Source organism: Natator depressus, chromosome 21, assembly GCF_965152275.1.
Source record: "Natator depressus isolate rNatDep1 chromosome 21, rNatDep2.hap1, whole genome shotgun sequence".
In the NCBI taxonomy this organism is placed as follows: Eukaryota; Metazoa; Chordata; order Testudines; family Cheloniidae; genus Natator; species Natator depressus.
The window spans coordinates 9,464,712-9,567,031 of record NC_134254.1 but is presented as its reverse complement, the minus strand read 5'-3'; the positions used below and the strand labels follow the sequence as shown (position 1 = coordinate 9,567,031).

The 102,320-nt window shown below is 47.0% G+C and overlaps 5 protein-coding genes across 6 annotated transcripts; 1 reads left to right on the top strand and 4 right to left on the bottom strand.

Annotated features, from left to right (window-relative positions):
* Positions 1-2,313: 2,313 nt before the first annotated feature.
* LOC141975540 (adenylate cyclase type 10-like) lies at positions 2,314-30,445 on the top strand. The gene is made up of 33 exons (XM_074935981.1): positions 2,314-3,025; positions 4,106-4,210; positions 6,110-6,148; positions 6,397-6,540; positions 6,838-7,043; positions 7,722-7,812; positions 8,302-8,390; positions 8,522-8,713; positions 9,406-9,527; positions 10,498-10,574; positions 10,663-10,852; positions 11,327-11,382; positions 11,998-12,151; positions 13,289-13,478; positions 14,431-14,517; positions 15,354-15,637; positions 16,222-16,358; positions 17,627-17,755; positions 18,769-19,050; positions 19,550-19,907; positions 20,773-20,867; positions 21,522-21,585; positions 22,936-23,158; positions 23,325-23,456; positions 24,147-24,319; positions 24,544-24,697; positions 25,407-25,617; positions 25,707-25,803; positions 26,196-26,314; positions 27,533-27,650; positions 28,233-28,428; positions 28,813-29,016; positions 29,973-30,445. The coding sequence occupies exons 1-33, from the start codon at positions 2,314-2,316 to the stop codon at positions 30,237-30,239; spliced, it is 5,697 nt and encodes a 1,898-aa protein (XP_074792082.1). The 3' UTR covers positions 30,240-30,445.
* Positions 30,446-31,961: 1,516 nt separating this feature from the next.
* On the bottom strand, positions 31,962-38,738 carry LOC141975677 (polymeric immunoglobulin receptor-like). The gene is made up of 7 exons (XM_074936247.1): positions 38,350-38,738; positions 36,790-37,143; positions 35,286-35,606; positions 33,865-33,964; positions 33,023-33,117; positions 32,761-32,816; positions 31,962-32,258 (listed from the first exon to the last, which is right to left on the bottom strand). The coding sequence occupies exons 1-7, from the start codon at positions 38,390-38,392 to the stop codon at positions 31,989-31,991; spliced, it is 1,239 nt and encodes a 412-aa protein (XP_074792348.1). The 5' UTR covers positions 38,393-38,738; the 3' UTR covers positions 31,962-31,988.
* A 2,977-nt stretch (positions 38,739-41,715) lies between these two features.
* Positions 41,716-48,365, bottom strand: LOC141975743 (polymeric immunoglobulin receptor-like). The gene is made up of 6 exons (XM_074936352.1): positions 48,298-48,365; positions 47,213-47,563; positions 45,741-46,061; positions 44,385-44,478; positions 44,106-44,272; positions 41,716-41,900 (listed from the first exon to the last, which is right to left on the bottom strand). The coding sequence occupies exons 1-6, from the start codon at positions 48,338-48,340 to the stop codon at positions 41,857-41,859; spliced, it is 1,020 nt and encodes a 339-aa protein (XP_074792453.1). The 5' UTR covers positions 48,341-48,365; the 3' UTR covers positions 41,716-41,856.
* A 2,623-nt stretch (positions 48,366-50,988) lies between these two features.
* On the bottom strand, positions 50,989-61,810 carry LOC141975563 (triggering receptor expressed on myeloid cells 2-like). Of its 2 annotated transcripts, none has more exons than XM_074936013.1 (5): positions 61,516-61,810; positions 56,794-57,138; positions 54,154-54,211; positions 51,667-51,833; positions 50,989-51,390 (listed from the first exon to the last, which is right to left on the bottom strand). In XM_074936013.1, exons 1-5 carry the CDS (start codon positions 61,808-61,810, stop codon positions 51,377-51,379), a joined length of 879 nt encoding a protein of 292 aa, XP_074792114.1. In that variant the 3' UTR covers positions 50,989-51,376. The 2 variants fall into 2 exon arrangements, with proteins under 2 accessions (XP_074792114.1, XP_074792115.1); XM_074936014.1 differs by having other exon boundaries at positions 54,154-54,208; positions 61,516-61,654.
* A 3,586-nt stretch (positions 61,811-65,396) lies between these two features.
* LOC141975562 (CMRF35-like molecule 8) lies at positions 65,397-76,967 on the bottom strand. The gene is made up of 7 exons (XM_074936012.1): positions 76,830-76,967; positions 72,166-72,507; positions 71,293-71,622; positions 69,830-69,926; positions 68,854-68,972; positions 67,719-67,768; positions 65,397-65,882 (listed from the first exon to the last, which is right to left on the bottom strand). The coding sequence occupies exons 1-7, from the start codon at positions 76,870-76,872 to the stop codon at positions 65,652-65,654; spliced, it is 1,212 nt and encodes a 403-aa protein (XP_074792113.1). The 5' UTR covers positions 76,873-76,967; the 3' UTR covers positions 65,397-65,651.
* Between the last annotated feature and the right edge of the window lie 25,353 nt (positions 76,968-102,320).

The window sequence follows — 102,320 nt, the reverse complement described above, 5'->3', positions numbered from 1 at the left end:
CAAGAGAACTGGAGTTCTTGGGCCAGCCACCTAGGAAGGTTCCCAAATTTCAGCCAGTAAAAATACAGGAAGGGAATTGCTACATTGGGATTTGTTTTTTGGCATGTAGACTATATTTTGTAATTAAAGATGATAATCTTTCCTGCCTAGTTCAATGTTCCCCATCCCCATGGTTGACATGAACTAAAATTTGCAAGGAGCTGTGTTGTAGTTTGTTGGTGTTGTACACAGTTAAGGGATGACATGGAACCCTAGTTTCAATTCATGACATGCAAATAAAGGAATACATTATTTTTGTATTTTGTCTTAGGTTGTATTTGTTTGTTACTTTTTTTGCATTTTCATTTTATTATTCAAAAAGCATTAGTTTGCCCCTTACATCGTTGGCATCTCTGGTTGGTTGCTCTGTCTTAAAATATTTTGGCCAATTAGAGTATGGTGCTTTTTTTCTTCTTCACTTGGCTACCATGAAACCCTTGCTTAACATTTTTTGTCATGTCCCCTATTTCAGGAAATATCAAACTCTTTCCTAACGAAGGAACAGTAAATATTTTGCTTTGTTTGAATGAACACATTATTGTAAATACTTTTTAAGGGCATTTGTACATTTTTGTCAATCTGGGTTATCGATGCACGCTGGGTGGTGGGAAGAGTAGTTCCATTCTGGATTAAGGGAGCCTCTCAGTCTTTCTGCTTTCATTTTACTACCAATTTCTATCCCAGAGAATCTTCTCTGAAAGTTGGGAAGTTAGGGGAATGGAGGTTGTTGGTCTGATATCTTGTATCTGCGTAATTAGCCCCTGTGTTTGTTTTTTCTTTAAGAATTTATACAACTCTTCACAAAACATCTAGAACTTCTTCCAGATAACCCCCCCCCCCCCCCAATAAATTCTCTGAGCCATAGTTGTAGAAGGTTTATAAAGACCTATGCATTTGTGCTACATAGATTTCTTGTAGGTAAGTTTTTTTTTATACAGTGCTTTGAAAACCTGGGTGTTTGTGTCATACTTTTTCTTTGTTTTGGTTTTCCTGTATTAGTGACACATTTCTGAAGGCCTTTGTTTGCTCAGTGAGATTGAAGATCTCAGCACCATGTTACAAAAAGATTCCAGGCTCTTTTTACAAATAAATTATACAACTGGGGATGCTGTGAGATAAAAGCCTGTAGTAAGTGAATGTGAGCACTCTAGCTTGTGTATTGGCTAGATTTGGACACAAATTCCAGATTGGGGGCACAGTACAGTAGGACAGATCAGGATATAAGAAATAATGATGGGTATGAGGCGAACTTGATGCTTGGTGAGTTGACCCCTAAAGTATTGGAGCATTGAACCTATCAAAACCAGTTTTATACAAGTGTAGAATGGGGTGTGGGAAATGATCCCTAAGTGATGCTAAGTAGTTTCAAAGGCTTTTGCATGTTAAAAAAAGTCAATTTCTTACTTTGTGAATGGGTGGGGGGGAAGGTATTGAGATTTGTGTAACGTAAGGCAACGTTTGTAAATAGTTCAAAAGTTTATAATTTTTTTTATATGATGCATTTTTTCAAGTGTATTTTGTCTTTAATAGATGCAATTGTAAGTACTGTGTACACTATCCAGCGAATAAAAAATTTATAAACTCTGAGCTCCTGGTTTTTGCTTTCTTTCTTATCTCTTTAAACTTTTCTGAGTGGTTGTGGTGCAATTGGGATGATTTTTACCCTTTCCTCTGCACCGCACATCCCCAAAAAAGTTCTGGCCTTGTTCACAGCATCTATAAACAGGTGGCATGCAATATTGATGAAGGCCAGACTACCCCAGGGGCCTGTGAGCAAGCTGTGAGTGACCGCACCTTCAGGCAGCCAGTCTCCCTGTAGCATGGCCTGCAGCCATGGAGGACAATTGGACTGTGCCTGTAAGGTCTTGTTTGATTGATTTTTTGCTGGTGCGGGGGGACCTGAGGGGGATGTCTCTGTTGGGAGCTTCCTGCAGGATGGGGCAGACCATGAGGGAGCAGGAAACAGAGGACATTCCCTTATTCTTCTCTCTCTTGCCCCATATTCTAGCACAATGGGGACTTTCAGCCGCTGAGGGTGGTACCTTGTAGAGGCTCTTGATTGGGTGATGGACTAATCTGTACAAGCCATAACGGTTAAACGGCTACTTGCAGCTAACAGGTCATGGGCTGGGGAAGCTCTGATTGGCCCTGCAGTGGGGAGTTCTGATTGGCCCTGAGAGGGGGCCTGGCTTCCCAGTGGGGAGTTCCGACTGGCTGAGGAAGGGTGACTCACCTCAGAACTTTTGAGTGTTTGAAGCTGCTTCTGGCACCAAGATGGCAGCTTATGGGAGGGAAGCATTGGTGGGCAACACCCAGGATGGATCCCTTCAGAGAGGAGCTGGGGATATGGGGACGTTGGCAGGGTCCTCTCACAGGGGGAAGATGGAGGAGTCAGCTGGGACCCCTCAGTGGGGGGTTGGGGACATGGGCCCAGCAGGGGAGCCCTCTCAGTGGGGGAAGATGGGTATGTCAAGTGGGCCTTTTCAGATGGTGGTGAAGGTCACGGCAGCATCTGACGAGTCTCTTTGGACAACAGGGGCATCTCGTAGTCCCCCTCAGAGTGGAGCAGGGGATGTGGAGGGCGAGAGCTGGTCTCTGCAGGAGGGGAGGGAAATGGCTGTGCCAAACAGATTCCCTCCGTGGGGCGAAGGGGACAGGGGAAGCTTCAGCTGGTTCCCTCAGCGTGGGAAGGTGACATATGAATCCCTGCAGACGGTAAAGGAGGAGATAATGCCTCAGACCCCACAGCTGGTAGAGGTAGCATCATTTTCCTGTGGGCCATCTCAGGAGGTGGGGAGGATGGGGGTGCTGAAGGAGTCCTCTCAGGAGATGGGGAAGAAGGAGGTGGAGGTGAGCTTCCCTCCCAGGCAGGTGCAGGTGGTTGCCCTGCTCCCAGACCTGCTGGTGTATAACAATCACTCCCTTCGGCGGATGCTGCCTTCCATGGAGACCTTCAATGGAGTCTTGCTCTGTGTGGAGATTACAGGTGAGGAACAGGGCTGCCCGTGGCAAATCTCTGTCTGTGCTCCCTTTGTGGATGGGGCAACCATTTGAGCTTATCAGTTGGTCAGCAGCTGCCTTTAAGGGTTTTCGGCACTGGCACCCTCTGCAAGGGGTGCTTTACAGGCTTTAAGGCTGGTCCTCAGTAAATTCCTGGACCTTCCCTTATTGTGTCTTATTTATCTAGGTTCTTTTATCAGTGCTATATGAGTGTCCTTGAAAAGAACCCCTTTTGTTTAATATCCTCTCTGCCAGTTGCTTGAGTGGGCTCCCAGCCTTGAAGGCTCATCCCTTTTTGCCTTCCTTTAGACAAAGTGGGGATTTGACCTTGTGAAATTCTGGCAGAAAGTGGTGTCTCTTTTCCAACTGAGCCAGTCTGACTACCTGTCTCGGGCCTTAATCCCTGCTGCATCCCGAGGCAGCTTTGCTCCACTGAGGAGATGGGAAGGTTCCAGTTTGTCCAACATCATGATTAGAAATGAGTATGATAACTTCAGCCTAGGACAATGGTTCTCAAAGTTTTGTACTGGTGACCCCTTTCACATAGCAGGCCTCTGAGTGAGACCCCCCCCCCTTATAAATTAAAAACACTTTTAAATATATTTAACACCATTATAAATGCTGTAGGCCAAGCACAATTTGGAGTGGAGGCTGACAGGTCGAGACTCCCCCGCCCCCATGTAATAACCTCACGACCCCCTAAGGAAAACTGACCCCAAGTTTGAGAACCCCTGGTCTAAGACTTAGTGGGTGTTAATCCTTCCACTGGGCGCGCTCACAAAGTTCAACACAAACAATAGAGCTCTTCAAAGAATCCCAAGGCTTGAAATAGAAGGTGCATGCATGTCTCTAGAAAGCACTGTCAGTCTCTTATTTCATAAGTACCAAACTCACCACAAACTGTACATTATTCATATAATTTGTAATGGAAAGTGTATTTGACTGCAATAGCTGAGACCTGCCACTTATAGCCCCTTCCCTAGTTAGGCATCTGCTATTCTTTGGTACAATATTGAAAACTCCCTCGGGATGACGGTTTGGCCTTCTGTCTTTGCATGTGTCACAGGATTAACTGCTCTCCTTGAAAAGCTATACACAAACAATGACCTGAACTGTGGCATGGAACAGCTGACCCAGATGCTCAATGATTACATAGAAGGGATAATGGAGCGTAAGTACTACCTCCCCCGAGAGGTGGAGAGGTGAAGTATCTGTTCAGGGCTGTACGAAACTGAGAATTGGAGATTAGCTTGATTCTGCCAAAATGCTGTTCTTTCTGAGACATCTGGTCCTTTATTTTCTTGGTGGTCTTCCAGGAGTATCACCTAACTCTTCACTGCCCCCTCCAGATATCATAAAGCAATGGTCATCCTGATCAAATGTAACTAGATGGACACCTCTTACCACTTGTCGCTTTTGTGGCGCAGAAGAAAGTTTCTCCCGTAAAAGGGTTGGAGGAGGCTTTCAGAGGGGCAGTTACGATGCCCACCTCTCAGAGTCAATAGGAGTTGGGGTGCCACTCTCCCCTTAATACCTTTGAAGGGGCATTAGTTTTATTTTGTGTCACCACCTGGCTGTTTCTCTGTCATAGGGAGGTTTCAGATCTTTTCTCTTGAGGGGGAATCTGTGTATTGTAAATAAACACAGCACAGGCAGAAAAGGCTAATTTACCAATTCTGGAGTACCAAGCCACACTGGGTCAAGGTGGGCTGTTACACAGGGCTTTATGTAGACTCCTTCTCCCTTCTTTTTTGCAGTTGAGCTGCATAGCTGGTGTCATCCAATCTCTAACAAATGGTTGTCAAGTCTTACAAATTACAGTTGGAAATTTGGGGCACCCTGGAAAGAAGCATAACGACTTTGACCTACTTTTAACATGGGTTCAAAACAAGTCTTCAACCAACCATTATTAAATTTTATACCCTGTCACGTCTTCCTGTTTGTTGTTTCCCCCTGCTTTTTATGATATTTTTATATAATAAGCACGTATGCGATTAAAAACAACCTTACACAGCTATAACAAAAGGTCATGCTCTTAAACATATTTTTGCTTAACAAGCAGATTAGTGCTTATTTGCTAATAATTCTTTATCATCTCTTTTATCATTACTTTTTGCTAAGTTTTATGTGGGAGTTCTCTAGCATATCCTTCATATACCCACAGTATTAACCTTCTTATGTTGGTGTTACTAGAGTCTTCGGGGAAACCAGCTCTGAAATGAGATGATCGTAGCATTGCTGTACAGAGGGTGGAGGTGGTGTGTTTAACTCCGTAAGCCAGGAAACTTTGGTGGGCCAGCAGATGTTCACTCTTGGTCAAGCAGCATTGCTCTGCTGCAGAGGAATATATTAAAGAAGATGCAACCCCTACCCCAAGGAATTTGTAAATAATGTGCACTGCTGGCTGCCATTTCTGTGTTTCTGAAAATGTGTTTTAAAAATAAGTGTTTTATTATTCTAGCTAAATCCCTGTTTTCTCTTCTTAGTGGTTGTGGTATTGGAGAGTGAGTTAAACTTGGGCTCTTGTTCTCTGGCATGTTAGTGGCTTCTGTGGTGACGTGCTCAAATTGGCACACGCTCATCCATAAAGGAATGAGTTCATTGGTTGAAAGTGGAAAATCCTGGGGTCCTGATCACATGTGACGGTTAGCTCTCCTTGCAAGCATATGAATTTGTGGACTATTAGTCCTAAAGTGCTGGCCAAATTCCAGTTAGAATAATTGGATTCTGTCCTCCTCTTAGATGCACACCCTGCCCCAATCTCCATGTTCATACGACACTGAGCACAACGAGGTTCCCAAGCCTGAGCAGGGTCTCTGAGCACTACCAAAATGCAAATATTTAAATAATTTCCCCCCACTGAATCCCATGAGAGTGCTGTTTCCCCTTTCCATTCTCCACTGTTATGCAGTCTTCCTATGCGTTATAAAACAGTTATGCCCTATCTCAGCAATGCCAAAGTGGTTCTTGTGTAGATCTATAGTTTGTAAAGCTCTTTAGGATGAAAGCAGCTGTATAATGAAGATGGCATTACATTCTGTCTCATTTATTCATTTTCTGTGTTCTTCAGATGTGCTTTGTTTCGGAGGCGATATCTTGAACTTCACAGGTACTTCTTACATTGTACTATGCCTTTGAAATGTATCAGTGGCTATTACAGTATTTTTGGCCTGATTTGCCACCCACTGGAGTTAAAAAAAAAAAAAAAAAAAAAAAAAAAAAAAAAATGGCAAAGCTCCCATTGACTTCAGTGGTACAGGATCAGGCCCTTCATGGGTCTCACCAGATGGAAATCACACACATGAAAAGAGCCATCTCTGTTTCATGCCCCCTTCCATTCTGCTCTCTCTCCTGCAGGGGATGCATTGCTGGTGCTCTGGAAGGTCGAACGAAGCCAGCTCAGTGACATCATTACACTTGCAGCAAAATGCAGCCTGGAGATGCAGGAGCAGTTCGGGTTTAGCTACATGGAAGTGGGCCCAGAGCTCCGACTGAAGATCGGTACAGATGCCTAATGGAAGAAATATGTGACAGCAACCCCAGCTCCGAAGAAACATATTGGCAGCTCACCTGGTCTTCTCTGAGTGCTTGCTCATGTCCATTCCATATTAGGTGTGTGTGCTTGACACATGCACTGGTGCTGGAAGTTTTTCTCTTAGCAGCATCTGTAGGGGACCGACTCTGGCACCATCAGGAGTGGAAGTGAGCACACACACCTAATATGGAATGGACATGAGCAACACATCGTGAAGAACACCACTTACGGAAAAAGTAACTGTCTTTTTCTTTTCCTTTCAGGGTTGTCTGCAGGCCATGTGTCTCAGCTCATTGTCGGTGATGAGATGCGTCAGTACTGGCTGGTGACTGGCCAGCAAGTGGATGATGTGAGGCTGGCACAAAGCCTGGCACAAGCTCGTGAGGTGATTCTATCACCGAACTGCTGGGAGCTCTGTGACCGGGACGTGTTAGAAGCAGAAATGCTTAAAGGCCAAAAAGCCAGGAAGGTAGGAGCCCCATAGTGCTTTTGCAATTACTATGCAGTGAAGTCCGTAATATGGAGTCCACTGATGTCAAAAGAGGAGAGCCTCATTGAGTTCAGTGAGCTTTGGATCAGTCCATTAACCAACATATACCAGGCTGGCTTGTGTTCATAGGGTTCCCTTTTCTGTTAGCTAGTGGGACTTTTTCTTGAGCTGAGCTTGTGCTTTTACAGCCAAAGATTGTGAGTTCTATTCCCCCATGCTATGCTGAGCATGTGCTAAATTGCTGCAGGGTACCTTCCCTCTGAGGGAAATTTGAGCAACTGTTTTACTTTTAAGGCTAGCAGTTCTTCCCAATTTCTGATGATCACCAGATGGGGTCAGTTCATGGTGTCATTCTAGGGCCTTTTGGCCTGATTTTCAGAAGAGCTGAGCACCCACAAATCCTAGGGAAGTCAATGAGGAGGGGCAGGTGCTCAGCCCCTTTGCAAATCCAGAACCTTTAACTTCTGGCACAAGCGGGCTGAATATAGCCAGGAAGGTGTCAATAGTGGGAATGATAAAATTAGTTTGGGGTGCAATTTAGGCATGATGACCATAGTGAAGGATGAGATCCAGGGTTATTCCAGCATCTGTTGATGTATTTTTTACCGAGCAGACTTTGGGGAAATGACACTGTCTATAATTTTTCTGTGTACTCAGCTGCAATACCTAAAGATCTTCCACCCACCTGATTTTGATGAACACTTTGAAAAGTGCATAGACCATCTACAGCATTATCCAAACGATGAAGGTGAGATCCTCGCATTCAGCGTCCAAGCCAACAAGAATGCAGGATCCCTGGAATAGGGAGAGGCCTTCGCCCCCTCCCCCCGCTTTTGCCTCTTGATAACTTAAACCAGCATTTCTCAAACTGGGGTCTGCGGCGGGTACTCCAGGGGGTCCGCGGGCCATGCTGATCAACTCCTCCCCCTCCCTCCCTCAACTCCTCCTCTTCCTCCCAGCGCCTCCTGCACACTGGGAGAACAGCTGTTCCCTGGTGTGCAGAAGGCACTGGGAGGGAGGGGGAGGAGCAGGGATGGGGCGGGGAAGAGGAGGGTAGGAGTGGAGCGGGGCAGGAAGAGGGGGCAGGGCTTTGGGGGAAGGGGTGGAGTGGGGGTGGGGCCTGGGGCTGAGCAGAGGACTTGGGGGTCTGTGAAAAAAAATTTAAATCAAAATGGGCGTCCTCGGGTTGCTAAAGTTTGAGAACCGCTGACTTAAACCATATAAATTCCTTTCCCAGTCCTACTGAGAAATGCTGTGGCACTGGCTTCCAGTCATGGACTCGAGCTGGCCTTGCGGAGGTTTGTCTTGGGAAATGTTCTGAAGAAGGTAAGATGCTGATGTTTCTGTTCTGATACGTGCTGTTCATCCCCAGTGAATCCCCACCCGAGGCAATGAAGAGAGTAAATCCCAGGTGCATGGAGGAACTGAGTCTTTCCCCCATGTTCCTTATCTTCCAGATTGACGACAATCAGCCACTGGAGTTTGTATCCGAACTTCGACTGGTAACCGCGGTCTCTGTCAAGCTGCAATTTCATGAGAGCACAAAAATGACAGAGCTGTGCAAATTGGTCCAGGATGCCACTGTGAGCATCTCTGGTATCATGGAGGGCTGGAGAGGCAAAATTATCAAAATCTCCACGTTTGGCAAAGTGAGTAAAGCAGGGCTTAGCTGCTCTGTGAAATGCAACCCAGCTGGCACAGGGATCACTGTGAGAATTAGGGAGAGGCATGCCCACTAGGATGGCATGGGTGGGGATTGGCATTCAGCTGCCAATCAGGCACAGAAAATCTCAGACAGTGGCATCTGTCCAATAGTAAGAACCAACTGATGTTTGTGAGCAATTGGGATACCTGGTGCTTTTGGCCTGAGCAACGCTTTTACCATTGTGGTTGTTTGTTTGTATTACAGCGGCACATAGAAAGGCCAGCTAAGATATGGGGCCCATTTGTGCTGGGCGCTGGCCATACGCCATAGTAAGAAATAGTCCCTGCCCCAGAGAGCTTATTGTCCTGACTGACAACGGATGGGAGAAAGGAAATATCATTGCCCCGTTTTTTACAGGGAGTCTGCCAGGCAGCTGGGAATCAAACCCAGATCTGTTAAGGCCCAGCCTTAATCACAGGACCATCCTTTTCCTCAGCCCTCTTTGTTCCCAAACTCTTTGTAACCTCATGCAAAATGCATCATGCCTGTAGCTTTTCAGAATTCAAGCATTTAAGGAAGTCTTGGATGTTTGAAGGCACAACTGGGTTGAGCCCCTCTGGCATATCCTTAATGGAATACTTGGGTTACTTATTAATCTACTTTTAACCACTTCTCCTTTTCTGTCCTTCAACACAGGGCTGCACGTTTCTGTGTGTCTTTGGGCTGCCTGGTGATAAGAGGGAGGAGGAGAGCACCCATGCCTTAGATAGTGCAATTAGCATCTCTAATCTCTGCTCTAAGAATCTCATAAAAATTGAGTAAGTGCAATGACCCTCTGCCTGGGTCATCAGCAGGCTCCCAACCTGGGATCTTCAGCACTACAGCACTGACTTTTACCAACTGAGCTAAGGGAGTTAGCTGGCAGCAGTAGTTGGCTGTTATCTTCTAGTGGACCAGAGTCCGTTGTGTTTTTCTTTTGTTCTTTGGTCCAATGCACTGTTGGAACTGAGCTGCCAAGACTTGCAGGGGTCTGGGAGAAACATTCATTCGTTTTAACCTCCTGTCATGGATCACACTGACCGCTGCTTGAGAAAATGTGACTCCGCCATGGCTTAATTCCAGTGCTGGTCACGAGTGGGAGCTGTACAGCGACACAGGTTGTCATGGGTATTGACAACCAGAAATAACAAGAAAAATATCTGAAAGTAAATGTGTTAGGAACACAGGAACTGCCAGGCTGGATCAGATCAGGGATCCATCTAGTCCCGTATTTTGTCTCTGACCATGGCTGCTTCAGAGGAAGATGCAAGAGCCCTGCATTTATGGGGTAACCTGCTCAAAGGGAAAGCTTCTTCCTTGCCCCATTAATTAGAGATTGGCTTGTACCTTGATGCAGGAAGGTTTATATCCCTTCTAAAACTTTTTTTTTATCATTACCACTGTAATTCTGGATGTTCACTGGGTGTTTTATTCTGGAAAGGAACTGATTATTACTTGGGATAATATTTCTCCAGTGCCGTTACATCCCCTGATCACCAGCCTGCCAGTCCTGTGAAAACCACCATTGCTCTGAGATCAGCACAGAACAAAAGTGTTTCATGACATTACGGGGACCGAGTGTTAATTGGCCAGTGGACGAGCCAATCATTTATCACAGGCCCAGAACAATAGTGGCAAGCCCTGTAGTGAGTCTAGATCACAAATAAAGCAAAGAGGCTGAGAAAGCTATAGCTATGGAGAGAGTTAGCAGGAGACGGCTGATTCCATGTTGCTCTTACTCTATTTTAGGCTTGTTTCCATTGGGATTACAAGTGGAGTAGCGTTCTGCGGAGTTGCTGGCATGCGTTCTAGACAAGAATATACAGGTAGGATAGGACTTAGCTGTGGTGCGTGTGTGTGTGTGAATCCGTTAGATTGCTCACAGCCTTTCCCCATACTCTATTCCTGACGCAGTCACTGGCTCGAAGGTTAAGATGGCCTCCAGGATGCTGACGCTCTATCCAGGGATGATATCATGTGATGAAGATACTTACTCAAAATCTGGGTTTCCCGGCTGTTTTTTTAAGAAGCTTCCAGAGAAGGAGACGAGCGATGCCAGGAGCCCTGGGGTAACTTATGAATATCTCGGCAGAAAGAGAAACCTGTAAGTCACTCCTATGTGCTCCTTCCAGTACAAGCAAGAGAGAAGGAAAAATCTAACTCTGTTAACTCAAAGGCTGGATATTCTTACCCAGGGGTCAGCAATCCCAGAGAGCTTGCAAACAGGCATAGATGGTTGGGACCACCGTGCCCTTCCCATCTTGCTAAATAGAAGCTGGGACCTGACTTGTTCCCAGCTAGATGGAAGGAGTTCTGATAAGGAAAAGGTTGAGAACCACTGTCCTTCTCCAAACAACTGCCTGAAATGTCCTCCAACCACCTGCATTTCCACTGGGGTTAAGAATGGGCTGTATGCAGCAAATGAATGAGCCCATCTAACTCTTTCATTTCGCCTCTGGGCAGCCAGATGGGTTCATGGAGCTTCTGAAATTCTTTCTTCTGTTCTCTTTATTTCTTACCTAGCATCTGATAGTCCAGATAGGTGATCACTGACTTTTGCCGTCCTTCCTCCTTTTAGAATGTTTGGAAAGTCGGGCTTTCCCAGGAAGAAGGATGGGAATCGGCCCTTGCTGGGTAGGTGGATCTATCCTCCTGGCACAGTATTAATAATGTGCAGAACATCCCTAAAGGTCAGGAAGGGACGCAATGGTGGGAGGAAGGACATAGGGATAAACAGGCAGGGGAGTTGCCATCTAACAACATCAGGGAAAGTAATAGCCATATGTTTTTGTTTAAAGCAAAATATCAGTTCTGATTTTCCCCCTCTCCTGTTCCCATGTGTCCACAGTTCTGATGCTTATCTTTGCAGGCAAGATAAAGGGTTGTAGGCCAGCAGCCCAACCGGTTACAAGGCACCTGTGATTGAGACAGACATGCAACCTATAAATGAGAGAGGACAATTCACAAGCTAGCTCGTCTGCTTGATGGCACCACAGCGCAATGCCAGATGTAGGATTAGAACTCAGGCCCAGAGCTCTTCCTCATGGCCCCTGAGCTGGACACACCCCAGAGAGGGTTTACTTAAGCCCACGGCATGTTGGAGTGTTTTTTTTCTTGTTGCTTTTGAACAACTCCCTAAGACCAATGTCTGTAGTAGCATTTTAGAGACAGCCACTTCCACTGCATGGCTGGGAAGAACAATGTCCTATACCCTAGTATACTGTCTATAAAATGCCTTCCTCTTGAAAGGTCGCGAGAAAGAGATCAGAATCTTCCAGGCTGCACTGCAAGAATTTGTGAGAGACAGAGAAGGCCGTGTTGTTATGTACGAAGGCTCTACGGGCTATGGAAAAAGCCGATTAATTGCTGAAATAGACTACCTAGCTAGGGAGGAAAATCACAGGTCAGTTCTCTTAACTTTGCTTAGTAGCATCCCTGTTCCAGTCTTGGGCCACCACACAGTTCTGCAAAGGCTCCTCAATCCTGACTTGTGTATCCTAGACTTAATACACCCCTAAGCATAATGCAGGGTCTTATCAATGTGTAGTTAGATATTTATCTGAACCTCCTAGGCAATTGTTTTTGAGTTTCAGGGGAAGATATTTGCTAGGATGTTTTTGTCTCTCTCTGAGCCTCTTCCCCACAACAATCTCATCCATGGAGCCAGATCAACCCTTCCGGCGGGTGTCACGAGCGACGGTTGCAATGTGTGTTCATCGTGATACCACCACAGTCATTCAGTGTAACCACTTACTCAGTGGCTCTTGGTGACCGCCATGTGAACTCAGAGCGGTGACAAAATGCCACGTGAAGCACCTTCGCCTGTATCTGGGTCTCACCAGTGAGGGCTCCGTTATCATGGATAAAATACCATCCCCATCGCCTCAATGAGCCAACACTGGAGGGGAGGGTAATTTAGCTGCCAGTGATCCCGTCATGTGATCTCCCACCTCTATTTGTCCTGTAGTTTAGGTGGCTTTCTTTTTATTCCCTGTGGCTGCTTCTGCAGGCAGAATTGCTCCCTATGTCAGTGAAAAACAGACATGAATAGCAGGATGTGCTGGGTATGAAATCAAGAGTGAATGTTTTCCCCAAGAAGCCAGCTCCAAATCGGAACACAGAAGTCAGGGGCTTGATGCAGGAATCAGTGGGCGAGATTCTATGGCCTGTGCACTGTTAACGTTATGTTTTATAGTTATAGTCAGACCAGATGATCGTAATGGTTCCTTCAGGGTTTAAAATCTATGGCTCACCACCATCATATGTCGTACTGTGTTGGGTGTATCTAGCTTGCCCATATACCACTCAAGAGGCTGCATCTCCCCCCTGCCCTCCCGACACAGTTTCTGTCAGACACTTCTAATCAAGGTTGGGGGCAGATCTCTAAGAAGCAGCTTCACAAGCTGCTCAGAGGACGCTCTATAGAATGAGACCTTTGAGTCTGTGTCCGTACAGTGCCTAGCACAATGGGGTCCTGGGCCGTGACTGGGGTTCCTTGGTGCTACCATGATACAAATAATAATAATAATTTTCAACACAGGGTGGTAGCACTGGAGCTGTCCAAAGTAGATATCCAGGAGTCCTTCTATGCTATTCGGTCACTTATGGCCATATTCTTCGGGATCGATGCCTGTAGACCTTATAAGAGACAAGACATCCTCCAAAGCAAGCTCAATGGGCTGTGGGATGAGACCTTCTACTGTCTCCTCAATAATCAGTTCCTTGTGAAGGTAATGGGGAAAGCACCTGCTCTCTGGGAGAAGACCCAGTGATGTGTAACCACTTTGTGCATGAGCCGGTTACAAGGAGCGGGGGGTTCAGTTGAGTCCTTCATTTCTGCCAGGCCCATGTCTCAGCATCTTTCATCCTTGCCTTGAATTTCACGGCAGAAATGTCAAAATTGTGGCCAGGATCAAATTTCCAAATCAGAAAGCCAAAACGTTTTCACTGTTCTGGATGGGACTGACCGGTACATTGGATACAGCTACTAAATTTCCCTGAATTTGTCTGGAGCATCCAGTGATCTCAAAGAATTCAAAACCCCCTTGACGTGCTGTGAGCTCGGAATTAGGCAACCTTCTGTTCACCTTTGCCTGAGATTAGCCTCATTGCCGTTATGATGCCAGCTCCTTGAGTCTCAGTCTTGCTTTGGGGGCACAGCTCTTACCCCTTAAAGAGCATTGCGGGAGACCTGGTGAGGAGTTTATGGAGAGGAGTAATCCAGCCCAAGGCAAGGGGGTGTGTGAGGGAGGGAGTTCAATGCATGCAGAAGTGTTTCCTTGCTGATTTCATCATTGAGTGCCGTTGACGGTCAGCGGCGATGCCACTGGTGGGTGGTGATCTTTGTGGTGTGGATAACTGCCCGCTAGGTATTGGACTAAGAGCCAGCAAATGCATGTAATGTTGTTCATCAAACAGTGGCCAGATGGGAACATCATAGTGACATGGGTCAAGTTCAAGCCAGTGGCCTAGGAAGCAAAAGGTTCCATTGGGTGTCCCATGACAAATCCTGAGTCATTAGGTCTCCACAGGGAAAGGTTTGTTAAAAAAAAAAAAAAAGTGACGAGCGATGCATGTACACCTTGCTGCACTGGAAATGTCTTGGCTGCTTTTCTGCTAATATGCATTAACTCCCAAGCATGCTGCGTCTCTTGCTAACTGTGCTGGTGTCTTCCTGACCAGTTCCCCATGTCAGCTGAGGTTTCTCACATGGACAATGAGACAAAGCAAAAAGAAGAGGAAATGCTTTTCCTCAGAGTTCTGCGGAAGGTGAGCGAACCCCATCACCATATAAATGAGGTGAACAGACATTCCAAACTAGGTACAAATGAGAGGTTGGGCTTGCAGGTGTTAAACCGTGCCCCTGGATAGGTCATCGGCTGTGGGGATAGAACATGGGTTGAGCATCTATTGCCTGAGTGTAGATCCAGCTCTGTCAGCTGTGGCTGTAAAAGGTTCATCAACCTCTGTATGTGGCCCAGCCCACCACTAGAAGGTACAGAGCACCACCCTGAGTGGGTTACAAAGGCATGGCTAGCAAACAGCTTTACTTCAATGGATGACCATCCACTTGGACTATCTTCCCCAAAGACTCAATAGGGATGTCTTCCCTGAATCTGAGATGCTTGGTGGAGGCCCTTCCTGAATACACGGGCTGGGATTTTCAAAAGCAGCTGTCTCTCTTAGGAGCACAAGTCCTGTTGATAGTCACTGGGATTTCTGTTCCTAAATCAGCCGGGTGCCCTTGAAAATCACCTCGCATAGCGCTTGTTCCTGCCTTGAAAACTGGTAAAAAGGTTCATCTCCTTACCAGTTAAATGCTGGGTTAGAAATATGGGGCCAGATTCTCACCTGGTTTAACCTGACCTCAACATCGACCTCAACAGAGCTACGCTGTTTTACGCGAACCGAGGAAGTAGCTTGAGGAGTTTTAACATTCAGGCTCAACAGGTGCAGGGAGGAATCAGTAGAGAGTTGAACTGATGTCAATTAAAAATACCCAGCTTACAAAAATGAAGCAAACCCCTGTCTGGTCTGTCCTGGCTCTTTTTCTCTCCTCTTGAAGCCTGGCCAAATGTGCTGATCTCGTCCCTTTTATTTTTCAGGCAGCGGAAGAAGCGACACTGGTTTTCATCATTGATGAAGCCCAGTACATCGATGCTACCTCCTGGGATTTTTTGGCAAAACTCCTCTTGAGTGTCCCCATCTTTATAGTCCTGTCATTGTCTCCCTTTGCCTCCAAAGAGCTGCTCCCTTGTGCTTCTGCTGAAGGCATCATGAAGAGCCCCAAGACCGCTGGCATTGTCCTCCGGGAACTGGAGCCTTCCAAACTCTTGGAGATGGCCCGTCAGGCCCTTGGGGTGGTGAGCATTCCCAGAGAGATGGAAATGTAAGTGCCCTTATCACCCAACTAATCTGCGTTAGCAAGTGGAGGGGAACAAATCCACCAGGGAGGGACATCAAGCCTTAAGAGCCTGGACAAACTGGGAATAGAAGTCCTTACTCCCTGCCCCTGCTCTAAACTTTAGCCAGCACTATTTAAAGTATGCCCTGGTATTGTTACTGATTTGGGTCTTGACTCAGGAAAGCACTTAAGCACATTTTCATCACATGTGCTTAAATCCCATCAACTGCAATGGGACTTAAGCACCCGCTTAAGTGGTTTCCTGAATCTGAATTTAATTTGAAAACCCTTCTCAGCTCACCAGCTAAACCAGACAAACAATTTAGGGCAATCCTTCATCTCCTGAGGATTTCCTATTCTATTTGTTCCTCCCACTTCTGGGCCAGTTGCTCATTCCAGGGTCTTGGCCTTTATTGCTTAGCTTTCCCTCCTGATAATCGATGCATCATAAATGGGAAAAAAAGATAAACAAAATCAGCTATTTAAAAATATATTAAATGTGCTAAATTCCATATTACCACTGAGAAGCTGCTTGCATTAGTAAGTGTTGGGCTTTCTCCTTTCTTTAGATTCCTCATACAAAGAAGCTTTGGGGTCCCATTGTACTGTGAAGCTTTACTGACGGACCTCCATGCTAATGGGGTTCTTGAGTTTTGCCGCATCCCAGAGGAGGAGAAGGAAGAGGATGAGTGGGATAACCTGTCTAGTACGATACACTTTCTTAACTCATCTAAATCCCATGGCTCTGTTCCCAGCCAGAGGACTCAGAATTCCAGTTTACATCCCTATTTCATATTAGCTGGGTCTTGGGAGACATGGAGCAGGTCTGGATAATTTAGGGGATGTCTAAGGGAACAGAGAGCCTTTCCCCTCCGTCTCTGAGGCTAACAGAATAGAGAGCTTTTCACTTCCGTGTCCCTGGTTCAAATCCAGCTCAGTGTGAGTAGAAGTTATCACCTTCATGCTCACGTCCCTTCATATGCTACTGGAAGGCACCTAGATACTATGGTAAGGACAGTATAGGAACCTCCATAGAATAGAATAATACCTAGCTCTTCTATAGCACTTTTCATCAGTAGCTCTCAAAGGATTTTGCAAAGTTCGGTATCATTACTCCCACTTTACAGGTGGGAAACCGAGGCACAGAACAGGCAGTGACTTGCCCAACGTCACCCAGCAGGCTTGTGGCAGAGCTGGAAACAGAACCCAGGTTTCACAGTCCTCCTCCAGTGAGCTATTCACAAGGATACACATAGAATAAAATAGATTATGGGGTTCTTCTCTACCTGTAGCCTGCCACTCTGAATCTATCCTGCCCAGGACCAGAAATGCAATCTTGGCTGAAAGGAAACTTCTTTAATTCACGGAGCCACCAACTTTTTAAAAACATTTCACTTGGGGATGATCTAACATCAGATCGGGTTGACTCGGTCTTCAGCTGAACTTTCTTTTGGCTCTGGACCTTAGTGCAGGAGCTGCTCTCATTGAAGAGGAGGTGATACGTGACGCGGCGCTGCCATTCGCAGTCTAGATGCACTTCCATTGCTTAGAGAGGGGGAAACCAGCTCCTGTAGTGTGGCCTGGTGCGGACGTGATTCATCTGAGGCGATGTGGCTTGTTGGGAGATTCAAAATAGCATTCAGCAAAGGCTGTCGAGGGTGCTTACAAACTAGACTGACCTCAGATCTATCAGTCCCTGTATCAAAGTACTTGCAGTTTGCATTTTCTGGCAGATGGAATAAACGCTGAGGAAAGAAAGATGAGTTTTACAGAGACCTTTCTAATACCTATAGTGCAGAAGACTAAATAAACCAGCACAAGTTCTTTAGCTCTCACTTGCTCATGGTTTAATTTGTGTGTGTGTGTGTGTGTGTATATATATATATATATATATATATATATATATATATATATATATATTAAAATGAGCTCAAACTGTAAAATGATTCCAAATGATTTCTTCTCTCCACACAGTCAGTGCTGTGAAATCGATACCCTACAGAGCGCCTCTTGTCTCCTCCAAGGAAAACAAAGAGCTTTACGTTTGTACCATCAGGACGGGTGTGGACCTGGACACTGTTCTACTCCCGGCGAGGCTGCAAGGTGAGCAGCTGATTGGCTGGTGCTCAGCGTGTCTCTTCAGAGGCAGCGGTCAAAGACAAATAAAAAGACCTAGGGAGCTGAATGCCGCAGTGCAGGTCTGAGATCCGGAGCTCATCACAGAGGGCTAAAGACTCTGGGAACTCTGTTAGACCGAGATAGTGTGGAGCCTTCAATAAAAGGGATATCTATTGCGTTCACCTGTGGTGCTTTTTGGGTGCACAGTCCAAATCAAGCTCCATTCTTTCCGCTTATTTATCTGCCTAGGTACTCATGCAGTCTTCACTGCCACAGTATCTGTGCCTTATGATCCGTAGCGTATTTAGCTCTATAGCTCCCCTGTGAGCTAGGGAAGCATTATTCTTGAGTTATATATGGGGAACTGAGGCACAGAGAAACTCCTAAGTGACTTGCCTTATGCTTCATGTCACACTGTAGGTCTGTGACAGGGAACTGAGTCTGACTTGAATGATTGGTCACAATGTACCTTGAACCCACCTCAGGTCAGTGCAAAATTGCACTCTGGGATTTCTTTTTGGTTGTCCGAGGCAACAGTGTTCACAAATGGTGTTCCCCTAAGGCACAGAGGGGGCTCCCTCAGTGTATTAATTTGTACAGAAAGAAGAGGTCAGGGATCCAGACAGGATTCTGCTGCTTTCCTGGAATGGACTCAGGCTAAAGACCAGAGGGTCCGTAATATATGGAATCACAGTCCTTACACAGGAGGGGCACCTATTGTACAAAACAAACAGGAGTGAGCAGGCTTCCACACAGCTCGCGTTCCAGTTTCATCTGGCTTTGTTTACCAGGGACCACACTCTGGGCCTGATTCACTTATGCCAATCACTGAAGTCAGTGGAGTTACACTGAGGTAAGATGAGCGTGAATGGGAATTGAAAATCATTGTCTGGAACTCTATGCAACATCCCAGAGATTGCTAGCAACTGAATAATATCCTATGAGTTAATATATTCACGGGAGGAAGTGATTAACTGATTGAACTTTTTTGTCTGCAGAGATTGCTGTGGCCCAGTTGGACAGCTTGAGCCCCTCTGAGCAGATGGCAGTTAAATGTGCAGCTGTCATTGGCCATACGTTTACTCCAGAGCTGCTGCTGTACATCCTCCCAGAGTGGACAAACAAGAAGATGGAGGAGACACTCATGAGCCTGATCAGTTCCCACGTGTTTGAGTATGTTGGAAAAGAAACCAGAGCTACACAGGCAGTAGGTTCCTGCCATTTACACACACATCTGGGCCCCCTGACGGTGCAATCCCTGGGGCCAGAGGACTCTGAAGGTGAGCAGGGTTTTTAGTTTCCAGAACCCCCAGTGTTCCCTGGGAATGCTTTTGTTCCTCTCTCTTTTGGCCATACCTCGGAAATGATGGGCTAATGTCACTTTGTTTTGTCCCTGTGCGCCTGAGCCAAATCCTGTTCAAGTCAATGGAAGTATTTCCTTCCATTAACTTCATTGGAGTTTGGATCAGGCCCCATGTACATAGTCGCTGGCCAGTGATGGCAGTTGAAATGCCACATAATATTTTGTGTTCATAAGTGCCGGGAAAATTACTCCTTGGGAGGCTTAGGAGAATTTTGCATGAGGATCTACAGCCATTGTAATCGCATTGGCTCCGCTTTATTATTATTTCTTTATACCGCTCCCTGGATGTGTAAAGCACTTCTATCAACAAATAAAAAAGGACAGGTCCCTGCCCAGAAGAACAGCCAGTCTAAGTGGTTTCCAGTCAGATAAATCTGATGCAATCATGCGATAAAGGAATTATTGCTGCTTTCCAGATGTCGGTGCCGCTGCTCCAAGCTTCAGCCTGCAAGAGGAGCTGGGGATGTTGCAGCAGGATCAAGCAATGCGGTTCTGCACTCCCCTGCTGCGAGAAGGGGCCTATGAGCTGTGGCTGGGGGATCAGAAGAAGGCCCTGCACCTCAAATGTGCCACCTTCCTGGAGCACAAGGCTCACAAATGCAGAAGCTGCGGTGGAGGTGATTTCATTTCCTTCCATCGCTATGCCCTGGACACCCAGATGAGCCACGAAGACTCTTTGCTGGGACAGGGCAGTAAGACCAAGGGCACGGCTCAGGTGCTTTCTGAAGAAACCGGGAAGAGGCTTCAGACAAGCTTAGCACAAGGTAAACGGAAGTTCGGAAATAGCATAGGGGGACTGACAATGCATTGCAGGGTGTTGGCATTTCTGGAGGCTGTAGTTCACACTAGTGCATGGGATAGCCGGTAAGAGGATGAAGATCATACCTGCAGTCTCTGGAGCATAACACTGCAGTGTGTTGAATGATAGCCCCAGTGTCTTGAAATCTCCTGTTCTCTTCCAGGGGTTCTCAGACTTTTGTACCGGTGACCCCTTTCACACAGCAAGCCTCTGAGTGTGACCCCCCTTATAAATACATAAAGTGTTTTGAACGTAACACCATTACAAATGCTGGAGGCAAAGCGGGGTTTGGGGTGGAGGCTGACAGCTAGCGACTCCCCATGTAATAACCTTGTGACCCCCTAAGGGGTCCTGACCCCCATTTTGAGAACCCCTGTACTACACCCTGCAAGGTGCTGGTTGTCCATCTGATATTTCCAGTTTTGGAAACTCTGCAAATGTGTTTCCTACTTCTGTCAAACAAATGACAAACTGGAAGACTGGTGACACGTTAGCCAGCCTGAAATCTGCACTGCGACCCAGATAGCCAATTCAGAACTAGGTCACCTGACTGGCTGACTGTGTCAGGCTTATCTGATGCCCTGTCTGGTTTCTAATATATCAGATATCCAGATGCTTCTTGTATGCAGGTCAGAGCGTTCTTGGATGCAGTTCCAGTGCTGAGCATCACATAAGGGGGTAGAGGAACCACAGACAGCTTCCTAACTTACCAAACAAACAGATCTAAAATAAAGTCCCAGCTTATGTGTTTGTAGGAGGCAAACCTGGTCACTAGTGCAACCCCAGTCTCTGTTTGCAGGAAGATAGCGATACCTGTATGGAGCATTTCAGATTCAGAAGTTATTTTGTCTTGTCTGTTTCAGATGCACCAGAGAGGACCGATGCCTCTCTGGGGCAGGAACTTGCCATAGAAACTCCCATGGCCTCATGTGAAGGTAAAACTTCTTTGGCTGCCCAGCTGGCAACGCAGTTAGAATGAGGGAGGCTTTGAAAGGGGGAGATAGAGAGAGATGAGCCTATCCCTTGTTATGGCTGTGTCAGTACTTACCTGGCTCCAATTACCACAGTATCTGAGTGCCTCATGATTTTCAGTTATAGTTATCCTCACAGCAGATGGGGGACTAAAGCACAGAGAGCCTAAGTGACTTGCACAAGATGTGACACTCTCCCGGGGCGCCCAGAATCTTAAGCCACTGTGTTACCCATCTGCCTCAGCAAGAGAGAGGTTTGCTGGAGCACAAACTGTGTGTCAGCTCCCTGCCACACCAGTCTGTCCACCTCACCAGCAAACTCCTTGAGACTCTGCTAGTCTAAACCTTGCCTTCCCTGTTGCCAGGTTCCCCAGAGACATCTGTCCGTAATGTCCAGTCCCTCTCGCTGGACACTCACGGCAATTTTACAGATTTAATTAGCTGATATATAATTTAAACAAAGACATCACGTCATACCCACCTCTGTTTAACAGTGCACAGGAACACAGCACAATAGTTTAGCTGAGGAAGTGAAGGATACCCTCTCCTAAACCACAGAGTAAATTTTGGAAGCTAGAACATGATTCATTTAATCCTTTTTTTTAACTTCCTTTTCAGATAATTTACAGTGCAGGGCAAAATCAGCCATGAATAAACAGGTGTTGCCAGATGATCATCTCCGGTATGGTGGGGGGAAGGATCTTTGATCACCTGTGTTCTTAAAGAGCAAGTTAATTCCTTGGGAACAGGTTGCTGAAGAGACTGGGACTGGAAATGGGATAACAGAACTTTTCAGCTCCAAGCCATTAGTTCAGATCTGGCTCAGCCAGGGACTAATCCCAAACCCATTGAAATTAATGGGCAGACTCCTACTGACCTCAGCGAATTTAGGATCAGGCCCTGGGTCAATGATAACAAGTTATTGCTGCTTTTTGCAAGGCTATTGTACAATTATTAGACAGGGTTCAGAGAAGGGCGACAGGAATGATTAAGGGCCTGGCAAAACTCTCATATGAAGCGAGATTGAACAGACTGGGATCAAGAGGGGACATAATAAAAGCATATAAAGTAATCGATGGTCTAGAGAAGGCAGATTGAGAGTTTCTGTTCTTCCCTCTCATTGCAATGGAACAAGGGGACATTCAGTGAAATAAAAAAAACCCTGCTTTTTTTACCCAGCGCATAACTGGAACTCATTGCTATAGGAAGTCACTGAGGCCAAGAGTTTAGCAAGATTCAGAAAGGGCGTGGACATTTATATGAGTAACAATAATGTCCAGAGTTATAATAGTTAATGCTAACAAATTTAGGGAGGGGATAAAACCTCATGCTTTAGCCAATCTCTGTCTATGAGAGACCAGGATGAGAACAGGTGTGGGGGAGCAGATTATCCCACATCTGCCTGCTGCGGGGTTCTCGCACCTTCTGGAGACATATAACCTGCTGGCTGCTATTGCAAACCTGATACTGGTCCTGGTTTGATCCAGTCTGGAAATGCCTATGTTGCAATTCTTTATTGCTGTTCGGGAGCCTGTGTACACTGGATTTTTGATAGTGGTATAAATGCTTCATACTGGATTTTCTATCTAGTTAGGTTTGGCCCCCACCCCTATAGTATCTGGGCACCTTATTAACCTCACAGCAGCCTGTGAGGTATGGCATTACTATTATCCCCATTTTACAGATGGGGAAACAGAGGCATTTGCCCAAGGTCACACAGGCAGTCAGTGGCAGAGCGGGGAATTGAACCTGGTTCTCCTGATTCCGAGTCCCATGTCTTAACTGCAAGCCCATCCTTCCTCGGTTGGTGGGTGATGCCAGACAACTTGGGGATTTTTATGTCAATTTAAAGGAAATTAAATATTTTTTTTCAGTTACATTTTGGAGTGTTTCATATTTTCTGCAGTAGGGGTGCCCCTATGCCCATGGGGATACTGAGGACTGGGCCCTGATGGGATCATCCCCAGGGGATCCTTTAGCGATTTTCAATTTGGGCTACAGCGGGCTCGCCCTCTCTTCTCACTCACCATAGAGTTGAACAGGAGTTCCTGGACAGGGTGGACAAGCTGATTAAGTACCATAAACGTGGCAAAGAGGAAGCCACAAACCTGGCACCCTGTGAATGTGGAGAGAGAGTGGAATTGGTGGTCTCTGCCCTAGCCCGCCATTGTCTGATGGTGAAAGACAGAACGAGGGCTTTTTATTATCTTCTGGAGTCTGCGGCTGCTTCCTTATATTTATCCAACAATTATATGGTGAGTGGGCCTCCATATGTTCCTGCATCTCTAGATGACCTAACCCTAAAGCTGGCCCTGGATAAGTTTCCTCTGGCTAATAAGTAGGGGGTGGAGGGGCCAGAGTTGTGTGTTCTAGGTAGGCGATGGCCCAGCCTCTCACTGTATCTCTCTGTGTTTGCTTGAGGCATACTTGTATTTGAAGAAAGCAAGTGGCCTACAGGAATTGTCAGCATTGGCAATGTTCCCTTGTCTGAAGAGACCTAAACTGAAGATCAACCAGTTTGAGGAAGCCACTTTCTGCAGCCTCAGGGGAGAGGTAAGAAACCAGGTAGATGCTGGAGGATGTCTAAAGGTGACCTGGTTCTGACTCTTGCTCTCTGCCTTACCCATGAGCCCCAAATCCTGTGCAAACCCCTCAGGGTTCTACCACCCATCCATCTCACCACTGCCACCTTAAAAAAGATTGGAGCAAAATCAGAAGCCCACCTGCTTTTGCCGTCTAACTGCCGGGACTGCTGCAGTTTGCTAATAAAGTGTGCAATCTGAGAGCTCTGTTGGATCCCGGCTGCCCTGGAGGAGCAAGTACCAGCAGCAACCCAAGGAATACACAGTATCCCCCCCCCTCCCCCCCCCGGTATCTGCTCCTGGCTTTGGGTTTGCAAACTTCCCTTTCAGCTGCAGACCCCACCATCTCCTTTTGGAGGCTGATCTTGCCACAGTGGCATCTCCAAATCTTCCTACCTCCCGATTTGATTCCTGCAATGTTTGTGAGGCACTCAGATATTAGCAGGGACCACAATAGAACCTAGACAGACAGATACACAGTACCCCATTATTCCCTTGTTGGGCACCTACAGCTCAATTTGTCTACAGGACCCCACCTCAACCATGTTTTATCCTAAAATGAGGCAAATGTCATTCAGCCTCCCTGACCTCGTCAGACTCTAGGTGCAATTACACAGGGATGTGGTTGCAGCGATTGCCTTACTAATCACTCCCCATGCAGGTCTGCTTCAACATGGGCCAAATCGCACTGGCCAAGAGACTGATCAAGAGGGCCCTCTGCTTACTGCACAAGGGGTTTCCCCGTACCTGGCTCGGAGCCTTCTTCCAGTCGTTACTCGAAGAATCCAAACACTCTGCGTATCATGCTCAGCAGCGTCAGGCCCAACACACAGAGTAAGAGGTGGAATCTCAGTCAGATGATTGTGGGTCTTAGCCCTCCTGGCCAGCAGCTATTTGCAAATGTCACCATGGAAACTGAACACAATAGGCCTGATTGGCACTCTGTGTTCAAGAGAGTTTCTAATGGGCCCCTTTGCTTGATCTCTCGTTATTTAATTAGCAGTTACCGTATATGTTTGACTTGCTGTGACCACTAACATCTAACAACGTCTCTCCAGTAGGAAGGCATTAGCTGTCCTGCAGCAGCAGATTCACTGCCTCTCCTTGCTCTGGCAGTTCTACAGCCTGGACTCTACCACCAACAGGAAGTACTCCCGGCTGGCAGCCCTGATGGAAATAAATTTGGCAGATGAGTCTGAGAACAAGATGCAGGTGTGTGTGCCCTTTCCTAATAGTCCTGGTATAGATGGCAAAGGTCTAGCTACCTCACCTCTCCAGGCGAAATTCCTCCACGCATCAGCGTGGCGCCAGGAGTAATAATCCCTGAGAAGAGGGAAGTTCCCAGACGGCTTCTAAAAGGAGGACGTTTTATGCTCTGGAGTAATGTCTCTGGGCACAGGCAGTATTGCTGAGTGGGGTTGATCGAGAACAAAAAGGCTTTGCATCTTCATATTGCAAACTATACATGAGCTGGCAATTAAAAAAGAAAAAGAAAGCTTTTTGCAAGAGAAGTTACCATAAGCCCAGCCTTGAGAGCAGGGGACAAAGTCATAAGTCAAATATTTCTCTATGTTTTTAATTAGAAAAGTCTCTGTGGCAATCAGATAACCACTGAGTGTCAGTCAGCGTGATGTTTAACACACTGCCCCATGTTAGCCTGCTCCAGACCTCCACTGAGCTGGTGCTGCTTCCAACTCAGTGCTGATGTCTCTAGATATGGAAATTTTCCTCCACCTAAATATACCATCTACAATGAGACACCATGTTCTATTTGAGCAAGATCCCCAGGCTTGCTCCCAAACTAGGGTCTTCTCCTGCTTGGCTTGCTGCATGGCTTTTCCTTCAGCAGCCTTTTATTTTCTTTATACGGTTGGTGAATTTCAGCAGGGTGCATTTTCGTATCCTCTTTTCAATGCCTTAGATCATTTCGACATATATGGATTTTTCACAGTTCTCCCAAAGTATGGGCTATAAAGACGAGTGGCTAAAATACGAGATGATGGCTATCCAGAGAAGTTCCCAGTGCAACTTCACCTTCACCAGGGAGAGGTTGCTAATGACAGCACAGTTAGCTCAGGCACTGGCCTATAGCAAGCTTTGCTTGGGTCACCTGACCCGATCCATCCAGTTGGGTGAGTCCATTCTAACCATTTGCTGGGAGGGAGAGTTTATATAAACCCGTGCACCATATATACAGACATATGTATTCTTTCTTCAACAGGCTTTCAGGCTCATACAATGTGTGTGCGGCTCCGGAAAACCAGCCTCCACTGCCTGGTTCTTTCGGTTCTCTTCAAATCTGCGTTCCTGAAGAACAAGTATTGTCATCATTTCATCTGGCTGTGTTAACTCACTAGAGTTGGGGTATTTATGTTGTGTTGGTCAAGATGATTTGTAAAGAGAGATGGACGAATGAGTGTAGATGGGCAAATGGGGTGGCGTAAGAAAGACAGGACGGAGATGGAAGAAGGGTCCGAGAGATGGTGCGTTTGGTGGACGTAGATGGAGGGGGAGGCGTGGATTGATTTTAACCTTGCCGGGATCAACAGTATGATACAGCAAGCTGGAAAGGCTTGCTGTCGAACCAGCACTGACGCCAACTACTGCTAGCACTTTAGGGTCAGAGCTCCCTTAGGACTTTCCCATTGCACAACAGGGTTTAAGGGATAGTTTATAATGACTCTTAGAGCTCGTAGGTCTTATTTTGTAGGTACACCCAATGCATCAGCGTCTTAGAGTGGCTGTGGGAACTCGCTACTCAAGAGGAGAGCATCGTGGTCTTGGCATGTTTCTATTCAGCCTGTTTAGACCTGCTGCTTTGTGATGCTGGTAAGTGCTGCCTGGAGTTTAAGAAGGGTGGCCAGACACTGCTATCCTCTGCCAGGATTCATGCAGTTTTCATGATGGGAAGAGGCACTTAATGCAGCGTTTACACTGGCTGGGAGGGTTGTGTTACCAGCAGTATCCACTATGGCCATTAGTAGTATCTGTGTTGCTATAACCTAGGAGCTCTACTCACAGACCAGGACCACATTGAGCAAGGCGCTGTACGAACACAGAGCGAAGACCGTTTCTGTCCCAAAGAGCTTACGCCCTAAATGTAAAAGGGAGACAACATCGTCATGAAGCAGAGCATCAGGAACGTTGAGGTGCTCTGTTCTTGCACGCCTAGGCCGAGATGGTTCAAGGGGACTCCGAGATGGCCAGAAAAGAGCACAACTTGGAAATGCATCTGCTAGCCTCTCATGCAGCCGTGCCTTTCTCAGGCCCTCTCAGTTTCTCTTGCGGTGGGACCTTAGTGTGTGAAGAGGGGAGTCATTGCTCTTCCTACCGTAGGTTTTTTATATTGAGTTTTAATGTAAGGAATGAAAATCCCTGTTGGCCTATACAGGCCATTTTTATTTCTTTTGGACAGTTTTGAAAGCTGATTTTGGGCTGCTGATCAGGTACTAGATGGGACCAATTTGTGTGCCACACAGATTGCTGACGTACTTAAAGGAAGCACACAGAGCAGTGCTGACTTTGTCCAACGGGATGAGCTTGTCTGGTTTCCACCTCTACACTACAAGCTGGGGTTGGTGGTTTTGAAGCTACCCTAGGTCTGGCTTTTGCCAGGGAACCAACAGGATTCCTTATTAATGGGCAAAACATCATAAGGGAAAACATGTTTTTGTAGGACTTACTTGATCAAAAAACAAACTTCATCTCCTAAAGCCATGGCCTTAGCATTGAGTAGACCACTATGGGGTGCAGGGGTTTATTCTCAGGGAGCACCACCTGATAAGGATGCCTTCTCTAGGAGGAAAGGTAACTGATGTCTTCATGTTAACTCATTATTGATGCTTTCTGATGGCACCAGGGACATGGTGCTTCACTAAAAATGCCGGATTCAGTCAGCATCCAGCCATGATTTAAACTGACAACCCAAGGTCCTTGTCACCAAACACACCCAGGTGAATGGCTGTTGTGAGGTCTCTTCTGTTCCGACGCTGACCTGTTAAGTGCCGTTGAGTGGAATGGCTTCTCTGAGGCCCATTTCTTTTGCAGGGTTTGATTACAGGCCCATTGAGGAGTGCCTGCAGTTCATAAACCAATATGAAGCCAGCTGCATCCTTAAGTCTCAGAGCAACATCATGCTGAGTCTATATTCCTCTTTGGCAATCTGGTAATACAGGGGTCTCATCAGATACGTCTCTGCTTTGGGGTATTAGCTTGCGCTCTTTTGTGTGCTGTGGGGAAAGAACCGTGATCCTGTAGGTATGGAATTGGGTGCAGAGAATTCACCCCCTGCTGCAGAATCTATGTTTTAAAAAAATAAATAAAGCCAACATTTTCCAACGTGGGGACCTAAATTCCAGCATTTGGCGAGAAGGAGCCTGATTCTCAGAGGGTTGAGCATCTGCAGCTCCCATTGACTTTAATGGAAGCTACAGGTGCTCAGCCGCTCTGACAATGAAATGGCCCTTTCATGTAACTGCCTAGGGCACCTATGGAACTAGGGCGACATTCACCCCTGTGCAGAGGCCAGCACGAAACCTTGTCGCCATTTAAGTCCCTCTTAAACCCTCAAAATAGGGGAGGCTCTTTCCTCATTTGTCCCATTTTTATGAGCAGCTCTGCAAAGCCACCCGTGGCTCCTTCCAAGCTACTGTAAGAATAAAAGGGGGGTTGTTGAGTGCAATATTAAAGCAGCCTTGGCCGGCGGTGAATGGAAGAGGTTGACGGCTTCCTTCCTGTTTGTTTGGAGGTTTGGCAGACTCCAGCAGTGGGATCTGTTTGAGGACAGTTTCACAAAGGCCCAACGGCTGGTGAGCAGAACGAACGCATCCCTTTTTGGCACTCACGGCTTTTTTAGATTCCTGGAATGCCAGGGCCTGTTGCTCCGGAAAGTCATGGAAGACACGCCCGAGAAGGTCCGGGAGGCTCGCAGTTCAACGCTCAGGGTGATTTTTCTTTTATGTCAATTTCAGTGCTTATTTAAGGGAAGGACCGGTAACAGCCAGGCCTGGTCTGAGTAGGTATTGTGCATGCATAGCTCTTCCCATTCGGATCTGTTACACGCCATTCTCTTCCCGTCCTGGTGTCCATTATACTTGGACCCCACGCGGCTCTGCCAGTGCACAGCACTCTGTGCTAGTCCAGCCCACGTGCCCATATAATTCTGCCAGTCAACCTCATTAGCCTTTTGCAAAAATTCCCCATGGCTGCTCACATGGAATCAGCTCCACTGGGATCAGCTACATAGGGAGCTCTAGTGTAGACAGACTGCTGCCAGCATTTTAAGCACCACGCCCCTACTCAGAGCAGATCTAATCTCCTCTCTTTAGTACTTTGAGGAATTCCTTTCTCGCTGCTCAACAAGTCCAGTCTACCACACAAGGGTTTACAGCCTGAAAGCCTCTGTTAACCTCCTGGGAGATGAAGATAAGAGCCAGGTCCCTTTGTCGAAGGGTCTCAAACTTTCAGCCACTTCCCAGACCGGACTGGAGGAAACTTCTTTCAGTGTGAGCCCTGACAGTGTCCACAACGAGGTAAGCCGTGACTCTTCCCTTTGAACTCCAGGGGAGCTGAGCTCTGGGGTACCAATAGAAACAAGGTGGGCAATGGTAATTTCAGTGCAATGGGCATCGAGTGACAACTTGTCGTAACTTTCATTCTTGATGTAACAATAACACGATGAACAACACCCCTGGGCACAGTTGGCTCCCAAACTACCGTGTTTACTAGGGCACACAAACGTGCAAAGCCCAGCTACGTACCACGCTCCTGCTCTGACTGGTTTCTGGTGGCTTCTAAAACATAAACCACGATGAGCACCGCTAGAGGGCTTGCAAACTACTTAAAGGGAGTCTACCATACACTGGATAACTCGCGGAGGGAACTGTCAGGGTCCACAGTGGAACTGATGCGGGTACACGGAGATCCCACGGGGGAAGAGTCTTTGTTGCAGGTTCACTATTTTGCCTTCCACATAACTTTCCCCCTATTGTACAGCCCCTGCTAAACTGCAGGTTTAGTTACTTAAAAAGTCAGAGATTAGGCATTAAGGGGAGAGGGTCTGGGTTTCATCTGCTGCATTATTTCCCCCTGCCCTTTATAGACACACCCCGTGGCACCCATGCATCCAAAAAGACTGATAAGAATTCCCGTTACAGCTCTTTTACTGCTGCTCCAACTTGGTCAGCAGGGGCCACTGTGAAACATGAGTTTCAGCTTCCCTTCTCATGACCATCTGACCTGATGTTCTTAGCCCCTGTGGCCTGTATTTCAGAGATCTGGCTCTCCCCCTGTACAGGGCACAGATGTCATGACAGAACTACTGATAGGAGGACAAGCAATGTGCACTTTTCTTTTTGCTCTTCAGTAACTCAGGCCAACACCTTGCGCTGGACATTTTCTCCTTCTCCCTTCTTGCCCTCTTGGGCATTGGCTCAGCCCCCGCTATTGTTATTAACCGTGCTAAGAAGATTTCCTGTTTTGTGCACAGTATCAGGGCACCGGCAGAGTGGAAGAGCTGAAGGACAGCAAAGATCAGGATGTAGAGGGCACACAAGAATACATGAAATCTGCCGCATTGAGGCTGAAATCCGAACCCATGCCGAAGGAATTGACCTTTGTTCATCTCCAGCCGGGGCAAGCTCCCACGTCCCCCCACACTGTGCCTGCTGGTGAACTTATGGAATACATCGGCATTGCACCCCGCCCATTGTCCTCGACATCCAGAAAACCCCAGGCTGCTGGTGACAAAGCCTGAAGGGGCAGGAGAGACTGTCAGAGCCAGGACATTGCTGGGGAGGGTGGAGGGTTTGCTGGGATACGGAGCACATACATTGAAAACCTGCCTTGTCATGGATCAGAGGCCAGCAGAGAATTTGAGGAAGGATGCTATGGAAAAAGGGGGGAAACTGATACAAAAGGGTTCTTTTCTTTTAGTCTGTGTAGTTTAGTGGTGTTTATAGGACCTCGGAGTGATTGGGTATAACTCTGTACTCAGGGGGTATGACTACACTACAGTCAAACACCCGGGACTGGCTCGTGTTAACTGACTCGGGCTTGCAGGGCTATGGCTGTGAGGCTATCAAATTGCAGTGCAGCTATTTGGGCTAGAGTCCAGGCTCTGAGGGGTCTCAGAACCAGCTGCGGGTGTTTCATTGTAGTGTAGACATACCCTAGGATAACCTCGGAGCAGGACAAGGTTCTGTGAGAGTCCTACTGAGACCCCTCTTCCAGCAGATATATCTCCTGATAGGGGTATTGAAAACTTGCACCTGAACCCTTGGGCAGTGTATAACAACAGTCCTGCTATGGAATCTGTTCCACTGTTCTTCCGGGAACTCATTCCTCCTGCTAATGCATTGGGAATTCCTGCAAATAATCTTCCCCAACATAATCCTCCTCCTGCAGGGACCAGCCACAATCGTATCAATAGCATAGATTTTAATGGAAGCTGCAACAGTTTGAAATGTGTATTGTCTATAATAAATTTATTTAAGCCATATTTATAATGTGCCATAGAAGTGAATACAGAGTGACTCCCACACCCACCCACCCACTGTTAACTCTGCATTACGATACAGTTTTACTTTGCACAATCATATGGCCTTCGGTGAGGCACCAGTTTAGCAAAGCACTTGAAGTCTCACGGAAGTCAGGAGGCGTCCTCGCAGGCTTAAAGTCAAGCACGTGCTTCGGTGCTTTGCTGAACTGGGGCCCAACGGAGGGAGGTGATTGAAAGGTAGCCACTGTGGAGTTAACTGAACCGTTAGAGAAGTTGTAAGACTGAAAGGGAAATGGAGCATGTTCCTATATTTCACGGCACTTCCCTATTGGGCGCTGTGGCTTATCAGAGGGAGCCAGTTTCCTGATGGGGGGTTTATAGCCGCCTATCACTAAAAATAGAGCCACTAGAGAAAGTAAATGCACCCCACCCTTCCACTGCATTTATTTCCCAGTGGCTGAATCCTGCTACTGGGTCATCCTAGCAGTATAGCTGTTTTTTCCAGTTCTTTGCATCTCTGTCCCAGTCCTTTGGATCTATCCCCTCCTTCTTTGCTCCTTTTCACCTGCTTTGCACTCGTGCCGCCCATGGCCCCATGTTACTGTGCAATTCCTGTGGTTGTGGGACTCCCAGCAGCACCCGTCATCCTTGCTCCCTGTTTGAGAGGTCCCTGCTGGGCAATGCAGGTCACTAACTCTCCCCACCAAGGAGCGAGTGTGTTACCACTGCAGAATTCCCTGCACCTGCCTGGCCCTGGGGACAAGAAACAGGAAAGTAGACACAGGCCTATCCTACCAATAGGCCACAAGGTAAATAAGCCTTACACCACAATTTGTATTTAAGATGATGCACTGTGGTAATGCCCGGAGGAGCTAGTGACAACCAGTGCGGGATGTATCTTCCTTTCAATTCCAGATGCATTCAATTGTCAGAGACTGCAGTTTCTGCGATAGCAGTTCAGGAGAAGAGCTAGGAGGGGGACACTAGATTTCATGGGATCTGAGTTCAGTTAGGGGCGGTTTGTTTCTCTTTAGTCCCAGACCGTGGAGGTGAGTCTCCAAAGATGATGGTTGCATATTCCATGGTGCCTGAGGAGAACAGGACAGCTGAGGGCTCAGCAGAATGTTTGGCACCTTTTGGCTTTGGTGGAGGCTCCACGTTGGCATACGTGACATCGTCTGGATTTGGCTTGGGTTGGTGCCTTAGCATGGCATATATTATACGGTTCTTCAATTCCCCATCGGGGGTGGCATCTGTGGGGTGTCCTTCATCCTTCTGGAAAGCCACAAATAATAGGAGAATAAATCAAAAGTCATCTTTTTTTAACACTTCCACTTCCTAAATATTAAGTCTCACTTTACCACAGCTAAAAATCTCCTCTCTAGATGGTGAAACTAGGGGACACAGAAAAAGAGAAATACATTTCTCTAGGGTGCTCACAGAACATCCCTACTGTAAGGACTGAGGAATTGGACTGAGGCACTTCCCATACTGGTTTGTTCAGTAATATGAATGCATTGCAATCATCTAGCATTCAAGGATCTCTGAGTTTAGACCTCTGAGCCCATGCTGATCAGATTGCAGATTCAGGGACATTAAACTTCATGCAGCTTGTGGTCATGGTAATATTCATATTACCAGCACACAAACAGAAATACAAGAATCCTGATTCCCATTCTCCTGCTCTAAACACTAGACAATCCTGCTTCCATCTGCTTCAAGTAGCTAGATGGAGGAGACAGAACAAAGTGCTAGAAATACCAGACCTTCAACCTACCTGCCGTGCTGCTAGCCTGCAGTTAGGGTGTTCACCAAAATTCAGCCCATTCCCTACTGTGAAAGACAGAATCTAAATTTAATGTACAAACTGTACCTAACCCTTTGTATTTTACGTACAACTAAAAGTGGGCCATGGGGTGAAGGATCTAGCACCTCTCTCTCCCCCATTTCGATTCAGCATGACTCCCACTGGCCTGGGTCAACAGTGGTGAGGAACAAACCCAAACTGCATGAAAACTGGACAAGTGATAGAAATGTACCTCTTTTTCTCCCTTTGGTGAAAATAATAGCCATGATCGCAATCAGTGCACTGCAAACCAGGAGGGAGACCAGTGCCAGGACAACATAAAGAGTTCTGCAAGGAAATGCACAATATCTCCATTAATATTCTTGGCATCAAAGGTGACCTGGTTAATTTGGGAGGGGACTCTGTGTGTTGGAAACTGGCTTAAGGCTCCAAGATCTAAATTCAGCATGCAAAAATCACACCGGCTGCTTGTACCTTAATGCAGTTCCACTGACGTCAATGGGGATACGCTGACTGATGCCACTGGAGGATCTGGGCCTGCCGTATTTTCCCAGTGTTGCTTCTTGCAAGGGATAGACTCAGGAGCTTGAATTATTATCTAGCACTTGCCAGCAGTGCTACTAGAATTCAAAGGGAGCCCACCTCATTGCTATGCTGTACCCCCCTCCACGGGTCTGTCTTTCATCAGGGTAATTATCAGGGTCTTCTTTGATCAGGCCTGGTAATGGCTCTCATTTGACATGTGATATTGTTTGGTCTTAGGCTGTGTTCTTAATGCAAGAGACAGAGAAGGCACAGCACAGCTGGGTGCTGTGCTCATCCCCTAAGTATTCTTAAGGAGTGGAAAGAACAGACAGCTCAACTCCTTCACTAAGGGCCTGCTCCACTCCTACTACAGCCAGTGGGTGCCTTTCCACTGCCTTGGGGGTGATCAAACCCTGTAAGAGACTCAGAGGAGGGGGTGTGTGTTAGTCTTTTACAACCCCACCCTTTTAATCTGCAGCAGACCCAGCAAATCTCCTCTGGGGACCCTACAGTCAGCCCTGAAGACTTTTGTTTGTATGATGTTCATACCTCTGCTCCTTGTTGCTGGCCACAGTTGGGTGGGCGTTTTCCCCCTTGTTAGTGGGGGGCGAAGTAGCCTCATTAACTGTATCATGAGACACACTTTTTTCTGAAAATAAACACAAGAGTGAGTGGCTCTCCCCCACCCGGCCCTGGCCTGCTCGACATTCTGGAAGTGATGGGAAATCACAACGAATCTTTAGAGCCTCCTCGTACTAATCCTGAGTGATCGCTTGTTGGTCAGCAGTGAGAATGTGACTATGGGGTGTGATGCAGGAGCTCTTTACCGCCCAGAGGAGTCCAATAATCCCTCAAGGAAGTGCTGTGCATTCTATCCAGGTTGTTATATGATGCCCCTCACCGTAGTATCTGAGCAAAAAAAAGTTTAGTGTCGATACCGCCAGAAATTGAGTAGCAGATATGGAACTAGAACTCACATCTTCCGAGTCCCAGGCCCCCACACCACCCATTGGGCTACACTTTTTCACTGGAGACATTTACAGCTAGTAAGGACCAAGCCTTGGAAAATCTACTAGAGGAAACAACCCTGCAATGGCCAGAGGGATAGTCTAGACAACCATTGGTTTCCATGTGCCCAACCTTGACAGTTGCTGAGTGCCTCCAGTGAGATGGACCTGGTAGGTCTGGGGTTTATGACAGATAAAAGGGAAAGCATAACTAATGCCAGAGAATACATGTGAGCAGGGACTGATAAGCCACATATGGGCAAAAGGTCCCCTTGGATAAGGATCCAAGTGCACAGTTTATGATCTGACCCTCTTCAGGGTTATTGGGATGGAAGTGTCTAGGGGACAGGCTATCCCTTGTGAGGCTCCATTTTCAGTCTAGTCAGAAAGACCATGGGAATCGCTTCTCCCAATTTATTTTCTGTATTTCTGTTTCCTATACTGGCTCAGAGTAGGACGTGTGGAGAGGCATGAAAATGGGTATCGAACATAAGAATGGCCATACTGGATCAGACCAAAGGTCCATCTAACCCAGTATCCTGTCTTCCGACAGTGGCCAATGCCAGGTGCCCCAGAGGGAATGAACAGAACAGGTAATTATCAAGTGATCAAAGAAAAGTTTAGTATTCATGAACTATAACAAAGGAATGAGTTCAATCAGAGATTTGGGCAACATTCAGATCAGTTCTGGGGCCATTTCATTTGCTGGTGTAAATTGGTGTAGATCCATAACAACTAATGATTCCGCTCTGATTTACGTGAGGCAGAGGATCCGCCAGAGTTTGTTTTTAATACTGGTAAATATCAAAAGTCTCAAAAGGTAAATTCAGAAGTTGTCTCTGGGTCTCCTGCAATTTCCCTGCTCTGAGGAGCCCATCTGAGCTCTGCCCTGTAACCACATCCACCAGGGGATGAGAATTTGCTGACTTTTAAGGGAAGGCCACTTTTCTTTGAGTAACTCACCCAAAACATTCAGGGTGATCATCTTCAGTAGCACGGTACTTCCCTGGAGATGGGTCTCACAACGATACTCCCCCGAGTCACGTAGCTGGAGCGCCACCAGTGTCACTGTAATCTCTCTGGTCCACCGGTCAATCTTTATCCTGGTCTTTCCTTTTGTATTAACAATCTGATTGATCTTAATGCTGACGACGGGTTGACATCTGGTTGCGGTTACCATTTTGCACCAGGTAAAATTACTAGGTATCCTGCTGTCGTCCGTCACAAAATAAGAACAACTTAAGGAGATGGAGCCTCCTTCTTTTGCAGATAGCCTCATGGGAGCTGGAGAGAGAAACCGGTGACTGGTTATTGTGAGAGAGGGAAGGAAAGAGACATGTCCTGTAGGTGTATAAATGCCACCTGCATCTAAATGGGAAGACAAAGGATCAGACCAAACCCCAGCCCAACAGGAGCTTGCAAAAGACATGGAAATAATCTCTCCCAGCCCAAGGAGAATATTTCCTAGAATTGGCTGTTTTACCATGGGAAAACTGCGCAGTATCCAAGCGGCAATCAATCACCACGGGGCAGCCCTGAATCCAGCCTGATGCTGCTGCCACTCTGAAAATGCACCTTCACAACTGGCCCCTCTGCTGCTGGCGGTCTTAGCATTTGAGGAGCCAAGGACTGAATGATCCATGAAGAGGGGATGCCTCTCTCATTCCTGGAATGGGGGACCACCCAGGACAGGGCTGAGGTAGTTTGGCTGGGGCAGCACGGGGAAACTTGCACTGCGACTGACCATGCTGGGCCTCCCCTGTGTGTCAGGATAAGGCTCCAAGGGTGTCACTGCAGCACCTTTCACCAGCAGTGATAACAAACAACACTCAACCAGGACAGGGACGGTGTGAATGAAGAAGCCCTGTCTTGTTATTGTTCATCCTAACTGGTAACTAGAGCTTCAAATTGGGAGTGGGGTTTCTCCATGCCGGGGGTTTCTATCCCAGCTGGTCAAAGATTTTCCATCTAAAAGGTTCAATTTTTGATGTAAAATGGCTTTTTGACTAAATAGGAAATTTGGGGGAAATGTTCATTTTCATTGTTTTTTTTAAAAAAGTTTTAATTGAACAATTGAAAGTTGAAATTTTTTGAGTTTTCAACACAAACCTTTTGGTTTTCGTTGTTTTGACAAAAAGACTGAAAATGTCGTTTGTTTGGGTTTTTTTGGTCAAAATTATTTGGGGGGAGGGGGAGATAGGTTCCTAACCAGCTTTTCTTTTTACCTAGAGGTGTGATAAGTGTACGTCTAAATACATGCATATGATACAGATGGTGTTTCTATGTCTAGATATGTAATTGAAGGTTATTATTTTAACCATTTCTCTCTACCATATATGCTGGGGAGTTGACATCTATATACCCTGTGTTTTCTTTGGAATAGGAATGGAGCATTAGTCTAATTTGGAATATCCTGGTTTGAGCTGATTTTGTGTCTCAACTAGACCATGAGTGATCTATAGCTCACCATCATAAGAAACCACCACTTTAATCTTTTTCAATGGGATAATTGTCAGATGATTCAAAACCCCGCACAAGTATGTTCCTGAATCCTCTATCCTGAGCTCCGTCATGGACACAGAAATCCAGCCTATTCCCAAGTCTGTTAGATTGACCCTTCTTTTTGGTGCAATATTTTGGTATTTCCCTCCTTTTGCTCGGACAGTCAGGAAGATTTCTCTGTTGCATTCCTGGTCTGACAGCATCTTGCACCAGAATTTCTCCTCCAGTGCATTCTTGTATTTGTAGTAACACCTTGTACTGAAAGAGCTTCCCTGTACAGCTGTCACCAATTCCTGCTCTTCTCTTGCCAGGCACGGCCCTGCCAAGGAAAGAAAAGCATTGGTGAGAATGACCTGCCCGTCAATGCTCCTACTTCAGGCTGCCATGACTCGTCGTCCAGGCTCCCATCTCTGTCTAAATGAGCTTCTGTGCTGGGACTCGATCCATTGCCACGGCCGCCTTCCCATTCAGTTTCCCATGTTCTTCCCCACTGTGAAGCTTATGTCCCCCCATCTTCATTGCCGGCTACCATGTGAACAACTGATCAGGAGCTAGGCTGGCTCTGTCTGGTAAACTGGCACTGGTCTCAGAGTAGCAGCCGTGTTAGTCTGTATTCGCAAAAAGAAAAGGAGGACTTGTGGCACCTTAGAGACTAACCAATTTGTCTGAGCATAAGCTTTCATGAGCTACAGCTCACTTCATCGGATGCATTCAGTGGAAAACACAGTGGGGAATTTTATGTACATACAGAACATGAAACAATGGGTGTTACCATGCACACTGTAACCAGAGTGATCACTTAAGGTGAGCTATTACCAGCAGGAGAGCGGGGGGCTGGGGGAGGGAACCTTTTGTAGTGATAATCAAGGTTGGCCATTTCCAGCAGTTGACAAGAATGTCTGAGGAACAGTGGGGGGGTGGGGGGGATAAACATGGGGAAATAGTTTTACTTTGTGTAATGACCCATCCACTCCCAGTCTCTTTTCAAGCCTAAGTTAATTGTATCCAGTTTGCAAATTAATTCCAATTCAGCAGTCTCTCATTGGAGTCTGTTTTTGAAGTTTTTTTATTGAAGAATTGCAACTTTTAGGTCTGTAATCGAGTGAACAAAGAGATTGAAGTGTTCTGGTCTGATCATCTAATCCTCGAGTCATCTTGCAGGATTGTTCCCTACAGCACATTCTCTGCTACTTTCTCCAGACTTATGGCACCCAGTTCCTAGGCTGGTTTGGAGACAGGAATCCCTTCTAGCATGAGAAGAGCCTGTTTCCAAAAATTGGGGGTGGTTAAACCCTCCCTGAAATCTACTTTATGGCTTTTCATTCCACTATAACATATGCAATTACTGGGGGAAAATATGGAGACCCAGCAAGCCGAGCATTTCTTGCCATGGCAAATAGCTGGGCGCCCAATTTCCGTGCCTGCTCGCAGCCTGCCAATGTGATAAGTGCAAGAGCAAAGAAGCGCAGTGTGCTACGAATGCAAGAGTCAACGGGAGGGGAGGGACGATCTCTCGGTGCCTTACCTGTTAGTGCCAGCAGTAGCAGCCGGGCTGGGAAGCGACCCATCCTGTCGTGGGAAGTGGTTTAGATCTTGGAGAGGTGGAATGCAACATTGAGGCTTCTTTGTTGCTGTGAAGATGGGTCGGCAGTGAATTCCCTTTGTCACTGTCTGTGTCCTCGTGCTCCAGAGTGACAGTATCGTTTGCAATTGTTGGAAAGATGCTTTTACCACAGTCCTAATCTGAGCCTTCAGACAGGAAGCCTGCATTTTGGCTATCAGCTGCTTCTCATTTTTACACATGTTTGGAGATCTGCTCTTGGAAATGGGGAAGAAAGAGAGAGATTAGCCCATGTTCTATTTTTAATAACATTTGTAGCCTTGGTGTATAGTACATGAACAGCTTTCACTTTTGTATCCCTAGATCTCAAAGCACTTTCTAAAGTGGGGAATGAGCCATAGCTGCATTGTACCATTAAGGAAACAGAGATGGGAAATTACTTTGCCCAGTGTCACACAGCCGGTCCGAACACAGGTCTCTTGACTCTGAGCCCAGTGCCCAATCCACTAGGCCATGCCATCTCCTTAGTAGAACATCCCCCAAGTCACTTCTCATCAGGGTCCCTTGTGTCGTTCTCTAGCTCTGGGTCTGAATGTGTTTGGGATGCTGACCTGGAGATGATATTTTTGCTTACAGCCACACAAAGAGGAGGAGGATTACGGTGCTGAGGAAAGGGAAGCGGGATCATGTTGGTTCGCCTCCATGTGGGAGATTGGAATGCACGGCTTGGCTCAGCCGATCCATCCAGTCCTATTGGCTGTTCTGGGATGCGTCTCTCTCAATCTGTCCTGATGAAGCTCTTCCAACTTTGTATAAATAATGACCTGTTCATTGGAACAGCACCTTGGGCACTCAGATCTGAGGTGATTGCCATAACTGCTGGGCTATTGGTTATTCTGTTCTCTCTTCCCATTGGGTTTTTCACAGAAAAACTTCAAAAGGGCTCGGTTTCATCCCAGGGTGGTATAGGAAATATTTCAAAATCTTGACATTTTTCACAGGATGGGAAAACCAGCTCTAGTCTTCCTGGAGGGTGGGGGGAGTATGGGCTTGTCTACACAAACATTTAGTTGGCAGCAAGCTGGGGTGAGACTCTCCCCCCCACTAACCCTCACGGTTAGTCCCTGAGCACCTGCCGATGTGCATTAACGGTTCATTGGTGTGTTTTGATCTAATCCTGTTTCAAAGAGGAGTAGATCAAAGCGAATTGACGAACTCTTAGTGAGCGTCAGCAGGGTCACATGGGCAGTTAGTCCGCGGCGGGCTAGTACAGCGTACGCTCACACCTCAATTTGCCACAAACCAATTGTGTGTGTAGACAAGCCCTGTAAGTCAGTTTTGTTTGGCTCTGCCTTGGGTTCACAACCAGTGCGGGGGAAAGGAGAGCATTGCTGGTACTGGGCTTGGCCATTAGGGTGCAGTTGGCATTTTGGGGGTGAGTTCTTGCTGGTGTCAGTGTTTTGCATTGTGTAACTAGATCCTTTCCCAGGATGGCTAGATGCAGCTTTGCTTTGGGGCCTGTGATGAGTCAAACTCACATGCTGATGACACCGCAATAAGAGGGTGGAAAAAAACCACAGCTGGGTCACCCTATTTTTGCAGCACGATTTCTTGTGAAATCGGGAAACAACAGGCCTTTTAACACCGAGCAGCGGGCAGGCTCCAAGCCCGTTGTTCTGTCTTGTGCAGCTGGTCCGTGTGCTGTGGCTCAGCTAATCGTGCTGAAACTCTGGTCCTCAAAGATCCAAGCGGCTGCGGGTAGGAAACCTGCAGGATTCACCTTCCCTGAGTCCAAAGACTGTGAGCAAACCGCCCCGCTCTCTCCTTACAGCCCCTGGCCTGGCCCTGGATTCCTCTTCCACGATTGCAAGGCAGAGAACCTCAAAACCATGTGAAATGAGCTGTGGGTTCGAGTTTAGAGAATACAAACAGTACCTAGCTTTTATGTGCATTACTGCCAGGCTCAAAAATCATGAGTTAGCCCCCCCACAAAATCCTTGATTTGTCCCAAAATCTTGACTTTTTTAAATAGGAAGATTATGTGGTTTTTTTGGGTCTGTCTTGGACGTCCCCTGCCCACCCCCAGGGTGTGTGAGACAGAGTTGCCAACGCTCCCGAATGTATGGAATAAAGTGATTTTGGCTTCTGCTGCCCTCAGATCTTCCTCCCCTCCCCAAGTCTCCATCCGTTCTTCCCACTCTACAAGGGCCGCAGTGGGGGTCTCCCTTCCAGTGCTGTGAAATGAGCCCTGCAGGTTTGGCTTATGTCCTGCCCCTTTTAAAGGGAGCCCTTGCTGTTCCTGTCTCATCACTGCTGGGTAGGAAGTGGATGTCTCCTTGCTGAGCCAGCCACTCGCTGCACGTGCTGCTCCCATATAAGCCCGAGGCCCATGGAAACAAAGCTCAAAGGCTCCCGAATGGACAGGACGTGGCTGCAGCTGGGTATCTGGTGTGTGCACTTATTGTGTCTGAACCTAGTGACACCACCGGGAAACGTTGCGTCAGGGACCCAGCAAACTGAGAGGTTCCAGCTCAACCTCTTGGTGTGTGCGTCAAGTTGTGGTATCGCTCCCCGGCCGTGTGTCATTGGCTACAAACAGCATCATCTCTGAGATGGCATGAGTTTGGTGGATCTCAGCTCACAGCCCATTTGCGAGAGGCAGTAGAGGCAAGCAGCTCCCATATGTCTGCAGACTCATCCGGCAAAACAGCCGGTCTCCCAGCTGCTAGTGGGATCCAGAGCACCGTACCGTTATCACCGTGGGAAAGGAATCTGCTGAATCAGGGAGAGAAATGTAGCCCGTAGCACGCTGTCCCTGGTATCTGCTGACATTAATAGCGCTATGTTCCCCAAGCCCAGTGCACAACAGCAGCCAATCCTCAGCAGCTTGGGCGAGCAGCTCCACGTACCCAGGGTCCCGGGTGGCTCACTGCTATTCTGACCGGCACTAGCTAGATCAGCGTGAACTTGGGTATGCCTACGTGTGCGGCCGTCACGCTGTTGGTGGCAGTGTGGGCCCACCCTGAGTTCGGATGAATCAGGACAATGTGCTTGTCAATCTGACACCCAACAATGCCTTTTATTTTAGCATCCTATGTGCGAGTAATGCATACAGCCCATTGCAGCCCTTGGAGATTGCTCCTGATGGCTCAATGGCTCAGATACAACACTCCGGAATTAGGCGTGCGCACAGCCAAATGCGGTATCTTTAGTTCCTTTTGCACCTAGGCATTTTCTATTCGCTTTGCAGGTAAAACAGGGTTTAGCAAGCAAAGGTTTGTCTGTCATGGCTAGAGGCACTGGGAAAACTGAGCAGAACTTTCTCATCCGAAGCATGTGTGTGTGTCTGCAGGTGTCACTATCTGTGTGAGTATCTCTGCATGTATACGTATAAGTGCTGGAGGAGTTGGGAGCTTGGCTGGAAAGGCTCTTGGAATTCTTTTTCTTTGCCTACTTCTCTTCCTCCTTCCATCACATCCTTGTCTTACTAGTGTTTTCCTTTCTTTTCTTTAATTCTGAACAAAACAAAACAGGAAATTAGTTAGGTATGGAGTAAGCGATGAGGAATCCATGCTGGTTTCAAGGACCTGCCTGTTTTTTGAAAATGTGCCTCTGCGCCCCCCCCCCCCCCCACGCACACATTTGAAGCCTGGGTCTCCATTGGTGCCAGTGTAAATCAGGACTGTGACGACTGCTTATCAGGCTGGTCAGTATGGTCTTACTCTTACCTAGTTCCCTCAGTCTGTTGCTTGCATTTCTTGTCCATTGTCTTCTACTCTGATTGCCAGCTCTTTGGGGCAGGGAAAATCTTTCTGTTTTGTGTTTGTACAGCACCTAGCACAGCGGGGCTCTGATTCATGACTGGAGCTCCTGGGTGCCACCATAATGCACACAGTAATGATTGCAGTTAACAGGGTCACCCTGGTGTGGATAATGGGACAGTCATATCTGTGGTGGTGGTTGACTCTCCTTAGTGTAACTAGCCTAGGAGATCTGAAACACGACAGTGGATTTTATTTTAGTATCACGTGTTTGAGCTATGCACATAGATAGCCTGGCAAGGATTAGATGTTTATCAGTAAATGTTGGTTTCATCGTATGCACACAAGCCAATGCAAAAATGTTTCCATAGATAATCATCTAAATGTACAGATAGTCAAAGTAAGAAAGCTGCTGCTTGAGAATGTCTCACAGTTTGATGTGAGGGTATTTACTTTGTATACTGTGGCACGTGATGTTGGCAATTTGTGTTTTAGCTGTGACAAAGCTTTAACTGTTCAAATCTCAGCATTTACTGTCATGAAATAATTGTCTGACTTCCCCCATAATTTCCTGCAACTGTGAAAATTTAAGTAGATAAATATTATAAAAGTTTAAATATCCATCAATATTTTCTGTTAAAATGATAGAACAAAAAACTGAATTCTGCCAAGCCTGCAACCATTGTACCCTGTAAATTGTTCCCGAGACACGTTGGCTCAGGTACTAAACAGAACATCTCACTCCTGCACCTGATGAGTGCACTGCCAAACACTGTGTCTTTGGTCCTTTTTGCCCCTAGGCATTTTCTCCTTAGTGTCACTAGTCTGGGAGTTTCAGAGTAGCAGCTGTGTTAGTCTGTATTCGCAAAAAGAACAGGAGGACTTGTGGCACCGTAGAGACTAACCAATTTATTTGAGCATAAGCTTTCGTGAGCTACAGCTTACTTCATCGGGAGTGGGATGGTTTCACCTCCAGGCTGCTGGTTTGAATCCAGCCCAGGCCTGCATTGACTGAAACTGTTAACTTCCGATGGCTGTTGTGGAAGGAGTGCTGAATATCACTTCAGTGTCCACTTCATCCGTGCACAAAACCGTGACCAGAATTGCACTAAATGGCCTCTTTCTAGGCCACTTCAATAGCAAGGCCAAGGACTGAAAGGGCCAGAGGACAAACGAACAGACTTTTCACCCCCTAGAGAGGAAAACTCCCTCCACCCCACAACAGAGTAAACAGTTTACATGAGAAACCTGAAAGATCAATCTCAGATCCTAGTAAATACTGTTTATCCTGAAGAAAGGAAGGAAATCTGGGATAGTCTAAGCATTGCTGGAATTCTCAGTTCCCTTTGTCTCAGTTCCCTTAAAGGGTCCTTTTGTCATTGTGGCAGGGTTAGAGGTTTGAGTGGCACCTGTAGGTCACTCGGATCCACTGGATTCAAAATCTCCAAACGTTCTCCACCCGACAAGACTTTTATTAAAGGCCTGGAAGAGAGATTCCACAATCCACTAACGTCACCTGTATGTTTTAAAATTATTCTTACACTATTGCCTTTGTTAATATCATTAATGCCTTTGATGGCTTGCTTTTTGCCTGTTACGTGAGAGGCATGAGTCAAAGTGTGTGTTGCGTCACCCTCTAGTGGCTGGTCCACACAGAGGGTAACAGACTACTACTGCCACCAGCTAGTGGAGTTACCCCTTTAGTGCAAGTAATCAAGGTCTCTGCTGTCAGGTCAAACACAACTGGTGACCCATGAGAGGTTATTGCTACATTTAGCTTCTCAAATGTTTTATCGTCTTCCTTGACAAGCAGCTAAGATATATCCTTCAGCCTTACTCCCGGTTCGCACTGCTCATCCTCCCCAGACTCCTCTATCTTGCTTATGTCTGGGGCCCAGCACTTGGGAACGCTCTCCCAGCTGGGATTCATCCCGCCCCGTATACACTCAGTGAGATTACCTGTGAGTGGGAGGAGGTGGTGTTTGTTCCGGCCGTGGATCTCCTGCTCCGTGGCTTTGCTTCTCCTTCTGCTGGCGACGATAAAGATCAGGAGTGCTGTCAGGAATTTAGCGCCCAGCCATCCAGCCATGATATAGAGGACACTGAGACTGACCGCAGAGTACCAGCTATGGGAAACCACATGCACGACAGTTAGGGCTGACTGGGAAAGGAGATTTCCATCCTTTACTGTGAATCTTGCATTTAGCTGAGCCTGAATTTTCTTTTTTCTGTCTTTACCTCTGCTGATCATTCCTGGCTGCAGTTGGGAGGGTGGCTCCTCTGCTGTCAACAGGACGGGATGTAGTCACAAAAGCTGTCCTGTCATAAGATTCTGGAAATAAACACACCCCATGATGAAGATAGTACAAATGAACCTTTCCCCTGTAGCCACGTCCTCATCATGAGGAATAAGAACAGAGTTAACTTGTTTGTTAGCAGGGAGCATGGAACATGGGTTTCCTGTGGAAATCTACCCTATCCTTTTGCCCTTTACCAGCAAAAAATTATTCCTATGAGTGAGGTCTCTTGGTCTTTGGAATAATCTTGCAAGAGAAGTGGTGGAAGCTCCTCAAATGAGATCATTAAAATGAGATTGGAGAAAGCCCAGAGAAATATACTGACAGGAACCATCGTGCATTGGCCAGAAGGGATGTACTATGTAATCTCTAATTTCTGTGCACCTGATCGTGCAAGGTGTTTAGTGCTTCGTAGGAGATGCTAAAGTCCCTCATCTCTGAGCAATCAGGCTCAGATCCTCCATGGTATTTAGGTGTCTAACTCCCCTTGATTTCAATGGGAGTTAGGCACCTACATTATTTTGAAGAACTGGGCCTTGGTGCTTGCAGAATCTTATTGTATGACTGATAAAAGCCTGGGTGTGACAAGAGAGCAAATTTTGAGTACTGCTGGTTAAACCTCAGAAGGACCAGAGGTCCCATTCGTATAAGGATCCAAATGCTCAGATGCTTAGCTAAACTTCTTTGCTATTATTAGGCTATGGGGAAGGGCACCTTCTCGTGAGGAGTCCATTTCCACCCAAGTTGGACCCTCCACAAGAATGGCTTTTCCTATGGCCTGTTCTGTATTTCTGCTTCCTGCACTGGCTGAAAGTGAGAAGGGCAGAAAAGGAAGAATATCAAAGAAAAGGGCAGTGTTCATGAACCTTGACCAAGGGCTGCGTTCAGTCTGAGATCTGGTCAGGATTCAGCTCAGTTCCTATTCTACCCACCCCAGTTTGGCTCGACACCCATTTAATGCACACTGAAAGTTAATTCAAGCAAAAATGCAAATGGCACAAGCTCGGCCTTAAACCTCAAAAAAAGTCAGAATTTTGGGGGTGAAGGCCCAGCCTCTTTATAGCTCTTATGGGCTTTTACCCAAGACTCACAACACGTGGCAATATAAAAGATAATTGGTAGATAATACTAGTAGGTATCAAAAGCCTGTACAGGTGCATTCAGGAATTTTTCACTTGTCTCCTGCAATTTCCCTGCTCTGAGGAGCCCATCTGAGCTCTGCCCTGTAACCACATCCACCAGGGTGTGAGTATTTGCTGACTTTTAAGGGAAGGACTGTTTTCTTTGAGAAACTCACCCAAAACATTCAGGGTGATCATCTTCAGTAGCACGGTACTTCCCTGGAGATGGGTCTCACAACGATACTCCCCCGAGTCACGTAGCTGGAGTGCCACCAGTGTTACTATAATCGCTCGGTTCCACCGGTCAATCTTTATCCTGGTCCTTCCTTGTGTATTAACAATCCGATCGATTTCAATGCTGACAACAGGTTGACATCTGGTTGCAGTTACCATTTTGCACCAGGTAAAATTATTAGGACCTCTGCTGTCGTCCTTCACAGAATAGGAACAATTTAGGGAGATTGAGTCTCCTTTTTTGGCAGATAGCCTCATGGGAGCTGGAGAGAGAAACCAGTGACTGGTTATTGTGAGAGAAGGAAGGAAAGAGACATGTCCTGCAGGTGTCTAAATGCCCCTGCATTTAAATCTGAAGACAAAGGATCAGACCAAACTCCAGCCCAACAGGAGCTTGCAAAAGACATGGAAATAATCTCTCCCAGCCCAAGGGAAATATATTTCCTAGGATTGGCTGTGCACAATTACCACGGGAAAACTGTGCAGTATCCAAGCGGCAATCAATCACCACAGGGCAGCCCTGAATCCAGCCTGATGCCGCTGCCACTCTGAAAATGTACCTTCACAACTGGCCCCTCTGCTGCTGGCGGTCTTAGCATTTGAGGAGCCAAGGACTGAATGATCCATGAAGAGGGGATGCCTCTCTCATTCCTGGAATGGGGGACCACCCAGGACAGGGCTGAGGTATCATGGGGACAGGGGTGGTATAAATGAAGATGCCCCAAAGTCTGGGATGTCTAGCAGCTGGTTTGACCATCCTTCTTATTGGTCATTCAAACTGGTAACCAGGACTTCAAATTGGGAGTGAAGTTTCTCCATGGGGTTTCTATTAGAGTTGGCCAACGATTTTCTGTCTAAAAGGGGTATTTGTTTTTAATGGAAAATGGCTGTGTGTGAAACAGAGAATATGTGCAAAAAATCTTCATGTTCCTGGAAAAATATTGATTTTTTTATCCAACAACCCGTAACTGAAAATATTCAGTTTTAACCCCAAATAATTTGTTTTTAAGAGGGCCAAAACCCCTTGTTTGTGGAGTTTTGAGAAACAATGAGACAACTTTTTTTTGTTTTTATCGAAAGTTTTCAGGGGGCAAAAAAATTTCCCAGCCAGCTGTGGTTTCTACCAATGTATGTGCTAGCATGTGATGTATAGATGCATTTTTGTGTGTGTACACACACACACACACACACACATTTAAATATATACATGCATCTTAAACCTATTTTGTTTCTATAAGTAGATAAACACTTGGGGCTAAAATACATTAACCATCACTCTGAAGTATCACTGGTGTGTCTGTCTGCACAGAATGTGTTTTATTTAGAAACAGGACTGGGAATGGAGTTTAATTTGGAATATCCAGCCTTGGGTTGATTTGTGTCCCAACCTGCTCTTCACTGATCTATAGCTCACCTTCATAAGATACAGCCACTTTTATCTTCTTCAATGGGATAATCTTCAGACCATCGGAAAGCCCGCACCAGTATATTCCTGAATCCTCTACCTGGAGCTCCGTCATGGACACAGAAATCCAGCCAGTTTCCGAGTCCTTTAGGCTGACCCTTGCAATTGGAAGGTTTAGAGAATTCCTTCCCACTGCGGGGGAGCTCAGGACGAGGGTGCGGCATTTCAAATCTGACAGCTCCTTGCACCAAAATTTCTCCCTTCGTGAATACTTGTGCTCGTCGTAGTGACACACTGTAGTGAGCGCGCCTCCCTGCACTCTTCTCACCAGTTCCAGGTCCTTTCCTGCAATGCAAGGCCCTTCCAAGGAAAAAACAAATTGATGTTAGGGGTGAGAATGACCTGTGGGGACAGTGGCTCTTAACCAATGACCTGCCCATCACTGCGACTACTTCAGGCTGTTGTGACGGTTATTCTAAACTCCTTACCCGTGCCTAAATGAGCCTCTGTGCTCAGTGCCAGTGCATATCCGCGGTCTCCTTCCCATTTAATGGTCCATGCTCTGCTGCACTCTGGAGCTTACGTCACCCTGTCTTCAAAGTAGGTTAGAGTGTGAACAACTAATCAGGAGCAAGGCTGGCTCTGTCTCATACAGTCTGATAAACTGGCACTGGTCTCATAATCTAGTCCACCGCCTTTTCAGTATTGGAGTGTTCGCTACAGCACGTTCTCTGTTTCTTTCTCCAGATTGACAGTACCTAGTTCCTAGGTGGGTTTGGATAAGGAATCCCTTCTAACAGGAGAGGAGCCTGTTTTCACAATTTGGGGTGTTCAAATCCTCCCTGAAATCCACTTCATGGCTTTTCTTTTCTCTATAAAATATGTAATTTACTGCGGGGGAAAAAAATATGGAGACCCAGCAGGCTGAGCATTTCCTGCCATCACAAATAGCTGGGAGCCCAATTTCCGTGCCTGCTCGCAGCCGGCCAACGTGATAAGTGCGAGAGCAAACACGCGCAGTGTGCTACGAATGCAAGAGCCAACGGAATGTTCCCTGTCTACGGGAGGGGAGGGACGATCTCTCGGTGCCTTACCTGTTAGTGCCAGCAGTAGCAGCCGGGCTGGGAAGCGACCCATCCTGTCGTGGGAAGTGGCTTAGGTCTTGAAGACGTGGAATGCAGCCTCTAGGCGTCTTCAGTGCTGTGAAGATGAATTTCCCCTCACGGGTAGGAAGTGAACTCCCTTTGTCACTGTCTGTCACGTGTCGCTCTGGAGTGACAGTGTCGGTTTGGAATTGTTGGGAAAAATCTTTAACTGGGGCAACGTCCCTCAGTTTAGTCTTTGGGGCGGGTGCCTGTGCTTCTGTGTGTTTGAACTGCCAGCTGCTTCTCATTTTAAAAAGCACAACAGCTTAGCTATTGACACTTGAACACAGGGAGCTGGGCAAGAGGATGGTGCATGTTGGAGCTTCAAATAACATTTTTAGCATCAGTGTGTGTTGTTTTGTTGGCTCTTAGTTTCTGTATTACACAGTGTGGGCCAGATCCTCTCCTGCACCCCATCTCTGCTAGGTAGGGTCGGGGGGGGGAGCATCAAGGTGATGAAGGTGTTTCAAATGGTCTGGAGGCTGCTCTAAACTTCGCCGCGAAGAAGGAACTTCTCCATCAGCCTGGGACAGCTGGCGTGTAGGGAGACCAGGGATTTCCCGCTACCCCTTGCAGTGCCATGATCTCACTTCAGAATATTTCATGAAACATAAGTTTTCCAGTGGGCTCTGCTGATGGAGGGTAGTCTGGTTGGCTTCCTTGTGAACCCTGTACTGATTGCACTGCCTACGGTTGCCTATTGCACCTTTAAGAGAGAGTCCTGTGTTGTACCCCTTATCTTCACCCAGTGGGAAAGAGGTGAGAGTCAGCGTCTCCTGCTCCCGAATGAACCTGAGGCATGTGGAAAATGACCCACAAAGGCTCTGTGTTGGACAGAAGCTCCCTGGAGAACGTGGTTGGCACCTGAACCTGGGAGACTGTCGGGAATGATGTGCAAGGAGCCCAGTGAATTGTGTCTTCAAACAAACCTCCGTCTGTGTTTGCATTAAGCAAGGTGTGAAAGGTGTAAGGGATACCATTCCTCTGGGGTCAGAGGCCTGGGGCTGGCTGGCCGATTAGCCCTGCTCATTGCACCTGAGAAAGACCTGGAACGTAATTAGCTGATTCTTATTAAAAAAAAAAAAAAAAGGCAGCAGGAAATGGCAGAGAGGACTATAACACCCTTCAGGAAGCTGAGGGGTCAGGGGGTGCGTGCCCATTGGACTGCTGCCGGAGCTACTGCGAAGAGTAATTGCACCAGAAACCAAACGGGCAGCAGGGAGACTGCGTGGAGCCCTTTATTGCTGAGACTCGGAGGTCAGAGCCAGGAAATGTGGGTTACCAGAGTTACTGGCACGAGGGACAGGCTTGGGGAAGGGACTACTTGGCTGGCACAGACTATAAGAGAAGTGTTTGTGAGGGTTTTTTTGGTTTGTTTTGTTAAGAATGCTTAAAATGAAACTGCTGGAAATTGCTTCCCTAGATTCCTTGAGAGAGCTCAGACAGAATTACCTCAGGGAGTGAGCTAATTCTGTGAGAGGAAAGCCTGGTCTGGGAGAAGAAAGACGCTCTAAGATAGGCCCCAATCCTCTGACACAGGGAATATCACCAAGGGCGGCTGCCCCACGCTGGTACATTGTTTGGGAGAATCCTTATAACAGGCCTTAATCCCCCTGAACAGAGACGACACTGTTTCTGTCCCTTGGCACTATGTGTGCGCTGCTCTCTCAGGTGATGTGAGTTTGGTGGCTCTCAGCTCTAGCCCTCTGGGGAGGAGACTGTGCAGCTAAGCATCTTGGATAACGCTGCACACTGATATGGCAGAGAGCAGCAAGCCCCTTTGCCGCGGGTGGCAACCAGAGCACCAGGCTTTCTATCGCCATGGGAAAGGTCTCAATCTCTGGGTATGTCTAAGCTGCAGTCGTAGGTGTAGGTAGACACCCATGTATTATCTTTAATCAAGTTAACATGGCTAAAAACAGCCGTGAAGACACGTTGGCATAGACCTCAGTGCAGGCTAACAATACAAGTATATACCCAGGCTCCCTGGGCAGGTGTCTAAAGCCCACCCTGTAGCCCATGTTGCCATATGTACTCTGTTATTATTAGCATGTTAACTAGATTAAAGTGAGCACGGGTATGTTTGCACAAACTACAAATCATATAGGTGAGAGAGAAAATTCTCCTTTAACTCTCAGGGTGGGGCCACTGAGACCTGGTAGCAGTATTCGTTTTATGTTCCTACAGACCCAGTGTGAACCTTAGAGCACTGACCACCGCTGTTCTTTGTGGGGAAACACAGAGAGGTATCCATAGGATTCGGCTGTCACAAGTTCCTAGCGGCAGAATATAACTGATAAAGCACAGTTTTAGCCCATCCCTCTGCTCCCACTCTGTGTTGTTAAACCCTAACTCAGCCCTGCAATGGATTCCTGGACTTGTTTCATGTACTGGGAGTGAGATGGCCCCAGATTACCTGATCCAGTGCACTACTGCCCTATTTTGGTCCACCCCTGGGTAAGATATCTCCCTGGACACGTGGGGAGCATTCTGTTGGTTTTCTGGAGACATCCAGCCAGGCTGGACACACATAGTAAAACTGCTAGTTTTTCATTACAACACTGAGTTTCAGTGAATCAGGACAAGACACATGGAGAGCTGAGACATGACAATGCCTTTTATTTAGCATCACCTGGGTTAGTAATTCACATAGCCCATTGCACCCTCTGTAGATTGCACCCGAGACACACCATGGCTACTAAGATACGCCATGAAAGTCCCACTCGTGCGCTAGGCGAATGCACTGTCAAATGCTGCATCTTTGGTTTCTTTTGCAGCAAAGCATTTTCCATTAGCCTTGCAGGCAAAGCCTGGCACAGCAAGCAAAGGTTATCCCTCATGGGGGCACGGGGAAAACCGAGCAGAGCTTTCTCATCCTGTCCACGTCTGTGCAGCATCACTACGTGTATGTGTGTTTGTCCTGGGGGAGTTGGGAGTTTGGATGGACAGACTCTTGGAGTTCTTTATTTTTCCACCCATCCTCTTCTTCCTCCTCCCATTCTGTCCAAGCATTACCTGCGTCATCCTTTCAGTTCTCTTGTACTGGAAATGGAAGAGGAACACTGATTAGAAATGGGGTGGGAGATGAGCAATGGAGACAGTTGCTGACAACCTCCCATATGGATGGCAGGCTCATTGCATGTCCATTTCACTTCAGCATTTATCCTCTCCCTTTGCAAGCAGCAAAGTTTGCCCTGGAACCTTATTCCAGTTCCCCAGGGCTTTTTTTCCCTCTCGTTTCCCTAGGTCTGTAGCCCAGCACGGGGGAGTGTCTCCCAGTTGGGGTTAATTCTGTAATGTGAACGCTCATGAGATCACCTGTGAGTGGAAGGAGCTGGTGTTGGTTCAGATTGTGGCTCCCCTCCCCCGTGGCGCTGCTCCTCTGATGGCTGGCGATGATAAAGATCAGTATGGCTATCAGGAATTTAGCGACCAGGAGTACCATAATGGTGCAGATGAATGCATTGAAATGGGCCTCAGGAAGGCTGTTATGGAAAACCAGACATACAACGGTTTAGCTTTAACTAGGAAATGAAGTTTCCCACCTTTTAATGTGGATCTTGTATTTTGGTAACATAGAAAGCCAAAGACAATCACTGTCTCTATCAGACAATCTTCCTGCCCACGCATAGGAGGCTGCAAAGATTACAGTTGTCCCAAACAATAGCTTTAATCTGAAGAATCTCATTAATGGATAAACAATGATATACAGGAACCACTGAAGTGCAGCCAGCTCTGGGCAGGAATGCAGCAGCAGTTTATCAAACACGCAACAACTCCAAAGAAGAATTTTGGATCAGGAAGAGATGAAGAATTTCATGTCCTACGGAAAATGCAGGAAGGCAGCATGAACCCCAAACTGGAACTGGGTCAGGATGCCACAGCATATCCCTTAGTCTTGTGCTGGACACAGATGTTCAGGACCTTGGTTTTGCCTCTCATCCAAAAGCGGGATTGCAATCCAGTCCCATTAGTAAAGAGCTGAACCTTTAATCGGGTGTGAAATCATAATAAATAGCACTGTATTTAATAAAAAATAAAATCACAGAAGTTTAACAGCCCCCAAATACTCCATGGTTGTAGTAGCCTTTAAAAAGTGGGGAGTGATCAATGGAGGTGAAGCATTTGACTTCTGAACTGACGTAGGGGCCACATTTTCTCATCTGCTCTCTATACAGTCCCCCTAGTGGTAGAATTTTATCTCATAGGGCCCAACCCTGCAAGGTGCTGAGCAGCTTCACCTTGCTGCACACAGGGTATTTTGCACCTGGCAGAATTGTAGCCCTCAGCCTGCCTCTCGGAAGTGAAGGGGAGGTTTGCCATTGACGCCATTGGGAGCAAAAGCAGGCCCTCAAAGCCTGTTTGGACACATGAAGTTGTTCACCACTTTGAATGGTGGGGGAGATAAGCCAGTTGGCAGTTAGGCACAGATGGCAGTTAGGCACTTCACTCTCATGGGAGTTGGGTGCCTAACCAAGTGCCCACAGGGTGTCCAGGGCTGGTCAGGACAGAAACCAAGAGTCCCAGGGATATCGCAGCCTGAAAGGCAGAACGGTGACCCAGAAGGCAAGGGCAGCTGATGGAAACGAATCAAATTCCTCCTCCGGAGCAATGGTTCTTGACCTTTTCCATACGTGCCACCCTTTCCCATACTGGCTCATTACCCTCCTCTCATCTAACCAGGATCTAGCGGGGAGCCCTCTCCAATTGAACTGCTACCCCGCCCCCATTTAGCTAGGTGCAAAAGGCAGAGTGCTCATTTCTCCCCGGCATTTGTTTATGTTCCCCTTTCCATCCTCCCCCAAGTTGCGAACCTCTGCTCGAGAGGAGGGAAAAAGATCTTCAAACCCGGCCACAGAGGGGTGTCAAATGCTAATCCCCTTATGGGTGTCAGAGCCCAAGACCCCGCAGTGAAATATACCTAAGACAATTAGACAGTCAGCTGTTGGAATTCATTCTTTCTGTTCTCTTTGTACCAGCCTCTCTCAGATTCTACAGGAAGTGTGGGCTCTGTAATGACGCCTGGCAATTTGTGTCAGACCAATCTGATATTTCCCAGGTGGGAGGCGGCTCTTGAGAGCAATGGGTACACTTGAAAGCTCCCCCGGGGGATAGAATTACCCCACAGGGATCTGTATCATATTTTTCCTCTGTATAGTTGGTGCAATGACTGGTTAAGTTAATTTCCATGTGTGCATTCGCTACACCAGCCCCGATTTTTTTTATTTAAAGCTGGTACTGAGGTGGAGTAGAGTGACCCTTCTGCCATGGTGGTTTCAGGCAGTCAGTGGGCAGAGCCCATCCTTCATGCATCATTTGTCCACTTTCTCTAGGATGCTGCTGCCAACCTTCCCCCACTTCTGATAGGCTCTCCTATCACATTATTATTGTGTGTAGCACGGTAGCACCTAGCAGCGCCAGTCATGGACCAGGACCCGAATGTGCTAGGGGCTGTACAAACAAGGAGCAAAATGACGAGGCACATACATCTCAAACAGCTGTGCCACCAGACCAGCCCACTCCTCTTCTGTAGCCAGCCATGTTCTTTCCTATGTCTCCTTGGTTCAGTCTCTCTGCCCCTGCCTGCTGCATTCTTTGCAAATCTCTGACTGCCCATCCAGGGTAATCCTGTCCTACTGGGCAATGCTTCTGGCTTCCCCCAGCCACTGCAGAGGACACACACCCAGCAAGGGATATACCCTAGGTCCATCGCTGCTTTAAAGCTGGTGCAGTTGCTGGGTGAACTAAACCCAGGGATGTGTTCCTTACAGAGACTGCAGCACGAGAATGAGCCTGCCGGTTTACCTGGAGATGCTGTGCACAGCTCTGGGCTCCTCTGGTGCCAGGGTCTCCATTACACCTGCTGATGGAAACAGAGGAGTTTAGCTTCCCGTGCAATGTTTATTCATAACCAGAGGTCATCAGCTTTGTTCTGGTTCCTCGCGGATGCTGAGAGGTGAAGTTTGGGACCTCTCTCATACTCTAGTGCAGTGGTTCCCAAACTTGGTTCTTCCGCTTGTGCAGGGAAAGCCCTGGCCGGGCCGGGCCGGTTTGTTTACCTGCCGCGTCCGCAGGTTCGGCCAATCAAGGCTCCCAGTGGCTGCGGTTCGCTGCTCCAGGCCAATGGGAGCTGCGGGAAGCGGCGCGGGCTGAGGGATGTACTGGGCACCGCTTCCCGCAGCTCCCATTGGCCTGGAGCAGCGAAGCGCGGCCACTGGGAGCCACGATTGGCCGAACCTGCGGACGCGGCAGGTAAACAAACCGGCCCGGCCCGGCCCGGCAGGGGCTTTCCCTGAACAAGCAGCGGAAAAAGTTTGGGAACCACTGCCCTAGTGTAATGACTGCAGTGGGCTCCATTGCTGTAAAGCAGGAGTAAATAAGAGAAGAATCTGGGCCAGAACCTCCAGGCTTGCAGGCCCATTAGACATTTACATGACAAGAGTATCCTGCTAATATTTAGGAAACCATGGTGGCATCTCTGGTACCCGGGCTTGGATACTCCATCTGTGTTCTCAAAACTAGCATGGTACATGGATCTTATAGACACTTGTAATCTGAATAGCAAATGCTTGTTAGCCTACAAAGTCCATGAGTAAAACCCGTCTGTCCTGCCTGTGCAGGGACTATTCCTCTGGGCCATCGAGTGAAAGGAGAAAGATGCAGGAAACCCATGAGGTCACCACCACATTTATGACTGTATCCAAAGAGCTTGATGCCTGGTAACAGGGAACTTTGGGGCTTACTCACTATGGACTAACCTGGCATTGCTAACTGCATGGATCCAAGGATGCCCAAACTTCACTGCGTTAAGAGCCACATTAGCAACTTGCCCGGCGTCTCAAGGTTGCATACGTTTGGCATATGAATCTATGTAGTCTGAGTGCATATCAAACACACAGGACAATAATATTGGTTTCACAGAATCATAGGAACGCAGGGCTGGAAGGGACCTCGAGAAGTCATCAAGTCCAGTCCCCTGCACTGAGGCAGGACCAAGTAAACCTAGACCATCCATGACAGGTGTTTATGCAGCCTTTTCTTAAAAACCTCCCTTGGAAGCCTGTTCCAGAGCTTAACAACCTTTATCTTTAGAAAGTTTTTCCTAATATCTAACCTAGGTCTCCCCTGTTGCAGATTAAGCCCATTATTTCTTGTCCTACCTTCAGTGGTCATGGAGAACAATTGATCACTGTCCTCTTTATAATAGCACTTAATATATTTGAAGACTATTATCCGGTCCCCCTTCAGTCTTTGCAAAAAGAAAAGGAGGACTTGTGGCACCTTAGAGACTAACCAATTTATTTGAGCATGAGCTTTTGTGAACTACAGCTCACTGAATGCATCCGATGAAGTGAGCTGTAGCTCACAAAAGCTCATGCTCAAATAAATTGGTTAGTCTCTAAGGTGCCACAAGTCCTCCTTTTCTTTTTGCAAATACAGTCTAACACGGCTGTTACTCTGAAACCTGTCATTATGCAAGGCACTGCATTTAGCCGTATGGAGTGGAAATCTATCAACTGCAAAAAGGAAGTGAGCTGTAGCTCACGAAAGCTCATGCTCAAATAAATTGGTTAGTCTCTAAGGTGCCACAAGTACTCCTTTTCTTTTTGCAAATACAGTCTAACACGGCTGTTACTCTGAAACCCAGGATGATCTTTGCCTTCTTTGCAACTGCATCGTACTGTTGACTCATATTCAACTTGTGATGCACTAAACCTCCCCTGATCCTTTTCAGCAGTGCTACCACCTGGTCAGTTGTTCCCCATTGTGCATTTGATTTTTCCTCCCTAGGTGAAGTACTTTGCACTCGTCTTTCTTGAATGTCACCTTGTTGATTTCTGATCAATGCTTCAATTGGTCAAGGTTGTTTTGAATTCTAATCCTGTCCTCCAAAGAGCTTGCAATCACTTCCCTTTGTGCTCGTGCCCTCCCGGCTAGGGGGAATAGCAGTTGTTTCCTAGATTTCACTAGCAAAGAAATATTGTGGTTAGCCATCTGTGTCCTTGCCCTGCTGTTGCAGAGGAGGATGGCTGCAGGCCACACTTTATAGGCTGTGCTCTGCCCCTCAGCTCACCCCTCCTGCATTAGCACAAGGACAGCAGAGGAGGAACGATGGTCTTGTGATAAAAGCACTGGACTGGGAACGAGGAGATCTGGGTTGAGTTCCTAGATCTGCCCACAGACTCTTCCTGGGTGACCTTGGGCAGGGCACCTAATCTCTCTGTGCCTCAGTTCCCTATCTATAAAATGAGAATAGCAGCACTTCCTTGGTCTGCTTAGATGATAAGCCCCTGGGGGCAGGGAGCGTGTCTTCCTTCTGGGTATGTACAGCACCTAGCACAGTGTGGCCCTGATCTCAGCTGGGGTCTGTAGATACTATGGTAATGCAAAAAAATGAAAGTGCATGAAATCCTATTGTATTGAAACCACAGCCTGGGGACCTACCTCCTAGCACCTCCACTTTCACCTTCTTTAAGGTCTTTGCTTCTCCTAAGAAGTCTGTCTTGCACTGGTACAGCCCTGCGTCCTGTTTCTGGAGCCTCTCCATGGTCACTGTGAGGACCCCCTTGTGGATGTTGTCGGCAATGGAAGTGTTGCCTTTCCACTTCTTCAGGAACTGGAGCCAGAAGCGGTGGGCGCTGACCACGTGCTGGCACTCAGTCTTATTGACATGTTTGCACCAGCTCTTCTCTCTCCACTTGTTCTCCTTGGGGCTGTAGGTGCACCTGATGGAGATGGTCTCGCCTTCCATTCCGTACACCACCGTGATGTTCTCTGCCACACACAGCTCTGGAGGAGAGAAAGGAAAACCTGACTTAGGTCTCAAACATCTTCTCTCTGAGTGTCTTTTCTCTCTCTCACACACACACACAGACACACACACACACACTTCCCTTGTCCTCACTAGGACAATTTGGACCTGTAATTCCCCATCTCTGTTGGAGGTAGCAACGTAGTGTAGATTAGTGGCTCTCAACCTTTCCAGACTACTGTACCCCTTTCAGGAGTCTGATTTGTCTTGTCTAACCCAAGTTTCACCTCAGTTAAAAACTACTTGCTTACAAAATCAGACATAAAAATACAAAAGTGTCACAGGACAATAGTACTGAAAAATTGCTGACTTTCTCATTTTTACCATATAATTATAAAATACATCAATTGAAATATAAATGTGGTACTTACATTTCAGTGTATAGTATATAGAGCAGGATAAACAAGTCATTGTCTGCATGAAATGTTAGTTTGTACTGACTTTGCTAGTGCCTATTGTAAAACTAGACAAATATCTAGATGAGTTGATGTATCCCCTGCAAGACCTCTGCGTACCCCCAAAAGTACATGGACCCCTGGTTGAGAACCATTATTGTAGATGACAGGGTATCATCCAACCATTTACCATTATCCTCTACTCACCCTCCTCCCTCAGTCCCCAACATTTGGGCATGTTCAGATTTAGGATTTTGGTTCAGGCCTTCGCTAATTCTTTACCTATTGACCCTCCACTGATGCACCAGTGGGTTTTCCTGTGGGAGAGAAAGGGGAGGAGATCTTGTCTCCCCAGTGAAGGATTTGTCTCCTGAAATGCCACAAAAGCCTTCCCCTTCCACACTTTCTTCCTTGCACGATGTTGAACATTACATGGCCTGGCTTGGGCTCCAGTCAGTGCTCATCAACACCTCACCTTGCCTGGTCACGTGGCTCACTCCATAGTAATAGAGTTCAAGGCCAGAAGTGACCACAGAGATTCCAGGCTGACCTCAATGATGTGAGGCCCTTCCATCCTCCGGGGGCTGATCACATTGCTGGGCCAGGGAGCAAGAAACTTCCAAAAATTGAAACTGGGCCTTTCCTGGGACACTGAGGAGGATTAAATTTACAAAGTCTGCTTGGCAGTTACACCAATGGCCCCTAGCCCGGTTCTGGTGGTATGCAAATGAAATTCACAACCACTGTAGGGCCCCTTCATGCTGCCAGAGTGGTGCAAACTAAGGGGTCTTGGTATAACGGAATCAGATCCACAGGCACAAGCCAGTCTCCAGTTGTGTGGCTGGAGGGTTAATTCTTAGTCCCGTTACTGACCTTTTAACACCCATGTTTTTGAGAAATCTCTTTTTGCTCTGTTTCCTGGGATATTGCTAATTCTAGCACTGCCCTAGGAGCAGCTGATCTTTGACTACTTTGCTGTTTCTCCTTAGTTCCTTCTAATTTCTGTTTCTCTTCAAGCTGCAGAAGCAAAGGGACCACATTGTTTGGGATATTTATACATTTAGAAGGAAGCTGTGTGCTATTTTGAGGAGTCTGTGTTTTAGAAGGCTTTTTAGTCACTAGCGACTGCTGCAGAAGAATTCTAAGTAGAACTGAAGACGGGAATACATTGGGAATGGAAGTTATAAGGGCTTCACAGAGCTGCCTGTACTGAGATGATTGGGAATGCCACAATGTTTGGGAAGATGCACCATCGTCTCTTATTTGTAAATATTCGGAGTAAATGTTAAGCTAAAAAAGAGCAGGCATAACGATGGATAGGCGTTCTGCAAGCGTTGCATATCCTGCTTTGCCAATGCACCTCAGTCCTGACCTGCAGCACCCTGCTATTGTAGTCTTGGGGTTCCACCCCCACCCCAGTGCACCTCAGTTCTGACCTGCAGCACCCCGGCTAATTCACTCTTGGTCAGAGACTGCCAGTTTAGGTTTGGTAATGTCACATGCAAAACTCTGAGCCATTATCTTTCAAAACAATGCTGCTGACAGAGCGTATATTATCTGTGTTCCTCCTCCCTTATTCTTTATTACTGAGGATGATACAGATGAGCCCAAGCCAGAATGTTGGTTGCAAACACCCCATCATTTTGGAAAGTCTGGCCACTCATCCAGATTTTGCAGCTGTGGCCCATGTGTAATGGAAATAGGGTCGGTGCTTGGAAAGTGTTCATCTACTATTATGTATATTGCGATAGCACCTATGAGCCCCCATGATGGATCAGGGCCCCATGGCGCTAGGGGCTGTACAAACACAACACAAAAATGGTTCCTGCCCAAAGAGCTGACAATCGAAGCATAAGACAAGACACAAACAGGGTGGGACAGACAGATGGTAAGGCTGCATGTGCCAAGACTATAGAAGAGGATGTTGAGAACCGGGATGAGAGTTCTAACTGCCTCGGTGGAGAGGAAAAGCTGTTCCTTACAGATGTTCATCTACTCCTGTGTCTTATTTCCCACCTGAAGTCCCCATAGAAAGATTGTGAGCATCGCATATATGCTGCTAGCTAGATGACAGTCCTAATGGATAGACTCTCAGCTTCTCTCTGTCCATCTCCCAGGCAGGGGGGTTTTGAATGGGTGGATATAGGGTGACCAGACAGCAAATGTGAAAAATCGGGACGGAGTGGGGGGTAATAGGAGCCTATATAAGAAAAAGACCCAAAAATTGGGACTGTCCCTATAAAATCGGGACATCTGGTCACCCTAGGTGGATATCATAGGAGAGTGAGGTGGAAGAACCGTGATTCTGGTATCCTTGGTAAAGTAATGTGGTCCTTGGTTATTCCAGGGTGTTCCAGGAAGAGAAGTCCAGTCCAGTTTCCTCCCGGAGGAGAGCTGGAATTTTTGTTTGTCAGCCTCCGTAGAAAAAGAAGGGAAGAAATTGACAAGATTTGCATGGGACTGGAGGAAGGATGGTCTTGACATTAAGGCAGTGGACTGGGACTCAGATAGGCCCTGGTTTTATTCCCAGCTTTGCTACAAACTGTCCGCTTGTGACCACTAGCAAGACATTTAACATTTCTGTGCCTTAATTTCCTATCTGTAAAATGGGGCTAATGCTTCCCTGCCTTCTGGAGGTGTTGTAAGATGCTCAGTTGTGACGGAGGTCAGATAAGCACCTAGATAGAATTGTTTTCCCTATATTTTTTCCATTTTGCCTAGATGCATCAGACGATCTCCAGTGGTTAGCCTGATATCCTCATGCCTCACTCTCCCTCCCCCTGCCCCCAAACTCCTCTCTCCAGGAATCTCTGGAGCGAAAGACCCTGAGTTCCCACATTTAAGGGTTGGTCCTCTGAGTGCCGATGAGGGGTGTCTGCTCCGTTAAGCCTCATTTGCTCCACTAGGACCTGTAGCTGTTGCAGTTTGCATGTAAAATAGTCACACAAGCTGGATTTTGCAATCTCAGTTGCTGAGAGTGCAGTTAAAGGCTCTTGTTATTTCTTCCAAGGTGTTTCCTGTTCTGACTTACAGGTTCCCTGACAGACCTCAGCCCACCACCCTGGAAGCACCTGAGCGGTAGGATCTCCGGCGTCCTTTGGAAAAAATCAAGAGTAAAGAACACAAACCCTGGAAAGAAATGAAACCATGAATGCAGCTGCTGAAAAGCGTGTAGTGTAGTGGCTTATGTTTAGGGGAGCCCTTCTGACTCCCCCACTCCAAACTACCTGCTCCTTGTCTACAAACATATAATAGCTCCCCAGTCATGGGATGGATTCCTTCCTCCTCCTCCTGCTTTGTATATTCTCTGTGGTTCGCATGTTCACTCGCTAAACATGTTACCGTGGCTCCATTTGACTCAGTCTGCTGCTTCAAGACTATTTGTGGCTTCTTTGCCAGACATGTTCTGGGACTCGTATGGGTCAGGAGGGAGGCGGGCTCGTTCTCCATTGCTTTGCACCTGACGTCGTCTTTCACACAGCGAACGCAAAGTGGGTGGATCATGGCACCAAATCCGTATATGTGCATGCGACTGTCCCTTTGCACAGGTGCAGTTATTGCACAGGGCCCAAGACAGGGGAGAACCAGGCCCAGAGAATCGACATCTCTTCAGTACCGTGGCGGATCTTGAGCTGGATCCTGCAGGGGGCAGAACACCTCCTGCCAAGTTTTGAACTCCCTCATCTCCTCCTGCCGTTAATCTTGCCCTTAAAAGATAGCTACCTGCTTTGACTTTTATCGGCACTCCCACTGATAATTGTGGGGGTGGGTCCGTTTAAGAACGTTCACAGTAGAATCATCTTCTCTGGCTCCAGAACAAGCAGCTGAGCCTTGTGTCCTATGCGGCGTTTGCCTCATGCCCTGCTATGACTCATGCTAGATGTTGGACAACGCCAGTCATTGCTCCAAACCTTTGCCTACTCCTCAACCTGACACAAAAGGAGCTGGACACTTTCTTACCTGTTAAGGAGACCAAGAAGACCAGATGCATGAGCTTTTCCATGTCTCTTCTTCCTGCTATCCAGCAGCGCAGGGGGGAGGCTGAACAAAAAGAAAAAGGATTCTTGCCCAAGAGCGGCTTTTTTCTCCTTGTTCTGCAGGAAGGAATGAGAACAGGAACTTGGCTTCTCTTCCCTCCTGGGGATTGAGCAATGTACCCGGGACGGATGCTTCTCTGACTGGCTGAAAACTGGGGCAGCAGCAATGCCCACTGTGAACCAGTCTTTGGTCTAGACAGCCTGAGAAGAGTTGTCATATGATGAGGAAACCATGCGATGCAGAGGTGTTCTGACGCCGAGGGATAGTGCTTTTCATTCTCAATAGGCTTTCTAGACAAGCTTTTGCATGATGTGAACTTCCCGTGTATGGACGGAGATTGTGTCTTGACTATCTCAGGGTGGGCTCTGCCAGGAAGATCACCCTGACATCTTGAAAGGTGGAATAGTGGGGCTGGGATACATCCTTGGGGATCTCCATGGAGAACCCTAAGGTTGTATTCAGACTCTTTGCTTGTCCTTTAATGGCACAACTGGAAAGGAGCTACAGAAAAGCTTATCGCACAAGGCAGTCCAGCAACTCAACATGACCGTTTAGGACAGGAAGTGAAGAATATTGTATGAGTTTAGACTGCTGGGTGTTTCAGACCAGCACAATGTAATTTGCCCAGGACACAAGGGTTAACATCTTTACTCTGTACTCTTGCAAAACGTACTGTGGGATTTTTAATGAAGTCAGAGGACCAGGAGCTCAGTTTTATGTTTCATCTGAAAGACAGCACCTCCAGCAGGTACAGGGCCCATCACCACGGTGCTGGGGCATTGGTTCTGTACTGACTTGGAAGAGAGCCACCTATGGAGTTAACTAATCTAATGAGCTAGGTATTCACATGATGCCCATCACCATGGTATCTGAGCTCCTCCATTGCTTTTAGCTGGAGGTTTTCCTCCAAGTACTGATTCAGCCCCAGGCTATTTAGCTTATAGGAGCTGACAGCATCACACCCAGAGGTGGTAGGACTGCCGATATATCCTCTATGCACAAGCCTTTCTCTTTCTCCCTCTCTCTTCTAGATAAGATATAAAGAAACAGTCCTCCACCATGACCACAACTACAATATAGGATTCATTCTTTCTATGTAGAGTTCCATTTTCAGTGCAACAGGTAGGAGTTCAGCTTCATGTTGATCAGAAACATCTACTGCCCTGCAAGTAGACCCCATAGTCCGTTCTAGTTCAAAATCTTCCATTATTGTCTAGTTTAGGGTTTTTTTAGCAAATATTTTTGTACTTTCTTTTGTAATTCCCCCCAGCTTGTTGCTCCTCCTGAGCACAATGTGATTTACAGCTATAGTGGGTCAGGAAATTTATAAAATTCCCTGCTAAAACAACGACCAAAATTGTTGAACATTTTCTTTGATTGTTCCCCCTCCCCCTCCACTCCCCCAATTTTTCAATGAAAACATGAACATCGTCAACAGAACTGGGCACTTTTTCACAAACATGCCTCTTGTTGACCAATAAAGGCTATTTTCCACCATAAAAAATGTTTGACTCACTCTGTTTACAGCAAATTCCCGCTATCAATTTACTCCCTTCATTCCTGATCATTGAAGATCCTGCCCATCCCTAGGCGCTGCAGAGCTTCCTGTCTCAGTTATATTTCTGACCCTTCCTTGTGCATGCAAAGGGATCACACCTTGTGTTGCCATTTGATTGAGTAGCATTTTCCACCCACATTGTACCAGTGTAAATGGCTGAACAAGGGGCATATAGTGGTGGAGAATCAGGCCCTGGGTCTCAGGCTCTGCTTTCTTTCTCATTTACGTTATTGCTGGCAAAAGATGCCTGATTGTTAGCCAGAAAACAAAAGTCAGTTATGTATCCTCAGAAGATTGGTAGTGTAGGCTTCCCCATGGCAACCCCAAGAGAGCAGGGACCTACTTTTGGAGTGAGGGGTAGTTCAGGCCCGTTCAATCTGCCACCTGTCTGTGGTGCTTGGACAGTCAGATATGGTGCCAGCTCTTTTTGGGAAGCGGACACTTCTGTCCACTGGGAACTGGGCTAAGACCCAGCAAACTCTCTCCACATCACTCACTGACCAGCTATCTGCTCTTGGACATTACCCACCCAGTCCAGATTCGCACCACTGATTTATAAATTAAAATTCCAAAGTCTCAGCATGACCCTCTGAGTCACCCAGTGCATCCGAGTCCTTAACTATTTAGCCTTAGTGATTGTTGTCACTTCCTCTCTGATTTTGGGCCTGTGTTGAAATCTGCCCTATGTGCTCATCCTTCTACTTCCTCTATTTTCTCCTTCATGTTCCTTGCAATTTAGCTGCTTCGTCTAGCACTTCCTCATACCTGGTCAGCTGCCTGTCCTCTCAGCTAGAGCAATGGGGGGACCCTTCTGTTTGGAAACCTCCCCTATTCTTCCCTGCCCTTCCTTCTCCTGGGTGAAAATGTGTGGTCCCGTCTCTTTTCTTCACTCAAACACTCAAAGACTGGGAGTGGATGAGTCATTACACTAACTAAAAACTATTTCCCCATGCTAATTTTCCCCCTATTGTTACTCACACCTTCTTGTCAATGGTTGGAGATGGGCTATCCTCATTATCACTACAAAAGGTTTTTTTCTCCTGCTGATAATAGCCCACCGTAATCGATTGGTCTCGTTAGGAGTTGGTATGGCAACCCCCATTTTTTCATGTTCTCTGTGTGTGTGTGTGTATATATATCTTCCTAGTGTATTTTCTACTGCATGCATCTGATGAAGTGGGCTTTAGCCCATGAAAGCTTATGCTCAAATAAATTTGTTAGTCTCTAACGTGCCACAAGTCCTCCTCGTTCTTTCCTCTGATACAGACTAACACGGCTGCCACTCTGAAATCTGACTCCTTTCTTGGTTTCCCTATTCCCCATTGCCTTGGTGTGAGTAGCCAGCCTGGGTAGGTCAGCAATACAGCCGGAGGTGCTGAGTAACCCAGTGGCTTTCCCAGCCGGAGAATGACTGGCCACTTCAGGGCATTCAGGGGTGGGATGGTGAGTCAGAGGCCTGTGCTAACGCAGCCGTGTGGAAGCAGTGTCAATAAATGCTTTGAATGCGGCAGGTGACTGTTTTCAGTGCGCTGGCCATAGAGACTGCATGTATGTCCTGAACCTGTGGACAAACACTTGAGCACATGTTCAGTACTAGAGCTGGGAGTGCCACAGGATCCAGCTTTCGAGACTCTCCCCTGTCATTAGCCCTGGCAGCCCTGTGCCCCCTCCCATAAAGGAAGAGACACATGCACCCAGCACACGTGCAGCTCTGAAACCCCCACATGCCCGTACACTCTATTTTTTCATTCTAAATAGAAGCTCCTGATCTGAGGCCTCACCAAGATAACAAACATTTAATTTATTCCAAAATCCTGTTGTCCCTGTCTCCCTCACACGCACGCAGGTCGCTGCACTTGAGCTGCTTAGGTGTTTGCATGACCTATTCTGCACTAACGTGTGTCTATGCATGCAAAATATCATTTTTGCAGCTGCAAGTCTGTTCTGGGGCCTTGGTTCGTACAGTATAGTCATTCTAGATTAGAAACGGTGATGATGGTGATTAATACTTACCTGTCTGCCGTGCAACATGTTGCCCCCGTGCAAACACTCTCAAGCTACGTATTGAGGTACATGCAGCAAAACATGATGCAGTTCACACATAATCAGTATATTTATTCCCCCCCCCATTCATTCTCTCTCACTTTCCCAAGGGGAAGCTGAACCCTGTAACACCTGAGTCAGAATCTTACACATACAATGTTTGAGTGGGTTTGAGATGACAATGCAAAAAGTGTCTTGCCCGGCCATATTCCTCCAGCCTGAGCCCTGAGGATTCTCCTTCGTTCTCTTGATCTTCTCCAAAAGCAGGTGCATTTTGCCCAATTGCCTGTGATAAATTTCTCTGCAAGCCTCTGATCTGAGGCAGGTCTTTAAATATACATGTTAAATATAAACATAGCAAAGACTTCTTCTCTAGCATGCACACATGCTTCACCCCCAGCAGTGTTTCAGCTCAATCTCTTCTGTTCCACGGCTGGGCTAGTCAGGGTTCTTGAGATCACGATTTGGCGCCTGATGCTAATGGCTTGAGTGAAATGCTAGCATATCCCACAGGCTCAGTGGGGAACCTGGTGTGGGGTGTCTCCAGAGCTTGACTTGGCGTGATGTTGGCATAGACAGATTCCGTGGGACTGGGTCTGGATTTAAAGACCAAGGTGACATATTTTAGGTCTTGTGGCATCTCCTGTTTGTCATCCTTGGGATCATTCATGTTGCCGAAGCCCTGAGACTGTGCACAGAAAAGGAAAACACTTCTCAGCGAGAGCAGAGCTGATACCAAAAGCACAAGATTTACTCAGTTAGGGAGAAAAAGACCAACCGAACATGTTACGCTCTGTTGTGGAGAAGCTGGAAGGAGAGTGAGCCTTATTCACCCATCTCCTTCCCAGAAACCTACTATGACCCCATCCTTTCTACATTGGCTTCCAACCCTGTTGCCTCTCAAATGCCCCTAGAATCTCTCTGCTTCACTGCATTTCCAGCAGCATTTCCTATTGCTGTTCCCCCACTCATCCAGCGTTTTAAAGCCCCCTGGAGAAAGTTAACCTTGGGGTTTTAAGGTGAAGAGAATGCAAAGAGTTCAGGGGCCACAGCCAATTGCTGGCAAGTCAGCAGGACTCAAATGGATCATAGGACACCTGAGTTTTGTAGCCTCTTGTCTCTGTTTAGCTGTCCAGCTCATTCTATTCAAACCCGACCCATTTCAGCCTATTCCTATGTGTTCTTTCTAGTCAAATCCAATCCAGCCTTTCATTCTGCTCCATTTTCAATCAATCCCAATTCATTCTCGGCTAACCCAATTTTCAATTCACTCTCTCTGCACACTCTTCAGAGCAGGGACGCCCTGTGCACTTTTGTCTGCAAAGCACGTAACACAAAGCACAATACAAATAATTACTGATTCAATCCAGTCCATTCCAGTCTGTTCTATTTAGTTCATTCCATTCCACTCTTGCCTAGTCGGATCCAATCTATTCCAAACCAGCACGATCTATTCCAGTCCCCACCACTGCAAACCAAGATGCGGCTTGGGTTCCTGTTTTGTATATGCACCATCCCAACGTTTTGCCTCCAAGCCCATTATAAACAGGTATCACTGTCAGCTAGCGCTGGTTGGAAAAACTTCAAGGGAATCATTTGCCATTGGAAAATGCCGTTCCTGTTGAAATTGAATAGCTTTGTGAAATCATGTCTGTTTTGCCAAAATTATTTTTTTGGGGGGGAAATCCCAAATCTGGCCCATTGTGACATTTTAAGAACAAAATGTTTCAAATCTTCTTTTTGAAAAGACTTTTCATTTGGAATTTTTTATTTTGTATTTTTAATACAAAATTTTAAGTTGACAATGGAATGAAATGTTTCTGTTGACTAGAAATGGAGGTTTTTTTGCATTCATAGAGAATTTTGAAATCTTTTGGGTTCCATTGTGAAACTTAAATCTCAAAATCCTTCACAAAATGGTATTTCCATCCTCACACGGCTCTCTTGTCAGTGTGGAGGGAGAGTGGAAATTTAAAATGATTATATAAGTAAACAGCAGTGCACGGTTTCACTCTCACATCCTCTCTGCCAGCTCTGCCTTACAGGGCCATCTCTTTCCACTTTACAGCAAATGCCCCATGACGGCGAAAAGACTGTTCTTTCTCTCTGTACTGCATTTAACACTGTACTGCAGGGGTTCCCAAACTTTGCCAGAGCACGGCTCATATTTTAGTACAGAGGTTGTCTCATTGACACTTCTCCTGTTCACAATTAAACAAAGCACCCCTCCCGTTCACGTGCAATCACATAAAAGCCTCTTGGTAACTATAACAACTGCCTGTGTGGAAAAGTAACATTAAATGAGCTGTAGCTCACGAAAGCTTATGCTCAAATAAATCTGTTAGTCTCTAAGGTGCCACAAGTCCTCCTTTTCTTATTAAGAAAGTATTTCAAGTTTCTTTGAATGCAATTTAGCAGCTGAAAATAAGGAGAAGCAAGCTCCACATGATCAGCCAGTTCTTCGCAGACCGCAGTTTGGGAACCTCCGCGCGACTGTTTTTATGTTTCCCGTAGCTTCACTTACCACTGTGGCGTCCTTGGGTTCTTCATAGATGCCTTCAGCTTGTCCATCACCTTTTCATAAAGACAAGACAAGATCCCCTCAATCCTGAGCATTCCTCATGTCATCACAGCGTAGGTGAAAGCCACAGAATGGACTGGCCAGTAGTAATGGTAGCAAAGATTGTAATAGTAGGGACCAAACTACACTGAATCCAGGGAGCAGGTTGTGTCCAGTTTACAGCTCCACCCTGGGAATGATAGTATGGCTGAGTTTACGAAATGTCCTGTGAGAAGTTTTTAGGGACGTGGGTCTGATCTCATGTGGCAAATTATTTCTAATCTGGTATTTTCTGTGACAGTGATTGCAGTCTGATGCTTTGGAGGATTTTTTAAAAATCCAGGATGCAGCTGTCCAGTTGCGCAATGTGTATTTAGGGGAAAGAACGCCTTCCGAACCCTTGGGGTAGTCAGCCTATGCCTTGACACACGAGATTTGACTACCTGGCTTGTTGCTTGTGTGCTTACAAATGCTATTTTACCCTTTTAAAAACCAAACCATTTTGCACAAACGTACAGTCCTTTTATCCAAGGACCTCAAAGCACTTTTACAAAGATTGAAGGACACTTAAGTAGTTCAGGCTCAAAATTTAGGTTTTCTTAAGCTCAAATTATTATTAATAGGACATTTTTAGGAAGTTTTTTTTAGAAAAAATTTGTGTCCAAATAGTTTGCCTGCATGTAAACAGTCCCATGCGGCCCTTGTAATGTGCAAATGTGCAGCCGTGGGCTAGTGCACAGGCATGAGCAAGAGGAACCAGCTACAGACAAAAGTGAAAATGCCAAGGGTAGTGTCAGCTTGAATGCGATGGGAGGAAGGTAACAATCAGCATAAACAGAGGCCAAGCCCTGACTGGGACATGGAGACAGCTTAATTCTGAACGTGCTCCCTCTAGCATAGGGGCACATGGGGAGAAGACGGAGATGGGAAGCCAGCACTGCTGCTTCCCTGGCTCTACCTACGCTCCACCTTGTCCAGGGCTGCCCACTGGGAATCAAGCAGTGGGGCTGAATTCACTCCAAGTTAAAACAAATGAGAAATAGGGAACCCAGTGTTGTGACAGCCAGACCATGTGAGGCCCCATCCGCTCTCTATTTACCTCTTGTCTTCAGCTGCCTGGACCGTCTGGTGCACAATATTACCAAGCCTAGAAGCACGAGGATGAAGAGGACTCCCAGGACCACACTGACGATGATGACGGTTCTCTCACTCAAGAAGCTGAGGAAGCAATGGCAGTCTGCGTTACAGGCGGAATGCTTCCCAAAACCCTTAGCGCACACCCAGCGGGCCATCAGACCGGGCCCTGGGATAGCTCGCACACCTCGGTGGCTTTTTCTCATCATGTTACTTCCTTTAATGCTAAACCCTGTCTGTGCCATTTGACGTAGGGAGTAAGGTCCTGAACGTCTCTCTGGGGCCCTGTGAAAACAAACCACTCTCTGAAGCCCAACAGTGAGCTCTGTGGGACAGGGAGTGTCTTTTTTGTGTTCTGTTTTGTACAGTGCCTAGCGCAATGCGGTGCGGGGTGTATGGTGCCACCACAATACAAATCACAGACCTCAAAAAGAAAAACAAACCTAAATTGAATACATCAGTAAATAGAAGGAGGTGATACACCGCTGGGGAAATATTTAATAGGGCTTCTGCAGCTTCCACTGAGCACAATGGCCACTGGCTGGCATCAGGAATGAGAAGGGGCGGCGCTGCTTTTACAATGGCGGATGCAGGGAACTGTTTGGATTCAATGCATCCAGATCTAACGTCATTTCTCTTGCGCCAAAGAGCAGCAGCTGCAAGGGTTAATGATAACACAGTGACAAGACGAGTAAATTCTCAAACGAGACGGGGCCTGGATATCATCTGCCCATTTTATCATGTGCCATTTAACACTGGTTGGCAGCTGGGAAGAGGGCACTAATCTGGCACCTTTTAAAGGAGGCCTGCTACATTCAGTGCCACTGTGAAAGGCTGCTGCTTTCTCTCTGAAAAGACGAGAATGTGGGATCAGCCACTAACAGCCCTTTGGAGGTGTGCAAACACAGAGGCTGTCTTAGAGGAAGGGGTTGGAGCCTTACCTGCTGTCTGCTGGGTTGACCCCAGCACTAGGTGTGCTAAAGATTAGGCTGGCGTGACCTGTGGTTGAGGTAACTGGGACGTCCCTTGTAGATATAGCTGCAAATACAAACACAGTTTCAACACCTTAGGCCTTGTCTACTCCAGCCTTTATCCTGTAACATTTCCAACCAGTGCTAGCTACCACTGGTGCAGGGCTAGTGGAGACAAGCTGGCCGTGCTGTAGGAGCTGTGTCACGCAGACCTACTTGGAACAAGCTAAAATACGCAATGGTTAAAAGGCTGAGTGGCCACTTGAGCCTCGTCTACACTAGCCTTCACACTGTTGCTCTGAGAAGCACATGGTACGATGGGGAGGTTGCTCTGTTTTGCAAAGCTTCTCCTGGAACGGGAAGCATGTAACAATCCGAGACAAAGCAGCCAGGAGCATGTGAGAAGCAGGCCATTGGCATCACCTGTGTAATAGTTCCCTGCAGTAATGAGGAAACCAAGCAAAGAAACAAACCCTTAGAAACATGCAAAACATTGATGTAGTAACAGCTTCTAGAGCCCTTACTACACATCACTTCAGGCCTCCCATGAGGTATCAGGGCTCACAGACTGTGTATTCAATCACATGTATTATGATGCCTTTTTTTCTTCAAAATAAAACCTTTGTTTTTAAATTACCTTTAATTCTATTTTTAAATACAATTTAAAAAGAAGTATCTCAAAATGGAAACAAAATGTTTTGCTGGAAATGAAATGTTTTTAATCTTTGAAACTTGTAGCTAACCAAAAGTTCAAATTTTTGCACAGCTCTAATTCTGATATGGACTTAATGTCTGACGGCTTCCCTTGCACAGGACTATCCCCACCCGTCTGTACTGCTCGACTGCCATCTTCAAAAACAGGCCCGAGAAAGTTGCTGGGCTCTGATAGCGAGTTTGTTAAATTTCACTGATTTAAAAAAAAATAAGTCAATTTGAGGGAATAACTAGAAACTGGAGCTGGTTAAAACGTGGGTCAGAATTTAAAAAAATATTTTTTTTCCTCCATCAAAATGCAAAATTTGAATTGAGTAGTATCTCCGCTAGCTGCTCTGGAAACCAATGCTCAGCTGCTACGCAGGTGCTTAAATACTATGAGTCTGTGGGTCATAGAAGTACCTAGATTGAAATGATTGAACCAGCTCTCAAGTAAAGGGGAGACGAGAAACAAATATTTAAATAGGTCATTAAAAACAGAAATATCCACATGACCAAAGTCCTTATCCCAGCTGATGTTCTACATCAGTTCCTAGTGTGAGCGACGAATAAAGGGACAAGGTTTTTTGGGGAGTGGAGGGAATTCTGGAATCATCTGGGAGGAGGTGATACAGATTCAGTATCAGAGAGAGGAAGGAGAGAGTGGAGAAGGTGGGGGGCTGAAATCTGCAAACCAAAAAATCCCAAACCCCACATTTTCCCTACCAATAAATACTCACCCTTGGTAACAGCCAGTTTAACTTCAATTATTCTGTAAAGCCTGGAAGGCGTGTAGAGCGCACACAGGTATACCCCTGCATCGTCTACCTGCAGTTTCTCCATGGTGATAGTAATAATCCCTTTCTGGGTGTCGTCATGTATCCTGGCTCTGCCTTTCTGAGCCCTGTTGTGATATGTGAAGTACCCGTGATCAGTGTTGACCAAGACATCACACTCATTCTGAACTGTCCTTCGGCACCAGGCTTTCTTCTCCCCTTTGTAATCCTGTGTGTTGTATGGACACTGGACAGAGAGACTCTGCCCCTCCATAGCATCGTATTCTTGGAATTCTGGAAAACACAAAACCCGGTCAGTACAATCTGGTTGAGAGGTATGATGATGTACATTTCCCATGAGTGGGTCATATGCCCAATGGGCCAAATTCTTCCTTGGTGTAGCTCCATTCACTGGCTTCAGCTGAGTTACAGGAGGGGTGAATGTGAACTGGTGTATTTGGTCCTGTTTGCCGCAAAAATCAACGGTTTGGGCTGTTCCCTTTGCATTTGATCATCCCAAAGTCTCGCAGAGCGAGGGAAGCTACGGATCCTTTCCAGGCCAGGTTCTCCAAAGAGCTCAGTGTGTGGGGTGCAGTCTGGGTGCTGAGCTCTTGGAAATCTGGCCCTGATTGTTGGGACCGAGCACTTTAAAATGGTGATTCCGAGCAGTTCCCAGTGTGAGACAGGAGAGAGGAGACAAGGGTTTGTGGAGGGTGACAGATTCTGGGGGCATGCAGGAGGAATCTATATAGGCAGGGGAGAGATAATAAAGTGGGGGAAGGAATTGGGATTATGGTCAGTGGAAAAGACAGTTCTCCTGAAAGGAAATGAACTCACCCTTGGAAACATCCAGTTTAATTGCTGTTAGTCGATACAGTATATTGGGCCGCTCAAAGCGCACACACAAGTACACTCCGGAGTCCTGCACCTGCAGCTTCTCCATGGTGACGGTTACAATCCCATTGCGGGTGTCATCCTCTATCGTGGCTCTTCCAGAGCTTGGGTGTGTACGTGATGATGGGTAAGAGGTGCTAACTAAGGGAAAGCATTTCTCATCTCTCAGCCGGCACCAGGTTTTCCGTGTTGCACTATAATCCCTGGAACTGTAATGACACTCAACAACGAGACGCTGCCCCTCCACTCTGCTCACCACTGCGTCAAACTCTTGTTCCTGGAATCCTGGAAGACACCAGACCTGCTCAATTAGAGCTGGGCTGGAGAAGGGCTGCCTGCACTCCAGTGCTTGGATGAAACACAGCCCAAGAACTAGAGGCTGGGAAGAATGGAGACGAATCAGTAAAAGCAGCAATTACAAATCATTCTCCTATCCAGGGCCGGGTTAATGCAGGGGCTTTAGGGGCTGCAGCCCAGGGCCCTGGCCAATGGGAGTTGTGGGGGCGGCGCTTGCAGGTGCAGGCAGCGTGTGGAGACATGCTGTCCTCCTCCCTGCGGGGGCGCACAGAGACGTGCCAGCAGCCGGTCACTTCCGGGAGCGGCGTGGGGCTATGGCAGGCAGGCAGCCTGCCTGAGCCCTGGTTTGCCGCTGGCCGTGAGCCACCTGTGGTAAGAGCCTCCCCGCCGGAGCCTGCACCTCACACCCCCTCCTGCACCCCAACCCCCTACCCCGGGTCAGAATCCCCTCCTGCACCAAACTCCCTCCCAGGGCCCGCACCCCTCACCCTCTCCTGCACCACAACCCTCTGCCTCACGTCAGAATCTCCTCCTGCACCAAACTCCCTCCCAGAGCCCGCACCCTCTCCTTCACCCCAACACTCTGCCCCAGCACGGAGCCTCCTCCTGCACCCAAACTCCCTCCCGGAAAGAAACTAATATAACAGCTGTTCTAAGGTAAGAAGTAGGCTATTTTCAATTAATGTAACTATATTTGACATGTTTTAAGACTGAAATGTAACCCCAGAATGGCTTTATGTTACTTAAAAGGCAAGTTTAGTATAGTGTTAATAGCCTCGATGTCATAATTGTGATCATTTTCTTTTAAATTAGCAAAAAGACTTGTATACAGGGGCCCCACAAAAATCTAATAGCTCCAGGCCCACAGGAGAGTTTATTCAGCCCTGCTCCTAGCACCTGCCTGGAGCACATTCAAAGATAGCAACATATCCTGTAATGTCCTCTGCACACAGTCCATTTTCTTAGTGTGTATTCCCATGTTCTTTGTTTATTTGCAGCATTTCAATCTCTCTGGTGGTTTAAAGTCCCTGTGTCATCTCTGCCTATTTACATGTAGGTAGCTGGCAATAAACCAGCCCAAATTTTAATTCAGTGCAGCATCAGACATAATAATAGTGGTAAGTCACATTAGATATTCCGATCTCATAGAAGATATGTCATACACTTGATTTACCCTGGTATAAGTGAAAGCAGAATCAGGCCTGTTTTTTAAAAATCTCTCCTCAACTAAGGAGCTGGACCGTTGAGCACAGATCTTTGAGCTGGGTAGTTCTCTGCACTAACATGGAGATGGTTTGGATGTTCCCGTAGATCTTTTCAATATCTTATTTAGGACACATCTCTAGATGGGTGAAGCCTACGGCTCCACAACTGGAGAAAAATGAAACTAGCCAGAAAGTTTCTGCTCATCCCTTTATTCTGTTCATCCTTATAAATACTATTCATTTCAGTAATGCAGAAAGGCCATGCAAGAATGGGGCCTAATTGTACTAGGCACTCTGCAACTGCCCAGGAAGACTTGGGTGCCACACTCAAGTCTCTTTTCAGACCCTTTCCTTGGGACTCTCACAAGATAACACAAAATATCCCCCTCTGGCAAATGGGTTGCAAGACCCAGAGAACTTCCCCTCTGCCCTTGTAAAAGGACACTCCCCCCTTTAAAATCCTGCTGAATCAGGTGACAAGCAGCCCGTCTGATCCTTTAAGGGCCAGAGGCCTGGAGTTGGCCAGCCTGTCCAGTTAGCCCCACCTGCCACACGTGGGGGAGTTGGGGGGGGGGTTAAGTAGTAGAACCTGCTGGGTGTGGAGGAGCTGATTCTCCTATAAAGATCAGCAGGACGCTGCAGAGAGGGGATGATCAGGAAGTTGTAGAGAGATGGCAGGGTGTGAGAGAGGCTTCTGCAGGGAAGACCCTGAGACCAAGAGAGTGACTCCAGCTAGGAAGCGTTGGGAAGAGCCTGAGACACAAGCAGAGTTTGGGGCTGTGTCTAGCTTGTCGCTGGGGGAAGGGCTTTTTGTGTTAATATTTGAACTTTCTGATAATAAACCAGACTCCAAGTAGGGCTGTTCTCCTTGGATTCATTAAAGCCGGTGTGGAGTTTATTGAAGAAGTCCCTTGAATGGGGAAACTGAGGCAGGCCCTTGAACAGCAAGCTTTGGCCATGAAGGGGTGCTCAGGAGGTGGCTGGCCCCTGTGGGACAGCCCTTAGCTATTTCCTGGTCATTCCACCCTGTCATACAGAGACAGTCCCTGCTCCAAAGAGCATACAATTAGGGCTGTTGATTAATAGCAGTTAACTCATGCAATTAACTCAAAAAAATTAATCACGATTAATCGCAGTTTTAATCACACTGTTAAACAATAGAATACCAACTGACATTTATTAAATATTTTTGGATGTTTTTCTACATTTTCAAATATATTTATTTCAATTACAACACAGAATACAAAGTGTAGAGTGCTCTCTTTATATTATTAGTTTTGATTACAAATATTTGCACCGTAAAAATGATAAACAAAAGAAATAGTATTTTTCAATTCACCTCATACAAGTACTGAAGTGCAATCTCTTTATCGAGAAAATGTCACTTACGAATGTAGGTTTTTTTGTTACAGAGCACTGTACACTTTGTATTCTGTGTTGTAATTGAAATCAATATATTTGAAAATGTAGAAAACATCCAAAAGTATTTAAATAAATGGTATTCTATTATTGTTTAACAGTGCGATTAATTGTGCGAATAATCACAATTAATTTGTTTAATTGCTTGACAGTCCTACAAGCAATCTAAATACACAAGGACAACCACAGGTGGGAGGAGAAAGGGATATAATGCCCCAGCAAAGCGAACAATGCAATGGCTGCCAAAATGAAGCCCTCAACAGTTCTCCAGGGGCAATCCATGGACCACTGCTGGTGTGCAGAGCCCTGCGTGGTGGTGCACAGGTCGGAATGCTTTAAGAAACAAGAGGATTGAGGTGATTGATTGGAGCTGTATGGAGCTAGGGCCTGTCTCCACAGGGGACATCGCTGCCAGCGTAGCTCTACCAGGATAGCTGGATATCGCCCCTGCGATGCATGTCTACACTGGGGGCTTGCACTGGTGCAGCTACATTGATTTAACAACACACATCCCCAGTATCGATAGCTCCCTAGGTAGAGGTGTTGAATGGAAAAGTGGGGCCAGGAGCGAGCTTTCATCCCAGGATCCGGTCCATATACTGCAAATAGTGGAGAGTGACTATGTGATGTACTCAAGACGGGCTTCTGTTCAGTATCCGTATTTGCTATGTCTAGGAAAGTATAGTCGTTAAACAGGCGGGTTTGGAAAGGAGAAACTGTGGCTTTAAATGGTAGCTCAGAGGATCTGAAAGCTGTTTGAGCAGGTGTGACGTGCTCTACGGTGGGGGTTTGGTGCTTTTCACTGGGCTGTGGTCTGACTCTTAGAACACTGAGGGACGTATTTGCAAAATTGCTCAGCGTTCAGCTGCTTCCATTGAGAACTCTGCATCCCCCCCATATCCCCCGAGTTGTTCTCAAATGGAGCTGCTGGGTGGCACTGCTCAGAAAATGGGAAAGTTTCTGTGGAAAATATTGACGTTTTATCAAATTGAAAACCCAGAAGTGTTGGTTATTGGCTGGAAAATATTTGGGTTTTGGGGGTTTGTGTGTGTGTGTGTGTGTGTGTGTGTGTGTGTGTGCAAAGTTGAAATTTCCATGAAGAGCAAACACTTTTTTTAGTTGAAAACCCAATTTCCCATCAAAAACAGTGCTGATAGAAAATTTTTGAACAGTGCTACTGGTGGATGCTCAGCACTCTTTGAAAATCTGGCCCTGCTCGTGTCACGGTGCCTGGGAACTGCCTGAGGCAGGGAAGGTTTATTTCTGCTCCCTCTCTCTCCGGCATAAAACTGAAGTCAATCCCTTGATGTCAAAATAATTATGCAGATGGGAGATCAAAATTGGTTCCTAAATAGTTACAGCTGAGTTCCTATGACTGCCGTGCCGTTTTCTGGACGGGTGTGTGAGATAATGTTTGTTTTAATCAGAGAGAAGGGGGAACTCTGTACTGAGCCGGAAACGAGTACCCAAAAGAAAAGGAATTGCCTGAGTCGTGGTTAAAACTAGACCTGCACTTGGGGAGAATTCTTGTAGCTGTTATTTCATATTTATATTATGCAAATGTCCAGAGATTCAGAAGATCGAGGCTTGATTCCCGAGCAGGGAAAATATAGCCCCAGATCCCACCTGCCCCTGACATGGACTGTCCATGTAACTTCCCAAGTATCACTTCACTCTTCCACTTACCTGAGATGCAGAGCAGCAGCAGCAGCAGGAATCTCAGCTCCATGCCTGTCTTCAAGCCCACAGAAGGAGCATTGCTGGAATGTACTCTGGAACGTGAAATGGATTTTTAGGAAGTGTCTTCTCTCTGAGCTCTCTCCTATCGACACTGAAGCTGCAGGAGGAAGTGGCTGAGGTCTTGCCTTAGCACGGAAATTCTTCACCATGTTTTGCAATGAAACTGATTTTAAGATAATTTAATTGTGTATTTAGGGAAGTGGATGGCAACAAAAGAGTTTGGGGGGAGGGGGAACAGTTTCCACATCCCTCCTGGGCACAGTCACTGGCTGATCTTTCTCAGACTGGGCTAAATGATCATTTTGTTAAGTTCCCTGTGTGGGAAAGCAGGAACGAGCTGGTGTCTCAGGCTCAAATCAAACCCTAAAGAAAAAAGGGGTGCATTTTAAGAGACAGGTTTCCTGAGCATGGAAATGTGGTGCATTAAAACGCACCCCTTTTTGCTTTGCGGTTTGATTGGAGCCTGAAAGACCATCTTGTTCCCCTTTCCCACAGCTCATGTGATCAAGAACTGAGGATTGTCTTTTGACTCAGGTTCCACCAGGGCAGTGGAGACCAGTTGGTTTGTTTTTGCTACTATGCCTCATCTCTGCTGGCAAACTGCATGCTAGAATCCCAGAAATGTAGGGCTGGAAGGGACCCTGAGAAGTCATCAAGTCCAGCCCCCTGCACTGTGGCAGGACCAAGTAAACCTAGACCATCCCTGACAGGTGTTTGTTCAGCCTGTTCTTAAAACCCTCCAGTGACGGGGATTCCACAACCTCCCTTGGAAGCCTGTTCCAGAGCTTAACTACCCTTAGAGTTAGGTTAAGTACTAGGAAAAACTTTCTAAGTGTCCCTTGCCTAAGATTATGCCCGTTACTTCTTGTCCTACCTTCAGTGGGCATGGAGAGCAATTGATCACTGTCCTCTTTGTAACAGCTCTTAAGATATTGGAAGACTGTTATCAGCGCACACTGCAGTCTTCTGTTCTCAACCTAAACACGCCCAGGTTTTTCAACATTTCCTCACAGATCAGGTTTTCTAAACCTTTGATTATTTTTGTTGCTCTCCTCTGGACTCTTTCCAGTTTGTCCGCATCCTTCCCAAATTGTAGTGCACAGAACTGGACCGAGTACTCCAGCTGAGGCCTCACCAATGCCAAGTTGAACTGGACAATTCCATCCTGTGTCTTCCATATGACACTCCTGTTAATACACCCCAGAATCATATTAGCCTTTTTTGCAGCTGCATCACATTGATGACTCCTATTTAGTTTGTGGTCCACTGTAACCCCCAGATCCTTTTCAGCAGTGCTACCACCGTGCCAGTTATTCCCCATAGTTGTGCATTTGATTTTTCCTTCCTATGTGAAATACTTTGCACTTGCCTTTATTGAATTTCATCTTGTTGGATTCAGACCAATTTTGAATTTTAAACCTGTCCTCCAAAGTGTTTGCAAACCCTCCCAGTTTGGTGTAATCTGCAGATTTTATAAGCATACTCTCCATTCCATTTTCCAAGTCATTAATGAAAATATTGAATAGTATCGGATCCAGGAATGTCCCCTGCAGGAACCCACTAAATATGCCCTTCTAATTTGACAGCAAACCATTGATAACTACTCTGCGAATACGATCTTTCAACCAGTTGTGGACCCACCTCATAGTGAATTCAACTAGACCACATTTCCCTAGTTTGCTTAGGAGAATGTCATGTGGAAATGTGTCAAAAGCCTTAAAAAATCAAGGTATATCACGTCCACTGCTTCCCCCTATTCACTAGCTCTGTAATACTATCAAAGAAGGCTATTAGGTTGGTTTGGCATGGTTTGTTCTTGACAAATCCATGCTGACTATTCCTTATTACCCTATTATCCTCCAGGTGCTTACAAAATGTTTGTTTAATAATTTGGTCTAGTATCTTTCCAGGTATCAAAGTTAGGCTGACTAGTCTATAATTCTCTGGTTCCTCCTTGTTCCTCTTTTTATAGATCGGTACTATGTTTATCCTTCACCAGTCCTCTGGGACCTCTCCTGTCCTCCAGGAGTTCTCAAAGATAATTGCAACCAGCTCGGAGATTGCTTCAGCTAGTTCCTTAAGTATCCTAGGAGGAATTTCAGCAAGCCCTGCTGATTTGAATACATCTAACTTATTTAAATATTCTTTAACCTGGTCTTTACCTATTTTGGCTTGTGTTCCTTCCCTTAGTTGTCAATATTAATTGTGTTGAATATCTGGTGGTCATTAACCCTTTTTGTGAATACTGAAGCAAAATAGGCACTAAGCACCTCAGCTTTGTTGATGTCATCATTTGTTAGCACTCCTTCCCCGCTAAGTAGAGGACCTACACTTTTCTTGATCTTTCTCTTGCTCCTAATGTATTTAAAGAACATCTTATTGCCATTTATGTCACTTGCCGGGTGTAATTCATTTTGTCCCTTAGCCTTTCTGATTTTGTCCCTACATACTTGTGCTGTTTCTTTGCATTCCTCTTTACCAATTTGACCATATTTCCATTTTTTGTAGGATTCCTTTTATATTTTCAGGTCATTAAAGGGCTCCTGATGGAGCCTGATTGGCCTCTTATGATTCTTCCATTTTAGAACTAACATCAGCCTTAGCCAAGGGCTGTCCTGTTTAACACTGTGTCAGCAGATTGCAGTTAGCCCTCTGATCCACTCAATGATTAACCATGACCAGATGAGGCTATGTTACACCCATCAGTCCATCACTACACTGAATGCTAAATCATGTTAGTTAAGATGTTTTCCAGCAGGAAGTAATTTTTGAGGGCAGATAAGCCCTATCTGGATCTGGCCAAGGGCAGAGTCTTCTCGTTGCTTGGTCTTGTTTGTGCAGTTCCCCCATGGAGGTGGCCACTCTGAGTTCCTCTGAGAATGTGCAAAGCTTTTCCATTCCATTTATAACTCCATAGCTCCTTGTTCTCACCTGTGCACTGGAAGGTGAGAGTTCATGCTGAGGAGCCCTCCAACCTTGATATTCCACGTAAGGGACACAGATGTTGCTTTGGAGAAGGGCGCTTTATACATTATTTCAGGGGGAAAATGCACCCTTTGTATATCTCCCATGCAGAAGCAGCATGAAGAGCAGCAGTGTAAGGTTTTCTCATTCCACCCCTTGCCAGCATGCCTTTAATCTGAATGGTAGGTACCGTGTCTAGTTGTTGAGAGAAGAGTCTGTACCCATGACCATCTCTGTCCTTAGCAACTCTGCTGGGATTGCCATCTACTCTTCACTGTGATGGTGATTTTCGGATGTGGGTAGTGTTTGAGCTCCTGCCTTCTGGGAACTTGACTGAGATCCAACAACCTCATTGCACATTAAGCAGTTTGGTAAATACTTTTGGTCACGGTACACCTGAGTCAGCCAATTGAGCCAGATTCTACTCTCATCTATCCTGGTGTAACCCCACTGACTGCCACTGATCTACTCTGAATTCACTGTGGTGTGAATTTGCCCCCAAAACCTCCTTCTGGTTCTGCCATCGGGTTGATATGGAGCAGGCAGTGGAGAGGGTGAATTATTAATATCTTTCACTTCCCTAGCACCGTTGTGTGTGGCTCTCAAAGGGCTTTGCAGGCAGTGAGTGCAGGACCTGTGTTGCAGAGGAAGTATCAACCCAACATTGCAGAGGAGGAAAGAGAGCCTGTTCTGCATCTGTTTTGAGATCCCATAGGAGGCATTATATGAGTTCCAGGCCTTATAACAACCAAACTAGCCCCCAGGTTGCTCCCAATGATCCATTCCATGGAATCGAAAAGAGCCAGGGCCCGGACCAATGGGACAGATATTTCCATAGGAGCCTGGCATGGAGAAATCAAACTCACACCATTCAGTGTTCATATGTTGTATTTTCAGTTAAAGAGAGTCGTTACAGCCTTCAGAATTGTACAGCACATGGAGTAACAGTAGGGTTGCCAACATTGTATTTAAAAAATAGAGGAGCAGTGCCGCTCAAATTTGACCTGGCTGCCCCTCCGTGCACGTCAAAGGGGAGGCCAGGCCACATTTGAGTTGACTGGCAGCCAGAGCCATGCTCTGGACTCCTCCGGAAACACTCTACATTGAAACAGATGATAAAAGGCCCTCAGTACTGATTTTGTTTGGGACAGGCAATATTTATTTAAATAAGGGACATCTCTAAAGATATGGGACTGTTGGCAACCCTGGGAAACTGGGCCCGTCTGCAGCCAGTATAGCAGAGAGCCTCTGTGGATATTTGTCACAGTCCCCTAAAGCTCTGCCTGCTGGACACTCACCAGGCTACTGTGCATGGGTCCATCACACTAGAGCCATGTGCTTTAAGCTTTCCAAGGCTGAGTAGGCTCCAGCCCTGTCTCTTTCCTTGGCCTCTCATGCACTCTTCATGGAAATGGGAGCTCGTGGTCCAGCTGCTCTACACCTCCAGGACCCCACGACCATTCCAGTAGTTTAAGCTCACCGTTTCCAAGAGCTCCAACTTTGTGGGTGCTCTGGGTTACAGGTTACCTCTCTTGCGACATGTGACAGAAGAAGCACATAACACACTGACTTTGCAAAAGTTCCCAAACCAACCACACTATGTCTTTAGATCTCTCAAGACATACAGAGATATAGTCCAAACAATGATAAAAAGTCTGGGCCTTATAAGCTATCACGAATGGAGCTTCCCTGGTTCCCTATCTGGCAGCATGATCAAAGTCCTGTGAGGAATTCCCTGCTTCCTAGTGGGCCCATATGACAGATAGTTTGGTTTTAAGAGACAAGCTGTCCTTTCACACCATGAATTCAAGATTTATTGGTATCTGGTGGCTTCCTCCAAGGTGGTTTCTTCTTCTCACTAGGAGAGTTATCATCACAGCTAACAGGGTCTTGTTGATCAGGAAGCCAACTCCCAACCAAGGGAAAGTAGATCTCAAGTCGAGGGAGCTGGTAAGGAAATAAGGAAAGGGAGAGAAGCAATCAGCTCACAAGGATGAGGAGGGTTTCAAAAAACATATTGGGACTGAATACAAAATTAGAGTATTTCCTTCATCCTTTACCATCCAGAACAGATAAACTCAGATACTTCAAATGGGATTTAAGGTTAAAAAAAATCATGTAAGCCAAAGATGAAGCCCTAAAAGGAGTTAACGGAGGTTGCTTGGAGCTAGGTCCCAGTGTTTCCTGCCCCACCTCAGAATCTCAGGGCAGGTGTGTGTTCACATGGGTGTTTTTGGCCCATCACTAATGAAAAAGTCACTAGTAGCTTGTACCATGCAAACCGACATTACTAGTGGAAAGAATTCATGAAAGACTGAATCTAAAGTGTAGAGAACCTTTAATTGAAAAAGTATTTTCTGTCTGAACTAAGTTTTGATGGAGAATTTTCAACCAGCTCTACTTCTCACTTTTGCTGCACTTCCTCTCCTCGATGAAAGCAGATTTACCAGCGACTGTGAGGAGGCCAGGCACTGACAGGAGGTGATGGTCACAAGGATGATTTCTCTGACTTGAGAAGTACATGAATCCCTGCTCCAGTAGCTGGGGGAATAGATTGCTCTGCTACTATATACATTTCTCCTGCGATTTCAACAAAGAATGAGATAACAGCATCCAGTTTTTAGTATATTATAGTGTCCTTACCAAATACGCTGCTTCAGAGCATAAATTGTACAATTTAGTTGATATATGTGAAGACTTGTCTCCACTAGAGGCCTTGGTCAGGTTCAAGACCCCATTGGGCTAGAAGCTGTATAAACAGACATGGGTCTGGCCCTATTTACCGTGCATTCAAAATGAAGCTAAAGCCTACAGAGGTTCTTCAAAGGCTAAAGTTTTAAAGGATTTTTTTTCCAATAATACTGGTACTAAAACCCGAGGTAAACTGTCTAGTATAAGGACTCTTCTAGTTAAAGCTACCGAGTTACTGAAAAGTCTAGCAGTGTTTCCTATTTACAGTCAAAGGTGGAATATAAAGAATCAAATAAAAACAATGAGGTACTAGACTTTAGATGTCAGAGCTTTAAAAATGGGTGCAGTTGTGAAGTCTGGAATCAAGAACTAGTAATGGTGCTTCAGCATTAGAGATTAAGGCACCTTTTACAATTTTTTTTCTCTTGAGACTGAATTAAAATCAGTACAATCAGTTTCACCTAAATATTAATTGATACACTAAAAAGCAAACTAGAAGGTGTGTTGGGGCGGCTGCCCCTCACTGGCAGAAAGGGGTTAAAAGCAGCCCTAGGGAGGCAGTTCCAGAGGCAGCGAATTAGAAAGGGGCTGAGAGGAGCAGCCAATCGTGGCCCGGCAGGCTCATATAAGAAGGGCCGCAGGGCAGAGCAGAGTTCGGTAGCTGACTGGAGCTTGAGGGAAGAAGACCAGGCTCCTCGCAGGAAGAAGGAGCACCAACACTTGGGACAACGCAGGCCTCAGTCCTGGGTGTGGCGTCAGTCCTGGTGAGGCACCAACAGAAGAGCGCCCTGAGGAGTAGAGCTAATTCCTATGACAGCCAGCAGGAGGTGCCAGAGTGGTGAGTCCCACCATGTCACACAACGGGCCATCAGACCAGGGCCTGGGATAGCTCTCACACCTCGGTGGCTTTTTCTCATCACTTTACTTCCTTTAATGCTAAACCCTGTCTGTGCCATTTGACGTAGGGAGTAAGGTCCTGAACGTCTCTCTGTGGCCCTGTGAAAACAAACCACTCTCTGAAATCCAACTGTGAGCTCTTTGGGGCAGGGAATGTCTTTTGTGTTCTGTTTTGTACAGATCCTAGCGCATCCTCTCCTGGCTGATGCTGTCTGAGGAAGTTGGTGCAGGTCTTAAAGTGTTTTTGAGGTGGATGCTTTTCACTAGGAGTTGCAGTGAACAGATGCTAAAGAGCTGGCAGGGAAAGGGAATTTCTGGGTTGTTGATGTTTTGTGTCGCATCGGAATGAAACGTAGCCATTGTGGAATTTCTGGAAAAACAGGACAATCCATTTTGGAAACCCACCCATCAGCTGGTGAGTAGAGGGCAGCACGGGAAGCTCTAATGTGACACAGTCCTGAGGTCGGTCAAGGTGTGGGAAGAACAGAAGGCTGGATTCCACACTCCCGCCATACCTTGCCTGCTCTCGTGAACCCAACACAGACAGCCCCTCCCCGCTTTACTAACAGGCTGGGAGCAGGTGACGCTTGACATCTGTCTCTATAGAAGATGCTGAAGTTTTAGCTATGCCCCTGCCTCATCCCCAAAGCTTCCTGACACGAGCATGTAAAAGGGGTGTGTGTGTGTGTGTGTGTGTGTGTAAAATGGCAGTGGATATGCCGGACATTGCTGGGTCTCAGCTTACGGGGAGGTTGTTATGAATAGACTTGGCCAGCAGCTACTTTCAGTTCTTCCCAGTGGAATTGGCATGGTCCCACGCAACATTCTGATTCTGAGGAATCGGCGTTTTTTATGGAAAACTGTTCCACTGGGAAAAAATATGAGCACCTCTAATACTAAGGCAATCAGGGTGTGGATGGGAACAACAGAGCTAGATGAGTCCAGAAGGGAGGGCCCCTTGACACACTACCCATGGGCACGGTCAATGGTTCCCCTTTCATGGGGTTGACTGTGTGCTCGTTTTGTTCAGCTACCTGTGTGACAAAGGGGAAGAGGCTATTCCATGGATTGTGAAGGGTGGCTATTTCCACCGGTGCCTAGGATGCAGAAATCAAATCAACGCTTGATGTTTCATGACATATTATTTTCCATTGAACAGGTCAAGTTGTTGCAGCCTCTAGCATTATTATTATTATTTGGAAATAAGGGGTAACTTTTTTAACAGCGAGGGTGATTAACTGTTGGAACAAAGCACCAAGGCTCGTGGTGAATTCTCTATCACTGGCAATTTTTAAATAGAGATTGGATGTTTTTCTGAATGATCTGCTCTAGGAATTATTCTGGGGCAGGTCTCTGGCCTGTGCTCTGCAGGAGGTCAGACAAGATGATCACAATGGTTCCTTCTGGCCTTGGAATCCATGAATCAATGAATTCTATAACACATGGCATACTGAGACCATCTGTAGTCAGTACAGTGTAGTGCTGCCAGCAATAATTTAATGGAAATCCTGACTGCCCGTTGTATGCACGCGGGGAGGGCAGTCCTCGCACAGAACTATGAAGCCGTGTGTTGCTTCTTCCCCAGCTGTGGCCGGGATCCACAAAAGCTGAACCGCTCGCTTATTAGATGTCAAATTGCTGAGGGTGGAGAAAGCCCAGCTGAGATCCCAGGGGCTGCTACTGAAAGGGGAGTTCAGGTAACACATCGTTCTGCATCTCCTTCTTCTGGGGTTAAATAAAACAGGTTACGTCCTGCAGTGGCAGTGTGCCTTGGAATTTGATCCCTGGGCTGCCATAGTATCACGGAAAACAAGAATTGTTCCTCTGTTTCATGGTGTGAGATGATGTGATAGAATGGGAGGCTATATCCACACTACGAGCTAAGGGTGTGATTCTCCTGCTTGTCTACACTTGCTCGCACTAGTGCTCATCCAGCTAGCCCGAGTATAAGTAGCAGTGTAGCCGTGGTAGCATGGGTGGCTGCAGCAGAGGCATGTCTGAGTCGTGCGGAGTACAAACCCACCAGACATGAGTGGGTATGTACCTGACAGGGCTCAGCTTTGCCTTCGCTGCCCCCACCGGTGTTACCGCGGCTACGCTGCTATTTCTATTTGCACTAGCTCACACTGAGGTAGTGCGGGTATGTGTACACGAGCAGGGGAATCATGCTTCTCACTCCTAGCATGGACGTAGCCGGAGTTACCAGCAAGAGTCCTAGGGAAGCCCGTACCTTTTGGATGAGCTGTCCCTTCCTTCCTTTTCTATTGCCTCTGATTTTGTGGTCCACCAGGAATTCATGTCGACCTACTGGTGGGGGTCCCCGCGTGCCTACTAGACCTTCTGTCAGTCTCCTTCTCCCATCTGGGAGTGAATATCTCACTCCCTGGTGGTAGCGTCACATTCCTCTCCATGGTGACATCCCAAGCTCTGCTTCACCCCCAGCAGGTGCTGTGGCACGCTGTCTCTTGTTGACGATAAAAAGGCCTCTCTTGAAACTGAGGTAGAGGTCCTACAGTCTGAGGAAATCAATCCCAATTCGGGTTTCCTGTTAGGCTTCTTCTGCTACTAGGACTTCACAGCTTAGACGGAGGGTGGCTAGAGTTATAGTGGTTTGCTCTATTCCCATCACCTGGAGACAAGTTTAGTCTGCAGCCTGGACCACCCCATTGAAAGGTCTCAACTTCTTCTGGTCTCCCTGGACAGCTGTTTCCCACAATTGTGACTGTGCAGTGGAAACCTGTGCCCCACAGTCTACCAGAATTCTATATGGATGTCCACTGATCTTTCGCGTGAGGTAGTATTTGGGACTGAAATCATTGTTAGCCATCCCTTCTTGTTTTAGACCTGCTGGTTAGTGGCTTTGGACATGAAGATGGGTTGCTGCATCTTTCTGCCTGCACCTCCCTGCATATTTCTACTCTCAGAGCGCAGGGGAACACTTTCGTCATCAGAATTGTTCATTTCCATCCACCAAGCAGCCCTTTGGCACCTCATTCCTACAGCACCGACCCGCTAAACTTTGCCAGCCAAATTTGCCGGTTGCAATCCCACCGCTGACACCAGAGTAATAGTTATAGCTGCATAGTGTTGTGACACACCCACCCTCTAAGGTCTGAATAGTGTGCCAGGTGTACCGCAACTCAGAGGCAAGCACTGAAGGACCCAATAACCACTCAGACACTTGGCTAAAGTGAAGGGGTATTTCACTAGGGCTGGCAAGAATGGGGAACTTTGCAAATAGCCTGAGTACGGTGCCTTAAACAGTTACGACTCAAAGTGAAACTCAAGGCAGTTCTTATTTGGGTCTCTGGGGATTAGCCCAGTCGAGGTTTATGACTCTTCAGGCCTAGTGCCTGGGCTGCCCTCCCCAGTCCAGTCACTTTTAGAAGCAAATGGGAGCTTGCAGGTTTCCAGGCCAGGCTCAGTTAGCAGCAGTGTGTCTCATTGGGGTTCCTCTCCTCTGGCTTCCTACACAGTCTCAGTTTCTTCTCCACAGGACAGAATAGAAACTGTGCACCATTCTGCAATGTCCAGCAGTCACAGGGAGTGCTGGACAGGGCAGCCAGGTGCACAGGTGACTTCCTGGGTCAGGGTCTGTCCATAGAGTTTCTGCCCCCTCCCCCTAATTGGCCAGGGGCAGGGGATGTGCCTGTGTGTGCATCCCAGAGGGTGATAAATCAGTGGGGAAAGGGCTGACAGTAGTTTCCTGCTTAGCACATTCACCACACAGTCATCAGGTCCTGTCATAGCCCCACCGCTACTGGCATGAACCCTAATCCTCCACGGTGTGGTGGGCAATCCAGCGCAGGGTTCCTGGATGCAGCTGGCCCAAGGGAAAGACACCTGCCGTGGAATGGCAGCAAGGGAAGGAGCAGATGAGGAGAGCTAGGCAAAGGAAGAGCAAGAGGCAGCGGGAGAGGAGAAGCTGGCTCTCAGAGGCATGTGAGGCTTTGCAATCACTAGAGGGCAGAGGAGGATCAGGAATGGTGGCCCAGAGCAGAGCGTGAAGTGCCATGGTTCTCCCCTAGGAGACACGATGGGGAAGTGCTTATAGAGGGGACCGTCTTTGCCCACCAGCAGCCGGAGACTGGGAGCCCAGTTTTAAAGCACTGGCCAATACACGAGCTAACGTTATTTCCCCTGTCTCTCGGGGTGGGTGAAAGACGCTGATCTGCTGATGGTTTGTACAGTGATGCGAGGCCTTTAGGTGAGAGGCACAGTACGTAGTGGACGAAAAGGCCGTTTAGAGAGACCAGGTGGGTGAGGTAATATCTTTTACTGGACCAACTTCTGTTGGTGCGAGAGACGATCTTACACAGAGCTCTTGTAACTTTCTGCCACTGCCCATCCTGAGAGAGGCCTGCGATACTGCCTGCGGCCACCTGATGGCAGTCCGAGATCACTCTGCCTGCACCGGCCCAGGGGCTGAGAATTGGGATTACAGGCCAGAAGCTAAGTGGGCTCTCTGGGCGGCTACAAGGTCAGGGGAAGCAGAGCATCCATGGCTGGAAGGCGGGGGCGGGAGGCCTCCTGCATCGTGCCCCAGGATTTGGGATGCTCTTGACGCAGAAGCTCTACGGAGGAAAAGTCCCTCTCTTAAGAAGCCTCATCGGATGTCACTTTCCAGCAACCGGGCACCACAGGGACCAGGAGAGTCCATGTGTAGACTCTGCTGCCTCCACAGCTGGGCTTTGGAGAGCCCTCCAGAGAAAGCTGCTCCCAGCAACACCTCTCCGGCGTGTATCGAATATCTAGCCTGTGGAGAGACTTTTGACTGGGCATACCCCACCCCAGCCTGCCTCGGAGGGCCCTGAACAAACCCCGCTGCCCCTCCGGACCTACCCCCACAAACCTAGTGCCAGCTGCAGTGCAGGGAGCCGCTGTCCCGTCCCGTCTGAGGCTCCTGGGGGCCTGTTTCATTCATGCTGGCCTCTACTGTGGGGACAGCCGCTGGCTGCTTCCCAGCTAGACCAGAGCACCGTAGAAACGCAGCTGGATTTAGGGGCCTCCTCTGCCGGGTCTAGAGCTCAGCAGAGACGCGGAGTGGGGGGGGATTGACGCTAATAACCTTATGGAAGTTGTGGGGTGGGGCTGAAGGGTTGATGGGGGGGCCGGTGAAAGGCCAGTAGGCGCTTGGAACAGGGTGCTGGGAGATGTGACTATGGGGTGGCCTGTGAGCTGTAGCTTCGGCGAAGATGCAGGAGCTGGGAAGAGGATGGGTGTAATGGGTATATGGGTACAGGGAAGTTATATGGGGAGATGAGTAGCGCGGAAGGGCAAGTAGGAACTGGCACTAGGCACAGGCTATATCCAGGCAGGGAGGCCTGGGTACAGGGGAAGAGGGGAGAGGCTATTTGCAAGCAGGACGCGGGCAGTGGTCTCGGCTGTGCTGTAAAGAAGCAGAGGCCCCACAGCCGCGGCAACGGCTTAGTAAGGGGCCTGGTGTTTGGTCTGTTCCACATCAATGGGGCGTCCAGCTGTGGCTGAGGATGAAAGAGAGAGAGGGGATTAAAGGCTCCCAGGGTCTCCTCTAACCCGCCTAAGACTCGCCGACAGGGCAGCGTGCGGCTTCAGGAAGGCTTCTTCATATGGAAAATATTACGCAGGGGAGAGTACAAGCGTATGCTCTCCAAAAGAAGGTGGGGGGGGCACATTCCCCGTACACGGCACTGTGGAACCACAGACCCAACCCAGAAGAGCAGGAGCTGAGCCCCCTCCCCATCATTGCGTGGGACGATGGAGGGGCACAGGTGGGATGAGTTTGGAAGGCCTCAGCTCGTGAGGAACCGGAGAGAGAAGTACAAATGCACCAGGAGCACAAACGATAGCAGGAGAAAAAGAGGGGGAGAAAGGGAAAGGGGGGGGAGGGAGGATCGAACCTGAGAGGGGGAGGTGGCGACAGGAGGAGAGATGGAGAGAAATGGAGGGGGAGGTGGTGAAAGGGGGAACGAGAGAAATGGAGGAGAGAGAGAGGTGGTGAAAGGGCAGCTGCCTGCTCTATTGTGTTGTTAACCAGGTCACCAGGTGGGAGCTCCCCACACACAGCAACCAAACGGTTCTCCTGGCATATTTCCTCCCCTCCTCCCCGCCCCAAACTTCTCCCAGGAATGTTTGTGATGGGGAACAAATTGCTAACAGAAGTGAGAAATCTCGTCCTGAAAGCAAGCGAGATTCCAGTGAAAGGTTTCCTGTTGGCAGGTCACGTCTAGAGGGTGTGGAGCCTTCTCCCCGCTCTGGTGAAATAATCTCAGGAGTTAACGTAGGATAAATAATCCCAGGCTGGCGTTTCCTGCCTTCTGTTTTGGCTGGAGCAATTCGGCTGCTTCCATTTACCGCTATTTTCTCCTTGCTGTCACGTGGATATTTCAGTCACATTAGGACTCCTCTTGTCCCCCCCAACAAGCCTCACCACCAATGAAATCTCCTGAGAATTATTCTCACTTCCACTCTACTTTCCTCCTTGATTTATACTGTCGACCGGACTGACCTTCCTTGCCCTCATTTTCCTGACCGTGTCAGCACACACACATCAGTACATGCGGAACTGCCAAGACCCACATTTGCCGGGCCTCTGCATCCATCCCCACATAGCTGCAAGGACGCGCAGGCACACACCCCTGTATGATGACACATGCATACTCACATGTAGTCAGCACAGAGGGGTGTACGTTGCTACACACAGGCGCAGCCTGGAGAGGTGTGCACCGACACATACCCAGAGGTATTCCCACGCACGGTATAGTTTACATGCATAGAAGATGCTGATGCATACAGGGGACATGCACATAATTGGGCTGACACGTATGCACAAATAAATACCACAAGTACTCCTTTTCTTTTTGCGAATACAGACTAACACGGCTGTTACTCTGAAACCTGGATTAATTTTGTTCACTTTATACATCAGTGACCAGAAGGAAGAAATATGCAAAAAGATAGTACAATTATTGATTACCTGAAACAGAAGAAATATAGGGGAAAGTATGGGGAAATATAGTGTGTCCTGAGTGTGCGTCCACGTGCACAGATGTCCATGCAGACACACAATTATACATCAAGGTGCCTTTTTTCCTGTACCATCTATATGTCCCTAGCTATCCCAGGCATGTATGGAGGGACTCAGCCATGCATAGCAAGGTTCCGCAAGGGACAGACACACAGGACTTCTCTCGGTCTCTCTAGGTTTCCGTACAGTTGCCACATGCAAGCACCTGCCACGTGATCATTCACCCAGGTACGCATGGCTGCAGCCCAAGGCTCGCAGTTAGACCGCCATGCACGGACACTCCTGTCTGGACGGACACGCAAAGCGAGTGCGTGGGGGTTTCCATGATGAGCACTGTAGCTACAGAAACAAGTTGCTGTGTTTCTGAGCAGCTGTCAATCCGGGGCCTGCAAAGGAAGTTCCCTGGCCTAGCGCCTCCGGCTCCAGAGGCCAAAGGTGCGGTTCACACATCCTCCCTTTGGAAGGGGTCTCGAGGTAGCTGTGCCCCCCTCCCCACCCACAAATCCCTTTGTCCTCCTCGCCTGGAGAGCTGCCTTCCTTCCCCTCCCTGCCTTCCTGGGAAGCCCATGTGGATGTGGTGCTGCTGGGTCACCTGTCTGGGCGGCTTAGTTAAGAACAATAAACAAACTGCTAAATGGAAGGATATTCTCTTAAAGCCGACTTCTGCTGCCTTCCAGGGAAATGCAAACAGCAGAGCCCACCTCCTGTCCCCTTCCAGCCCCAGCTTCACGGCTCTCCTGAAACCTGATCTCCTTCGCCTTGGAGCAGCAAAGCACCATGGCCTCTGAGTGCACCTTCCCCCCTGACCTCGTCTGCTCCGCGTGTCCTTTTCCTGACACACACCCGTGGAGCACACAGGACGCTGCCTGGCCAGATGCACACTTACCACAAAGCGGCACACACATGCATGTACACACTGCACCAACATGCACACTTACCACAAAGGGGCACACACATGCGTGTACACACTGCACCAACATGCACAGTTACCACAAAGGGGCACACACGTGCATGTACACACTGCACCAACATGCACACTTACCACAAAGCGGCACACATGTGCATGTACACACTGCACCAACATGCACACTTACAACAAAGGGGCACACACATGCATGCACAAACGGCACCGACACACACACACACACACTTACCACAAAGTGGCACACACATGCATGTATACACTGCACTGACACACTCATCCAGATGCACACTTACCACAAAGGGCCACACACATCCTCCTGCACATGAATGCCCTGCACAGAGCCACACAGATGCACACCACAAAGAAGCCCCCCCACTGCACTGACACACACACACACACACACACACACACATTCCTGAGGGACGAACACACTGCTCACACATACCACAAAGAGCCACCCAGACACACTGCGTAGACACACTCTTCCCTTTACAAATGCCTCCTGTGCAGATCCGCACACGCAACCCATTCTGACGTGCACCAAAGAGACCCCCCCACAAAAACAGCTCACAGATTACACACACAGGGTAGCACTTACACAGAGTGCAGCACATGTGAGATGCACCACACTGCCGGCTCATGCACACACACACAGAACAGGGACACCACAAAGCCCGGTGAGTGCGGGATCAGCAGTCATGCACGCAGCACAGAGCACGAACATACCTATCGCATACCCAGGAGCTCAAGGTGGCTGATGAGAGGGGTGGAAGAGGACAATTGTACATGGCCCCGAGCTCAGGGCAGCCCCCAAAACATGTGTAACATCTGCGTAAAGGTGGTGCTCCGGCAGACATGATGTACAGGGGCCCAAAATTTCTCTTGGTGTGTCGCCCCCTGTGCATGCTATAGAGACACAGACACAAACACAGTAATACCCAAAGAATACCCGGAAATCACACTCACTCACCCTCTCCCATATACATATTCCTCCTCAGGCTCTCCATACACACACCTCTCCTACACCCCCTCACACACCTACACCTTGATACCCACTCACACACCCAGCTCTTATATACGCAGCTCTCTCTCTTGTTTCCCTTGCATGAGCATGCACACACACTCCTCACACCCCCTCGCACCCTCTCACAGACACACTGACCAGCTCGCACACCTTCTATTAGAGAAATATCCCCTCACATCCTCCCAAACATTTTCATTTGCTTTCTCTTCGCACCTCCTCTTGCATCTCTGCGAATTATGTAAGCTCAGTACCAATGTGGACACAAGAACAAATGGATATAAACTGGCCATCAGGAAGTTTAGACTTGAAATTAGATGAAGGTTTCTAATCAGAGGAGGAGTGAAGTTCTGGAACGGCCTTCCAAGGGGAGTAGTGGGGGCAAAAGTCATATCTGGCTTCAAGACTAAGCTTGATAAGTTTATGGAGGAGAGGATATGATGGGATAGCCCAATTTTGGCAATTAATTGATCTTTGACTATTGGCGGTAAATATGCCCAATGGCCTGTGATGGGATGTTCGATGAGGTGGGATCTGAGTTACTACAGAGAATTCTTTCCTGGGTGTCTGGCTGGTGAGTCTTGCCCACATGCTCAGGGTTCAGCTGATTGCCATATTTGGGGTCAGGAAGGAATTTTCCTCCAGGGCAGATTGGCAGAGGCCCTGGGGGTTTTTTGCCTTCCTCTGGAGCGTGGGGCCCGGGTCACTTGCTGGAGGATTCTCTGCACATTGAAGTCTTTAAAATACAATTTGAGGACTTCAATAGCTCAGACATAGGTTAGGGGTTTGTTACAGGAGTGGGTGGGTGAGATTCTGTGGCCTGCGTTGTGCAGGAGGTCAGACTAGATGATCATAATGGTCCCTTCTGACCTTAAAGTCTATGATTCTATGAGATACGCCTTCACACTACCGTCTTAGTACACCTCCCTTTTCATTTTTACACACCCATCCACACACCCCCCCACCTCTCTTCCACATACATACCCCCCACCCCCAGCCTCACACCCCTTTCATTCATGGCTACCACTCTTCAGCCAGCAGGAAGACAATGCCAGCCCAAGGCTAAGCAGCACACTCCAGCTCTTGCACACTCCAGCCCTGCCACAACTTCAAACCCACCTCTCATTTTTCTGCCTCTCTTTCCCTGTTTGTTGTTAGCGCTCCTCCTCAGAAGTACCTCCGAAAGCCACCTTCCCTCTTTGCCTCAGTTTCTCTCTCTCAGGATGAAAGAAGAATGTATACAGTTCTGCTCCTGTTCCGTCCCCACCCCACCGTCTTTTCCCATCGATGTTGCTGTAAAGGTTGAAATTAAAAGAGCCATTACAAAATAAATAACACCCCAAACTGGCCTCGTACACAGAAGGGAAACCTCTGGCAGAGAGAGGGTGTCCCACTAGCATGCCCAGCTTGAAGGGAACGAATCTCCCAGCTCTGTTGAAATTTTCGGTCACATGGTAGTAGAAGCTACCTCTTAGGGGCCAGATTCGTGGGTCCAGCTGAGTTGTGCTTGTAGGATGTGAATGGCTCTGAGCTCAGTACTTATATGACCCCGTTACGAGAGTATCAGAGCCCCTCGTGCTTTCTAATGTGTTCATCCACACAACAGCCCTGGGAGGCAGGGCAGAGCTAATATCCCCAGGCTACAGATACAGAACTGAGGCACGGAGTAGATTAAGTGACTTGCCGAAGGTCACCCAGGGAGCGTGCGCAGAGCAGGGAATTTGACCTAGGTTTCCTGAGTCTCAGGACTTCCACTGGTCAGAAGAGCAGATGTAAATGGCATAACAGGAACCAGTGCGGCATTCAGCGGGTGTGCAAAGCAGGTGTGACGTACACAGCAAAAGGGGGCAGCTGGGAAAGCAGCACATAGGAGGGGATATAATTAAGCAGGTGCCCAGCTACGTTATCTCATCCTCTTGTATCTATTGGTTACTTTCCCCGTGGCCTGTTTTCTCCCTCGGTATGGAAGTCACACTCACATCGCACGCTCGCCGAATGCCAAATCAGTACAAGGTGTGCTACTCTGCTACCTGGTTGTTCACCAGTTGACACCCGTCGTGTAACTTTCACCAGTATTTGCGTCACCTTTGAACGTGGTCCAGAGGCCTTCATGGGAGCGGTTCCCCCTTTAACCTCAGGAATCTCGCTCTGTGTGTGGGGAGGGCTCTGTGCCCTAGACGAAGCCAGGTGGGATGACTCAGATATTTCCAAATTGATCACAGAGAAGGGAAATTGTCCCCGGGAAGAGAGCGTGTGCAGTGCGTGTATAGCTGTCATGTGCAGCGTATGTGGTGTGGTTTGGTATGGTGTGATGGCCAGGGTATCCTCTCCTGGGCTGGAGGAAATCAGAGCTAGCCAAGGATTTTGACGAACAGGACCAAATCCTGTTCTCAGTTACATGCTGCAACCCCCGTTAAAGTTTGTGGCAACTGAGAACAGTTTTGGGGCCAGCGCATTTAGAAAAAAAAGGGGAGGAAATCTCTCTTGTCTTAAAACCAACAGTTCCCTTTCCCTGCTGCCATGTCAACTAATTTGCTTGGTCAGGAGCTATTCTTTGTCTGTCTGGGACACATTTTGGACCCAGTCCTGCTCTCACTGATCTCAATGGACGTTTTGCCCCTGAGTTCAGTGGGAGCAGGATGGGGCCCTGATAATACCATCTTATCCCAGACTTGACCCTGATTTTGCACAGTTAGACGAGCAGCATCCCAGAGGCTTATCATTCCTTTAAGAGCACAAAGCTGGCATGTTTCCCACAGCAGGATTCCAGTTCGGCTTTAATTTTTAGCGATGAATAATTCCGGGCTCAGTGGCCCTGGAATTCCTATGGAAACACAAGACTTTCCCGTCGAATCCATCCCAACTCAGGTTCTAGCTGTGGCCGATGGGGCGCTTAACACTTTTCAGATCGATTTGCAAAGATGCTTTAAAGTGAAACCAGTTTTCTGGTGGGAGGCCCTGGCGCCAGTTTTCCATTGTTCAAACAAACAACAAAATGCTTCTTAATAGGAACAATGATGCACACGTTCCTTTGACCCTTGGTCCCAAGTACCCCAAATCTGATAACCTCCAGGGCATGTTGCAGAGCTCATATTTCCCCAGACGTTTGGAAATAGAAGGGAGGAGGGGGTTGTAAGAGTTCGGGATTTGGGTGGGGGAGGGCAAGTCAAGTTTTTAAGTTGTCTGGCTCACTGGTGGCTGGTGATCTCCAGTTGTACTGAGCCCACTTGGAGTGTATTTATAAGGTATGCCAAGGGCACCTGGAGTGTAAAACTAGGCCCCATTCCTGGGAGTTGCAAAAATCTAAAAACAGAAACAAATAAACATACATTTAAAAGCCCTTCAGAAGAGGAAAATTCGACAGCAACGGCCTGACCCTGCAGTCCTCATGCTGGCAGTGTGAGCAAGTTAATTTATTAGCAAGGTGCTGTTGCCTAGTAGATAAGGCACTGGACTGGGACTCAGGAGATCTGAGATCTGTTCCTTACTCTGCTGCGCGGCAACCATGGGCAAGTCACTTTGTCTGCATTTCCTCAGTTTCCCAACCTGTAAGATAGGGCTAACCACCTCCTTTGTAATGCACTTTGAGATCCACATGCTGTATGAGAGGTAGATATTATTATCGATGACTCTAGGTGGTTTTGTCCCTCGTCACCATATTATCTTCACATCTCTTGAATCTCTGTGTTAGTGCGGTTTTTGCCCACGTCAGAATTGCAGGGTTGGGTCCCAGCTTTCTGGCCTTTTAATTTTCTCCATTTCATTTTGATTATTTCTTTTTCTTTTGGTGACCAGTGTCTTCCACAAAGTGTCGGTCCTGTTATAACAAACATTGTTACTGCTGGGCATGGGACATCATTGGAAGATGGATTCTTTCGTGTCTAACAGCGACGTTTGCACATAAATACCTCTGAGAAATGTTTCTTCATCTCTGTGGTTCCTTCCAGCCCTTTCAATCAAAAATATGATCCACCAGGGATGGCTGATTGGAGGTAAAATATGTGGTAGGTAAAATATGTAAATAGGCACCTAAAGGGAACAGGATTGGGCCATCCAAAGCAAAACCTTCACTGATCTCAGTGATGGAGCATTGAGCCCCTCTTTTGACTTTCAGATTAACATGCTTCTGATCAAAGCCCACTGAAGTCAATGGGAAGATTCCCACTGAATCTTCAGTGGACTTTGGAGGTAGGCTTGTACCTTGAAGAACAAAGGATAGTGGTTGTCAGAGACAGAGGGAGGGACAGAAAGAGCGATCCAAAGTTAAGGTAACCAACAGCTGCAGATGTCTATTTTACTTTTCAGGGAGGAACATTATTTTCCAGCCCCTCCCCTCTGAAATTGGAAATCCCCCTTTCCAGCTCCTGTCTTTTCCTTGGCTCCCAACTTGACACTGGCCCCATATGTATATGTATGTGTGCTTTATAGAAAACAATTTGCCATGTGCCAATGCATTATTCAAGCCACCTGTGAGCAGTAACATGTTTACAAATTACTGATTAGGACAGAAGAAAGCCTAACTGTTTGTTTTGATAAAGGAACCACTAGGCCACAGAGATGCTGAGGACTAACTCCTTATCCATTGATATTACTCGTTTGATTGATTTACTGAGTGCCAGCAATGCTGTATAGACAGATAAGGAAGGTGAGGCACAATCCTCCTCTCACTCTGGTTTTTACAGACAGACTCCTGATTTATACTAGGGCAAATGAGAAGAAAATTTGGCTCATACTCCCTGCAGGGAGGACAGATTTGCTCCAGAGGCAAACAGAGTTCAGACACTTATACAAGAACCCAGTCCCGCATTAACATAACAAGATAAGAACGGCCATCCTGGGTCAGACCAAAGGTCCATCTAGCCCAGTATCCTGTCTTCCGATAGCAGCCAATGCCAGGTACCCCAGAGGGAATGAACAATCACCAAGTGATCCATCCCCTGCCGTTCACGGTCAGCCTCTGCCTATCTTGGCTAATAGCCATTGATGGACCTATCCTCCATGAACTTATCTAGTTCTTTTTTGATCCCTGTTATAGTCCATTCTTATACATTCCAAGCTTCCATTGGCATCACTGCAGCATCAGCCCTGGGCGTCCCAAATCCTCCTCACTTTACCCATGTGTGCAGTCCCAATTGAGGGACTTGTTGCAGGAGTACAGCAAACAGGGTATGGCCCAGTGTGATGGCGCAGGCTCAAGACTGTACAGAAATCAAGCAAGCATCATTCTTAACCGGGCTTTGGTTGCATCCATCTATTTCTCTTATCTACATCTAGCTGCCTAGCTACCCAAGTTATGTATCTATCACTACACAAGCCCCCCCCGCACCACTCTGATAACTACAGTATCTTTCTATTCATAACTACAGTATCACGCTCTCTCTCATACCTACAGTATATATCTGTTCTCATAACTACGGTAACTCTATCTATCTATCTAACATTTTTTAGATTAAACATTGTTTTAACTTCTTGAAAACTCCATCAAGAAAAAGAAATTGCTTCTTTTGTCTGGCTTATGTCATCATTACTGGAAAAAATATCTCTCTCCCCCCCACCCCTTTTCTTATTTTGAAACGTTTTCTGAAAAGCCAACTTTCCAGCTGCCTAACGGCGTTGAGGAGGAATTGTCAGCAGCAGCCTTTATCCCATTCTCTGTCTTTCCTCACGACTGAGTGTTTGCCTGGGTCTTCGTCTCTTCCAGACACTCCGCTCCACCTTGTTGTAAATTCTGACATCGAAAACATTATTTAAATGTCCTCAAAGTTTTTCTTCCCATTGAAAAAAGGGATTTATTCTTTTTTTTTCCCCATTGGAATTAATGTTATTCTAATGTGTTTCCTTTTGATCTTTAGGGGATTTTACACTGATTATCTCTAATTTTGAAAAGAAAAAGAGGTTTTTTTTTTTGTTTTAATTGTTTTTAAAAGCTTTAGCGAGAGGCGAAAAAAAATTCCATCCTACTTCTTTGGCACATCTTTAACCTTTAAGTACCTCCGGAAAAAAAGTATTTAAAATATATTATACATTTTTAAACAGGGTGCTTTTGACAGGTCAGTTTCAAACCTCTCTCTCTTTTCTTGTGCTGTGTTGGAATAAGACAATTTTGGAGCTTGGATTTTTTTGACAGTTAAATTGCAATGTAGGCTGAGAGTGGAATAGGGATCCTGTCTCTTTAACTCTCTAACTAGACAAAGACTTTTCCCCTTTGAGAGCTGAGCCCGGGATCAGAACTGTCAGATGATCTCGTAGCACTTGGGAGAGTTTGCAAAGTCATAATTATATCTTTTAACCTGTCTTGCTCTTTGCAAAAGAAAGGTCCTATTATATTGAAATGAGATTATTAGCCATCAAATACTTTCTTTCTTGGGATTCTTCTTTATAAAAAAAATATTCAAATACCTTAACTACTTTGCAATTGAATTTTTATAAGATTTACTTTTCACTAAATAAGTGTTCTATAGCAGATATTTTTAAAGGGTGTTTTCAATGTGCACATACAAAAAACATAAATCCGACTAAATGAAATGTCACCTGGATAATTAACGGAAGGTAAAGTTCCAAAGCCCAGTTCAGATTTTATTTTATTTTTTTTTAGTTTGCTTGGTGAGTTTAGCGGGGTTTTTTTTAAAGGATTGGGGGAGCTTCTTCAGTTACCTTCATTGCCAGAAATCATTCTTTTTTTTTCTTTTTTCAAACCCAAGAAATTTTTAAATCAAAGCCAAACCAATCAGAAGTAAAACAAAACAAAAGAAAACACACAATTAAAACAAATGCATCACAATCTAAATGTGTGCTTTGTGAAGGTGACAACTGCATTAAAACAATCAGGGAAATACAAAAGGGATCGTGAAATAGGATTCAAACTGAAAATAAAGGCCTGTTTAAACTACCTCTTCAGAGCCCCGATGCATCAAAGATACTTATGTACGTACCTAACTTCAAGCATGTGTGTAGTCCTGGACAGCACATGTGCTTCAGGCTGAGCATATTCTTAAATATCTGACTGAATCAGGGCCCTGATGAGCATAACAGAGCTGGGAGATCAGAGCATTCTGGGCCTGATTCAAAACCCATTGAAGTCAATGGGAAATCTTTCCATGGACTAGAATAAGCTTTGGATCCAGCGCCCTTTTTTCATAAGTGGTTGGTCATTTTAATCGAATGATTAGAGTGCTGCCGTTTATAGCTCCATAACTCAGCTGGTGTCAGCTGGTCCATTATAAACCCCCTTCCTTTTCAGGGGTGGGTTATAACTTGGCCATAAAAATTCATTCTGAGATTAAATTTGGCATGTTGAGATCTAACAAAGGAATTGTTCCTTGCGCAGGCAAAAAATTCCGCTCAAGTCACAGGGGGCTGAGAGATCAAAACTGGTTTAATTTTTTAAAGTTCCATAATATTAAATATGTATTTTAATAAAAACAATGCACTTCAGAATACACGGGACCCGAATTTGCAAAGCTCTTACCTGGGTGAGTAACTTTACTTTAACCTCCTTTAAGGCAATGGGAGTTGAGGGGAGTAAAGCTACTTGCCTGCAGGATTTCATGCTCAGAGTCTGGTATTTGCTCAGTTAAAGATGTCTTTTCATTCATATCCCATTGATAATACATATGTATTTTCAGCTGGCAAAGTATGTGCTTTATTCCAGAGGCTAAGAAGCAAAGGCCATTATTTGATACACATTTCCTAACCTTCCAGGAAAGATGTTTTCCAGTCCTAATGAAACCCAGTGAGCTGACAGACAAAAAGAACCCCTTGATGCTAAATAAGGCCCCGATCCTGCAATTGAAGCCACATGGAGGAACCCTGCACAACCCCCAGCCTTGATTCAGGACAGAACTCGAGCCCATTAAGCAGGTGCTTTAGATGGATTTAAGCACCTGGTTCAAGTTAAGCACATGTTGTCTATATGTAAGGTCCTTCTCCGGCCCCCGTCACCATAGCATCTGAGCGCCTCACAACATTTATTCTCACCACACCCCTATGTGGCAGGGCAGTGCTGTTATCTCCATTGTGCAGATGGGAAACTAAGGCACAATGAGACCAAGTAACTTGCCCAAGGCCACACAGTCAGTCTGTGGCAGAGCAAGCAGTAGAACCCGGGCTCCCAAGTTCCAGCCACTAGGCAAACCTTCCTCCAGACACTTGTGTCTTTCCTGAAGAGGGATGCTTTCTTAAACTGGGACCCCATTGTCTTCAATGGGATTTCATACAGTCCAGATGGTTCTGGCTTAGAACCTTCCCGTGCTACTGGCCACATGTAAGTTCAAGGCTGCAGATAATATGTTATTCCTGCTGGATCCTTTTTGCCTTTCCCAACAGGGTGAGCAAACAGAAAGGACCGAAAAACATTCAGATACTCTCTTGATGAGCGATCTGTAAATGCCCAGGGGCAGTAGATAGAGAGACTGCTAGAGGTAGAGGGTCAGAGCCCCAACTGGTGGGAATCGACAGAGTTCCATGGACTTCACTGGGGATGTACCAATTTACACCAGCTGAGGGTTTAGCTCAGCATTTCAGGGCTTTCCCCAGTTGGTGCCACCGTCATAAATATTGTCTCTCTCTTTTGGCATTGAACTAATTCGTACAATCATTCCAAAAACCAGAACAAGTTGCTGGTAGATGTCTTTTATTTTCAGCCGAGTCTTTGAGACTTTGATTCAGTCACTAGGTATTGGGTTTTTTTTGTTTTTTTTTGTTTTTAATGCCCACAATAGCTTTACACTTCTTCATGATGCTGTCAGCTAAGTCGTGGCCATTAGACCTAGAGGAAGGCACTCTCTGTTCCAGTACAGGTCACAGCAAACAGTGGTGGCCCAACAAAGGGATCGCTGCGAACACTTAATGGCAATGACTCTGTTTGAAAGAGCTCTCTTGTATCACTGAAAAGACCACGGGCGAAAATGGCTGCTGGTGGAACTTCATTGAAATCAATGGAGTTAGGCCAGCAGAGAATTTGGCCCCAAGATCCCTGGCTCTTAAAGGGTGGAATTCACTGCTGTGCACAGGACCTGTGGACCATTCAAATCCCACTTATACCAATAGGCCACAGTTCTGCAGGAAGCTCCCAGTAGGCAGAGCCCGGCACCTGTTCTGAGTCCTATTAGCTTTAATGGGGCTCCATGCAGCTCAGGGGAGGGGGCGGAGGCACGGGGAGACAGTTGTAGGATCATGGCCCTAATGACTTACATGGGACTTAAGCGAATGCTCTTCTGGGTGAATGGAAACAGATCTTGTCAAAACTCAAACCAGAGAAGATGGCTTCTGAAGAACAAGCAACCCAGGTGAATTACTTTTCCTTTCAGAGCTCTTCTGAGATTTCGGGTCTGAATCTCCATCCCCTTTTGCACCAGTTTTACCCCAGTGTAACTCCCTTGACATCAGTGGAGTCATTCCTGACTGACTGAACAGAATCAATCCTTTTGTATCTTAGCCTCTCAATCTCACCAACTGGAGGGTATCTCTGTCATTTCTCTCCCTCTGGCATCCATACCTCTAAGTCTTCAGTTCCTGAGTCTCCTCATCTATACCGGTACAACTCCATTAATTTAAATGGAGTTCTTCCTGATTTACATCAGAGTAAATGAGATCAGAACCAGACCCAAAGTCTTGTCCTCCACCACTCTGTCTTCTTTCATTTTGCTACTCTCTTTCTTAACTACCCCACTTAAGTAACAACGTGGATTGCAGTTACACTGGTGTAAATCCAGAGTAACCCCATTAAAGTCAGCAGGGTTACACTAGACTACGGAGCTGAGGGTAGAATTTGGCCCACAGAGTCAATGGGGTCATATGCCTCGCCTTCTCTATTGCATTGGGAAAAAAGCAGTGCCATTCCCAGTTACACACCTAATCTGGCTAGTGCTAACTAATGCTGGCTAGAACTGTGGGAGTTATTTGTAAAGGTAATACTGGCTAATGGTTGTATTA

Excerpts from the sequence above, each read along its gene's own strand:
- LOC141975563 (XM_074936013.1), bottom strand. The coding sequence starts at position 61,810 with ATGACAACTCTTCTCAGGCTGTCTAGACCAAAGACTGGTTCACAGTGG. Across the intron at positions 54,212-56,793 it reads GAAAGTGGAGGTGCTAGGAG|CAGGTGTAATGGAGACCCTG; the intron begins GTAGGTCCCCAG and ends TGTTTCCATCAG. Across the intron at positions 51,834-54,153 it reads GCTGTGCACAGCATCTCCAG|CCTTCCTGAGGCCCATTTCA; the intron begins GTAAACCGGCAG and ends TTTCCATAACAG.
- LOC141975540 (XM_074935981.1), top strand. The coding sequence starts at position 2,314 with ATGGCAGCTTATGGGAGGGAAGCATTGGTGGGCAACACCCAGGATGGA. Across the intron at positions 17,756-18,768 it reads ACTCCCGGCGAGGCTGCAAG|AGATTGCTGTGGCCCAGTTG; the intron begins GTGAGCAGCTGA and ends TTTTGTCTGCAG. Across the intron at positions 28,429-28,812 it reads CTCGCAGTTCAACGCTCAGG|TACTTTGAGGAATTCCTTTC; the intron begins GTGATTTTTCTT and ends TCCTCTCTTTAG.
- LOC141975743 (XM_074936352.1), bottom strand. The coding sequence starts at position 48,340 with ATGGGTCGCTTCCCAGCCCGGCTGCTACTGCTGGCACTAACAG. Across the intron at positions 44,479-45,740 it reads GATCACCCTGAATGTTTTGG|AATCTTATGACAGGACAGCT; the intron begins GTGAGTTTCTCA and ends GTTTATTTCCAG. Across the intron at positions 44,273-44,384 it reads GCCAGGAATGATCAGCAGAG|CTGGTACTCTGCGGTCAGTC; the intron begins GTAAAGACAGAA and ends GGTTTCCCATAG.
- LOC141975562 (XM_074936012.1), bottom strand. The coding sequence starts at position 76,872 with ATGGAGCTGAGATTCCTGCTGCTGCTGCTGCTCTGCATCTCAG. Across the intron at positions 72,508-76,829 it reads GCTGCTGCTCTGCATCTCAG|GATTCCAGGAACAAGAGTTT; the intron begins GTAAGTGGAAGA and ends GGTGTCTTCCAG. Across the intron at positions 69,927-71,292 it reads TAAACTGGCTGTTACCAAGG|CTATATCTACAAGGGACGTC; the intron begins GTGAGTATTTAT and ends TTGTATTTGCAG.
- LOC141975677 (XM_074936247.1), bottom strand. The coding sequence starts at position 38,392 with ATGGGTCGCTTCCCAGCCCGGCTGCTACTGCTGGCACTAACAG. Across the intron at positions 37,144-38,349 it reads GCTACTGCTGGCACTAACAG|GGCCGTGCCTGGCAAGAGAA; the intron begins GTAAGGCACCGA and ends TTTCCTTGGCAG. Across the intron at positions 33,118-33,864 it reads GCCAGCAACAAGGAGCAGAG|AACTCTTTATGTTGTCCTGG; the intron begins GTATGAACATCA and ends ATTTCCTTGCAG.